We start from the raw sequence: 132,212 nt of genomic DNA, 5'->3' as shown, positions 1-132,212 counted from the left end.
AGACCTTTAATCCCTTTGGGATGATCATCAAGTCTCAATTGATTTATAAAGCAAGATGCTTCATTTGCTTTTTAGAGATATGTGAGGATCAAGGGTCTACTCTAAAAGTGGAATTACTCAAAAAGAGTCTCTTAGTAAACTTTTAGTGCAACTACCGTCAGGTTTCTTCTTGTTGGGACCAACTAAATTCATTGTTATAGTGTGTACAACAATATAAGATATGCATGGGATTAGATGGAAAGTAATAAGGATCATTTAATAAAAAAATTATTTATTGTAATTGTAGAGGAGAAGGTAATAAAAAGAAACTCAAGCGTGATTATGGAACTTGTTGTAAGAAGTATAATATTTGTGGTGCTCTAAGTAAAAGAGTAATTTTGTGGTGCTCCAAGGAAAGAAATGCTAGCATTTGATTATGTTCCTATTGGTGAATAACTCAAATTGCTAGTCAAGTGTAGAAGCTTTCATGACTTTATGAGTATGTGGCACATGAAACAAAGATGGTTAGGCAAGGACTCATGTGAACAATTAGAAAGCATTCATGATTTTTGGGATGGATCTAAATGTCGAGACATTCAAATGCTTTTAATGAGTTGCCTATTGTTTGTGCAAATCCATGCTATAAAAATAAATACACCACCTTTCCTCAAAATAATATTTCAAATATATTACTAATATCATGGATGAAGTATTGCCACAAGTATAATTTCATATGTAAGCAATGCTGTCCTATCAATTAAAACTTCAAAGAAAACATGCAAGGGAAATCCTATGAACTTTGCATTATTACTACATTAGGATGGTTTTCAAGCATCTAGGACAACTCAAAAATATTGTGGAGCTATCGAAATGAAGATTTTAAATGCTATATATGGCTAAATCTTATGATTTTAACCAATTTTATTTATACATTTTAGTTGTTAAAAATTTATTCGCAATTTAGGTGATGTTTTTTGACGCATTTTTTAAGCCATTAGTAGAAGAACATTCATTGATGGTATTGATGTGGTGTATAATTATCCCCTTGAAAGAAATTTCGAGCATCCACATGAGGAAAAAAGGTAATGTAAGATAAGACATGGTTACGATGGTTTACTGGGGCTCACCCAGCACAATGTAAAATTGGTCTTTTCAAAGATGGAGGGTAATCATTTCCTCGAAGGGATAAAGCTAAAGCTACCTTAGAGAATAGTAATCCAAGATTTATAGGTCATTATGTATATGATGAAAATAGATTTCAAGCAAGGTATCCACCTGGAAAAATAGACGTCAAAGATGGTGGAAGCTATCGTGAGGAAGTAAAGAGAGAATACGCAGCTAATGATAGAGAAACTACTTCAAGAAAAGTAGGCTTGTGTGGTGAATCTATCCTATGGAGGCTATAGGACCTCTATGGTTTTGATTTGTCACTTGATATAGTGTATGACATCATGCATATATTCTCTTTAAATATTTTTAGAAAGTATATTTCTTCTTTATTTTCAAAGAATTGTAGTAATTATATGAAGAAAGAAATTGATGATACAGTGTTCAAATTATCCAAAGTAGTGCCACCTACAATTCGGTATGGGCGATGGCCTAAGTCTCCTAGCAAGTACTTTGAGAGTTTCAAAGCCGAAGAAAATCAAAAGTTTATCCAATGGTGCTTGCCATATATCTTGCGTGTGGTGGAAGGCGTTTCACAAAACCATAAAGACTTGGGTATCTTATTGATTGATATTACACATAGCTTTTAGAACACTCGAGACAATGGATGGTGAAAAAAAAAGTATGAAAGTTATGAGGACTTTGTTAAAGCCATAAAATTTGATAGAGATCATATATTCCCTAAACAAAGATTGCTACTAGAATCGCACGAGGTTCTAGTTACCCTATTGGTTTTGTGGTGGCTAACGATGAAAAATACATGTGTTTGTCATGGTGTAAAAATGTAATTTTTAAGGTTTCATTAGCTATTAGGGCTAGGCATCTAACAATCCAGAGTTCTGGATAAATATCCCATCAAAAGATAAAACATCTACCTTGAAGAAACTGTGTAAACTCGCTCATATGATACATCCTAGCATCTCATACCACTTGAATGTACCCCATATACGTCTTGCAATCCATTACTCCTCATCTTGCAGTCTTCCAAACGATTTCGTAAGGTTGCTAGCAATCTCTTTCGGCATACCTCCAAAACATACCCCATGTAAATCTTGCAATCCATCACTCCTCAGCTTGCAGTCTTCCGAAAGATTTCCTAAGGTTGCTAGCAATCTCTTTCGGTATACAAATTGACTCTTTTTGGGAGAATAAATCTAGCTGAGAAACCTATTGATTTCAATATTAGCAAAATCTGGCTTGAATCTGGATCTCTACAAAATGTATGTGCATACACCAAGATGCATCAAAACCGTCTCTGTGAAGCTAGAAAAGCTTCACCTCACATCTGGCAAAGCATAACCACTTTACCCAAAATTGTCATGATTTGTGACTAATCTCACTAAACTACACCTTAATCATAATATTAGTGATTTGATTGAAAGGGTGTCTTGAAAGGACACAATCTTTCACAAGAGTTGCTATGAAAAGACACGTCTCATCCAAGAGACATAATTATTTGTTTCGTTTAAAAGACATAGCTATTTATCTAAGAGTTACAACCCTGCATTGGGGATGTGCCTCTTTACTTATACCTTTTCATGCCCCTATTTAAGCAAGCCTTGTGTATCAATGCAAACAACATAACTTTTCTCTCTCTGACTCCTATTTACTCAAGTATTTAAGTATTAAGATCTTTAACTTTTCTCTCTCTGACTCCTATTTACTCAAGTATTAAGATCTTTAATCATGTTTAATAATGTTTGATTAAGCTAAAAGCTTAACAGTCACATGACTGTTGACTTTTTGACAAAGTAATGTAAAAGGAAAAAAACACATTAAGGTCATTAGCCTTAGCCTTATAGCATAAGGATTTTTACGTTAAGCCTTTTCAAAAGGCCATGTAGTGGCAGTCTGGACAAAAAGATCTCTTCTGCTTGTTGTGTACTCCCTTTTCATTATGCGCATGAAATCCCTGGCCCAAATCAATTCCTCTATAAGCCGATCCCTCCTCTATGGTGAAGACTTGACTGCTTAGTTTAGAAGATGTAATGTAATCAGAGTTGTTTGTGCCATCCTTGGTGCTTGTCCATGATGATGGAATTGTTCTTGGATGCATGATTTGTAGCTCAGCACTTTGTGCTCGCAATATCAACATTCAATTGGTTCTCATCATAAGACAATTTTCAGCTAGCTCTTCTGCCCTTGGACAATTTCATCAAATTTTCACTTGTTTCAACAACTATCAACAGCAATGGATGAAGAACAAGATACACAATGAGATTCACCTCCACCTCCACCTCCACCTCCACCTCCTTTTGATTGGCATTTACGAATTGCAAAGTTACGAGATTCTGCCCTAACACTCTCTACAATAGTACTACTTATGTGAAGTGAGTAGCAGACGATACCTCGTCAATCATCAAGACACAAGAAGATGTCTTGGGATTCTATTTCTTCTTCTTCTTCATTAACAGTTGTCAACATTGTAAACTCTAATCGTAATCCTCATGGGGGTTTAGGATTTAGGGTTTGAAACCGAAGGCTTAGGGTTTACAATCAAGTATCTGGGGTCTAGGCTCTAGGCTCTAGAGTATGGGATCTATGGATTAGGGTTTAGGGTCCAAGGTTTGGGGTTTTAGGATGGATTTGGTTTAGGACATAGGGTTTAGGGTTTGGGGTCTAGGCTATAGGGTTTAAGGGTCTAGGGCCTATAGGTTTGGGGTTTAGGGTTTGGGACATAGGGTTTAGGGCTTAGGATTTAGGGTTTGAGACATAGTGTTTAGGGTTTGGAGTCTAGGCTATAGGGTTTAGGATGTAGGGCTTAGGATGTAGGACTTATAGGTATAGGGTTTAAGGTCTAGGATTTAGGGTTTAGGGTTTGGGGTTTAGGGTTTAGGGTTTAGGGTTTGGGGTCTAGGGTTTAGGGTTTGGGATTTAGGGTTTAAGATCTAGGTTTAGGATTTAGGGCTTAGAGTTTAGGGATTGGGACACATAGGGGACAATGGAATTATTTCCTGGTGTCGTATCTTAACTTCTCCACCTTGACGAGGAAAACCACATTGATCATTTTGTTCCTGATGAGCTATGTCCATACCTAGCCTCCACAGACATCATCAGTAGAGCCATCCAATGGATGCACATACATGGCTGGCATGTAGTGTGCTGAAATATGCAAGTGAATGGGGTGTGTGTGGGAACTAGCTCTAAGCTAGAGATTGTAAAAGGGAGTCCGTAGTTGAGTGGGTAGCAATAAAAAGGTGAGAAGAATCTATTGGATGAGAGAATCAAGGGTAGCATGAGTGAATATAGGGGTGTGGAAAGATTCTAGGAAAAGGTGTCCCCTAGATGTAGGGGAGGTGGCACAAATCAAGGAGAAATCAATGGGGAGTGGGTGCTTGGTACCTTGTGGATGTAAAGGCTATAAACTGAGGTATTGGCCTAATGAGAATTTGCTAGTTTTTGAGTATCCATGCCTACATTATGCTAGTAGATTAATTGTGCACTAATCTTGCTTTAATCACTTTTTAATCATATTGATTCTTGCATTTGAACCACAGCCCATCACATTGCTGCAAATTCAACTAGGTATTAGAGCCTAGCTTAGCATTCAACTGCTGTTTTAAGCCTAATCACCTTCTTAATTACTAATTAGGTGCTAATAACCTTATAAACCATTTTTCAGTTTTTGCAATACCCACACTCGGTGGAGCTTAGATCTCTCCCTCCACACAAGTCCATTGCCTACAAAATTCACACACCCTCTTGCCAACACCCTGGCACCTAGGCATGGCACCTCAAAAGCTCAAACCGTCGAACAGAAGCAGCCGGGAGACGTCGATTTGCTGGCACCATTTTTTCTAAGAAAAATCACAAAATCGCCATCACGCCTTTGAATTGGAAGCATTGGAGCTAGCCGAAGGGGTTTTTGGGTGTACTGAACATGCTGGTGACCTCCGAATTTTGAAATTTGTCAAGGAGAAGCTACATCAAGCTTTGGATCAAATTCTGCAAGTGATTTTGGTAAAACAGAGATTAAGCATTCTTTATTTAGTCAAATATTATGTTTTTGGGCTTGATCCTCTACTAGAATAACTGCTATTGATGCCCGTAAAAGGATTTGAGCTCATATAAACTCTAAGGCACCAGATCTAGCCTCCCGGTACACTCTATTTTTTGCACACAAAACATGGGATTAATTAGCACTAATCATTGAAGTTTGGTGCAATTGATGGTTCAAACTTACCATTAGGTATTTAATATAGACCTTTATCACTTCATATTACAATTTGAAGTTGGTTTGATGTCCCAACCATCCAATACAAAACCAACTATCGTTGGCATTTTGTAACTTTTGGTGTATTCATGCTTGTAAACTTGTTGTAATCATCATTAAACACCAAATTGGAGTTGTAAAAGGGTAGACACTACCCTTGAATCTTGAATTGGATCAAGAGGTAAGACCCCCTTCACATCATCATGAGCATTGCACAAGAAGTAGCTAAATTCAATGGGCAGAATTTCATACATGGCAAACAAAAACGAGATCTGGCCTCCCGGTACATTCTATTTTCTGCACACAAAACATGAGATTAATTAGCACTAATCATTGAAGTTTGGTGCAATTGATGGTTTAAACTTACCATTACGTATTTAATATAGACCTTTATCACTTCATATTACAATTTGAAGTTGGTTTGATGTCCCAACCATCCAATACAAAACCAACTATTGTTGGCATTTTGTAACTTTTGGTGTATTCATGCTTGTAAACTTGTTGTCATCATCATTAAACACCAAATTGGAGTTGTAAAAGGGTAGACACTACCCTTGAATCTTGAATTGGATCGAGGTAAGACCCCCTTCACATCATCATGAGCATTGCACAAGAAGTAGCTAAATTCAATGGGGAGCAATTTCATACATGGCAAACAAAAACCATGTATTTGCTCATGAAGAATCTATGGTTGAGGGAAGATATGAATGTCGGGAGGAGCATGGGAAGGATGAGCTATCCATAAAAGAGGGTTACTCTACCAAGAGTGGCTAGAGGTACAAACTAGTAAGACTCTTACACTATTCATATCCTTCTCTCTATCTTGCAAGGCTTGAGTTTTCTCAAATTGGTGAACATTAGCATCCTTTCTAAAAGATTGGGTTGATTCTACCGTTGGCTTATAACTACCCTAAGAAAAGGCTTTGCCTTTAAATTTTTAAACTAACAAATGCCTAATCTCCCTCATGCATACTAGCTCAATTTTGCTGAGATTTCTCTTCTTTACAAGAGATTTGCAAGCAACTCACCAAAAGTAAGGGCATTGAGGGTACCCTTCATAGGAGAGCCAAAGTGTTGATGCAAAACCTAGGTATGAATCTGGTAAAGATGTGAGAATAGTAAGGACTATTTGGATAGGCCTTACAATACATCAAAGCTACTCCATGAGATCTTTAATCCTTGTGAGGAATTCATCCAGTAAATCTCCCTTTTTCATATAGCTACTTGTATAAGAATAAGCTACTCCTACCTCATTATGCACTTGGTAAAGTGCATAATGAGGCACTTGTTGCACTTGGTAAAGTGAAACAAAACCACATCCTAAGCATGCTTCGTAGTTTTACATGAGTAAATATGGACAATAATGCTCCTTTTTATTGAAAGTGCCACTACAGCCTGCCATCCCACCTAGCTTGTTCCACTATGAGAGGTGCAAAGACAAATACTATAGTTGCATTTGAACTAGTGTCACCATCAAAAGTACCTATACTGTCCTATGCTAGTGGTGAGATAGGGTGTGCCTCAATGCCAATGATGACATTCCAAAGCTCTTTGGTAACCAATACATAACACACCATATATGACCACAAAGGCTAGTTGGTCTCTTAAACTTATCCTTAGTGGAAAGCATCCCAAATACATCATTACTTGCCATTTCAACCAACAAATGACTAATCCTTGACATAGAATGTAAATACCAAACTACTTGCAAGTATTGTCAATGCATGCAATCGATATGGTTGTGCTAGTAGAGATCATTGATGGATGAAGGAAACCTACAAATGATACTTAGCACACGAATGCAAAAATTGATAACAATGTTGATAATGTTGGTGAATATGAGGTCAAAGATGCAATGTCAAAGATGGGGATGGCCCTACTTGCATAATGATGTGGAGAAAACCCGAATTGACACTCCATTAGTTGCTTGTGGAAACCTTCTAGGATATGTGAATGAGCCCAAGATGCCTATGGAAACCTTATATAATGTGAATGAGCCTTGAAACACTTTGAAATGAGCCCAAGATGACTGTGGAAACCTTATAGAACGTGAACGAGCCTCGGCACACTCCGAAATGTGCAAAAAGTTATGTTAACATAGCCCAAAGATGATGGCCCTACTTGCACACTAAATGTTGTTAATGACGTGCAGAAAACCCGAATTGACACTCCAACAGATGCTTGTGGAAACCTTATAGAATGTGAATGAGCCCAAAATGCCTGTGGAAAACTTATAGAATGTGAACGAGCCTTGAAACACTCTGAAATGCACAAAAAGTTATGTTAGCATAGTTAACATATATCACACTATAGGATATACCTTCTCCACCTAAGAGGATAGCTCATTCTAAGATAATCAAAAGAGAAACTCAAGGAGAAGATGACAAGGGGGTGAGGGAAAAGAGATTCGGCTTCGATACCAATTGTTAGAGTGGAGATCAGTGTAGTAACACACACATAGATGCAACAAGTAAGGAGTGATTAGAGTGGAGATCAACGTTGTAACACTCTCACAGGATGCAAGTAAGGAGCGATAGAGATGGAACCACAACACTCAAAGTAGATTGATGAGAATGAGTGAAGTACAAGTGAAGTGACATGATAAGATCACTTACACACACTCATAAGAGTGCATACATACTTAGAGGGAAACAATGCCCCCGCCCATTATTAGCATTATAAAAGATGGCTACAAATTTCCTTTTGCTATCTTTTCTTTATCTTTCATGCACTGCTTTCTTTCACATCCCTATAGCTCCATTCAATTTTTATGCCTAGGCTATACCTAGGAAGCTATACATGGGGAATAATCCACTAAAGTATATGTTTTAGCCCAAAAAATGCTCACACACTCATGGGAAGTGTAGACAAGCTATACATAGGTAATAATCCACTCAAGTACGTGTTTCAGCCCAAGAGATGCTCACACACTCATGGGAAGCATACACAAGCTTCCCACCCTCATGCACTCAGCATACACAAGCTTCCCACCCTCATGCACTTAGCATACACAAGCTTTCCACCCTCAAACCTCAACTAGAAATGCTTCTTATTTGCCAAAAGACTAATACACAAGAGCCTAATGTACTCGCAAAATTACCATGTAGTAAGAGATTCATCATAAACATCACATAAAGAGCATGAAGCATTCACAAAAAGTAAAGAGGGCAAGAAGGTTTGCCAAGTAAAAAATAACATGTAAAGGTTCATTAAGTGTCACACTTGTACATGGTATACCCAAAACTCACTTGTACATGGTTACCCACTTACACATGTCACACTTGTACATGGTTACCCACTTACACATGTCACACTTGTACATGGTATACCCAAAACTCACTTGTACATGGTTACCCACTTACACATGTCACACTTGGGGGGTTGTTAATGAGGGACACACTTGGGGGGTTGTTAATGATGAGGGACACACTTGGGGGGTTGTTAATGATGAGGGATCTTGGTGAAGGGAGATTTTCTTAGCTACCTCTCTCTCTCTACTTTGAAAACTCTCTCTTTAACTCTCCCCACCACCATCTCCTTCCATCACCTCCCATCCTAACCTACCTCCTCCCTTTCTCTCTCTATGTATTACCATTTCTGTTTCTCTCTTCTCTCTCTCCTACCACCTCTTTCCCTCTCTCTTCTCTCCCTCTACTTTGAAAACTCTCCCCACCACCATCTCCTTCCATCACCTCCCATCCCAACCTACCTCCTCCCTTTCTCTCTCTATGTATTACCATTTCTGTTTCTCTCTTCTCTCTCTCCTACCACCTCTTTCCCTCTCTCTTCTCTCCCTCTCTTCTTGCACACTCTCCTTTCTCTCCCTCTTCCACCCTCTTCTTTTTCTACAACCATCTCTATATCTCTCCATCTCCCACCCTCTTCTCTCTCTACTACCATCTCTATATCTCTCCATCTCCCACCTTATTCTCTCTCTCTCTCTCTCTCTCTCTCTCTCTCTCTCTCTCTCTCTCTCTCTCTCTCTCTCTCTCTATATATATATATATATATATATATATATATATATATATATATATATATATCTTACTATAATCTCTATATCTCTCGCTCTCTTCTCTCTATCCTACCATCTCTTTCTCTCTCTTGTTTCTCTTCTCTTTTGTCTCACTCTCCCTTCTCTCTCTCTCTCTCTCTCTCTCTGTGCTCACTCTCTCTATCTACTACTATCTCTATATCTCTCCCTCTCTTCGCTCTATCCTACCGACTCTTTCTCTGTCTCTCTCTTATCTCTTCTCGCTTGTCTCACTCTCCCTTCTCTCTCTCTCTCTCTCTCTCTCTCTCTCCCCCCAGCATCTCTATCTCTCTCCCTTGTCTCTCTTCTCTATTGTCTCGCTCTCCCCTCTCTCTCTCTCTCTCTCTCTCTGTGCTCGTTCTCTCTCTCTCTCTCTCTCTCTCTCTCTCTGTGTGTGTGTGTGTGTGTGTGTGTGTGTGTGTGTGTGTGTGTGTGTGTGTGCTCGTTCTCTCTATCTACTACCATCTCTATATCTCTCCCTCTCTTCTCTCAATCCTACCATCTATTTACCTCTCCTACCATCTCTCTCTCTCTCTCTCTCTCTCTCTCTCTCTCTCTCTCTCTATATATATATATATATATATATATATATATATATATATATATATATATATATATATATATATATATATCTCGTTTCACTCTCCCTTCGCTCTTTTATCTCTCTATGTCTCTCTCGTGAACACTTTCCCTTCTCTCTCTCTCTCTCTCTCTCTCTCTCTCTCTCTCTCTCTCTCTCTCTTCTCTTTTGCTCTCTTATTATCTCTCTCCCGTTTTTATATCTCTCTTCTCTATCTCACTCTCCCTTCTATATATATGTCCTCTCTTGTTGAGAAAATGTGGTGCTCATGCTAGATCAAGTGTGTGGAGGAGAGGTACTCACAAAATACAAGAAAGATATCTTGCTTATTAAGTTGTTTATGAATACAACTAGGCCTTGCTCCATACAAAATTGCCTTCTAGCGTCACCTTTAAATAGGTGAGCTAGTGGACCTTAAGTCTCTTCACACACACACACCCTTCTCCTACCCTTTTACGTGACCTTAGTCTTTTAATACCCTCCCTCAATACTAACTATGAAAGAATTGGAATAGGTGGTATTGAAATAGGTGGTATTGGACATAGGTTGCCTTTATAACATTAGGTGTACAAGGATGTCATGGTGGTGTGGTTATCTAGGATTTACAACTATGTTCCTAGAGCCTTAGAGACTAATACAATGATGCCATCTAAGTCTTTATTTAATGTCGATGAAGATGTACACCTTAATGATGGTGCACCCCTCTTTGTGCTTGATTGACCTCTTGTAGTTGACATGCTTTAGACATACATGCCATTGCTTCCACATGCTTTCCATCTTGACCATTCTCACACAATGATCAAAACAAGGCTGCCACCCTTGCTTAAGTGGTTTGCACATAGATGTTCTTTCAACATGCTTGATGCTTCCTTGAATACCATACCTCCTCCATGGGTAATGAGGGCCTTCCTTCTTAGAGTAATGGTTATGAGGTAGATTTATATGGGAAAGGGAAAGGGAGGGTCTTACCACTTGCCTTATGGATTGGTCAAGGGCAGTGTCCACTCTACAATTACAATAAAAGCTTTTGTGCATGTTGGTTACATGATACCCCATTAGGGTTTGAAGATACAAGCTTAATGAAAGTGAGTAAGTGGTTGAGGTAAACGCTCAAACCAATAAGGTACGTCATCCTTGGCTCAAGAAGGAGAGGGCATGGCTCATAATGTTGCCTATGCCTCTTACAAAGACAATGCGAAGAGATGCTTAAAAACATGACAAACAACAAGGTAGAGCACTTAGTGATGCTATGCTCATGATACCCCATTAGGGTTTGAAGATACAAGCTTAATGAAAGTGAGTAAGTGGTTGAGGTAAACGCTCAAACCAATAAGGTACATCATCCTTGGCTCAAGAAGGAGAGGGCATGGCTCATAATGTTGCCTATGCCTCTTACAAAGACAATGCCAAGAGATGCTTAAAAACATGACAAACAACAAGGTAGAGCACTTAGTGATGCTTTGCTCAACCTTAGAGGATTAAAATGTTGAATATGCAGCGGAATAACATGCCTTGGGCTTGGGAAATGAGAGCATATGGCTTATGACATGCCTATGCCTCTTACAAACAAGAGCCTCAAGGGTGATACACAACAACATTAAAGATGTGCACTTAGTGTATATGTACCCAACTTTGAACCACTCACAAACTGAGTTTGTTGATGAAAAACCAGAAATCTTCAACCTCTTTGTCTTATGAGATGAAGACAATGGTTCATGGTTGCACCATTTCTCCTTGGAAGCTTGCCAAGGTAAGCATAGAAGCGGGTTGATGATGAAGATTTATAGTGTGACACGTATGGTGTGTGCCCGGCCTCCAATGTTGATGAAGAAGAGCCTCCTTAGTGTTAAAGACCTCCTCCTTTGATGGTTAAGACCACATTAGTGTTAAGCAACACTTTGTTTGATGATGATTAAGATCACCATTAGTGTTTAAAAAACACGATTAGTGCTTAAGAGCACATTTCTAGCATCTAATGACACTTGTAGTGGTGATTAGATTCACCATTAGTGTTTAATAATACTTTTAGTGTTTAAAAACACTTTGGAATAACTCCCTTTTGTTGGATTAGAAGCTTCATTAGTGTTAATCAATACTATTAGTGCTCATAAGCACACTTTGAAAAGCTTTGAGAACTTGAAGATGATGAGGAAGCTTGATGACGTGATGAATGAGACTTATGAATGCCTCATGTGGTTGGCCACCGCTTCAAAATCAAGAGAAGGATCAGCAACAAGCTCTCACAATATCACTTGGGTGATTAGAGCAAAGAGGAAAGGATTAGAGCAAGAAAAAAAGAGATTTTGAATGAAGCTTTAATGGAGAGCTTCAATGGAAAAACTGCAGCCGCCTGGTTTTTTGCTTCACACGGCCGATTCACGCCATCATTTGGAGTGAAAATTGAGCTGTAGAGTCCTCAAAGTGTGGGCTACAAAAACCCTAAGGCAATGTTGCCTCTAATCAGCTGTAGGCGGCGAAATCTTCTCCGACCACTGCTGCGCAACAAAAACTGCACTGGGCTGAACCAGTGAGAATGCCGCGGCGGAGAGGAAATGAATCCACTAATTGAGCGTACGACCGCATGCGCTCGGATGTCCTCCACAACTCCCTTGTTGAAAACTCCTCAAGATATTGCCTCTACAAATGGCTAGAGGTCCTCCACCAGCAGGGGGTTGAGCTCCACACAAGAGAAGATGAGGATTTTGACCTATTCTACACCACAAATATGACCTACTCAACCAAAGCTCTAGATACCATGTTGAGAAAACGTGGTGCTCACATGATAGATCAAGTGTGTGGAGGAGAGGGACTCACAAAATACAAGAAAACTATCTTGCTTATTAAGTTGTTTATGAATACAACTAGCCCTTGCTCCATACAAAATGCCTCCTAGCTTCACCTTTAAATAGGTGAGCTAGTGGACCTTAAGTCCCTTCACACACACACCCTTCTCCTACCCTTTTACATGACCTTGGTCTTTTAATACCCTCCCTTCTTGCTTATTAAGTTGTTTATGAATACAACTAGGCCTTGCTCCATACAAAATTGCCTTCTAGCTTCACCTTTAAATAGGTGAGCTAGTGGACCTTAAGTCCCTTCACACACACACCCTTCTCCTACCTTTTTACATGACCTTAGTCTTTTAATCTCTCTCTCTCTCTCTCTCTCTCTCTCTCTTCTCTCTGTCACTCTTCCTTCTCTATCTCTCTCTGTATCCCCCTCTTGTCTCAATGTCCCTTCTATCTTTTCTCTCTATTTATTTCTCTTCTCTCAGTGTCCCATTTCTCCTCTCTCTCTCCCTCTCCTACTATGTATACAAGTTATATGCGACGTTTGTTCTTGTTATGCAATTTTTGTTTTTTCGCTCTCATGTTAAGAGACCACATTATTTTGGCAAAGCACATTCGAGACGTAGCGAGCATCCAAGAGTGTCAATACCATCATTAAAAAAACCACATCTCTTGACAATAATACAAGAGAGAAAAAGGGATAATGTTTATGATACCATTGAATTTCAGAGAGATCAAGACAAAGAAAAGGATTTTCATGTACGTAAATTACAATCAAGTATATACTATGCTCAAAATCCATAATTGATGGTGGAGGATTACCCATGAATAGATTCAGAGAAAAGCGCTAATTGGTGATCATACACTAGAAAATAATTCTCGATTAAAGCTAAATCAAGATCTCTCTATAAAGAGAGAGAATTAAGGTTCAATTAATTTTCTCTCTTCATCCATGGGCGGTGGCGATTCAACGAACAAGGCGCATCGGATTTTTCTCTCTCTCTCTCAGCGAAAGCGCTTGTGGGTTTCTTTCTTCTTTTCTCTCAGTTAAACGTGGGCCGACAAGGTTCAGCCGTGAAGTTTTGTTTTATTTATATATTTTAAAAGCTTATCTCTACTTTAAGCTTTAAAAAAAAAGAGAGCTTATGTTCTACCTTTCATAAGCTAGAAAGCTTATATCTGTTAGGTTTATGGCGCTTCAAAACCAAAATTTCAGCCTTTGTCCTAGGTTTCATTTTTCCATTGGCTGCGGGATTAGCCGTGGACTAGCTTTGTTTAAAAGCTTTCGAAAGTTTTGCATTAAATTTTGGTCAAAGCCTTACTAAGCTTAAAATTTATTAAGTTATGTAAAAAAAAGAGAAAAGTAATTAAGCCTTGTCCTTTTTTAAAAAACTGGATGCCTCCTGGCTTTATCTTTTCTATATTTTTTTGTTCTCTAGGGGTGTTTTCAAGCATATTTAATTTTGACCAAATCAAGTCAAATTAGTTAAGGTTAAAGCATAGCTATTCTTAGCTATTAAACCTATCTTCTAAAGTTTTCAATTAAAAAAAGAATTATTTATTTAAACCATTTCAAAAGAGTTTATTTATTTTGGCCTAGTCCGTATTAGAGATAATAGATCATGTGTTAGAAATTCTTATCCTATCCTCTATGTGTACATGTGAGTTCGCATGGAATTCCACTAACACAAGTGTATGATCACAAGTCTTTCTTTGAAAGATTATACAAACCTTAAGTCCTATTTAGTTTAGAGACCTTCTTTATGACCTACCCCAGTAATGTCTTTTGACATTAACTCGTTTATGATTCGACCCTTTAATTTTGATTCATAATAGAGAACACCTTTTATGGCATTAATATTTTTGTAAGGCTAAGGCCTTATATCTTTATACATACATACCATATAGTATTTTAAACTTTTGGTAAGCCCAAGACTTTTTATTGTAGCTTGCTATATTTTTATAGAACTTTTATCCTCAAAAACTTAAACGCACTTATGCTTTGTTTTAGGAAGTTATCTTTTCGAAAAGCAAGCTTTTTCTAGTACATATAAATATGGGTGAGTGGTACAAGGGCCACACGCACATCGAGGGGAGATTCAACCTAATGTTATGTCTATGGTGGTGATCTCTTTCTTATTCTTTAGCTCTCTTGTTTATTTATTTTTGTTTATTAAGGCTTATGCTTTTAATTTGTGCAAGAATATGTTATGCTCTAATTTTTGTGATTAACTTTCTTCTCCAAGTGTCATAAAGGTCCTTACATAAGCTACTTCACACAAGCATATTGTATAACAAATATGATTTTAGCAAAGGAGACCGAGTGTAAGTAAAATCAAATGACCTTCTTAAGGAGCTTCTTATGGAGTATAGTTGAATTGAGACACTTGGAGCATTACTGATGTTATATAGGAAATAGGAAGAGAAGTATTAAAAAGGAGAAGCAAAGCTAATATACATTTGTCCAAGAGCACAACTTTAGTGGACAGAGAGAGAGAGAGAGAGAGAGAGAGAGAGAGAGAGAGAGAGAGAGAGAGAGAGTTTTAGTAGCGAGTGAAGCTAGAATATATCCTTGAATAAAAAGATAACACGTGACCAAAATCTTTTTGTGTATTTAATTAAATAAAAATGGAGCATTAGTCTAAGGTTTTTTTTAGTAATTTTGAAGGACTTTAATTTTAAATAAAAGTTGGCCGTTGCTGAATTCTCGCAGGATCGCGTAGGGGCCGCCTTCTATTTTTGGGAGGTTCGATAGGATAAGGATGTTGCAAGGCCTTCTAATCTTCCTTGTTGCAGAGCAGGAGAGAGAGAGAGAGAGCGCGCATAGGGAGCTGAGAGAGTGGGATAGGCACGCACACAGAGTGACGGAGAGAGTCAAAGAAGAGGAGAAGAGACAAACTGAGAAGACAAAGACGGGCAGACACGAGGGCATGAGAGAGACAGGCACGCGCTAACGTTCGTTGTGCCCATTAATTAATGGGATAACAATTTTTTTTTGATAATGCGAGATTTTTTTTTGTGCCGGGGCATTAATTAATGGGATAACACAATTTCCCTCAATAGATACATAGATACTACTGGGGTATTTTACCCCGAGCGCGGTCGGCGAGGGTAATGGGATAACACAATTTCCCTCAAAATAAATACATAGATAATGCTAGATTTTTATTTGTGCCGGGGCATTAATTAATGGGATAACACAATTTCCCTCAATAGATACATAGATACTACTGGGACATTTTACCCCGAGCGCGGTCGGTGAGGGTAATGAAGTGTAAGTCGAACTAAGAAATAAAATCAACCCAGGACCCTCCCGCAGGGGGTTCAGCAGGTCGACAACAACATCGCAGGCCCGACAACACCAACGCTTATCAGAAAAAGCAAAGAAAACAGCTTCTTTCACGTGCTTTCTATCATTTCTTAAACCACTCGAAGCGCCAAAAATATCTAGCTTTCTTCTGGCTGCACAGATCAGCCAAACCCTCTACAGCACAAACCCCAAAAATTTCATTCTGCAGAGGGGAAGACTCGGTTCTTTGCGGTTGTACAGATCTTCCAAACCATTACAGTGATCGAAGTCTAAGCTTACTGATCGTCTAAACCCTAAAAAATTTTAAAGCGCTCCAGAATTGGCACCACCGAAACCCTTATGTTTGTGTGTAGAGATCCGGCAGAAAGCATAGCTATGATCGAATTTGTGCGATGCTGGCAAATCGATTCAGGCCCCATTGGTTTTGATCCGGGGCAAAATGCATGCTGATTTGCGCATCAGAGCAAGGGCATGGCATCTGCAGAGATGCCAGGCGCATCGTCCAAAACCACGACACCTGCGTCCACTTCCAAAAAGCAGGATCATCTGGTAGCTGGGCGCCGCAAGGTACATTCTTAGAATTCCAATTTGGGGTTTTTTTTGCCACGCGAAATTGTTTATTGCTTTGATGAGACTCAGTTCATTGGATCATGGCAGCTAGTCTTAAGATAATATATTAATCCTTATGACAGGCAATGGTGGACACACATGTGCTCAGCTTTAAGATCTCCAATATAATAGGCAATGTTAGAGACACATGTTATTGGGGTATGGACCTCGCGACCTCGCTTGGGTAAGGGTGGAGAGGAGTGATCTTACCACTAGGGCAAGAGCCCGTTTGACATTCTCATTTCCCAAAGTATTAAGGAAGTTTTCAGCGTATCTCTTTGGATGATTCATCTGAATCCTCCAGATCCTCTATAACAGGCTCTGGAATGACTAAACGTCTCCCCACTTGGTCGATCAGCAACACATTAGGGTGGACAGTCTCCAGTCCCTTGCTTGCCTTCAAATCAGCTTTTAACTTTTCGTGACACTCCCAAACAAAATTTTGGGCTTCCTCTAGACGTTGCTTTTCTTGAAAAGGGTCTGGGTACCTTTGATGTGGTTATTTCTTCCTCCAAGTTTCCACTCTGGTTTCAGCTCTGAAGGTAATTGGTTTGCCTTAGGGTCTGTTGAACTCTGGATGGTAACCTTGTTCTCACCCTTTCCAATATGCTTGGATCTATGCTTCTTGCCTTTCCCAATAGATTGATATTGGTTAGGCACCTTCTTGAAAGTGCTGGCTATGTTAGCTTCCTTAGTAGCAAATCTTTGCTTGGCTTACAAGCGTGTGACAGCATTAAGAGGTATGGAAGTAGGGGTAGGACACTCAATTGATTTACACTGGTGGTCTGTGCCCCTTCTTGAGCCATGGTTTTGCTTGTCCTCATAGGACATGCTTTGTACAAATGATCAACATCCACTCCATGTCTTTACACAAAGATGCATTGGTAGGGGTTGATGTCTCAGGGCATGCTGTCACCTTGTGCAGTCCTTGGCAATGATAACATTGCAATGACCCCTCTCTTGGTCATGATGTTGCAAGGTTTGGCCATTATCTTCAAAACATAAGACAACTTGAAAACACGACGTGTATCTGACCATTGAATATTTGCTCAAGAAAAGTCATATTTGTATTTAGACATTGGGATTCCCCCATACACACACACATACTTTTTTATTTCGTGTAAAAGGCTTTGTTCTATTGCTACATTGCACAAAAAAAGAAGTCCTCAAAAAAGAGGCAAACTTCTTAAAGAGTAGCATAGAAGTTAAAAGCACTGAAAAACAAAGCCAACCGGTCATCATCAATCTGATCCAGGTGGATGGAGTCAAACAAATATTGATGCAAGGATTGACGAAAGTAGGGATAGCATGCAATCCTTACGGAATGAAAGACCAAGTGATTTCTTGCATGCCATATTGTCCACAAAGCCCAATATCTAGTCTAGATTAGAAAGGGTTGTGCATGAGCCAGTGTAGAAGGCCACCAAAAAAATCTAGAGAAGGAATATCTTGGAAATGTGAGTTGAAGAAAATGTGAGATTTGGCAAAGGAAACTTTTGGTTTGCTCTGTGTTGCGGACAAGACCAAAGAAGATGCATCACTGTTTCCTTTATGCAATGTGTCTTTTTTCAAGAAGCTTTCGTACTGGGAGGACTCCCAACAAGCATCGCCATAAAAACAATTTAGATTTGAGTGGCAATTTACTATGCCAAATTTTCTTTAGATTTTGTTTCCACCAACGGGTTGTCTTCTTGAGGAGCCAAATCTTATTAACTCGATCAACAAACCAAGGTGGAGGAATAATCAATCTTTAGATCGAAGCAACCAAAACCTGAGGGAAAGAGAATCTAGGATAAAGTCCAAGATCTGTCTTGTGGAAAATCCAATCATCCATTTTTTCACCATCCACAGAACAACTGTAAGAGGAGTAAAAGGCTGCAATTGTTTGTGTAACATGTGCCATAAAGGTCTATAGTGCATACCCAACTGCCAACGGCTTTGAGTGGAGGAAAGGACAAGACATTTCCTTTAGCATTAACAACAAATGCCTTTTGTAGAAAGAAAGTAAGCTCGAATGCACGACTCCAAAAGACATTATCTTGTTTCAAAGTATTGCCAACCTTAGGACTCAGGAGGTCTTCCCGACCCACTGAATATATTGCAGAACAAGCTTCCGATCTGCAAGGAGATGAGAGACATAAGACCATCGAGCAATCTTACCCTCCACATAGCCAAATAAAAGTTCCTAGCGAGTTAGCTTCCATTTGCCAAATGCATTTGTATTCACATTAAAGCAAAGAGCTGCAATCATAAGCGTCCAGGGTGGTTGTTGCGCAATAAAAGTCGGAAGCAAGGTGGCTTTGCATGCCAAAACATGATCATGGATATTCAAAATGTTAATTTCCTCCATGCATTTTCGGGAGCATATAAACTCATACTTAAGGAGTCGCAAAGCCTTCTTATAGAGAATTTTGCCAAAATATCTCAATTCTTTTTGTCATAAAACAAGAGATTTGGTTTTTAGACCATGCCAAAAGAGGGAGAAACACTGAATGTATGCCATCAAAATCAATTGGACTATTCTTAATCTGACATGAAGTGGCCAAGTAGAGAGTTTCCAATATTCCAATTTAATCATAAGTTTTTATGCACCCAATCTGTAGCAGCACGACGTGAAAGATTCCATCCCACAGGATATCCCAAATGTCTGACATGTTGTGTAGGCGATATGATTTGTCCAGGCCATAGAATGGTGTGCCATTGAACTTCATCAAGAGGAAACAATCATAATTTATAAAAAGGCATGTTGCCAACCCAAACATATGCAAAGCATTCATGAGACATTGCAGATCCGATTGCGTATTTTGAGGGAAAAAGAAAGAGTCATCAGTATATGCTGAGCAACCAAATGTCGACCATTAGGGAGACGAAGCCCATGTAATCTGTCAGCCTGAGTGAGCTTATCCTTATATGTCAAGAAGAGATGAGTAGCAATAGCATAGAGCGTGCGCGCGCGCACAGTGATGCAAGACAAGGAGCAGCCAAATTTGATGGCTAATGAGGAAGTCTTGATTCCATGAAAAGAGTGTTGCATAGATTTAAATACGGGTGAGGGAAGTGGGTCTCAAAGTTTATACACAAAGGATCAAATGGTGCAATTTGGCTTGAAGTGACTATTGTCTTATTATCAACATACAAAGAAGCCATGCAATTGTCTCTATAAGGTCCACGGACAATGACAGTTACTGTCTAGATCCCTTTAGACCTAGGGATTTCATCTACCTTTCAGTTATGCTTTGTTATTGTTGGCAAGGTGTTCATGAATAGGATTATAGGTGGTCCGTGAGCAAGAAGCGAAATAGATAGATATCGAGAAGTGAGGTGGCAAGAGCAACACCATATACTCTCTAAAGATGCTCTTTCTTAAAGACACCCTTCCTTTCCTATCATATGCATCAACTTTAAGTCTAATATGCATGTCATTCTAGGCTACCAGTTAGGGTTAGGCTTTAGTAGAGGAATCAGAGTGCCTCATGCGGGAATCTGCATTGGGATCACGTAGGGGGTTTGGTGCCTGGCAAAGTTGCTCTTACTTGAATCCTAATCCTGGCCAATTGGGCCTTGGTCCATATGGATGCCTTCCGGTGCTTGGCAAATCTACTCGTACTCTAAATCTATTGTTTATGTACTGCCTAATCAAGGATAAGCCTTGGAAGATCAGCCATGTCCATGTGTGCACATGACATTTCCTCGTGTGCTAAACTTAATGACGGGATTCCAACCTTTGACCTTGGATGATTGTCATCATCCCCTTGTCTCTATGTGGACTCCCAAACCGGTCATCCTTCCTTCTTGGCATACTTTTCTCACTGAAAACCTTGCCATTCATTGAATCTATTCCAAATGCGATTTGTTCCACTTTGTCCTCTTGCCTTCATGCCTTGTCTCTGAACAATTTTTTGGTTTCCTTCTTGAGGATTGATCTTGGCATCTTTGCTCCACCCCTTGGATGACCATCATGCTGTGGAACTGTTTTCCTGAAAGCCTTTCTTGGTATGGCCCAAATGGCATCCGACCCTCAGGGCTGCCATTCCCCTGGGTTTTACTAACACCGACCAGTCCCATGGGATTTCTACCCTGGTTGTGTTACTCTCGTTGGATCTGTGCACCTTCTTGGGACACTTTTAGCACTTAGCCTTGTTGAGCTTGATGTTGATACAATGTTGCATGGTCAAGACAGAGGTGATGGTTTCATCAATGTGCGATGCAATAAGGGAGGATGGGTGGGCATTCAGTAAGGGAGGATGGACGGGCGGGACATCGGTAGCAACACTACCTCAGAAGCTCTGATACCAATGTTACATGCGCGGAAGCTTTGTGTCTTCTTTCAGCCCTAAACACTGAGATAGGACATCCTGATGCAACACTATCTCAGAATCAGCTTGAAGCTTTGATATCAACGTTACATGCATGGAAGCTATGTGTCTTCTTTCAGCCCTAAATAGTGAGATAGGAACATCGTGATGCAAAATGCAAATAGAGAGAGAGATGGCTGTTTATTCCATACATTCATATGGTACAAAAAGGTGTACAGATTCTGTGGTGTTTGGCCTTCCAAAAGGAGGAAACATGAGGCCTATCTATGACCTGTGAGGGCAAAAGGATGAAAGGACTAGATGTACGAGAGATCAGAGCAAAACCACACAGCATGAAATATGTGAGTGCACTGGTCTTTCTACTCAAAGTCACCTCACACCTAAGGGCTCTTGTACATATTTGCACTCACCATTATATATATATATATAACTCAAAGTCACCTCACACCTAAGGGCTCTTGTACATATTTGCACTCACCATTATATATATATATATATATATATATATAATGGTGAGTGCAAATATGTACAAGAGCCCTTAGGTGTGAGGTGACTTTGAGTAGAAAGACCAGTATATATATATATATAATGGTGAGTGCAAATATGTACAAGAGCCCTTAGGTGTGAGGTGACTTTGAGTAGAAAGACCAGTATATATATATATATATATATATATATATATATATATATATATATATATATATATATATATATATATATATAAAATGGTGAGTGCAAATATGTACAAGAGCCCTTAGGTGTGAGGTGACTTTGAGTAGAAAGACCAGTGCAGAAGCAGAGATGAGCCTTCGTCACCCGTGCTTCGGCTCAGACATCGCGCTGATGTGAGGCAAAGCACTCCGAGTGGTGGTTGGTGTCAAAGGCTCGCGTTGGTGGAAGCAGAGGCACTTTGAGGTGGTAGTGGCAGCGGAAGATGAGGTGATGCAGGCTCTGATGACAAGGGTGCTGCTGTACCTGAGATGGTAGATGAAGAGCAGAGAGGGCCGCCGTCCCGAGTGGTGGTGGTGGTGGTGCGAGCTCTAATGACAAGGGTGGTGCAAGACTTGAATGGTGCAAGCTCTGGTGACAAGGGTGCTGCGTACTTGAAGGGTGCAGGCTCTGATGACAAGGGTGCTACGTACCTGAAGGGTGCTGAAGAGCAAAGGGGGCTGCCGTCCCGAGTGGTGCAAGCTCTGGTGACACGGGTGTTGCGTACCTGAACGGTGCAGGCTCTGATGACAAGGGTGCTGCGTACCTGAATGGTGCAGGCTCTGATGACAAGGGTGCTGTGTACCTAAAGGGTATGTGAAATGATGAAAGATAGGCAAGGCTATATATACTGAAGGGGGGGGGGGTGCTGGCCGGTCAGCCTAAAAGGTGTAGGCCAGCAGCCAAGACAAAAAACCCCAAATAAATCATAAAATACCTTTTTAGGGCTGGAAAAATACTGTTTTCTCACATGACCTGCCCCATCTGGGGGGTAGATAATCAACAAAGAACAATGCTTAGCCTTTTTATAGGTTCTTGGAAGTTTAATCACCTGGCCAACCCGCTGTCGGCCAGTTCCATGGACAACAAATAATATATATGCTGATGACCTGAGGTATTCCATCCCCTATGCCTGGCCGATTGGGTCTTGGTCCAGACTCCATATGGATTCCTTTTGGTTCTTGGCAAAGTTGCTTCTGCTCTAATCCTATTGTTTGTCCGCTGCCTAATCAAGGATCAGCATTGGAAGACCAGCCATGTCCATGTGTGCACATGACAATTTCCTCGAGCCATTCCATTTATATATATTTTTTCAATTACCTTTTGACTACGTTTTCTTGCCTTATTACCAATTAGTTCCTCGCTTGTTTTGGGAGCAAGAAAAGGAGCAGATTTCGGCTAGAGCATTAAAAATTTTCAAGAGGGAGAACTAGACCCAGACCTAGACACAAAGCTAGTACAACTTCAAAGACTGGCTGAAATACGAAATCCAGATCCTTGCTACTGCTCCAAAGATAGCAGGACATGATTTTTGATACATAAGCTTTAACACTGAAATACATTGTCATGCTAAAGCTAAAGAAAAACAGGGTGCAAGTTTAGGGTTTCATGCAAGAATATATTTTTGGATATCAATGCTCCACCCTTATATTCTATTGTCTAGGCACCAGCTAGCTCATGTTTGTATGACCCCCATTATGAGGAGTAGCCATGGTTGAGCTACTTGGGTGCCCGACATCCCCATATTCACACGGGATGGTGGCCTAGAAGGCCATATGGTTGAGAGACGGCTTAAATTAGATTTGGCACACTGCCAAATATGCTACATGCTACAACGGACCCTTATCCAATAACCATCCACACATGGAGTAGGTAGACTTTACCTTGGATATCCTACGGACATTGTTGCGTCCAAATGCGACCCAAGATGAGCCCCTCACCTTTTGACCAGTCAAAGTGTCAAATCCCCAAGGATCCCCTCGTGATCGATCTTGGTTCGAAACTCGAATCCTGCAAACAAACGAACAAACAAACAAGCAACGGGGTGCAGGCCTGACTCACCTCCCAACCATGGCAGCCGTGGGCAAGCCCACAGTCTTGGCTGTCCCCACCGAGCCATGAGCTGAGCTAACTAGGTTGACGTACCGACCAATCTCCTCCTCTCGCGACGTCCCATACCGCCACGAAGCTGCCCTCGCGGGCCTCGAGATTGTTGCCGGCCTCGGCTACGTAAAGCAAGTGCACGTCTGCACTAGATCCAGGCTCCAAGACCATAGAGCTCTCACAAACTCGCGAGACTCTCTATAATACAATCTGGATTGGAAGCATCTTCACCTTGCGATCCCAAACTTGCCTTCCCGCAGGTAGACGTACCTCATAGGTATGGTCGCTAAGTGTCGTATCAAGACTCAATTTTTGCACAAGTTTGTAGTTAACAAAGTTATGTGAACTGCCAGGGTCTAAAAGAATGTGAATTTTATGGCCATTCACTTCTCCATAAACTCGGAGAAGATCATGCATGCCAAATACCTTAGAATTGAACAGACAATCAGAACAAGTACTAGGGCGAGAAAGTACAGTAATTGACGTACATGTCAAAGACAACTGGTTAGCTGCCTTTGGCTTGGGTCCTGCGTTTGACTTGGTACCCTTTTGCTTTGGGCACTCGTTACGCATGTGTCCTTTTTCTTCGCAGATAAAACAACGTTCTTCCTTCTTGAGCTTTAAAGCCCTAAGGAGTCGTTTCTTCTTCGCTGGTGTCGAACTTGAATTCTTTGAAGGTTGGTTTGAAGACTTGCCTTCAGTCGTGTGTTAGCCATAGGTGCGGAGAACTTTCTTTTATGCTTGTTCCCCTGCTTGGTAACGGGTTTCGACTTGGAAGAGACCATCGTATCATCATAGATATGAGCTGAATGAATGGCCTCGTCCAATGTTTTACATTTGTTATTTTTAACCTATAATCGGTACGAGTCGGGTAAACCAGCTACGAAAAACCCCAAAAGAGTAGTGGGATCCATCTTTGTAGCTTTCATTTGCAAGTCACGAAACTTCTGGAGGTAGATCTCATAAGTGAGGTGCTGCGAGGTCATGGTCAAAGCTGAAAACCGAGCAACAACATCGTAATCATCCTCTTTCTTGAGGAATTCTTTCTTGAAAAGCCCAAGTCGTTGGCTTAGGGTTGAGTTCCTTCCACCAAAGCAAAGATTTGCCAGACAGGAAACCTGCTGCTAATTGGATCTTCTTTCCATCATCGTATGGATGAAACTGAAAGTAAACTTGCCACTTATGTAGCCAAGTGTCCACGATCTCCTTGGTTCGCTGCTTTTGCTCGCCCCCGAACGGTTCCAGAGTAATATTGGGGCCTAAAGCAGAAGCCAAGGTATCCATACCTGAGAAAGTAGAGAGGGTAGTGGTCAATAGAGTGATGGAGTTCTGCAAAGTTTGCATCTGGGTTGCGATTTGTGCCTGACGTTCCGTCGAAGAAGCTTCGAGAGCTACTTTGAACTCTTGGAAATCTGATTTTGACTTAAAATCGTTAAAAAGATCGGCATCGGTACCTTCCGTAGCCGGCAAGCCTGGGGCTCCAACTCTGATTCTTGGGTCGACATCGTGAAGAGGGTACGTGGAGAGAAAATTTGATCTTTGCACAATGAAAGTGTGAGCGAACTTGAGAGCTTGAGAGCTTGAAAACTTGAGAACTTGAGTGATGTGTGGCAAGAAGCCCACTTCAGGGGGTTTATAAAGGTTTCCCAAAAGCCAAAAAAAACTCCAAAAGCTAGGCTTAGCTTTTGCTTTGCTTTTGTGTTTTTTTGGTTTTTTCTTGAATAAATAAATAAATAAATATATATATATATGGATATATATATTCTCTTTTCTTAAAAAAAATAAAACACCTTGGAAACCTTAGAGGAGGGTGCTTTTAAACTTAAAAATTTTAAACTCCAAAAAAAAAAACGAAAGCTAAAAAAAAAATGTGCTTTCCTTCTTTTTTTTTTCTCTCCTCCTGGAATAACCCGCGGGTGTGCTACTGCTGACGTCTATGCTTTCTTGCGCCAACCTGCGCCTGCGCTTGTATGCACCGGGCATCGTGGCATGAGCGTCGGCCAGGCTTAGTTCCGTACGTCGTACGGACAGATTCGTACGTACGAATCGTACCGTACGGTACTGTACGGTACCGTACGATTAGGTACGAAAATCGCCTGTTTCTGCCCGTTGGAAGTGGCCGTTTCTGTCCGTTGGAAGTAGCCGTTTTCTGCCCGTTTTTCTAGCCGTTTTCTACCCGTTTTTTTTTGGTTGTTTGCCTTCATCTCTCTTGAGTCCTTCTATAAAAGCCTCAAGGCCTAAGCCTCTCCTCCATCTACTCCAAGCAAGCCTCAAGCACCAAGCCCTACTCCAAGCCTCTCCTCCACCCTCCTCCACCCTCCTCCAAGCTCCTTCCATCCCACTTGAGCCTCTACTCCAAGTTCTCTTCCTCCAAGCTCTTCCCATACTTCATCTTCTCTACGCTCTCTCCTCTACTCCACGCTTCAGCCCTTCTCTTATCCATCATGCCTCGGGAGAAGCATGAGACTTTTGATTTGCATTGCCTCAATGTGGAGAAGGACACCAAGAAGTCCAACTCTCATCATTGGACATGCCGATATTGCGGCAAGTCATACACTAGTGGAACAACAAGGCTTCTCCAACACCTTTCGAAGATTGGGGGACAAGTTGCCCCATGCAAGGAGATTCCGCAAAGCATTGCCGATGACATTTCGTGGAAGATGAGCCGCGGCTCAAATTCAAGTAGAGGAGCATCATCAACACGCGCACCGGCACCACCACCGGCACCACCATCGGCACATGATGAAGCGGCCACCGGCTCTTTCATTGGTGTATCCTCCACTGCCACTTCCACGGATGCACGGTCCGCCTCCGCACCGGGCAAAAGGCAAAGGGTGGTGGAGCGTGACGGGGTGCAACCCTCTCTCCACCAAGTCACGGGTAGTGTGAGGTTCGGTTGCATTCCTTAAGGAGCGGCAACGCCTTGCGGAGATAGAGATTGCTCGCATCATTATTGAATGCAATCTTGCCTTCAATGTACTCCAAAAGGAGCAATGGAAGAAGATGGTGACGGCGATTGCAAATGTGGGCCCATGTGAGGGGTGGACGGGGGTCTCTTACACGGCTATGCGCACAAGGAAGATTGATGAAGAGAAGGAGAGAATTGATCGAGCCCTTGACCCGATTCGAGCCGCATGGACGAAGTATGGATGTTCTATTCTCACAGATGGATGGAGTGATCAAAGGAAGCGTGGCATTATCAACATCCTTGTGTCTTGCCTGCTTGGCACATACTTCTTGCGTGCGGTTGACACCGGGAGAAGGGGGAGAAAGACAACCGGGAGTTTCATCTACCGCCATATTAGCCAAGCGATCATAGAGGTAATCATTATTTTACTTAAGTGTGGCTGATTTTGTCATTTGTGCAAAGCCCTCAACTCATATGATTTATCTACCATGTAGGTTGGGGCTCAAAACGTGGTGCAAGTCATCACCGACAATGCATCAAATTGTCGACGCATGGGCCGCTTGCTTGAGGAGGAATTCCCCACTATTGTGTGGACTCCATGTGCGAGTCATTGCATTGACTTACTCATGGAGGATGTGGCGAAGCTCGGCTGGGTGAAGAGGATTGTGCAACAAGCTACATCTATTGTCAACTTCTTCATGTTAAAGGTGAAGGTGCTTGCTATGTTTCGTGAGCATAGCAAGCTTGACTTGAAGAAGCCATCGGCCACCCGCTTTGCCTACATGTGACTGGTTTTGGAGCGTCTATACGATGTGAGGCCCGCCCTTCGCCAGACAGTTGTTTCCACCATGTGGAACGATTGGGATGAGCACGTCACTGAAGAGGCCAAAGCCATGCAACGCTTTTGCCTAGAGGAGAGATTTTGGGCTAGAGTTCAAGCAATTGTCATTGCTATGACTCCATTCTATAGGCTCTTGCGGATGACAGATTGCGAGGGGTCCACCATGGGCCTTCTTGTCCACTTCTTTAGAGCTGCCCTTGTGGAGTTGGAGGCTTGCACAGACATTACATCTGAGGAGCGAGCACAAATCATGGAGATTGCACAGAAGAGATGGAGGTGGATGCACAAACCAATCCACGGGTTTGCAGCATTGGTACATCCAGCCTACAAGTCTCCAGTAGTTTGCACCGATAGGGAGCTTCGACAAGATCGGGATGCATATATGCTTCGAGCTGTGCCAGTTGATGAGCACAATGCCTTTCTAGAGGAGTTGGGCTGCTATGTTGATCAGAGAGGTCAACCCTCCTTTTCGTCTCCCACTTGCTGGAGGAGGGAGTCACTTGTGAAGCCCCTTTTTTGGTGGGACAATTTTGGGTATGGACTAGAGCATCTCCAACCCATAGCCTTAAGGGTCCTAGCCCAGGATTGTTCTTCGGGTGCATGTGAGAGGAACTGGAGTTCCTATTCTCTCATACACACGAGGATACGCAATCGACTGAGCACACGACAGTTGGAGCGGTTGGTCTACTGCCGCACTAACTTGTGCATGATGCAGGGCATTCTTAGTATGGGTAGTCCCAAGCAAGTAAGTGACAAGTCTAGACTCTAACTTGTCATGACTCATAACTTTTAAGTTTTGTGTACACTGTACAGACTCTAACTTTTGTGCCTTAATGTGTAGGTCAATGTTGACACTTTCACCTTGACGAGTGAAAACTTTGCAAGTGTCAATCAACAACCTGATGAGGAGGAGGAGGCAATCTTCATGGAGCTCTATAGTGAGCTTGTGGCAGCAGATACTCGCAGCACCAGGAGTCAGCATGGACGGGGCCGAGCAGTTGGAGTTCATAGGCCTCCGCCTTCGACATCGGCAAAGGGTGGCCTCCTCACATATGTGAGGCGGGGATCCTCAAGCTCCAATCCCCGCCTTCATGATGATATTCCATTGCCCCCTCATGATGATACCCCACTGCCTAGAGAGCCCTTGTTTGATGATGATGGCAACCTACTTAGCGAGAATGATCCCCAGAGTGTCTCGTCCACCTTCGAAGAGTCCTCTTTAGAGAACTCTCTTGATGGACACTCTAGTAGTGATCATGTTGATGATCATGCAGATGTTGGTGATGATGTAGACTTTTGATATGTTATAGCTCTCTAGGCATTGGGCATCTATCTCCTTCTAGCCCATCGATGATGTATTGTAGTATGTAGTATCATGTATGTACGCATGTTGGCGGTCGCCCATGCCATGAGTTTTTGCCCTATCCTTTTGTAGCAATTTTGTACTCTAATGGCATGATGACATTATGTTCATGGTTCTACTATTTTGTAACTTGTTGTCTACAATTTTTAAGTTTAGGAAGTATTTTTTTTAAAAAACGTACTAATATCGTACCGTACCTCAAAAAATTTTAGGGTACCAATTAGTACCGTATTTTATCGTACCGTACCATATCGTACCTTTCGTACTAACTAACCATGGCGCCGGCCTGACCTGCCTGGGCGCTAGCCTGCTTGGCGTGGGCGCGGGCCTGCTTGGCGTGAGCGCTGGCCTGCCTGGGCTGGGCTGGGCTGGGCTAGCTTGGGCCGCCTGCGCTAGGTTGCGTAGGCCTGGCTACGGAAGCCTAGGCGCCTGGCTGCCCGACTACGCAGGCCTACACGGCCTTAGGCGCCTGCCAACAGGGCCTCTTACGGCCAATACGCACACCCGCCAGCAACTTGTCAACCAACACTTCGCTCGCTCTCTCTCTCATGCGCCAAAAAGCATCATGGTTTTTTTGTTTCTCTCCCTGCAGTTCATGCGACTGCACATCAAGACTTCTCTTCCTTGCAAAAGCAATCAACCCTACTTAACTACCATCCCCCCCATCAACATGGGTTTCTTTGATGAAGGAAAGCACATACTATTCTGAAATCTGCAGTATGCACAGAAAAACAGCAAGCTTTTTAACACATACCGTTCTTCGACCTCTTCTTCTCTACCTACCGACTTGCTCGTTCACGAGGTATGCTCTGATACCACTGTCAAATCCCCATGGATCCCCTCGTGATCGATCTTGGTTCGAAACTCGAATCCTGCAAACAAACGAACAAACAAACAAGCAAGGGGGTGCAGGCCTGACTCACCTCCCAACCATGACAGCCGTGGGCAAGCCCACAGTCCAACTAGCCCATCATGATCCTGTGCCTTTCCATTCTGTAACCTGTCTATTGCATCTAGCACCATCCGCATTGGCTGTCCCCACCGAGCCACGAGCTGAGCTAACTAGGTTGACGTACCGACCAATCTCCTCCTCGCGACGTCCCATACCGCCACGAAGCTGCCCTCGCGGGCCTCGAGATTGCTACCGGTCTCGGCTGCGTAAAGCAGGTGCACGTCTGCACTAGATCCAAGCTCCAAGACCATAGAGCTCTCACAAACTCGCGAAACTCTCTATAATACAATAACTAACCTTGGCCACCCTTAGTTCCAAGCTTCCCCAAGCCTCGAAACTAGTCTTGCATGCGTGTAGCACACGGTAGATACACACTGTGCACATGACACAAAGGGACCACTTATTTTTGACCCCAAGTAGAGACATTACTTTTTCGAGTAAACTTGGCACATTGGCAATGGCATGCTAACTGGATACATGACAAATTCATAGCGTGAGTGATTGAGAGTAACAAGGCATTATTACCAACACCTCCCATTATGTAACACTCGAACCCTCAGAGTATAAATCATGACATAACATGTCGTTATTATAAGGAGCACAAGATCTTGATAGCAATTGGTAGAAAGCCATACTAACCTCATGGTGTGAGGGTGTGAGTATGAACATGTATCACTGGTTGCACAATAAAGCCATATAACCGTTTCGATTGCAGTATAAACACATGACCTTCTCTTCTTGCTTTCGTTCTTTTTAGTTCGAGCAGCTGAGGGCTAGACTTTTAAAGGCTAGAGGAGTGTACTTTTCTCAGTGGTAAGTGTCATGGTGAACCCATCATGCTTGTGCAGCAACTTATTGAGAAGTTGCAAGGCGGAGACTGTCTTTTCTTTGTTCAGTTTGTGCAGAAAGAGTGGTCAGAGAGTTTTGCAACCCTTATAAGAAAGATGTGACCGAATCTCCTTTGCTAAACTTTTTATGATGGAGACTTTTCTGAAGGTTTAATACTCTTGTTGGGTTTGCAGTCTCATAATGATTTTTAGAAAGCCCCAAGCTTTTGCTAAGTTGGTGACATGCTGAATCTGCGGTATCAGATTGTCTGATCACAAAGGCACAAAGAGCATCTGTATCTTTCTCTCTCCATGCTTGAATACCTACTGAAAGATTTTATTGTTGGAGTGGAGACAAGGGTTGCTTCTACACTGCTGCTCGAAGGAGAGGATGCACTATATTTGCTTTGGATGGGTAGGTGGGTAGGTGGGTGGGTTGTTGGAGGGGGTTTTACAGCTCTCCTGGTGGCAAACTCTTACCCACTGGTTGCAACATGCAGTCAAATGTTGCAAATAGCTGGGTGCTAGCTGCAGCCAGATAACTAGCAGCCAGGTCAACATGTGGTGTGGTAGCCAACCTGATGCCCCCATAATTGGGATCCTTTCTAGTGGGTTTGGGTCCTGTAAAGGTGCCCATACGCTACCTACTGCAGCGTAAAAAGCTCCGCCAACTCCTCCTGATCCATGTCCTGCCTTTTTTGTGCCAGCTCCTGGTGCCTGGTCACCCATGCATCCATGCTGTTTGGTCAGATCTCTGTGTAGTTGCTGCTGCTCTGGTATGGCTTCTCCTCATAATGGGGGCCTTAATATGAGCGAGCAGATTTGTGGTCCAACCTGAGGTGTGAGCATTGATTTCCAACAAGATCCATTTTAAATATCAAGTTGGTATAGCCTAAATGCCTTTGTCAATGTTTGGAGATCCAGCTCGCTGCTTCAAATCTTGGAAGACTATTTGATGCATTAGTGGTAGTCAGTCATGTCTAGTCCAAAATGTCCCATGACAACTTTGGTCGTCTACTTGTGAAGTCCTACTATGGAAGATTCATAGCTCCCTGGCTAGTTTGTCGATCTCTGCTGCCATCTTCACCCTTCATTGCTACTAGAGCCAGGACTATGAATCCCTCCAGTTTACTCCTAGGATGGCACTACCTCCTGCTTGGTTTAAAGTGGCTCTCCATACTATAGTTACCAGGAAACAGGAATGGGGGAATGTTTTGGCCCTTGGGAACGGGAATGTTTTGAACCCCCAGAACAGGAACGGGAACGGGGGAACACCACGTCAGTAAACAAAACTAATGGACTCTGAAAAATGTCATTTTAAATGATGAATTTTAAGTAGGATAGGCTAAAACTTTGAAATTTTATGTTATGTATGCATAGTTGAGTGGAAAAAATAGAAGAAAATTGTTTTTTTAAAAAACAATTTCCCCCCTTTTTTAGGGTTTTGGGGCCTGTTACCAGGGGGAACGTTTCGGAACATGGGGGAACGTTTCCCCCTGGCCGTTCCTTGTGGTGGAACATTCCCCCATGTTTCGGAACGTCCAGGACTGGGAATGGCGTTCCCTGTTTCCTAGAGGGGGAATGGCATTCCCCCGGTAACTATGCGAGTCCATACTTCTGAGAACTCCATTCGCTGTGCAACTTTGTTTCACGTTTCTTTAATAATATAGTGCAGTGTTCTAACACTATATAATTTTTTTGTTTGTTCATTTTGCAGCTTGAAGAATACAGGAAAAGGAAGGCAGAAGAGAAGAGAAGTGGGGAAAAGAACAAGACAACTGAGAAGCCTGTAACAAACGATTTGCCCGAGGAGGGCATCTTTGCCAATGGTTCTGGACTTGTTACTATAAGTGAGGGGGATGCGAAGGAAAATCATGTTGTTTTGCATTCTTTTAATTTAGGTGTCGATGGATCGGGCGCATGGCCTGATGGGCAACTTCAAAAAGGTAAAGACAACGGTTCTGTGGATGGAATCCCACATTTTTCAGAGAGCTTACGTGCATCAGTGCCAACGGTTTCCAGTCTGCTTGAGGGTGGCTCAGTTGTCAAGCTTTCGGTGGAGAAATCTGATGACAGTTCCCAAAATGGTGGGAAATTTATCAGCAAGACTTCATCTCATAACAGCTCAGGCCTAACAGAAGATGCTCATGAACAGCTGCCATGGATGGGGGGGACTGAGCAAGCTGAAACTAGGTCCAATATACATACCTTGGAAAACGACCTTGTCTTTCGGCACAAAACTGGCAGCCCAGCTAACCTGGACTTTGCATCCTTCAAACCAGGAGATTCAACTGGAGTCGTATCTAATGGCCCTCTACTTAATGGGAATGCAGAAAACAACTGGAAGAGACCGTGGGGAGCTTTGCCTGGCTTGTCAGCAACAGTTTCTTTACATGACTCCTCCATGGCCCTCACTGTATCAAAGCAACGAACTGGTGAAATTCTGCCACTACACATTCATTTCTGCTTTTATGATGCTTCTTGCTTGTGTATGGTGCACTATGAGTTTGCTTGGGGGTGCTGACATGAAGATACTTTCCTTTGCATTCTTGTCTAGAAAGGGTGCTTATGTTTTCATGTGCATCATTGTCTTCAGATACCCCAGCTTTTAGGCCGGCACAGTCTTCGAAGGATGAAACAACTGGCAGTGGGAATATCTTGTGGGGACCAAGCGGACAAGGACACTCAGTTTCTCATTTTAGGTCTTTAGTAAATTCAAATGGCATGAAACCTGGGGCTTCTAAAGAGCCGCAGTTCTCATTTGCACCACCAAGGAACCTTTCTGCTTTTGATCTTGGAGAGAGAGAGTCAAGTTTCCCATCAAGGTCCCTTGACAAGTCATCTTTTCAGCCAGCATTAACATCGATACCTATGCAGCAGATATCTCTAGCTGCTGCACCATCCATGGCTACTTCTGAAGGAGAATTCGTGGTGTCGTCCTCTTTACATGATCTGTCCCCAACTGTTTCTTTTTCAAATCAAGAAAAAGTTAGGCATGATATGAAACCTGCGAATCAATTTGAGGAGAGTCAAAAGAGTGCAGAGAACGATGACTTTGTTGCATTGGAGCAGGTATGGCGATTTCTGTAGTTAGACCGTGCACATCTTTTATGCTCAGAAGCTGTTGAAATCAAAAGGTTGGAGCATCAAGGTGACCCTGGCTTTGTTTGTTTGTTGTGACACAGCATATTGATGATTTGACTCAGGAAAAATACTCTTTGCAGAGGGCTCTGAATGCAGCCAGGTCTCTAGCAGAGTCCTTGTCACAGCAGAACTCTGCACTTACTGAAGATTTCAATATGCAGGTGAAAACTTTTCCTATCAAACTATTTATGTACTTCAAGGTGGTTTCATCTCTTAATGCTACCTTAGGCTGTAACAGGGAGCTATCATCAACCAGCTGCAGGCAGACCTGGAGAAGAAAAAGGAGGAAGTCACAGCTCAGTCGGTAAGTCCAATCTACCCATTCCATGTGCACGTTTCTGTCTGTGCACATTTAACCTTGCTGTTGTCTGCTCAGTGCTCAGTTGTTTGGCTATTGATGGAGATGTGCTGTCTAAAAATGTAGCTGTTCTTGAGGTGCCTTACTGATTGCCAAGGAGGCTCATAATCCAGTCACCATGTTGGAACTTGGAAGGCCCATCATTGGTGCAATGTTCTGGTCTTTATTTGCAAAAATAAGAATGACTTTAGCTTCAAGAACCTATCTGACTCTAGTGTCATAGACGCAGTCTATCAAAACTTTTGACCGTTTGAAGCCTCTAACTTGAAGTCCTTGAAATAGCCTGGTCTGATTGCCAATGCTCGGTTATGCTTAGGGGCTGGTTAAGCTTCTGGTTGTTAATTTTTATGGAAGCACGGTTGTTGGATTTTAAGTGCACACGTCTTACAATATCAAATATTGATGTTAGCTGCCTGTGGTTGATGCTTTCTGAGAACAGATTTTAACCTATTTATTTTGAAGCAGTTAGTCCTGAGTAGCTTTATGATGGAGAGAGAAAGGGCTCAACAAGAGAATAACTCGGCAGTTGAGCGTTCACAGATTCTTGCTGGGGAGGTGATTGGCTTGGAGGAAAAGGTAACATCTGAATGAATGTCGAGGCTTTAGTCACTTTGTACCTTCACTTGAGTCTGGTTTCATATAAATACCGACCACCCTTTGAGTTGGCTGTCCTGGACATTGATACAACTAAATCTGCGCGATAGTGCTTGTTCTCTTGCCCTACAATACCGTTTTCCAAACTTTCTATCTATAGTAGCAGCAACACTTCATCAGTAGCAATGCAGCAACTGCTGTTCAGGTGGCATTGCTGCAGCAAGCTCTACCTCTGCCCCTCACCAGCTCCAAAGTATGTCATACCACCTCACATTTCATTTTGTTCTTGTCTACGATAACTCTAGGGCATGCTCAAGGCATCCCCCTTGCCCACCTCACATTTCATTTTGTTCTTGTCTACGATAACTCTAGGGCATGCTCAAGGCATCCCCCTTGCCCACCTCACATTTCTTTTTTTTTCATCTTTTGTCAGGATAACTCTAGGGGATCCTCAAGGCAAGATTGTACACGTTTTGTACTACTTTGCTCTTATAACCTTTTCTTCCTTTGTGCAGAGACACCAAACCACCCCCCCCCCCCCACGCCCGCCTTTTTTTTTTTTCTTCCTCCCTCCCACAACATAAAAAAGAGGGACTGATTTTCATGTTTGTTAAATCAATAGGTATTGAAGCTGCGGTCAAGTGAGTTGAAGTTGCAAAGAGAACTGGAGACCTTGAAATTGGAAAATGATTCTTACAGGTAGGCAGGAACTGGCTTCAAAATTTTGACTGAATACTTTGCCCTTTCTTATATAAGGACGAATTTATTTTAAATAAATTCTTCCTATATTTAAGGTATATACTTACGAAAATTCTTATTGGCATATGCTTTTTAATCCTTAAAATTATTAGTCGATGAAAGTTGACTCTCTTTGTGTGGTTGGGTTTGTGTGGTTTAGAGTTTGAGATGGGCTAAAACTAAGCTTGTTCTCTGATAAAACCATATCAAAAGGATGACTGTGAATAAGGTTTCACTGGTACGCTCTTATCATATACATGGGAGAGACCAGCTGCAACATCATGGCTGGTGAGAGTTTCTGCAAGTGGCCTGTCTGAGTGCTAGTGTGGAGCTAGATAGAGAGTTTTTCCAAATTCCTATGATGTTATGTGATACAATAAATCCTATGTTCCACATCCCATTATCTCAACAGAGCTTGCTGTTTAACTGCATATTATGATGTTATGGTCAATCAACTCTCTATTCCACGTCTCTTAGCCTAGTTTGCCAGTTGCTTGATGCCCAACTTTAGCTAAGTTAGCTAGCTTTGCATTAATTTGCATTAATTTGCATTAGTTGCCTGATGGGAATGATGCATACGACATCGCTAGAGTATCTGACATTCAGATGCCAGATATGCGGGGCTTGCTTATCACATATATTGAGCAAAAATTGTATAGCTCTGTACTTGCATGACAATACCCAGACAGCTGTCCTCGATTGCTGGCAGTCTTTACTAGTCCACAAGACTGCCCTTATAAAGCTTCAACCGAGGTGCACCCATAGGGACTTGTCCTCGATTGCTGGCAGTCTTTACTAGTCCACAAGACTGCCCTTATAAAGCTTCAACCGAGGTGCACCCATAGGGACTTGTCCTCGATTGCTGGCAGTCTTTACTAGTCCACAAGACTGCCCTTATAAAGCTTCAACCGAGGTGCACCCATAGGGACTTGTCACATGTCTCAAGATACCATGAAGCCTAGCAGCATCCTGCAGATGGAGGCTTGATGAAACCACATTCAATACTGAAAGAAGATCATGTAGAGCTGAAAGAAGGATCCAGCAACACATAGGAGCCTGGTCAAGTATGATCATGGATATGCTCTGCGGGTACTCGGAGGGTATGCTTGGAAGATCCTTGAAAAGTGAGGTTCTTAAATGGCTTTGTATTTCAATGGTAATAGAAAAAGAGCCTGCTGCCTTGGTGGAGAAGCACCTATATGGATTCCCAGTGATTAGCCGTGAAGCATCCATTTACTGATTTTCTTTTCATGCTCTTCTTGCAAGATCTCACAGGGGATGCTCTACTGTGTTATTTTTCCACATTGTTTACCATGTTAGTACATACTTTCACAGCACATGCTACAGCACTTTTTAATGTATTATCGTTATCTACTTTTGGTAGACATGAATCATACTCTCTCACCTTCTGCCCTAGCCGCTTGAGCTGCCCACACCTCCTGGGCCCCCTCTTCTGTGCTTAGTCTGACCTGCCCCCCCTTCTCTTCTTCCTCCCCTTCCCTGCCACCTTCACAGTATGGTATCAACAATGTGAACCACGAGGCACTATGGCCAGCTGGGGAGACTCTGGGAAAGTCTATTGCTCATGGATAATTATGTTGCCGGGAAGATAGGGACCTTGAAATGGACCTCCTTAAAGAAGAATAAGGGAAAAGGAAACAAGACAAGTCCTGGGAGATCTGGGACCTCGACCTCGCAAAGGTCAAAGAGGAGATTGCAAAGCTGAAAGCTTTCCAAAATGATCAAAGTGCCAGGCTGAATACTAAACACACCAATGCAATGGAGAGATGCGGAGTGGAGAACACAAGGCTCTGCCAAGCGATCACAGAGGACATCCAGGAAGAGAGTGCCGGATTAAGAGAGGATGTCGAGGCCACGTCCAAATGGGTGGAAGTGGCCAAAAGGACCTTGACGCCACTGCCAAGTGGATGGAAGTAATGCGGAAACAGAAACCAGCCACACAACCAACATGCCATCATGATGGCAAGGTTGGAAGAGGATAAACTTTAGGCAATCAAGGGCTTTGAAAGTGAGGGTCACCAGCCTCCCCAAAGGGGCATCACTCAAAGAAGCTGGAGAGGCACTATGTAGACAAATGGGCAAAGGGGATTTCGGTTCAACTTCCTATTTTGGGTGGCTGGCAGCTGAAGAAATGTTGATGCTGGGACAATCTGTTGACACTTGTGAATTCCCTCCCGAAGGAAATTTAGGACTGCAGAAGAAGGTTCTGGAAGGTAAACTGGCAGAAGCCTTCCCAGGCTTGAGTCATCCTAGGCTGATTAGGAGCGCCATGCCTGGCAGCCGGTAAGGGCCTGGTTTGGCAGATCCTAGCTAATTTGAGCTGAAAAAGTAGGCCTTGTGTGGCAACCAGAAGTTGCCTGGATTAACAGGATTAGGTGCATCATGTATAGCGTTTTGGAAAGTGCTAGATAACTCTCTTTTTGCCTCCATGCTTGAGTGTAGTGGTTAGCAGTGCGCTTTTGCTGATTATGGCTAGCACTTGGGTGCTACAGCAGCGTGGTATAGTAGGTGTGCTTTTTTTTTTGGGAGGCAGTCAGCCCTTGTATGCAGCAGACCAGAAATGCTTTTATGCATGGCTTGAGTGCCTCAATGTGCACATTTGTGTGTTGACGCCCCGGGATCAAAAGCATCGGCGAGTTTGTGGGTAGCATGCATTTTGTCAAAATGAGCAACAAGGAATCTATTTTTGGCGGTTTTTGCTAATTAGGAAGGGGACAATCTTTTACAGGGTGGCAGAGAGTTAGAGAATACTCAGACTAACAATGCAAGAGCTGATGGAGGATGCTATTCTTCATACGATCAAAGTAGTCATGGCCATTGGTACATATATCCTCATCCCTCAGTTGTCAGGGATAGTTCATGTATTTTTTGGCTTTATGGTGGATGCCCTCTTTAGCACCTACCCAGGGCTCGAGAAGAGTGGCGATGTATTGATGCAGTATCTCTCAATAGGACACTCTCCTTCTTTGACTACAGAGCTAGGAACACTAGATGAGCCCAGATCTGGAGCTTGCAGTGGATATCCAGTTGAAGAGCACTCTTGGAGACTTTTGGCATCACATCATTCATATGCCGGCTCTTTTTTGGAGATGATTATGGAGATCCTATTGGAAGAGATAGATTTCCACGGTCTTTTGGCTCTTCCAGAATGGTGGACTCCCAGTCAACATTTAGAGATAGACTTTTGGTGCAGATTTGAGATGTTCGCAGTGCTTCACAGCTTGCTTTCCATAATCTGGCAAGCTACACACCCTCACGGCCATGTGGGACAGGATTCAGGGCTCCTTACACGGCACTGCAGTGGAAGAGAGCTTCCTTCATGAGGGAGTGGAACCATGGTCGTTTATTCATTTTTATGGCCACAGGGCCTTCATGGCATTTCCACTCTTGGGATTGGTTATGACAGCCTCACTTCTTTTCCACATGATTTTGTATGAGGCCTTGACAAAACTTTATTTTGGATTTTTTGTAATTTGATTATTTTCTTGTCAACCTTCTTGTGAGTATTCTTCTGATCGGTTTATGGTTTCTGATGATGCTTCTTTCTTTAAGGGGTAATTTGGTTACTTTGGAGAAGGATAGACAAAATCTGCGATCCATGCTGGAGACTTTGCAAGAAGGTATGTTTTTTAGCCAAATTCTTGCATGAATTTTGATGACATTGTCAAAGCTTTTTTTTTTTTTGGAGTTTGATTGTATTGCAATATAGTGATGGTCAAAGTTTGTTTGTGGTAATTTTGGTGCCATAAAAGTGATGGTATCTCATCTGTTTAAAGGCAGTATATGGATTTCTTAATGTTTGCTTGTTTCATGCCCCTCAAAAATGTGTGGCTGCTCCATACTTAGCCTTTTGACAAGCATTTTGCTTATGGTATATGTCAATGACCATAGCCAAACATAAAGCCCACCTTTTTTCCTGGATTGAAATGTATTCGTGATGTTCAGTTTACCCAGCACTTCGTAGTTCTACATCAGACAGTCCCACACAGTTGTCTGAGAGGTTACAGTGGTGACGACCTTACACACCTACCCCACAGGTCGTTATTGTTTGACTTGGAGCTCTTGAAGCTCAAGGTACTGATCTTGTGTGGTATCTAATTTGCGTTGGGAAGAAGCTTCTCTTCACGGTCTTTTGGTTGTGTCTTTACAAGGCAAACCTGTTTCGGTTGCTTGACCCCGAACCAGCCCATATTGGATCTCTCATATGTTCAACACCCTGCTACATCATCTCTGATCTACACCAGCAAGGGACTTTAGAAAGCTTCAGTTAGAGTTTTTTTCTCATGGCCATGAGACTTTGGCACCTATCTTAGCGAAGCTCTTTAATGAGACTCTTGGGAATGGCTTTTCCAAATCATGCACCACCAACTTAATTACCCCTATCCACAAAGGCCAGAAAAAGAAGTGTTAACAGAATTACCGCACTATTATGGTTGGGCACTTGATGGTCAAGATCTATGGAGCTGGCATACTTAAATGTTTGCACTAAGAGAAAAATAGTCAGAGCAACGGGTCTTGCAGGATTTGGATGGGGTCACTCTACATTGGATTTGTATGTTTACACTTGGGACCATCATTGAGGAAGCCAAGCACAAAGGGGAGAAATCATATTTGTAGATTTCCACAAAGGTTTTGCAACACTTCCACGTGCTCGATTGATAGTATACTACAACAACTAGAGGTAAAGGAGCCACTAATCTAGGCTACTATGACCCTGTAAGAGAAGATTACTGGAAGAGTGCACACAATCAAGGTACCCTCAAAGGGGATATGTAGTGTCATTAGGATGAAACTGTTAGAATTTGTGCATCTCATGTGTTGAGGGATCTGGTCTTTTATTGGACACATTTATATTTTCTCATGTTATACCTAGTCGTGGGCCTGTCAGCCAGCTCCTTGAGGGCAGTCGGCCAGCCACAGGCCTCCCTATGTAAAGGCCTCTTCCTCTCATCACTTGCATCAATCCAACACTCATCTACAGGCACATTGTTCTACACCATCTGCTGGCTGGTATTGCCATTGTAAAGCCTCATGCTATAATAAAGATGTTGATTGTCTGATCTCTCTCTCTCTCTCTCTCTCTCTCTCTCTCTCTCTGCCTCTCTCCCTTTCTCCTATGTTTTGCTTACGCATTGTGCAACTTTAACATGGTATCAGTCGCCTAAGTTTTTGCTGCCCACATGTGCATTTTGCTCCCTCTTCTGTGTTTTTCGGTGGACGAAGACATTGCTGCATTTTCAACAGTGGCTGTGTTTTCTTCTCCTGCACTCGCTTCTTGATCAGCGTTTTTATCTCTTACTGCTCCTACCGTACATTTCCTTGTAGAGTCCAGGTGCAATCAGGGCGGCCGCGCGGGCGGGGGGGGGGGGTGCACTGCGTTCTGTTGCTGGCTGAGTTTTCTTAATCAAGAGCCTCTTCTTCATCAGCGTTTTACTTGGAGCAGCGCTCTGGCCCTTGCATTATAACCGCATGGTGTCAAGGTGCCAGCCTACTTGGCTGTGTTTTTTTTGCTTCTTCGAGCATTTTATGCACCAGCTGGTGGTGTTTGGTCTGATCTTTTGCAGCAAGACAGCAGTGGAGGGTGGTGTGTTTGCATGGTTCGGCCAGATAAGTGGCTTCGACAGATCGTCTTCTTCCTTGGCTTCTTTCACCTTCTAGAGGATGCTTTCCGGTGCGTTTTGGTGGACTGTTTGCTGCTGTCCAGCCCCTTTCTTTCTTAGTTTTGAAAGGGGGCTGATTAATCCTCGTGACTTGTTCCATTGGAGAAGTGTTGGAGATTGTTGGTGGGGTGCTGAGATCATCGGTGGCACAGAGGCTTGCTTGTGGAGGTTTGCTTTGCCGTGGATATGGGTTTCCTTTTGGAGGAGGAATTTGTCCTTGTTTCTACGGAGAAGGTAAGGTTCCCTCCTAGTGGACAGGATTAGGCACTTGCTACAGTGCAATAGAGTGGACGGTGTCGCTGCTACCCTTGTGGAAAGCAGGGTCATTTGGCCAAGGATTGCAAGAACAACGGTAAAGCCCAGGCCAGGACCAAGTTTTCAAAGAAGGGCAATGATCATATACAGGATCATGGCTTTGATACTTCTAGTGTTCCCAAGGTTGATGGCTTTGATACTTCTAGTTTTCAAAGAAGGGCAATGATCATATACAGGATGATGGCTTTGATACTTCTAGTTTTCAAAGAAGGGCAATGATCATATACAGGATGATGGCTTTGATACTTCTAGTGTCCCCAAGGTTGCAAAAGCCAGGGAGAACCTAGATGGTCAGTTTCTCTAGTTATACAGATAGTTTTCTCCCATGTGCTTCCAGCCAGAGGAGGCTTGTGGACGGGAGAGAGGGCTGTCAAAAACCTTGACTTTTGGTGCATAGGACCAGTGTGTCAGAGTTCCAAGTAGGTAAAATATTTGGCGAGACAAGTTCATTTTGGAGTTATGGACTGATTGTGTTCCAAGTCTATTGCTTGGTGTAGCAGAGATTATGGACTTGATGAGTTCGAGGTCTTTTGAGACGTGATGTGTTCACCATCTACTATTGGGGGATGATGGGAGTGGCATTTTCTGGAGACTCATAATTCTATACTAGGAGCCAAGCAGATTTCTTTGCTATTTAGGGTGGCATTATGTTTCGAGGAGTCAGGTTGGTAGGTGCTCCTTGCATGGTGTATCCGGTATCTACAGTACTGGAGTGTCCATGGTTGCATCTTCATCAGCATATCTTCTTCGGACTTTTGCACACTACGAGCTACATGTGCATCTCATGTGTTGAGGGATCTAGTCTTTTATTGGACACATTTATATTTTCTCATGTGGGCCTATTGGCTAGCTCCTTGAGGGCAGTTAGCCAGCCAGATGTCTCCCTATATAAAGGCCTCTTTCTCTCATCACTTGTATCAATCCAACACTCATCCACAGGCACATTGTTCTACACCATCTGGTGGCTGGTATTGGCATTGCAAAGCCTCATGCTATAATAAAGATGTTCATTGTCTGATATATCTCTGTCTCTGCCTCTCTCCTAGGTTTTGCTTCTGCATTGTGTAACTTTATCAGAAACAAGGGTCCCACTTTCATGAGACTCTTTTTTTTTTGTCCGGGAAAAAGATCCTTCTATTAGTTAATAAAAAACAGCCACCAAGGGCTAAATACAACCACGAAGGGCTAGATCCAAACTCGCCTCCATGTGAGGGGCAGGGATCAAATAATCAAGAGATGGGGAGAGATGCACTTCTCCTCCAGCTGGCCGCTCTATGAGGAGAAGGGTATCTCATACAAGGGGAGGGGAAGGAAATAATGATAGAGGTGGTCGGTAATGCCAAGTTGGATCACCACCTCTATCGGTGAGAAAAGGGCTAGGCCACCAGAGCCTCAAGAAAGCTTTCTGCCGCTTTCGCATGTGGTCAGAGCCACCCTCCACCCTGTAGTTTCCCCCACTGACTGCGGAGGGTATGGATGATGTCTAGCCAGATGCTCTTGATGGACTCCGCAAGTGGAGTATGAGTATCCCCGATGGCTTCGCTGCATCTAGCTCTCCATATGTGCTAGGCTGCAATGCTACTGCAAATCTCCCATCTCTGGCATGAGCCAGGTCTCCAGTAGTCAATAGATGGGGTTGGAATTGGAATTGCCAAAATGTGAAGGTGAGAGACCCGAAGGACTAGCCCCCCATCTTCCTCCTCATAAGCCTTGACAACCTCAGCCTGTGTGGCCCAAGCAATAGTGCCTCATGTAATGATACTGGTTGAGGTTCTGTCCATTGTGAAGATGAGGAGAAACCGCTGCTAAAACTGTTGAGTCTTCGGGCAATCCCAAAGACAATGTCGCTGAGACTCTCGAGGGTGGTCGGATCTTAGACAAGCAGCTAGTTGACCACCAATGGCCAACCATGCCCCAACCGCCAAGCTCTTGTGTGCTATCAGTAGCCAAAGAAAGAGGGTAATCTTTCGAGGCCGAAAATTGTCCTAGAGCCTCTTCCAAAAATCTGAGAGAAAACGCTATGAGAGGCTCTGTGACTGCCAATGTACTGTTGTTGCCGGGGGGCCATTGTAGCTATATTTGGTAGTGATGTGTGAACACACTAGGACCAGCCGGGGTAATTTTTTCCTCTTTAGGAGGTTTTTTTTCCGTGCTAGTATACACCCATCTTGGGGTGCACTTACTTTTTTGTACATAGCACATTCATTATCTATCTATCATCTCATTGTGTGCTCCCTTGAGCTTCTCCATTGTTTGTGTGCGCACATTCTTGCAACTCTATTTTCAACATTTGGTATCAAAGCATATGCTCCTTATCCGTGTGCTGCTGCCTACCCCTCACCCGAGTCGCCTATCTTCTTGAATCGGATCAAGGAGTCCTTTTGGGAGAAGAAAGAGGACTGTGAAGTGTGTCGTAATGAAGTTTTTCAGTCAGATTTTCATTCCGGATGCGTTTTGGAAGACGTTTGCGCAATTTTTGGTTTTCTGCAGATATCTTCAAGGACAGGATTTGCACTGTTCTCATTGGATTCTGGAGTAGTTTCGTCATATCTACTACAGAGGGGTGTGCAGATACACGAGAAAGCATTTACGGGCTTCACTTTAGCGACATCGATCTTTGCATCTTACGAGTAAAATTTCTACTCACTATACTCTGCATTTCTTTCATACACCTTGCAAGTCTCCATTGTCAGCGACCTTATTAGCAGCCACCTTGGTTGCATCAAAGAGCTCTCAGCGCTTTGCAGGTTGCGGGATTACTTGCTTGGGTGTTATCAGAAATGGCAGACAATGATGTATTTCGGATGTTATCCGCTAAGGATAAACTTGACAGGACCAACTACCCGTTATGGTCCTACATGATGTGGCATGTATCGGTAGCCAAAGGGCTATGGAATGCTGTGGTTGGCATTGAGAAACGTCTTGGTTCTTTTGATGAACACGATGCAGAAGACACATCTGCAGACATGGATTTAGTTTCATATGGTGCATTACCACAACATAGCATACCTCTTACGCAGGAACAAACAAAGTGGGATGGAAGAGATGCGTAGACACATGCGTTGCTTACTTTGTCAGTTAAGAGGAGTATCATTCCTCACATTTGGTCATGCAGGATTGCTAAACATGCTTGGGATGTACTTGCGTCATTGTACCAGGTACGTAATGAAGCACGCGTTGTTTATATACGCAAGCAATTAGAGTCAGAGCATATGGATGAGGGAGACTCCATGGGCAGTTTCCTTACAAAACTCAAGGATTTTAAGGAGCAGTTGGTCAGTGTTGATGAAATATATCTTGACAGTTCATTGGTGCCTACTCTCTTGAATGTGTTGCCGGACTTGTATCAAGATTTTGCTTCTACCATCAGACTTATGGTGAAAGGTAGTCCAAATGCCTTGAAGTTTGAAGAGTTGGTTTGTGTGCTCTTGCGAAAAGAGCAATCCAGGCAAAACAGACTTGTTATGCGTATAAGAGATCAAGCTTTTGCTGTCAGTCAACAAAAAGGCAAAGGTAAATCCTTTCCTCAAGGTAGTTATAAGCCAAAATCAGTGTCATCGGGCAAGCCTATAGACAAGGAAGGCGACAAGCCAAAGAAAAAGGGAAAATGCAACTATTGTAGGAAACCTGGTCACTCCATGGCCTTGAGGTCTTGCACACCCATGGCAACTCTTGTCCCCCGCGTGGATACCTCTAATAACTCTAAAAATTAGTTTTCCATGAATGTGATGAAAATCATTCTTTTAGCATAGGATGACTAATCCTAGAATATGGTAGGAAGTCCTCCAAGCTTATATAGCAATAACCCAGCTATTATTGGCCCTTGCTTTATTTATAAGCTTTTTAGCCATAATAATTAGTCCCTACCTATTATTTATAAGTCCATAGCCAATCTAGACCTCATCTTGCTAGTAGCGTCCTTAGCCTATGTTTGAACCCTCCACGTTCCCACATCTTGCTAAGTCTTAACCCTAAATTAGGTTAATCCTAATCCTAATCTAGGGGTAATCCTAATCCTAATCGTGGGTAGCACATGTCCCCAACCTTGGGTTATCCTAACCCTTCGCCGGTCAAAATGTAACACGAACCCCACGTGGGTCAGACCATAAGGTTCCATTATAGTTCCACGTGGCCATGTGACGCACGACTATGGTCTCATAGACCTCGTCCCGTCATGCAAGGCGCTTCTCCATAATGATAACTCAACCATCTCCATAAAGGGCCCAGTTGCCGGCCTCGTGTGCTTTTGTGACCTGTATCATTCCAAGCTTCCTTTGCTCCACCTGTAGAGGAGCGAGGTCATCCCTTATGTAGATCTTGGTGCCTTGTAGGACACCCCTTTTCCTCAAGGCGGCCTAGTGTGGCTGAACATGCTTGAATTTGAGGAGCAAAGACCTCTCCTTAGTTTTGTCTTTCCCAGCCCTCCATGCATCAATGAAAGATGGGTCTTCCCCCATCTGCCTGCATAATTTCACCCCATCCTCCTTGGTTAAGCCCTCTGCAGGGAGCTTGTAGCTCTCACATGAAGGTTGTGTGATTGCCTATGCTTGTCCTCCTCAAGTGTAGCTACCATGATTTAATTTCAAGTGTGTGGGTTTCTGTTTCTTCACTACCTCTACCCATTGACAAGTTGCATCGATATTCTTCTTGGTGTCCAGTTGCACAAACACATGCTTTCTTCCTTGATTTCAGCTGTAGTCTCCTTCAAATCCTTTTGAATGTGGGCATTGACCTTGAGGGTATCCAATTCAGCCCAAAGTGTCTTGTTGACTTGCTTTACCTTGGTGAGTTCTCTCTCCTCTTGGAGAGAGGCCTTAATAGCATCCCACAAAGCTTTTAGCTCTGCTATTTCTGCAGTGTATTACTCGTTTAATCCTGTGAGCTCTTTGTGATGGTGCTTCTTCATCTCTACAAGCTCCTTGTCATGGCTCTCATCAAGGAGCTTGAGGATCTCCTTGACCGTGTTGAAGCCATCACGGGTGAGCCAATCATGGGTGAATTGGGCTTCTCTGTACTGATGTAGGTATCCATGTTGTTAATGACCTCTTAGTTTCCCTTGGAGGTCATTCCACTTCCTAAGCGTGTCATTTTTAGTGAAATGTTTGCATGTTATTTTTTTCTGTGGTTGAGAGTCATCAGTGTTCCCTCCATTCGGCAAATGTGTGAGATTTGCCCCCAAACGTGTTCTGTTTTCTGTGATTTCTGTAGGAAGGGGGCGAAAAATTGATTTTTTCCTAAATTTCTGTAATTTGATGATTTCAGTGATTTCTATAGGGGGTGAAAAGAGAGAGTGAGAGAGAAAGAAAGAAAGAAAGAAAGATTTTATTAACGTCTTCCAGAAGACCGTACTCGGCCTATGAGACAAATCAGTGTACCTGTGTGGGGGGTATCCTTTGTCATCCCAACAAAATGAAAAAGTACCGAACTAAAAAGCTGAATTTGGGTGTGCAATAAGTACAATGAGTGGGGGAAGGGATGGAGTTCTACTACTAGGAGAATGCAAAGCTATATGCATGGAATATACAATCATGATATGCAACCTAGCTAGCTCCATCCTGTACCAAACTGGGGGTATAAAATGGTATACATCAATGAAGGGGGTGTCCACAGCTCCTTGAAGAACATGCCTGGGTTTGCTTTGAAGCGAGCCAGTCGCTCCGCACCCTCTCTGTGAAACTGAGCTCTGATCTCTGTCATCTCTCTCTGGTATAGGCGTGGTGTCCGAAAGCCAGGTGTCCTTTGTCTCCTGCGGGCTTGAGTGTCTCTGCTCTCTGGAGAGTAATTCCCTGCTGTGTAGGGGTTGGGAGTGGGATGGATCTCTGAAAAAATGTAGTAATCTGTGTCTGTCGTCCCCCCTCTGGAGTTGCCTGAGCCTATAATGATGTCTCTCTGTGACGCTGTATGTCTAGAATGAATCTCCCCAGTATGCACTGGTATGTTGCCTCAAAGATCTGGCGTAGGGAATGTGGCTCTTTGAATAAAATGGGATATCTCTCTGTGATGGCTGTGTATGCTCTGCATCTGCATACATAGTGCTTCTCACTCTCCACCTCCTCTCGACACAATCTGCATACCCTCTGCTCTCGGGGGATCCGTGCTACTCTGCCAGTCTCGATCTCCAATCGATGTGATGAAACTCTAAGCTGACCAATAACCACTCGGGAGCCGTGTGGTAAAAAGCCATCCATGTATCTAGGCCTCTCTATAAATCCATCATCAGTGATACTCATAAAGTGATCTCTGTAGTATAGCATCTTCGGTGGAAGAGGTTGTGTTGTCTCTCGTGTATAGAGTTGCTCCTGTCTCAATACTCTGTTCCTCTCACTATGAGAGAGACGGATATGTGGTGCATCCCTGTCATACTGGAATGGTGGTAGATGATCCATGTTTAGGCCATGCTGTGAGAACCAATGTGTGACCTGTGCATACCATGATCCTTTGTCTCCTGCCTCAGCCAGCGGTCTAGATGCCTCAAAAGCTCTGTATGACAATCTGTCCTGTGGCATCTCTCTGAATCTGTCTAGCAAGCATATAGTCTGGAATATGGCCTCTACCATCATAGGAGGCACAACAAACTCTGCTCGGATAATGTCATGAGGTACTCACGGTTTGCTGCGTATCATGCGTGCCATCATGAGGGCCTGTGGTAGAGAGGGGAGCAGTAGCAACATTCACACACACAGAGAGAAGCAAGTACACAGTCGTGTTAGCTTTTGAGAGAAAAAGGCACGTAACTCAATAATGTTAGTTGTACAAAATGAAAGTACAATGACATGATAAGATAACGCACACTAAGTGGCTTAGGGTGTGTTCCTGTGCATAGGGAAAAAAATCCCTCCTAAGGAGAGTAAAAAGTGCGCCGGCTATCCTACGGTGTTCACACACCACTTCTTGTGACATAGATGTCAACAAACCCCCCCGGAGTGATGATGTGAACATGTACATGGATAGGTTGATCAATCCCCAAAAGGCAATAAGCGCAGAGCTTTGCGAAAAACTTTGAACTTTTCACGAGAGAAAGAGCCTTCGTGAATAAATCTGCCATGTTATCATGTGTAGACGCATATACCAAGTAATCTCTCTTGTTGAGAGTCTTTCCCTGACATAGTGATAATGTACCTTAATGTGCTTAGTGCAAGAATGGAACACTGGGTTTTTCGCAATTGCCAATACGCTTTGACCGTTAGTGAAAATGGTAGTGGAGGACGATTGTCCAAATCAGCCATAAGGAATCTATGCTAGACACACTCACATGTAGGTGTAAAAGCTGCCCTGTACTCAGTTTCATAGCTAGAAGTGGCCACAGTTGGCTGCTGTAAAAGCTGCCGTGTACTCAGTTTCATAGCTAGAAGTGGCCACAGTTGGTTGCTTCTTTGCGAGCCATGATATACATGAATGAACAAGATGAAAGCAAAAGCCGCTAGTGGACTCGCGTGTCGTAACATCCAGCCCAATCTGAATTTATAAAGGCATGTAGTTGTGAATCATTCCGCCATGGGATAGAACAATTTGAGCTATTGAGTGCCTTGTAAGCCTCTTGATGGCCTGCCAATGCTTGGAGCCTGGGCTATGCATAAACCTGCTCAATTGAGAGACCCCAAACTGAATGTCTAGCCTCGTGTTGCATAATTAAATCAAGCAACCAACAGCTTGCTGATATAATGTCTGATCAAAAGGCTCTCCAGAATCTTGAATGCTAAGCCTCGCATATGTCTAATCCAAAGGCTCTCCAAAATCTTGAATGCTAAGCCTCGCATATGTCTCAATTGGTGTAGACACATGCTTACAATTCTCAAGATTAAATCTTTTAAGGAGTCTCTATATGTATTTTGACTGCATCATGACTATGCCATCTGCACGCTATAAGCCCACAACTCGCCTAGATTTGACATCTCAAATGATGAATGTAATTCAGCTTTGAAAGCTGAAATTTGTTCCTCATCAGGGTCTATGAGCAGCATGTCATCAATGTACAAGACGATGGCTAAGAAACTATCATGAGTCCTCTGGACATAGAGGGTACTCTGAGTGTTGCAGAAACCATGTGCAATGAAGTATGCATGTAACTTTTCATACCATGCCATAGGAGCTTGTGTAAGGTCATATAAGGCTTTCCTGCTTTCCTGCCCCTTTTGTACAAAACTATGGGGCTGAATACATATACCTCCTCGTGCAAGTCACCATTCAAGAAAGCAGTTTTGATGTCCAACTAATGTATATGCTATCCATGATGTGCTGCCAATGCAATGATGGACCGAATGGTGGTCATACGAGACGTGAGTGCAAAAGTCTCATCATAATCGATGCCCTTTTGCTGCGAATAACCTTATGCTACCATCTGCTTTTCTCTTCAACTTGTAAACCCACTACGTACCAATGGCCTTTTTGCCATGAGGCAAATCTGCCAAATACCAATTCTTGAGTATTGAGTCATATTCATTTTGCATAGCATGCATCCAATTATCATCTTCTTGTGCTTCCTCAAAAGGAATCCTCTTCATTGCACAAGGTGCTCATGAGAGCATGATGAACAAAGTGCCCAGATGCATGGCAAGAGCTAGCATGCATTTTCCCTTGGCAAGGGAGTTTGAACATGGCTGTCCTGTAAGGTTTGCAACAGCCAACGAGGTACGGCTTTAGCTTTGGGCATGGTTGTCCTTTCTTCTGCCATTGCATCATCAACATTTGCGTGACCAATGGGCTCACCATCAGGCATGTCTAGCTGCTGATTTTCAGTGTGTATGGGCTGATTAGGATGAGCGTCCAAATGCCCACCAGTAGGTAAGTATGTACCATACAAAGGAAGTAGAGTGTAAACCGGCCTTCAGATAAACCAAAGGGCGGTGGAACAAACACTCGCACATAAAACACTTCAACACCATTGAGGACCTAGAAAAGGAAAACAAACAGGGGGAGCTAGAGTGCTCCTGCAAATAGTACACGGACACCGATTGGCCCCAAATCGCAGTGGTGCCCCTTGCGGTATTTCTTTAATTGATTATAAGAGCTTTGATTACAATATAAAGCTGGTAATTCAGCCGTCCCAGTAGAACTCCTGAAGCCTGCAAAGAACCTGCATCTGGCTTCTTGTCCACACGGCATCCCCAAACAAGTCCAGCCATTGTTCATATCAAAAGACTCTCTCACATTGAGTCGGCATACAGAAGCTTTCTCCCATGATCAAGGCTGCCACAACCATCCATAGCCTCTCACACTATGAACAACATCACACCCTGACACATCCAGTGCTTCTGCATCACAACACAGACTCCCAAACTGTCTCTCAAGAGAGTATCATAGCAAAGCATACCATACAGTTGACACACCTGTACAAACCCTCTCTACCATCCAAGGGTACTATCCATCTCTGTCATGGATTCCTTGTCCCCTGTCCTATCAGTAGCAAGGCTGTACCACACATGTGTCCACTCCTGTACCTTCTGCCTGCATGTGACCTATCTCCTGGAGAAACCCAAAAACATGTCTCTTCGAGAAAACCTACGACCTGTTTCCACATGAAACCTTTAGGCCTGTTCCCCTTTGAAACTTCTGTCCTGTTTCCCATGCATCTAGTTACCTGTTCCCTCATGAAACATCTGGCAACATAGAGATGCTCATAACTGTAGGTCCCACTGTTCCTTTCTAGCAGGAAGAAAACAACCTGCTCCATGAGCACGCAGCCATGCGAGCTTGCATCACTCCCATGCCAAGAAACATAACCACAAGACCTTGTACTTGCAGCCAAAAACCCAAGCTGAATTTGCGACCAAACAAAAACAGCCCATAAACTGTCCCAAAACAGTCCTGAATCAAAGCATAGAAAGGCTGAAAGTTCCATCAGTTGAACGCCATCGACATGATGTCTATGTTCATGAAAAACCAACCTCTGTCCACCTTTGTACCGACTTTGAATGTACAGATCTGAAAAACAGCCCTGTACCCGTCTGTACCACCCCGGGATACGTGTGAGTTGTACTTGCACAAACAGTCCGCTGTCCACTCTTGTACCTGCCTGAATCTGAGTACACAGACCTGTCCAGCACCTGTTTACGCCGCCTACAGCAGCCTGTAGCAACTGTACTTGCTGTACCTGGCTGTCCGTACACTGTACGGCAGCCGTACAGTACTGTACTGCTGTTGTACCTGCTGGTACAGCCTGACCAGACCTGTGCGCAGAGAATCCAGCAGCAATTAACAGCCGCCTGTGTGTAGCGTGGACCAAGGAAGTGCCTGCAGTCTGTCCGTACATGCTGTACGGCTGGTTTGCACAGGGAAAACTGCAGCAAAGAGTCTTCAGCAGTCGCCCTTCTCCTTCCACTTCTCCACGCTTGAGTACATGCGCATGAAGGCTCCTCCACTTTTGCTCCACGACTCCCCAAAAAGCTAGAGAGAGAGGGAGGAGAGAGAAACCCTTACTCCAAAAGTGGCCCTCTTCCCAAATTAATCCCTAGGGCCCCAAACTTTAATAAGTTCCCTAGGGCCACTAAGGCCTAGGGGCAAACTTTAATAAACATTAAAGTTTAATGTTTCTAGTTCCCCCCTTCACACCTAGGGATGTCCACACATCTTAAACTCTGTCCGGGCACCCCCCATGTGAATCATAAAATATTCTGACTGTGCAACCACCATGCCCACACTTGTACTGTTCCATTTTACAGGGCCATGACATACCCCCCTCTTGAAAAATGGCAAGCGTCCTCGATTGCATTCTGGTGATGCATCAAAATATCCAAAGATACCCCATATGGCAAAAACAATGGCCCTCCAATGCATCTGGATGATAAAACAATCATCCTGCACAATAAGCCACACTGTCCTCTTGCTTGTTCCTTCAGAACCTACAGCAAAAGTCTAAAACCAAATGGAAACACGTTAACTGTGTTAGCCAAAAACAAAACCATGCATCATTCTACATATGGCAAACATATGCAATGACACATATATGCATTCGCAAACAATATGCTCCTCAAAATGCTCTACCTACTCCAAAGTAACAGTCTAAGGGCTGCTCGCAAGCCTTACGCCCATGGGCATCCCGCAGGACCCACGACTGATGGTAAAACATGAGCATATGAAAGCACTCAATGCATCCAAACACTACATCTACCAAGTACTTTCCCACATATGTTCTCATGGCCATCCCGCAGGAGTTACACGCAATGGTGCATCCATGAACATAATAAAGCACTTGATGTATCATACCAACATACATGCAGCACATGACACAATGTAGAGTATTTTCCCAATGTATTCTCAATGATACCAGGATCCAATGGCACCAGAATACAAAAAATACCTCTACCTCAAAAAGTGTATGCATACATGCACAAACAGAGTTCGATCCATATTTCCATGAACCAAACCAACTCTAGGACTGCTCGCAAGACTTATGTCCTCCATAGAGTTTTCCATAGTTGCAGTTAGAGTTCCAGGTGCGCGCGACTGTGAACCATACTCAACCATCATCTCATGTGTCTAGAACACAAGATCATAGAAGTCCCATAAGCAGATGTACTGTCAGCTTCAGTACCTTCGGGTGAATACAAAGATGTCACCAAGTGACTCCTAGATAGCAACTGAGCCTGTCTGTAACAAGGGAGCGGAGGTGCTACCCCCCTCTTGAGCATCAGGCAATGCTCCAGACCTATGCTCTGCTGAACCTGAATGAGCCGTAACAAGAGTCGACTCCAACTCATAGGCATCAAGATAAAGCTGCAACTCCTAAGGTGAATCTGCTAAGTCACCCTCCTCCATCCACTTCGCATCCATCAGTGAACCTCCTCCATCCACTTCGTATCCATCAGTGAACAGCTGTTGAACTTCACAGGATAGCGACGGGAAACCTTACCCTGTACCTTTCTTTCCTTATGTGCCAGTATATGCTCAGGAATAAGAACCTCGTCAAGTTCCTCCACTTCCATCTGAGCCTCATCTGATACATCCTCAGGCACCCAAAACCTGCTTGCACTCCACCCAAGTGATAAGCACAAGTTCTCGATGAAGCATAGTAGATCACCACTGATAAACATAGAAAGAAACTGTCTTCCGAACCCATGAAGCCTCTATGAAGATACCACCGGTGACAAACTGTCGAAAGCCATAGCCTTCAACGCATCTCCTGCACCATAACACTTCAACTGCTTCTTGTTCCTGGCCGACTACTTCTTGTCCTTGGTGTCTTTTCTCTTGAGCTTCATCTTCAGCTCTTGCTCTTCACCTCATATAGGCAAAGACACAAAATCCTGTACTGTGTCCTGCACTTTCTTTTCACTTTCCTCATGTTGAAGCTTTTGATGTGACTCTCATGAGACAACCACGAGCTCGCCCCCTTAGGAAAGTTGGCGATTGTCCCGACCAAAGCAACCACGGACTCGCCTCCTTGAGAAAGTCGACGATGTGTCCCGACAACGGAACCTTGTAAACCGGCCTTCAGATAAACCAAAGGGCGGTGGAACAAACACTCGCACATAAAACACTTCAACACCATTGAGGACCTAGAAAAGGAAAACAAACAGGGGGAGCTAGAGTGCTCCTGCAAATAGTACACGGACACCGATTGGCCCCAAATCGCAGTGGCGCCCCTTGCGGTATTTCTTTAATTGATTATAAGAGCTTTGATTACAATATAAAGCTGGTAATTCAGCCGTCCCAGTAGAACTCCTGAAGCCTGCAAAGAACCTGCATCTTGTTGGGGTAAAGGCGTTATGCCCACCCTTATAGTGTGTACAAGCCCATAAGTTATAGTACATAGTACACTTAGTACTTTTAATGTACTAAGTGCACTATGTGTACTAGTGCAATATACATGTGTGATAGGGGAGTCACACACTCATGCTATTGATGAGTTGACTTATCCCCACAACTCTCTCTCTCTCTCCCTTGCTTCTCTGTGTATGTCTCCCATGAATGAACTCTAAACCCTAATTCAGGTTTTCTCCCCATCAACTGGTATCAGAGCCGGTGCCCGTCGAATCTCTGTGCAAGCAGGCTTGCTCGTGTGGATGTGGTGAGGCGCCTACATCAACTAGTCGCAAGGACACGACAAGAGCACCACACAGGCTGCATCCAACAGGAGAAGAACCAGCAGGTAGTCTACGCTGCCCAACAGTCGCAGCAGCCAAAGCAGGTTGCGCTCATAAGCGAGCGAAGAAGATAGGCGGGCTGCAAAGCGCATTAGCGCTGGGCGTATAGGCGCTAGGCAAGCGAAGGCGAACGTCGAGCGTGGAGCACTGGCGGCGAAGGCTTTAGTCGACCGCTGGTCACCTAGCGAAACCACGCGAAGCGAAAGCTAGTAGGCTCCGGCGCCCGTCAACTCGCGTAGCCAACAAATAGACGCCCAGCGCTCGCAGCAGGGTGCCGACCCTTCCATCCGCCCCGACGCTGACTATCCTGCTTGGCTCTTCACCCTTCTCCACCGTCCTAAGCCGTCCACGAACAGCGGGTTCTTACCCTGCACAGGCAACGGGAACGAAACCCCCTCACTAGGGCAAGGCCGCAGAGGCACTGCAGCCCAGCCACTTCGAGGACGTCAGGCGCATGGTACGCCAGTTCTGGGAGAGCGAGAAGGTGGTACTGCGCGGCAGCAGCCTGACGGTGGGCCAGGTGACGGCGGTGACCCAGAGGGCCGTCGTGAAGGTGGAGCTGGACGAGGCGGAGGCCAAGCCGCGAGTGGACGAGAGCTCCAACTGCCCTTTTCTGCAACAGCATCAACACAAAATTCAGCCTGCAAATTGCGACAGAAAAAAAAAAAAAAAATCAGAGGTATTTTGCTTCAATTTTTTTTTGGGACTTGCAATTGAGCAGGTACAATTATCAATTGAGCAGGTACAGGTGCCCAATTGCTCAATTTTTGAGCAAAATTGGCAAAATTGGGTGACATTGGTCACAATCAGGATAAATTTGCAGGAAATTGGTCAAATCAGGATCAATTTGCAGGAAATTGGATGTCGAAATTTGGGGCTTTTGATGTAATTGTGCAATTAAGCACTCATACATGCTGTATGATGTGAAAAATCGCACATTTGGGCAAAATTGCAGCAAATTGCAGTGCAAATCAAGGGGCTTTTGTGCCGATTTGGTTGATTTGCATGCAGGCAATCGCATTTGATGCTGTGGATAATGTGCTGATGCCTTACAAGCACTCAATGTGCCTGTAAATCAAGGGGCTTTCATATATTTGATGTATATGTGGCCAGGGGGAAGCATCGTGAACACTCTGGATGCCTTCATGTGCGTCAATGTACCATGTATGATCAGAAATTGATCTTAAATCAAGGGGCTTTTCAAGTTCGTATGCTTGTTGAGCTTGGCAAAGCAGCAGGCAAGACATTTATGCCTTGAATCCTCAAAAATCAGCTTGCAGTCAAGGGGCTTTTGCCCAATTTCTGTTCGGGACTGTTGTATGCAGTGTTCGGGACTGTAAAAGTCTGATTTTCACTCATTTGGACAGCCAGGAGAGCATTTATTGCTATTGTACCTGCTGGTACAGATTTGGCACAGCTTTGTGCATGTTTTGACATGGCTGTACACTGTTTTGAGTGATCAAAAGGTTCAAATTCAGCTGCTGAAATTGCCGGTACAGGTTTGGTACATCATTGGTGAGCACTTGGTACTGCTGTACAGTACTTTGGAGAGTCAAAAGAGCACATTTAAGGTGCTGTCCAAAATCTGCAGCAACCAGATTTTGGTGTTTTCATCACATAAAGTGGGAGAAAAGTTGCATTCTTGCTTCCGCAGTGGGAGATAAAGCTTGGGAGAACATTTGTGAGCACTTTGTGTGCTTTGGGTGCAGTGTTTGCACATTTGCAGGGAGTCAGGCATTACAGGTTGCATTTTGCTATGGCAACCACAGGTGAGAGCTCTTCATTGCTTCACATCAAAAAGCTTGAAGGCTCTCATAACTATGATATTTGGCAAACCCAGTGCTACAATGTGTTGCTCCAGAAAAAGCAGCACAAGCCAATCAAAGAAAGGGGTGTGATGCCCGCTTCTCTTACTGCTGAAGAGTGGGAAGATATGGATGAGCTGGCAAGATCTACTATCATGTTGTCTGTGTCAGACTCATTACTTTTCAGCATTCGTGAAGAGAAGACAGCTTGGGGAATGTGGCAGAGATTGCAGGACTTGTATGCCCAACAAAGTGCCTCAAGCAAAGTGTATTGGTTGAAGAAACTCATAGGCCTTCCGATGAAGGAAGGGGCTTCTATGACAGCCCATCTCAATGAGTTTAATGGTATTGTCAGCCAGGTTATAAATCAAAAGTTGGCAATGGACGATGAGTTCAAAGCCACTTTTTTGTTATGCACTTTGCCAGAGAGTTGGGACACATTCAGGACAGCCACTAGCAATTCGCATGCTATGCTGTCATATGCAGATGTTGAGGGTGCTCTTCTTCAAGAAGAGATGAACAGGAAGAACAACTCTGTTGGAAAGTCCAATGCAATGAATGCACGTGGGAGATCCCAGCAAAGGGGGAAAAGCCAAGAAAGGGGAAGGAGCAAGTCTCGCTCCAAAAAGGATTTGGAATGCCATTATTGTGGCAAGAAGGGACACATCAAAAAACAATGCTACAAATGGAAAAATGATCAAAAAGAAAAGGGAAAAGGCAAAGACAAAGAGAAAGATGAAGCCAAAGATGTAAAGCCAAAGGGCAAAAGTGGAGTCAAGATCGAAGAAATCAATGTGTCACATGCAGGTGGCAGTGAGGATGAGGTCCTATTTACTTCTTCACTTGATGCCCATTCACTTCTTACAGGTGGTCATGGTATGCACTCATGGATCATTGATTCAGGTGCCTCCTTTCATGTCACAGGTTGCAGAGACTTGTTTGTCAGGTACACTGCTGGCAATGAAGGAGTGGTTTATTTGGGTGATAACCATGCATGCAAGATACTTGGCAGAGGTGATGTAAGGCTTGTATTTTCAGATGGCTCACAGCTTATGCTCCATGATGTCAGGCATGTGCCTGAGATCAAGAAGAATCTGCTTTCTACTGGACAGCTTGATGATGCTGATTATGTTACCACATTTGGTAGTGGAAAGTGGAAGATTAGTAAGGGCTCACTGGTTGTTGCCAGAGGCTCTAAGGTGGACACTCTTTATTTCATGCATGCAGGTGTTTGTCACCATGCTAATGTAAATGCAACCGAGCTGCCGGAAATTTCTATGTGGCATAGCCGGTTGGGACACATGAGTGTCAAGGGAATGGAGCAATTGTCTCGTTTGGGTTACTTGCCTTCTCTAAAGTTTTCAAGTTTTCAGTTTTGTGAGCATTGTATATATGGTAGGCAACTACAGTGCCCCCACAAGAAAGCTCTTGGACAAAAAGATGCTCAGTTAGAGCTTGTGCATACAGATGTATGTGAGATGCCTCAGCTTTCTTTGGGAGGGGCAAAATACTTTGTGTCTTTTATTGATGATGCCACACGCAAGGTGTGGGTCTATCCTCTTCGCTTGAAGAGTGATACATTCTCAGTGTTTCAGAAGTTTGTTGCTCATGTTGAGAATCAAACTGGCAAAACACTGAAGGCTTTGCGTTCCGACAATGGTGGAGAGTACATGTCCAAACAGTTTCAGGACTTTTGTGATGCTAAAGGCATCAAGAGGGAGCTCTCTACTCCTTATGATCCTCCACAAAACGGGACAGCAGAGAGGATGAACAGGACCATTCAGGAGAAGGTCCGTTCTATGTTGTCACATGCTGCATTACCTCATGGTTTTTGGGCTGAAGCTGTTATGACAGCCGTTCACCTTATAAACAGGTCACCTAACACGAGGCTTGGTGGGAAAGTGCCAGAAGAAGTATGGACAGGGAAGCCTCCGTCATACAAGCACTTGAGAGTGTTTGGTTGCGTTGCGTACGTGCACATACGCAGGGAAATGCGCACCAAACTTGATCCTAAGTCTCATAAATGCATATTCCTAGGATATGGTGACAGAGGTGAAATGGGGTATAGACTTTGGGATCCCATGAATAGAAAGATCATACGCAGCAATGATGTCATTTTTGATGAAACATGCATGTATAAGGAGCCTGCAAGGCAACAGGAGCCTGGCAGAGTCATCTTTGATGATGATGGACATCATGGACAACAACAAAGGGCTGTAAATCAGCCATTACAGCAGGAAAACCAGCCCTTAAATGGTGCTGAAAATGGTCCAAATGGACAGCCAGAGATGGCAGAAGATATCCCTATGGATATACCACAGTTGGAGGAGATACCGGGCATGATTTTTCAGCCTTATGGCATGGAACAGGAGCCACCAATGGGTGATATGCAGGCTGGACAGCAACCTGCAAATGATGGTCATTGGGTACGGAGGTCCACTAGACCCTCCAGAGCCCCTGACAGGTTTGTTCCAGGGGTTGACTACTTGATGCTTACTGACTGTGAGGAGCCCTCATGTTATAAAGAGGCTTTACAGAGGGCAGACAAGGCTCTATGGGAGCGTGCCATGAAGTCAGAGATGGATTCTCTGCATAAAAATGAAACATGGAAGTTGGTGCATTTGCCTGCAGGCAAGAAGGTTTTGCCATGCAAGTGGGTATACAGGCTCAAAGTTGCACCAGATGCAAAGCCAAGATACAAAGCCAGGTTAGTGGCTAAGGGCTTCAAGCAGGAATATGGTGTGGACTTTGATGAGATCTTCTCTCCAGTGGTCAAAATGACCACACTTAGAGCTGTGTTGGCTTTGGTTGCGCATGATGATCTGGACTTGATTCAGATGGATGTGAAGACTGCTTTTCTTCACGGTGATCTCCATGAGGAGATATATATGCAGCAGCCAGAGGGTTATGCAGTAAGTGGAAAGGAGAAGCTTGTATGCAAGCTGAAAAAGAGTCTTTATGGGCTCAAACAGGCACCAAGAGAATGGTATCATAAATTTGATACATTCATGAAATCTCAGAAATTCAGGAGAAGTGACATAGATCACTGCTTGTACACCAAAAAAGCTTTGGATGGCAGTCTCTTGATTCTCATTTTGTATGTAGATGATATGTTGATTGCCGGGAAATCTCGTAAAGAGATGGATGCCTTGAAGCAGAGGCTGCATCAAACCTTTGATATGAAGGATTTGGGTGATGCAAATCACATCTTGGGTATGCGGATACTTCGGGACAAAAATCAGCATGTGTTGTATTTGTCTCGGAAGGAATACATTGGCAAAGTCTTGCAGAGGTTCAATATGGACGGGGGGAAGAAAGCTAGTACTCCTTTGCCTCCATATGTGAAACTCAGTGCTATGGACAGCCCACAGTCGGATAGTGACAGGGCTGATATGGCCAAGATTCCGTATGCTTCAGCTTGTGGCAGTCTCATGTATGCCATGGTTGCTACTAGGCCGGACATTGCATTTGCAGTGGGAGTGGTTTCTAGATACATGGCCAACCCTGGCAAGAAGCATTGGGAAGCAGTGAAAGGTGTCATGAGATACCTGAAGGGCACACAGGATTTGTGCATTTGCTTTGGCAAACAGGATGCATTAGTGCATGGTTACACGGATTCGGATTATGCCGGTCATCCAGATAACCGGAAGTCTACTACCGGTTATGTATTTACATTCACAGGAGGTGCTGTGTCATGGATATCCAGGATGCAGAAGTGCACTGCCTTATCTACTACAGAGGCCGAGTATATTGCAGCCACAGAGGCTTGCAAGGAGGCATTATGGCTATCTCGGTTAGTGGTTGATTTGGGATATACAGGGGATATTCCATTGTTGCATTGTGACAGTCAGAGTGCCATCCAGTTGGCAAAGAACGCTGTCTTTCATGCAAAGACGAAGCATGTGGATGTGAAGTATCACTTCATCAGAGAGGTGATAGAGAACAAGCAAATTCAGCTTGTTAAGATTCACACGGATGACAACCCGGCTGATCTGTTGACAAAGAGTTTGCCTCCGGAGCGTTTTGCTCATTGCAGACACTTGATGGGCATTGGATGAGGCCATTTTCAGCCTTGATATGGCCTTGTATATTATCATGTACATGCTGATTTTTTCTTTTCCTTTACTTAAGGGCACTTTGCCTTTAAGTGGGAGGTTGTTGGGGTAAAGGCGTTATGCCCACCCTTATAGTGTGTACAAGCCCATAAGTTATAGTACATAGTACACTTAGTACTTTTAATGTACTAAGTGCACTATGTGTACTAGTGCAATATACATGTGTGATAGGGGAGTCACACACTCATGCTATTGATGAGTTGACTTATCCCCACAACTCTCTCTCTCTCTCCCTTGCTTCTCTGTGTATGTCTCCCATGAATGAACTCTAAACCCTAATTCAGGTTTTCTCCCCATCACATCTGGCTTCTTGTCCACACGGCATCCCCAAACAAGTCCAGCCATTGTTCATATCAAAAGACTCTCTCACATTGAGTCGGCATACAGAAGCTTTCTCCCATGATCAAGGCTGCCACAACCATCCATAGCCTCTCACACTATGAACAGCATCACACCCTGACACATCCAGTGCTTCTGCATCACAACACAGACTCCCAAACTGTCTCTCAAGAGAGTATCACAGCAAAGCATACCATACAGTTGACACACCTGTACAAACCCTCTCTACCATCCAAGGGTATTATCCATCTCTGTCATGGATTCCCTGTCCCCTGTCCTATCAGTAGCAAGGCTGTACCACACGTGTCCACTCCTGTACCTTCTGCCTGCATGTGACCTATCTCCTGGAGAAACCCAAAAACATGTCTGTTCGAGAAAACCTACGACCTGTTTCCACATGAAACCTTTAGGCCTGTTCCCCTTTGAAACTTCTGTCCTGTTTCCCATGCATCTAGTTACCTGTTCCCTCATGAAACATCTGGCAACATAGAGATGCTCATAACTGTAGGTCCCACTATTCCTTTCTAGCAGGAAGAAAACAATCTGCTCCTTGAGCACGCAGCCATGGAGCTTGCATCACTCCCATGCCAAGAAACATAACCACAAGACCTTGTACTTGCAGCCAAAAACCCAAGCACATGGCTGAATTTGCGACCAAACAAAAACAGCCCATAAACTGTCCCAAAACAGTCCTGAATCAAAGCATAGAAAGGCTGAAAGTTCCATCAGTTGAACGCCATCGACATGATGTCTATGTTCATGAAAAACCAACCTCTGTCCACCTTTGTACCGACTTTGAATGTACAGATCTGAAAAACAGCCCTGTACCCGTCTGTACCCCCCCGGGATACGTGTGAGTTGTACTTGCACAAACAGTCCGCTGTCCACTCTTGTACCTGCCTGAATCTGAGTACACAGACCTGTCCAGCACCTGTTTACGCCGCCTACAGCAGCCTGTAGCAACTGTACTTGCTGTACCTGGCTGTCCGTACACTGTACGGCAGCCGTACAGTACTGTACTGCTGTTGTACCTGCTGGTACAGCCTGACCAGACCTGTGCGCAGAGAATCCAGCAGCAATTAACAGCCGCCTGTGTGTAGCGTGGACCAAGGAAGTGCCTGCAGTCTGTCCGTACATGCTGTACGGCTGGTTTGCACAGGGAAAACTGCAGCAAAGAGTCTTCAGCAGTCGCCCTTCTCCTTCCACTTCTCCACGCTTGAGTACATGCGCATGAAGGCTCCTCCACTTTTGCTCCACGACTCCCCAAAAAGCTAGAGAGAGAGGGAGGAGAGAGAAACACTTACTCCAAAAGTGGCCCTCTTCCCAAATTAGTCCCTAGGGCCCCAAACTTTAATAAGTTCCCTAGGGCCACTAAGGCCTAGGGGCAAACTTTAATAAACATTAAAGTTTAATGTTTCTAGTTCCCCCCTTCCAACCTAGGGATGTCCACACATCTTAAACTCTGTCCGGGCACCCCCCATGTGAATCATAAAATATTCTGACTGTGCAACCACCATGCCCACACTTGTACTGTTCCATTTTCACAGGGCCATGACATAGAGTATCAAAGAGATCCTGTGAGCCGGCATGTGGCTGTTATTTGCACTCAAGCAAGGGCTGAGAAGAATTCTCCAAAAAAACCACGTCTCTGCTAACCATAATACGATGTGAGGCAGTAGGGTAGAGACTGTACCCTTTATCGTCTGAACTGAAGCCCACCAAAATGCATTTTACTGCCTTATCATCAAGCGTCATGCGATGCTGCTCAAGCACAAGAGCATAAGCCAAGAATCCAAATACACGCATATGAGCCATGGATGGCTTCCTATCATGCCAAGCTTTGTAAGGAGTGATGTTTTGCAAAGTCTTGGTCAGAGATTTGTTAAGAACATATGTCACAAAATTCCTTACAGCTTCTATTTTTCTATTGCTCATGTGTAGCATGTGGAGCCTGACATGACATACATGTATGGCTGGTGTAGCCTGACATGGTGTGTTTGTGTGGCATATGGAGCCTGACATGACAGTACATGTATGGCTGGTGTAGCCATACATGATAGTACATGTGTGGCTGGTGGGGCATGCATGGTGTACATGTATGGCTCATGGAGCTTGACATGATGTAATTTCCTATGGCTGGTGTAGTCTGACATGATAGTACGTGTGGCTAGTGGGGCGTGACATGGTAGACATGTATGGCTCATGGAACGTGACATGATGTAATTCCCCTGCGTGACATGGTGTACATGTATGGCTCATGGAGCCTGACATGATGTAATTCCAGGGGAATTACATCATGTCAAGCTCCATGAGCGAATTAAATCATGTCAGGCTCCATGAGCCATACATGTACACCATGTCAGGTCCCACCCGCCACACATGTACTATCCTGGGAATTACATCATGTCAAGCTCCTGAATGGGAGAAGAAGAATTAGGGTTAGGTTTTCATGTGGGAGACATACACAGAGAAACAAGGGGGAGAGAGAGAGAGAGAGAGTTGTGGGGATAAGTCAACTCAATAGCATTGAGTGTGTGACTCCCCTATCACACATGTATATTGCACTAGTACACATAGTGCACTTAGTACATTAAAAGTACTAAGTGTACTATGTACTATAACTTATGGGCTTGTACACACTATAAGGGTGGGCATTATGCCTTTACCCCAACAACCTCCCACTTAAAGGCAAAGTGCCCTTAAGTAAAGGAAAAGAAAAATCAGCATGTACATGATAATATACAAGGCCATATCAAGGCTGAAACTGGCCTCATCCAATGCCCATTAAGTGTCTGCAATGAGCAAACCGCTCCGGAGGCAAACTCTTTGTCAACAGATCAGCTGCCGTATGAATCTTAACAAGCTGAATTTGCTTGTTCTCTATCACCTCTCTGATGAAGTGATACTTCACATCCACATGCTTCGTCTTTGCATGAAAGACAGGGTTCTTTGCCAACTGGATGGCACTCTGACTGTCACAATGCAACAATGGAATATCTCCTGTATAACCCAAATCAACCACTAACCGAGATAGCCATAATGCCTCCTTGCAAGCCTCTGTGGCTGCAATATACTCGGCCTCTGTAGTAGATAAGGCAGTGCACTTCTGCATCCTGGATATCCATGACACAGCACCTCCTGTGAATGTAAACACATAACCGGTAGTAGACTTCCGGTTATCTGGATGACCGGCATAATCCGAATCCATGTAACCATGCACTAATGCATCCTGTTTGCCAAAACAAATGCACATATCCTGTGTGCCCTTCAGGTATCTCATGACACCTTTCACTGCTTCCCAATGCTTCTTGCCAGGGTTGGCCATGTATCTAGAAACCACTCTCACTGCAAATGCAATGTCCGGCCTAGTAGCAACCATGGCATACATGAGACTGCCACAAGCTGAAGCATACGGAATCTTGGCCATATCAGCCCTGCCACTATCTGACTGTGGGCTGTCCATAGCACTGAGTTTCACATATGGAGGCAAAGGAGTACTAGTCTTCTTCCCCCCGTCCATATTGAACCTTTGCAAGACTTTGCCAATGTATTCCTTCTGAGACAAATACAACACATGCTGATTTCTGTCCCGAAGTATCCGCATACCCAAGATGTGATTTGCATCACCCAAATCCTTCATATCAAAGGTTTGATGCAGCCTCTGCTTCAAGGTATCCATCTCCTTACGAGATTTCCCGGCAATCAACATATCATCAACATACAAGATGAGGATCAATAGACTGCCATCCAAAGCTTTCTTGGTGTACAAGCAGTGATCTATGTCACTTCTCCTGAAATTCTGGGATTTCATGAATGTATCAAATTTGTGATACCATTTCCTTGGTGCCTGTTTGAGCCCATAAAGACTCTTTTTCAGCTTGCATACAAGCTTCTCCTTTCCACTCACTGCATAACCCTCTGGCTGTTGCATATATATCTCCTCATGGAGATCACCGTGAAGAAAAGCAGTCTTCACATCCATCTGAATCAAGTCTAGATCATCATGTGCAACCAAAGCTAACACAGCTCTAAGTGTGGTCATTTTGACCACTGGAGAGAAGATCTCCTCAAAGTCCACACCATATTCTTGCTTGAAGCCGTTAGCCACTAACCTGGCTTTGTATCTTGGCTTTGCATCTGGTGCAACTTTGAGCCTGTAAACCCACTTGCATGGCAAAACTTTCTTGCCTGCAGGCAAATGCACCAACTTCCATGTTCCATTTTTGTGCAGAGAATCCATCTCTGACTTCACGGCACGCTCCCAAAGAGCCTTGTCTGCCCTCTGTAAAGCCTCCTTATAACATGAGGGCTCCCCACAGTCAGTGAGCATCAAGTAGTCAACCCCTGGAACAAACCTGTCAGGGGCTCTGGAGGGTCTTGTGGACCTCCGTACCCAATGACCATCATTTGTAGGTTGCTGTGTCCAGCCTGCATATCACCTATTGGTGGCTCCTGTTCCATGCCATAAGGCTGAAAAATCATGCCCGGTATCTCCTCTAACTGTGGTATATCCATAGGGATATCTTCTGCCATCTCTGGCTGTCCATTTGGACCATTTTCAGCACCATTTAAGGGTTGGTTTTGCTGCTGTAATGGTTGATTTACAAGCCTTGGTTGTTGTCCATGATGTCCATCATCATCAAAGATGACTCTGCTAGGCTCCTGTTGCCTTGCAGGCTCTTTATACATGCATGTTTCATCAAAAATGACATCATTGCTGCGTGTAATCTTTCTATTCACGGGATCCCAAAGTCTATACCCCATTTCACCTCTGTCACCATATCCTAGGAATATGCATTTGTGAGACTTAGGATCAAGTTTGGTGCGCATTTCCCTGCGTATGTGCACGTACGCAACGCAACCAAACACTCTCAAGTGCTTGTATGACGGACGCTTCCCTATCCATACTTCTTCTGGCACTTTCCCACCAAGCCTCGTGTTAGGTGACCTGTTTATAAGATGAATGGCTGTCATAACAGCTTCAGCCCAAAAACCATGAGGTAACGCAGCATGTGACAACATAGAACGGACCTTCTCCTGAATGGTCTTGTTCATCCTCTCTGTTGTCCCGTTTTGTGGAGGATCATAAGGAGTAGAGAGCTCCCTCTTGATGCCTTTAGCATCACAAAAGTCCTGAAACTGTTTGGACATATACTCTCCACCATTGTCGGAACGCAAAGTCTTCAGTGTTCTGCCAGTTTGATTCTCAACATGAGCAACAAACTTCTGAAACACTGAGAATGTATCACTCTTCAAACGAAGAGGATAAACCCACACCTTGCGTGTGGCATCATCAATAAAAGACACAAAGTATTTTGCCCCTCCCAAAGAAAGCTGAGGCATCTCACATACATCTGTATGCACAAGCTCTAACTGAGCATCTTTCTGTCCAAGAGCTTTCTTGTGGAGGCACTGTAGTTGCCTACCATATATACAATGCTCACAAAACTGAAAACTTGAAAACTTTAGAGAAGGCAAGTAACCCAAACGAGACAATTGCTCCATTCCTTTGACACTCATGTGTCCCAACCGGCTATGCCATATAGAGATTTCCGGCAGCTCGGTTGCATTTACATTAACATGGTGACAAACACCTGCATGCATGAAGTAAAGAGTGTCCACCTTAGAGCCTTTGGCAACAACCAGTGAGCCCTTACTAATCTTCCACTTTCCACGACCAAATGTGGTAACATAATCAGCATCATCAAGCTGTCCAGTAGAAAGCAGGTTCTTCTTGATCTCAGGCACATGCCTGACATCATGGAGCATAAGCTGTGAGCCATCTGAAAACACAAGCCTCACATCACCTCTGCCAAGAATCTTGCATGCATGGTTATCACCCAAATAAACTACTCCTTCATTGCCAGCAGTATACCTGACAAACAAGTCTCTGCAACCTGTGACATGAAAGGAGGCACCTGAATCAATGATCCATGAGTGCATACCATGACCACCTGTAAGAAGTGAATGGGCATCAAGTGAAGACGTAAATAGGACCTCATCCTCACTATTACCTGCATGTGACACATTGATTTCTTCAATCTTGACTCCACTTTTGCCCTTTGGCTTTACATCTTTGGCTTCATCTTTGTCCTTGTCTTTGCCTTTTCCCTTTTCCTTTTGATCATTTTTCCATTTGTAGCATTGCTGTTTGATGTGTCCCTTCTTGCCACAATAATGGCATTCCAAGTCCTTTTTGGAGCGGGACTTGTTTCTTCCCCGTTCTTGGCTTTTTCCCCTTCGCTGGGATCTCCCATGTGCATTCATTGCATTGGACTTTCCAACAGAGTTGTTTTTCCTGTTCATCTCTTCTTGAAGAAGAGCACCCTCAACATCTGCATATGACAGCATAGCATTCGAATTGCTAGTGGTTGTCCTGAATGTGTTCCAACTCTCTGGCAAAGTGCATAAGAGAAAAGTGGCTTTGAACTCATCGTCCATTGCCAACTTTTGATTAATAACTTGGCTGACAATACCATTAAACTCATTTAGATGGGCTGTCATAGACTCCCCTTCCTTCATCTGAAGACCTATGAGTTTCTTCAACCAATACACTTTGCTTGAGGCACTTTGCTGGGCATACAAGTCCTGCAATCTTTGCCACATTCCTCAAGCTGTCTTCTCTTCACGAATGCTGAAAAGTAAAGAGTTTGACACAGACAACATGATAGTAGATCTTGCCAGCTCATCCATATCTTCCCACTCTTCAGCAGTAAGAGAAGTGGGCATTACACCCCTTTCTTTAATAGGCTTGTGCTGCTTCTTTTGGAGCAACACATTATAGCACTGGGTTTGCCAAATATCATAGTTATGTGAGCCTTCAAGCTTCTTGATGTGAAGCAATGAAGAGCTCTCACCTGTGGTTGCCATAGCAATATGCAACCTGTCAATGCCTGACTCCCTGCAAAATGTGCAAACACTGCACCAAAAGCACACAAAGTGCTCACAGTTGTTCTCCCAAGCTTTATCTCCCACTGCGGAAGCACAAATGCAACTCTACTCCCACTTTATGTGATGAAATCACCAAAATCTGGTTGCTGCAGATTGTGGACAGCACCTTAAATGTGCTCTGTTGCCCTTCCAAAGTACTGTACAGCAGTACTAAGTGCTCACCAATGATGTACCAAACCTGTACCGGCAAGTACAGCAGCTGAAATTGAACCTTTTCCTCACTCAAATCAGTGTACAGCCATGCCAAAACTTGCACAAAGCTGTGCCAAATCTGTACCAGCAAGTACAGTAGCAATAAATGCTCTCCTGGCTGTCCAAATCAGTGAAAATCAGACTTTTACAGTCTCGAACACTGCATACAACAGTTCCGAACAGAAATTGGGCAAAAGCCCCTTGACTGCAAGCTGATTTCTGAGGATTCAAGGCATAAATGTCTTGCCTGCTGCTTTGCCAAGCTCAACAAGTATACGATCTTGAAAAGCCCTTTGATTTAAGATCAATTGCTGATCATACATGGTACATTGACGCACATGAAGGCATCCAGAGTCTTCGCGATGCTTCCCCTTGGCCACATATACATCCAATACATGAAAGCCCCTTGATTTACAGGCACATTCAGTGCTTGTCAGGCATCAACACATTGCCCAAAGCATCAAATGCGATTGCCTGCATGCAAATCAATCCAATCGGCACAAAAGCCCCTTGATTTGCACTGCAATTTGCTGCAATTTTGCCCAAATGTGCGATTTCTCACATCATACAGCATGTATGAGTGCTTAATTGCACAATTACATCAAAAGCCCCAAATTTCGACATCCAATTTCCAGCAAATTGATCCTGATTGTGACCAATGTCACCCAATTTTGCCAATTTTGCTCAGAAATTGAGCAATTCGGCACCTGTACCTGCTCAATTGATTGAATTGATAAGAAATTCCCAAAATTGAAGGCAAATACCTCGTAATTTTTGAATTTCTCTGATATTTGCAGGCTGAATTTTTGATGCTGGTGCTGCTTTTGCAGAAATGGGCAATTGAAGGAGCTGCTATGCAGGTTCTTGGAGGTGATCCTTGCTGCAGATTTGATGGCTGCTCCAATCAAGCTAATGCGCCTGCTGCAGTTGTACGGATGGCTGGGCAGCAGCTGCTGCTACTGTAGGCGCCTAAGATGCAGGCGCTTGGAGGTAGGCGCACGAAAAGCAACGGGCAAAGCTGCCGTCTAGCGCTCAACGATAACACGTTTTGCTACGTGCGAATAGGTACGCCGCTGCACTCCTCCAGCTTCCACGCCATCGCTCCCAGCTTCTGCAGGTTACTACAGTGCTTACGCTCGCTACGTGCAAAGTTGGATACGCCGCTGCACTCCGTGTCCGCCAGGCTGCTGGCTACCTGTGCTGCTGCCTGGGCTTCGCTACGAGCTTGCCTTCACGATCACACGCCTGCGTATGGACACCCGCCACCTGCTCTTTCCGTCAGGCCTCTATTCGGCTGTGGTCATCGCTTCTACCATGTGCACCACGCCTCTGTAGCCTTCGCTTCACACACCTTGGCCTTTCCAGAGTATACACAGACGAAAGGGAGTCTTGGGCTTTCTTTGCTCGATCAAACAGAGAGGACAGGCCTGCTCTGATACCAGTTGAATGGGAGAAGAAGAATTAGGGTTAGGTTTTCATGTGGGAGACATACACAAAGAAACAAGGGAGAGAGAGAGAGAGAGAGTTGTGGGGATAAGTCAACTCAATAGCATTGAGTGTGTGACTCCCCTATCACACATGTATGTTGCACTAGTACACATAATGCACTTAGTACATTAAAAGTACTAAGTGTACTATGTACTATAACTTATGGGCTTGTACACACTATAAGGGTGGGCATTATGCCTTTACCCCAACAGCTCCATGACCCATACATGTACACCGTGCCAGGCTCCACCAGCCACATATGTACTGTAACTTGGTTGAACACAATGCTAATCAATACACTTAAATACACTAAGATTTAATGGACACTTGCTCAAATACAAGAAGTAAATTGCTGAATTGACAAGAGACACACAATGACCTGGAACGGCCGACCCCTCCCTCAAATAAAGTATATTGATGTTAGGAGAATCAAGTACATAGTGTCATGGGCATTTCTGACCAGATTTCCATACCAATGCATATGAAAATAGTATTGCAAACAAGTGGTTGTCGTTGTAGACTTGCAATCCACACTACCCTCTCAAGTGTCCATGTTCCCTACCATCTGCTCTCTATTGTTCCACCAACACATGGTAGCAACAATTTGCAAGAGAGCACGTAGGACAAGAGAACACTACACAGGGTATGTGATCTTGTAATCCGGTTCCTCCCTCCTGCTACTTGCTTCCATATTTAAGCGTAAAAGCTTACCAATAGCAAGTAGAGTCGATGACAGCGAAAGTCTTCGTGATGGAAGTCCTTGGAGTTCCCTATGGTTTAGCTTGAGAAAGGAGGATTGAAATTAGGGTTTCCAGCAAAAAGACCAGAAATTACAGCAATAAAGAGAGCTGTTTTGCTGAATTTTCTCATTGGGAGTGTGTAGGAGAGTGATTAGCATCCGGAATCACTCTTGGAAGCTTGAAAATCACCTTAGCAAGCTTGGAAATGGAGTTGGGAAGGAGAATGCGCAGAAAATGCAGCCCAACTGTCCTCATGAAGGAATCCTCATGAAGGAGGCGCCAATCTCTAGAGAGAGGAGGAGGAGAGAGGTGGTGAGTTGTCCAGTATAGGTGGCAGGCAGGTGCTTTGTGGAGCAAGCTAGAGTGGACACATGGCTAGTTACTCCCTTTGTACAAAGGGGATAAGGTCTGGGCGGTGGACATTGGGGTATGTCCACCTTGCGACATCAGTGTGTGTGAACATCGGGTTGGTCATAATTTATAAGTGAGTTTTGGTCGCCCAAAACTTAATTAAGTGTGTACACACTCACTTATAAATTAGTGCTAACTCCTAAGGCTAGGTTTATGACCTACCACCTATCACATGCCACATAACCATGTCAGCAGATAGTTTCACACGCACGGTTCGCGGACGGGCGTCCCCTTACTCGGAACTACACATTGGTCAAGCAAACATGAAAACAACATGCAATTTCAATGGCAAGCAAGCACATAAAGATGCTATGCAATGCAGCATTGGTATGGACAATCCCCGTTCATGAGACTATACCAAAATAGACGTGCCTCAAGTAAGTACACGAGGTACGAGACCCAATGGAACACCAATCCACCAAGCATTTCCGGGTATGTACACGCAGGCACAAGTCCCAATGAAAAGCACAAGTCCACATGCTCCTCTTCATTGCACAAGGTGCTCAAGTGCATCGAGTGTCGACAATATAGAGATCATATCATGCCTTTGCAGGTGTAGCAGACTAGCAAAGTTCAGATGACCAAACCGAGCATGCCAAAGCTCTGCATCTGTCACACTGGATGTACCAGACACTGCATGTGCATCATATTCAACTCTCTCATATGCATCAAGTTTGACATAAAGTACCAGATGCAATAATAATATCCCCATCACTGCAATCATGTACAGTGTATATATCATCCATAAAATGGACCATTGGGCCAGACCCAACAATGGCCGAGACGAACAAGAGGTTCTTCTTGATACCTGGTACATACAATACATGAGAGGGAGTGATCGTCCCACCATTTGAAGCAGTGAGCACAATCTTCCCAACTCCTTTGACAGCATAACTGGAGTTTTTGGCACATGTAACTATGCCCCCCTTTGGAGCATTCTCCAAGAAAGAGAAGAGATGATGTTGTGATGTGATGTGCTTGCTAGCACCACTATCAAAGTACCATACATCGACATCTGTAGTTGCCATGCATACATCATGCAAAGAGGAATCATAGGTGCATTGTACTTGGAATGCCCATTCATCTTGAGCATAGCTAGCTGAATCCTTTTTGTCAGCACTTGGTGCTGATGCATCGGCCATAGACATGCCAGAGTCTTTCTTCTCCTCTTTTGCAAGCCTCTTCCTGCATTCATTTATGTAGTGCCCTAGCTTCCGACAGCAATTACATCTACCCTTCTTCTTAGGCTTCTCACTGTGACTCTTGTCTACATCCTTGCCAGAAGAGGGAATTGTACATGCAACGGAATTATGCTTAATGGAGGATCCTGTCACACAAAGTCTCACACTGCCTTCTTTATCTTGAGTCTCGCGAGTCTAGCAATCCACTTTATCACTTCAAACTTTAAGAGATGAGAGAGATGTGTACACTTATTGGGTCTCAAATTACCCACTAAAGGGTCCCCTCCTATTGCTAGGAGTATTTGCTTTGTTATCTTTGAAGAGAATTAATGTATGACTGACTTGGGACTATAGATAAGCCAAACACAAGACCTTTGAAAGACCAAGAGTCGGGCTGAACTGTACCCGACTGTAGAAGCACCAATGATGACTGATCTCCATGCCACTGCACTCTTCCAATGGAATGTAGGAAGGCTGCAAACTGAGGCTGAGAGAGGGGCTGCTTTGGGACTGTTCTAGGCTGAGTTTATGCACCATGAATGAATGTAGATGATGCGTTTTACCTTCACCGAAGTGGCTGTAGCAAAACGATGACGAATGCTGAATTTTGCATAAGTGTTGAAAACGCAAGGTACTGATGCGCCTCTTTCCTTGGCTGAATGCTGGCTGTGTTTTGATGATTTATGCTTATATGTGATCAAGCGATTATGCTCCAGGCTGCTGTGGACTGAATCGCTTAGGAGATGATGATCATGAGATGATATGGGTGATGCAAAGCAAGGCTATTTATATGCCCTATATGCTGGTTGGCTGGTTATGAAACTGGCTGACTGTAGCAATAAATTGCTACACGACTTACTTTAATGGAATAATGGTAATAATGCTGAAAAAATGTGGGAAAAATGCTGAAAATATGATTAAAATATTGGATAATATTCCAAGGCTTCTGCAATGGTCTATGTGCTCTATGTGCATATGGGATGAATGATATGCAATATGCAATCATGATTTGATGCAAACCCTAAGGCTTCTACTGACTCTATATGCATGAATGATTCTCTCCAAGTGGGTTAAGGGACTTTGACTGACTGACTGACTCTCTAAGGCTGAGGAACGACCTATGTAGCTCGTGCATGACATATCCTGGATTGAGGATTACAATGGGGCCACGGCGTACGACAATTTCATATCCCAAAAGGGTCCTACTCTGCTGAACAATGTTGCACTAATGATGAGCCATCTTGTCACCATACACTACAGTGCAGAGTGCATGTGACAGCAATTGTCCCACCTTTAGCTTTGTAGCCATTGGCTCTGGATGCCTTGCCTTCACCTTTGCCTTGAGCGGCAAAAGCCCGATCGCCAATCCTCATTTTCGACCTGTTCGTTCGGGATTGCTCCTTTTGCAGAAGCAAAGACACTAGCTCATCAAAAGAAAGGGCATTTGCATTGCCTTTCATTAGCAGCCAAAGTGTAGTAGCAAAGCCCTTATAGGTGTTAGGCAATGCATTAAGGATGGTAGTGACAAAAGAATTGTCCGGAATAAGCTCATCAATGTTTGCAAGGTGTTCACCAAGGTCTTTGACCTTTGTGTGATACTCATCCATAGAGTCACTCTCATTTATATGCAAAAGGTCCAACTGCTTTTTCTGGTAGGCCAAACGAGCCTAATTGTGCACCTAATATAGTGCTGTAAGGACATCCCACGCCAACTTAGTAGTGACACATGGATGGATGTGCGGTATGATACTTCTCTTCACGGAGAGAGCAACGATGGCTTCTCTTCACGGAGAGAGCAATGATGGCATGTGCCTGTATCATTGAAGCATCTGCAACTTCTCTAGTAGATTCTCCAAGAGCAGGGTGTTGTGTATTAGTACTCGATGAGCATCATCGCTTGTGACAATCCCTTTGGCTACTAGTAGATGCCTCATCATATACGCCCACAACTGGTAGTTAGTCAGGTCAAGTTTGTCCTCGGCAGAGAGCATTCCAAATACATCATTGTTAGCTATGAGTCAAAGCAAACTAACAATTTGTCCCAAGCAAATGTCATTGCACAATGCATTGTAGACACTCAATGTCCACTAAAAGGTAGCCTTTTGTGATGCCCAATGATCCACTGATGACAAGGACCTACGAGTGTATTGAAATGATAGTGTAGGGATAGAAAAGTTATTTGAATAGAGGCTTGACGACCAAAAAGGACCCTAGTGAAGGGTGTAGGGATGTCGTATGTTGATGCCGATTGCATGAAAAGAGAGCACGAGGAATGTCGGATTCAACCTAGGGCTCGATTTAGCTTTGTTTTCGGAAAAGCTGAAAATTTGCATAAGGGTTTTGATGAGCTAAATGGGCTCTGATTATGGAGTTCTTTGGCTTGGGAGACTTGGAAAATGATGAGGAATACACCCGTGTAAAATGAGCCAAAAAATTTTGACATCTGAAAATGGGTTGTGCAACGGTGGCGTCGGGTAGAACTAGTGGCTCAGTTGGCTAATGGGGGCTGCTAGGGCGGAGGAGGGGGAGTTGCCCAAATCGAAAAATTGATTTGGGGAAAGGTCCGGGCGAGTCTGCTCGTGTAGGCGTATTGTTGCGGCAGTGCTACTATTGATGGGCGGTGGCTGCCCTAAGTAGGTCAAGCTCCAAGATGGAGCTTAGGCTTCCTTAATGGGGGCCTAGCAAGGCCTTGTAGAGCCTTTTGTGGGGCTTCCCAAAGAGAAAGAGAATTTGCAAGTTAACCGAGCTCCTCGATTTTTGCCCACAAACTGTCGAAGAAAACCTTGAATCCCAAATTCCAATGGCTGTAGCCTCAGCTCTGATACCAAATGTTGGGTAGAGAGGGGAGTAGCAACAACACACACACAGACACCATAGTCACCAGAAACGAGAAACGGAACCTCCCTCGGAAACGGAAATGGCAACCACGGGAAACGGAAACGGCATGGAAACGGCACATATACTTGATAAATTAAACTATAGAACCAAAAACTAGTAATTACAAACTCAACAGCGAGACTTTCTCAGATTTGCAAAGGACACCTCAAGATGAAGTCAATTTCTTGTTGAATTAAGAATAGAAAGTACAATGCATATGGTGTGGTGTTGAGAGTTGAGACAAGTTGCAAGGAGAGCAACGGGAAGGAAGCAACAGGCAAGAGGCGACGGTGATTGTTTCCTCTCAACGGGCATCGTAGGGTGGGCCAGCCAACGCCTTTTTTTTATTATTTTATACCACGTGGGCTGCCATCATCAAAGGTGAAGCCTTACATTATTTTTTGGGCCAGCCATCGTGTCTCAACGGTATCGCACAACCAACGTTTTTTAATTATTATTTTATGCCATGTGGGCAACGCACATCACAGGCGGCTATCTACGTTTTGCCATCGTTTTTTGAATTAAAATATGCCACGTCAGGCAACGTCTACCACCCGCCCCGTTTCTTGCCGTTTCGCTGGGTTCGACATGGGGAAACGGCGTTTCCCCATTTCGGGGCGCCGTTTCTCCCGTTTCCTGTGACTATGACAGATACACACAAAGAAGCAAGTACACAATCGTGTTAGCTTGTGAGAGAAAAAGGCACGTAACTCAATAATGTTGGTTGTACAAAACGAAAGTACACACACTAAGTGGCTTAGGGTGCGTTCGTGTGCATGAGAAAAAAACCCCTCCGAAGGAGAGGAAAAAGTGTCCTAGCTACCTACGGTGTTCACACAGCACTGCCTGGGACATAGATGTCAACAAGAGAGGAAAATATTGCTAATGTAGATAGGAAGTTGCTAAGCCAGTTGCAGAAAAAGCTTATGAATGACAGCTTAGAGAGAGAGAGAGAGAGAGAGAGAGAGAGAGAGAGAGAGAGAGTGAGACAGAAAGAAAGAAAGAAAGATATATTAAGCGTCTACTAAAGACCCAATGGGCCTACGAGACCAAAGTGGTACAATAATGTCCATGGCATATCTCATCATGGAATGGAAAATAAAACCGAATGAAAACATAAATATAGCTATCTCATTGGGGTGATACAAAACTATCCATGGAAACTCGTCATGGAATACTAAAAACATAAAAACATGGGAGCAACATCAGCTCCGAGTAGATGGTATACCACTCTCCAAAATGTCAAGCATGGGGTTGACGAGTATGGCCGAGAGGTCTCCCTCAGCTATGTCACGTGGAAAGGTAGCTTGATGGCGGTGGAGCATGTCCTGGATTTGGAGCTGACGAGGTGATCGTGGCCGACAGGGGTGTCGAGGGCGTCCGGCACGTTGGAGTGCAGAGGCTCGGTCCAAGGTAACTCCTCTCGGGCAAGGTAGGTCCAGAGCAGCTCGTGGAGGGTCCACAAGATCCACTATGTGGGTGTCCTCCACCTCCTGGGTCCGGAAGAAACTAGTGATGGTTGGCTGCCGAGGGAGGGGGCGGGGTTAGCTGCTGACAGAGAGAGAGAGAGAGAGAGAGAGAGAGAGAGAGAGAGAGAGAGAGAGAGAGAGAGAGGGAGAGGGAGAGAGATTTATTAACACCTACAAAAGATCCTATGAGACCAATATGTGTTACAAAAGTTTCATGTGTAGACTGTGAATGTGGGGGAGAGATGTCGGAATGGGCAGTGGAAATGAGACAAACTCCTGTGAGAAAAGAAACGCAGAACTGTAGGAGAGAGAGAAGCTATATAAACTCTACTATATACAAGAGATCCGGTAGAAAATGATGTGGGGGACAAGGGTGGTAAATATACCACCCTGGGCTGCTGGTCGGCCAGCCTAAAACAGGCCGACAGCAGCCAGCCCCATGAGAGCCCCATGACTAGATAAAATCGAGTGGGCCAGCAAATGATGGGCCACTCCTGGTCGGCCAGCAAATCTACAGTCGACAACAGAAAAAAATACCCCCCCACGGGTCCTACAAATAGGGAAAATGGACAATGAGGAAAAATGGAGAAACTCCTAACCGGGTGGGCACACCCATAACAGAGGCCCTCACTCCCTACAGAGTATATGGTCCAGACAGGAGATGACTGCTAAAGAGAGAGAGAGAGAGAGAGAGGGAGAGAGAGAGGGAGAGACTCTAACGTCATGTTTGAAAATATTGCTTTGTAGATAGGAAGTTGTTGCAAAGCCAGCTGCAGAAAAAGCTTATGAATGAAAGCTCTAAAACATCAAACACAAAGGGAGTGATGCAAAGAGATTCAAGGGATGTCTCAACTTCCACAGATGATCTTGGTAATTAATTGTACATTGCCAGCTAGGTGTGAAATGTCCTGAGATTTGCAGCTTTGACTGCTTCTCAGAGATAAAATCTGGGTAGCAGTATTAGTGACTGCCTCACTGTAATGAGCATAGACAAAATGTTGTTCTCTTGTTTGTGCTGAATCAGTGTGTTGCTTCTGATGTCTTGGTAGTTCTGGATGCATCCACTCAGAGCATGGAAACAACGCCGTCTTTGCTTAATGAAAATCTAGCTGGTTCTCAATTACATGGGACTCTTTATAACACATATGGAGCGTCTTCTTCAACAACGATACCCTCACATCATCACTTGGGCTCCAGTATGCCATCTGCACTTGCAACAATACCTGCAGCAGATGACTTTAGAGCAATCAACAACATTGACACACTGATCACAGAGGTACAACATATTTTTTTTTGGGTATGACTAGGTTCGTGTGGCTGAGCAGGCATGCATGTGGAGGGTTATTGGATCTTAAGAAATGTTAAAACTGAAGTCTTGTTGGTGACCAATTCTATGACACTTGTGTATTGATCCAGTTGCTCTCAGAGAAGTTGTCTTTGCTGGATAAGCTCAAAAGAGAGTCTTCGAAAGCTTCTGAGTTGCAGGTGATGGCTTAATGGCATTGCATTATTCTTCTAGTTTGTGAGCTCAGCCTCCCCTTTACGATCCTCTCGTCTACCTGTCTGTTATTTAAGTTTGTTTTTTTCAGGCATTAAACACAGAACTATCAAAGAAGCTTGAAGCACAAACGCAGCGACTAGAACTTGTTGTTGCTCAAAATATGGCTCATGGAGGGAATGCAACTGTTGCGAACTCTAATGAAGAGGAGCAAGATAGTGTTTATGTAGATGAAGGAGACGAGGTATAGATTACCCTTGAACTTTTTAAAAAATTGAGTGGGTTACATTTTATGTTATAGGTCTCAGGGTTTGAAAAGCTCTCTTCTGGGCAGCGTGGTATGATAGCCACTTGGGCAAGGGCCTGGTGCCTTCAAACATATAAAGCTATCTTATTTGGAACTTATTGATGCCCTGTGATATAGCGTGTTTTTCAATATATGTTCAGGTTGTGGAGCGAGTGCTTGGATGGATCATGCGGCTTTTCCCAGGCGGTTCATCAAAACGACGGACCAGTAAACTAATATGATCAGTTGTACAAGGGTGGAAACTCAATGCCACGGAGAGTAGTATGGTATTTTTGTGAAGGCCAGCTGATGCCGATAATTTGTTGGCTTTTTTTTTTCCCTCAAAAGCCATTTGTATCACAAGAAACTTAATTTCACAGGTAGTCATTCTTTGTCTGTCTGTTGACTGCCCGTCTGCCCATCATCATGAAGGTTTTCTTCACAAGGCAAAAAGATCTAGGCGGATGGATCTGCTGTCTGCTTGTAACATGAATCATATATCTAAGTTCCTAGATAGACTGAATGCATCCTTAACCACGACCATGGAGAGTTGATAAAGCAACTTACCTCAAGTCTCCTTTGCCTGAAAGGTTAGGAAGCCCCCAGGTTTCAAGTTCATAATTGTAGAGGATTTTTCTGAAAGCTCGCCTTTTTTCATGTATAAGAAGTTATCAGTGCACCATTTGGAAATCAAAATGATGGGGGCAATCCATGTGTGCGTCAAGTTGTGTACCTATATTATAACCTTGGTTCTTGGACATCCTAATCATCGGATGAGCTTGGAGGCTACACATGCAAAAGGTTTAACTCTTGTACACTTTCTCTAGCTTGTTAGTCAATGAGAGTCTATAAAATGGAAGGAAAATGAGCTTACTTTCATGTATTTACACTTGAAGATATTTCAATATTTAGTAATGTGGTGGTCACATATTGCAATGTATATCAAGTTGACCCGTTCCAAACAAATTGACCCACATATTGCAGTGAAGAAGACTAGCATGACATTTAAATTGTTTTTTACATGCAGATAGTAATTGCAAAGATTCAATAGGATGGAGTGGTGCCAGGAATGGAAGGTGAAAGATCTTCATTATGCTATTTTTGTTCAAAATGTGCTATCGTAATCTTGTGTAGATTAAGGGGGAGCATAACTCTTGGTGTTATACTTGCACATGCGAAGGTCTTTTAACGCCTTGAATCCTAAAGTTTCTTGTTTCATTGGTGAGTAAGTAGGTAAAGGCAAAGGCCTAGGTACGTATATGATGCACATGCTTTGCTTTTGTCACATGAGATGTATCATGGAGTGCAAAGAGTGAGCTGTTAATGCTCTCTTGGAGTTCTTTAAAGGCGTACTTGAAAGTGAAATAATGCTAACAAAATTGTTCTTGATTCGAGTTTATGATTTTATTATATTCTTCCTAAAGTATTGGATATCTCGTGTAATTAATTACGAGTACAGTGGTAAAGCCACAAGAAAGAGGATAGTCAATGGTCCGGGTTCGCATTTGATTTTGGTAGAATTGGACGAGTGTACCAGTCTCATAGGAGCAAAAACTGATATAAGCTATCAAAACCGAGCCGTAGTGTTTGTTTTTGAAGTTGAATCAATTTCAAATGTAAAGCATACTCAGCCATTAAGTCTCCAAGGATGGAATCCACTGTGGGAGCCTCCCGATGGTATCCTCAAAATCATTTAGGAGTTCCCATTGCTCTCTAGTCTAAGTTGGAGATTGGCTCCACAATGCATGAACTTTGTAAGGATGCAAGCCTTAATAATTGAGCATGGGTTGAAAGAAATCCTCCTAGTGGTGGCAAGGCCATCCATGTCGAAGAGGATGTCCTTGGGAACCAAAGATCAAGAAAAGATGGGTATTGAAACATAAAAAAGGCTCAAAGACCTAAGGAAGGTACAAGCACATTCTAATGTTGGGCATCAAACGTAAAAGCCCTACTTGAGGCCTAAAGACCTAAGGAAGGTACAAGGGCATTCTAATGTTGGGTATCAAAGGAGGGTTCTATAATTGAAATCTCCACTTGAATCTTGCAATGAAGGGAATCTAAGGATTGCACTCATTAGCATGGAACACACGTCCCACTCATTATGGGGAATAGCATCTATTGCACTCGTAATGGAGTACACACAGCTTCTCAAGAGGGAGAAGTTCACCATGGAAGCTTAGAGCTCCAAAGAGTAAGAGTACTTATGAAAGCATATTGATAAAAAAGGGTCCAATGTCCATGAGTCTTATACCTAATATAGTCCAAGGTCCTTCAAAAGTACACATGTAACGAAAGTCCGAGTACCTAGGTTCCATTCCCCATGTGTATGTGCAACGAAAACTACTTCAATGATTTCGTCCTCGAAATCGAAGGGTGGTTGTGTCCAAAGAAAAGACATATACAAGTGGTTATGTACAAAAGTCAAAAATCACATCCATGACTGAATGTCGATGTAGCGAAAGACCCATACATGAATAATATGATTCCCAAGGTCAAATGAAAAGGATAAAGGGCTCCCAACAATGATGAGGATATCTATGTATCTGCCTAGATCGAAAGGAAATTTGAGGCATGTAAAATCCAAGGCAATGGTCCCACGATAATCTGGTGCAAGTGGAGAGGATAAGGAACAACTGTCGATGACGAAGCTAGTCAAGTATCTTCCAGGATCAAAAGGACATGTATCGTATACATCCCGAATCGTCGAAGCTGAGATGGTAGTGGCTCCTATAGATCAAAAGGAAAGCTTGACTCCAAAGAAATAGTAGCTTTAGAGTCGAAAGAAAAACTCATAAGCCCATCCTCACGATCGCAGTGTAAATCTAGCACGAAAGGTATCCATTGAAAAAGCTCGAAACTCTTGGCTAGAATGTCAAATGGTCCTGGCATAAAAGAGTTATCGTGTAGGCCTAGACAGATGTATGTTGTAGGTGTATCTGAATGTCGAGTCACATATCGAAAAACTATGCTCCTCAAGTGGCAAAGAATGCATCCGAAAGAAAATGTCTTGGCTCCAAAGTACATAGGCTCGTGTCGACATCCGTAGGAGCCAAAAGGATATATCTCAAGGTCGGCAAGTAGTGATGATTTCATTGATGTGAGACATCATAGTAGGATTATGCATATTGACCATTTTCATAGTAGATCATATGGCATAGATCTTGAGAGGTTTGCATTTGATCTAGACATCCCCTTAGATCCTATATTATTAGAGAGAGATTTATCACGGGATTTAGGTCACATAGGGACATCATTGATGGAGATAAACCATGTTTATGAGAGTAACCTTGGAAGCCTTAGGGATGCAATAGATGATGACTTAGGAGATATACCATTTATCTTTCATATGAGGATACCTCTTAATTTTTCAGTGATGATTATGATCATGCTGATGATTATATTGATATCTTAGATCATCATACACACATAGGGTTTTGCACATGAGAAGGTAATGTATGGTTTGGCTCATGTCCATATACCTATTGACATAGTGGATCGTGTCTTTTACATTTTGAGTGATGCTACTTGGGATGGCAGCATTGGTTCACTCTTACCCTCGCATGAAGCACTATCCCTGACTGCTCAAATAGATGAACTCTATCCACACGAATAGTGCCAGGAATGCTGTGAATACTAGGAGTAGTGGTTCTATCAACGATATCTCCACAAATAGAAATTCTAAAAGAATAGCCTAATGCATCTAACACGAGTAACTCAGGCCTATGCCGATAGGTGTCTCCATGACTCGTATGTGGAGTATCACTATTCTCAAGTGTGCTAATGGATACATCACTAATCAAATGTACACTATCCTCATGATCCATAGGAAAGATGATAGACATAGAAGTGTTGATTCTCGGTATGCTCGCTCCCATCTCTGCCCTCGAGACCATGCCCACATGATCTAACTCACACGCATTACCCTCGCTATCACTATCACATACATCATGTGTATACGTGTCAGTGGCATCATGTGCACGTGTATCACTATCATGTGTATGTGTGCGATACATCATCCTCATCATAATACAATGAATGAGTCGGTCTAAGTAGATGAGAATCAATGAGATGATGGCTAGTCGATGTCATGGGTGAGTCGTAGGAGCTCTTAAGGCCCATCTTAACATCGCTGTGTGATAGCGACGAAAGTGGCAGCATGCTCAATACCGTCCTCCAGGATCCAATCCTATAATGCTGAAACTCAAAAAATGTATCTCGTGAATGATCACTACGATCATCATCACCCATATATGTTGAAATATACAAGTGAATAGGGTGTGTGCGAGAACAAGCCCTTGGTTAGAGGCTGTAAAAGAGAATGTGTAAATGTGAGAGAACCTGTGAAAAGGTGAGAAGAATCTACTAGGAGAGAATAAAGGGTAGCATGAGAAGATTTAGGAAGTGTGGAGATATTCTGGGAGATATTTTGGGAAAAGTGAAGAGTTGCAGAGAATCAAGCAAAAGAGGTGGAGTGAATCAAGGAGAAATCAGTGGGATTAGATGCTTGGATGTAAACTCTATAAATTGAGGCATTGGCCTAATGAGAATTTGCTGGTTTTTGATTATCCATGCTTACATTAAGTTATTTGCTAATTACTCACTAATCACATCTTAATTATTTACTAATCACTTTATTAATGATGTTGATTCTAGTATTTGATCCACCATAGCTCATCACATTGCTGTAATTTTAACATGGTATCAGAGCCATGCCTAGAATCCATCAGGTTTATGAGCCTATTATCTAATTAATTAGGATTAGTAGATAATTAAAAAATAATCAAAATTTTAGTTATTTTTCAACTCACCTCTGTACTCCCAGCTGCTGGTGGAGGAGCTCTAGCTCCTTGCACACTCAAAATTAGGCCTATTGCTTCTAACCCTAGCTAGCCAACTCATTGCTACTCTAGCCAGTCGAAACAACGCAGCAAACCGGCGTCGGAATGAAGGAGAATTCGTGAATTTACCAGACGCCTGTTTCTGGGAGAAAAACTCAGATCTCTTCTTCATCAGTTCAAATGGGTCTAATTCCTCTTAGTCCCAAGTGTTTTCAAGCATGCTCTACAAGTTGGTGAAGTTAGAGTTCAATTTGATCAAGTCTACAGTGAGATCCAAGCTCTTCATCAAATCTACATGTGACTTTGGTAAAACAGAGATTAAGCATTCAATATTTGATCAAATCTTGTGTTTATTGGCTTAATCCTCTACTAGACTCATTGCTATTGATGGCCTTGAAAGCATTTGAGCTCATTTGAAGTCTAAGGCACCAGATCTGGACTCCCCGCATACTCTATTTTTTGCACACAAAACAGAGAATTAATTTGCTAATTAGTAATTAATCAATGCTAATCACTGTATTTTGGTATAATTGAGGGTTCAAATTAACCATTAGGTATCTGATACAGATCCCTATAACTTCAAATTGCAATTCGGAGTTGCTTGATACTCCAACCATTCCGTACAAATTGGTTACTCTTGATTTAATGTAATTTCTGGTAAAATTGTGCTGATAAATTTGTGATAATGATCATTTTATATTTAACCCTTGGTTAATGCCTGTAAATCTCACTCAAATTCAAGATTATTCACAGCCAGAGTTGCATTTGGGAATGTGCATAAGAATGAATGCTATACGCATTATGTATTGGGCACATTACATCAGTGTAAAAATGGGATGAGACACTGTCCTTGTTCAGAATAAGGCAAGAGGTAAGACCTCCCACATAGATTTGGGTTTGCATTGCATAATGACACAAGATAAACATCAAAAACCCAAAGGAACTGTCAGCAAAACATTTAAACATGTTGCTCACATGGAGCAAGAAGACCTGACGAACAAGCTCATGGCCCCAGCCATGAAAGAAGAAGAACATCTCCTTCCAAGAGGAAGATCCACACTAATAAGAAAAGCTGAAGGAAGACACGGACGCGTGAAGAGAAGCTGCCACGATAAGAAGACTGAAGACAAGAGAAGATGTGAGGCTCCAAAGAGTGAGGAGCCATGTGAAAGTCTCTGAGAGAGAGAGAAAGAGACCCCACAACCCAATGTAACCTGCCCCAACAAAGTAAAACCACCTCTGAGCCACCGATGATGTAGGCCACATGGTAGATGTATGTGTGAGCACTTTAGTCAAGGTCGTGGACACTTGTAGTAAGCCTTGGACACATAGAGAGAGAGAGAGTGTGTGTCAAGGACTATGAGTTTAGGAACTTGAGGCACTGGTCGCGGGCTATCAAGTAAGAGAGAAACTTGGTACAGGGTCCAGGTGTGCTAAGTTAACTTGAGGGGAGGTGTGCTAGACACTGGCCGTCGCGGACTATCAAGTTATAGGGAAACTTGGTATAGGGTCTAGGTGTTCTAGGAGTATTCACTTGAGGGGAGGTGTTGAAATATACAAGTGAATAGGGTGTGTGCGGGAACAAGCCCTTGGTTAGAGGCTGTAAAAGAGAATGTGTAAATGTGAGAGAATCTGTGAAAAGGTGAGAAGAATCTACTGGGAGAGAATAAAGGGCAGCATGAGAAGATTTAGGAAGTGTGGAGATATTCTGGGAAAAGTGAAGAGGTGGAGAGAATCAAGCAAAAGAGGTGGAGTGAATCAAGGAGAAATCAATGGGATTAGATGCTTGGATGTAAACTCTATAAATTGAGGCATTGGCCTAATGAGAATTTGCTGGTTTTTGATTATCCATGCCTACATTAAGCTATTTGCTAATTACTCACTAATCACATCTTAATTATTTACTAATCACATCTTAATTATTTACTAATCACATCTTAATTATTTATTGGTTTTTGATTATCCATGCCTACATTAAGCTATTTGCTAATTACTCACTAATCACGTCTTAATAATTTATTAATCACATTATTAATGATGTTGATTCTAGTATTTGATCCACCATAGCTCATCACATTGCTATAATTTTAACAATATAATCATCTATAATCATAGCATGAACATCATCATCACTATTCACATCATCACCCACTGAATGCATGTTATCATGATACCCATCCTCGAGTATATAGTCTACTCTCATGAGTGTAGGACACTCGATCAAGTCTCCACATATATCATCCCATGCAAGCAATGCCAAACCATCCCTGTAAAGATAACCACATATTCTCAACAAAATCACCGTGTAGAACGTCTGGACTGTCTGGCGCAGCACAGACATCCCCCTCATCAAATAAGTGTCTAAACTCGCTAGGCAATAACATCTCAAGCTTAAACATCCATATGTGACATGCTATGATGTGTTATCATAGCATGATGTCATGATGTCGAGCAAGAAGGATCTAGAGATCGAAGCTGCGATGTGCCAAATGTATGTATGAACTCAACAAATGATATGCATCTCCACACCTGAAATGGTAAATCAAGATGACGGGCATGGAGCCAGAGTGATAGGATACGAGTAGATGTCGCATGATCAGCATCTGGGATGGAGTCATAGTAATCGTCGATGATGGTGGGTAGCACGACGATCGTAGGTGAGGTAAAGGTAGTAGTGGATCCCCATTGCTTGAGAGTTAGGAAAAAAAACTCCCAAAATGTGCTAAGAATGCCACACCGCGTGTGGAAAAGGCATCAATATGCTCAAATGGCCACCCACATGTGAACAAAGGTTAAAACAATGATCAAAATGCTCAAAATGACAGCCCACGCGTGAACAAGGACCAAAACTGAATGCAAATCACCACCAAATGTCCAAAATAGTGCAAAAATCAATCCACAAGGTAGGGCTCAGGAGTGAACATCCTCAAATGCACCAAAGTGGCCAAAAACGCCTGTGTGAATGCCCAAAAAGCACCAAATGGACAAAAATACGTGGGTGTGGCCAAAATACACCAAATGGCCAAAAGTGCGCGTGAACGTCCAAAATGCACCACAAGACACGCGAACCACCCACTACATCAAGACATCACGGACCACATCACATGTGAATACACCCCAAGATATGTGTGAACACTAGCCTTCGTGAGAGAGTGTCCAAGGTAAAGGTGCTCGTAAATGAAGTGAAGATGTGGACAAAGAAAAAAAAATGAGCAAGGAACTATGGGCAAAATGGCCGGCAGTGTGAAGGAACCAAAGATGAGGGTCGGTTGGACCAAGTGGGAATGGTGTGAAAGATGGAAAGTGTGAAAAGGGTTTCAAACCTTAAGTTGGGGAACTAAAAACAAAACGTGACCCTCTTTGTAGCTAATTTTTTGAAACTCTCTTCTTCTCCTTTTGTGCTTGGATGGACTTGAGAGCTCTGCATGCTCAATGATGCTTCCCAAGCCCCCACTCACACTGTAGCATTATATGGTAGTGATGTGTGTGAACATACTTAGGACTGTCGGGGCACCTTTTCCCTCACTAGGAGGTTTTTTTCCCCATGCGTATGTGCACCCTCTTATCTACTCATTTTGGGGTGTGTACTTATCTTTTGTATACGGCACACATTTGTTCATTCTAATGTAATGAGTTTGTGTGCTCTCAAGCTTCTCTATCTTGCATGTGTGCATTGTTGCAACCCTAACCCTAATTCTAACAATTGGTATCAGAGCTAGCTTCTTTGACACTTGATCTAGTAATCTTCCTCCCTCCTCTCACGACCCTATTTTTCTGTCTCCGATTGAGATACCCTCTTAGGAGGAGGAGAAGGTGTATACTGTAGTATATTGTATACAAAGTATACAACATTTTCGGGGTCTGCGACGCGATTCGGGTGCGTTTTGGGCACGGCAAGGTTTCTACAGACATTCTGGAGAGGCATCATTTTGGATTGGTTCTGCCCGATTTTGGGTGTTTGGGTTGTGTAGCGGCAAAGATTCGGTATGCAGCATCTACAGTGTCTTTAACAACATCGACCATCATACTTTCGCCCAGTAACACTCTATTCTCTACTCTGTGTTAATTTTCATACACTGTACAGGTGATTCAGTCAGTTGGCAGCCATATCCAAGGTTGCATTCATCAGTGCTTGCAGTGTGTTGAAAGATTTTGCATTTGGTAGAAAGTCATGGATGTATTCAACATCATGTCTGCTGTGAGGACAAACTTGATATGGGACTAACTACCCATTGTGGTCCTATATGATGAGGCATGTATTGGTTGCTAAAGGCCTTTGGAATGTGGTCAGTGGTAGTGAAACTTGTCTTGTTTCACAGCTACCAGTGCAACCAGGTGCTGCAGGTACATTTGAAGTAGAATCTGATACAGATGTGGCTCCTCCACATGCACCACTGAAGGAACAATGGAACAAGCTAACTCTAGGTGTGCAGAAAGGAAAGATGACAAATATACTAAAATGGAAATGAAAGCAATGTAAAAGTACTCACGTGTAGACCAAGAGAGGTTGAGTTAATTGATATGACGCACAAGACACTCTTATAGAGTGAACACACACATTCAAGTACCATACGCTTATGGGATAACTCCCAAAGTGACACGTGGCACTCTCTCACACAAAGATGCAAAAATACACACTCTTTGACTATGATTTCCCCCTCAACATCCCCCCTCAAAGCAAAGAGTGTGAGACCCAACACGCAAGGAGTAGATCGATCCCCCCTCCATTGCAATACTGCAAAGAGCAAGTCCAACTATCCAACACCTCCCGTGTGATAGTGACTTCTGAGTTAGCTTGTGACCGGCAATGAGAACCATCACTTGTCACCCCCCCCTTTGGGTGTCAATACATCATATCAAAGTAAAACCAATACACATTTTTGGGGGATAATCTAGGGCAGAGGATCCTTATTGACCATCATAAATCACACTGTTTATTTCATTCATTTTATGCATAATGCAAGGGCAGAGCACCTATACACACATAGAAGAAATCAGAAACAATAATCTTTGTCATCCTCATCGAGGGTGACATGGACAGTAAGTGCATGAATGTCGTCGATGGTGGGAATCTCGTCTGGTGGATCAGCAGAGCAGCAGTAGCACAACGACGACAAGATTACCATGGTATTGTTCTTGTTCTCTCCTTCTTCTTGAAGCAATTGGCTTCAATATGACCTTTCCGCTTTACAGTATCTGCATATGATGTTCTTGTCCATCTGCTGGCGGAGATAAGCGCCTCTTTAGTGCTTGAGGTCAAGGATGTAGAAGTGGTTTCTTTGTTGCGGCAGTCTTTCTCAATGAGAAGGGCAACCAAGTCATCTTATGTAGTAGCGGCTAGGCGTAATACTTCAATGGTATGCTCAAAGTGAGAAATACCTTGCATGCTTTTGATTAGTAATGCTGTCTTGTCCTCATCATTTGAAGAACACTTCAAACTTGATAATTGTTGAACAAGAGAATTAAATTTGGAGAGATGATCACTTAGCTCTTCATCGTCTTGCATTTTCAGCTCATAAAACTTCAATTTTAGAAAAACTTTGGAATTAGTGACCTTGTTACCAAAGATGCTCTCCAATCGATGCCAGATCTCCATAGCCGTGGATGTAAAGTCGATGTGATGAATGAGAGAGTCAGCCAAGCAAAGACCAATGAGGGCAATGGCTTTTGCATTTGTTGCTTCCAAATTTTCTTTGTAGTTGATCAAGTGCATCAATTGTGTTGTTCTCAACAACATCCTAGACTCCTTCACGCATAAGTAGCAAGCTGCATCTTGGTTTGCCATGTGGGAAAGCCTTCCCCCTTGAACTTATCCATGAACACTGTACTAGAAGATAACGAAGTCATGACTCAAATCTGAACTGAAAACTTACTGTTTTTGCAATGGAATTCAATGGTCAGCAAAACAGTAGTCGGCTAAACAGTCCCGCCACAAAAATGGCCTTCTATCCCATGAATGGCAGCTCTAAATGACTCTAAAATGTTGCTAAAAAAAATCATGTCCCACAACAAGGATACATGATGCCCATCCTTCAGGAGGAGAATGCAGGCCCGCACAATTTATGAGCAGGTCTGCATCAGCAGAGCAGATGGCGGGCAGAACTAGGTGTGCATGCAGAAAGAGAGCGGGTAGAGAATGCTGGAGCAGAGGTGGAGCAAGCAGAGAATATCATGCGCAGAGCGGACAGCAGCAGGCAGCCTTGTTGATGAAGAGCGACTTGTGGTTAGGGGAAGGGCAGCCTTCCAAGGAGAGAGAGAGAGAGAGGCTTCTCTTTCTTGACCTCCCTCATCTCAATCCCTTGGAAGAGCAAGGAGGAAGGGAGCTGGCTTTGATACCACACGAAGGAACAATGGAGCAAGCTAAGTCTAGGTGCAGAAAGGGAAGATGGCAAACATACTGAAATTGAAATGAAAGGAAATGAAAGCAATGTAAAAGTACTCACGTGTAGACAAGAGAGCTTGATTTGATTGATATGACACACAAGAAAGTACATCACTCTTATAGAGTGAACACACACACTCAAGTACCATATGCTTATGGGATAACTCCCAAAGTGACACATGGCACTCTCACACAAAGACTCACAAATACACACTCTTTGACTATGATTTCCTCAACATCCACCAGTAGCTCTCCCACTGCTGCTGAAATAAATTGGGATGAAAGAGATGCATGGGCACATGCATTGCTTGCACTTTGTGTGAAACGAAGCATTATTCCTCATATTCGGTCATGTTAGACTTCAAAACAGGCATGGGATGCACTTTCTACATTATACCAGGTGCGCAATGAAGCATGTGTTGCATATCTGCGCAAACAGTTAGAGTCTGAGCACATAAATGAGGGAGATGCAATGGACATCTTCTTGACCAAGATCAAAGATTTTAAGGAGCAGCTTGCTAGTGTGGATGAGATATATCCTGATAGTACATTGGTGCCCACAATTCTCAATGCATTGCCAGATTCTTATCAGAGTTTTGCCTCTACCGTTAGAATTATGATGAAGGGAAATCCAAATGCCCTTACATTTGATGAGCCGATTTCAGTACTCTTGCAAGAAGAGTAGTCTAGGCAAAACAGATCTAATATGCGAGTTGGTGACCAAGCTTTTGTTGCCAATCAGAAAGGCAAAAGTAAAGCTTCTTCCCATGCTGGTTATAAGCCAAAATCAGAATCCTCAGGTAAGGATACAGAGAAAGAAAGTGATAAGCCTAAAAAGAAGGGCAGGTGTCACTATTGCAGGAAACCAAGGCACTACATACATGAGTGCAAGAAAAGGCTAGAGAAGGAGAAAAAGAAAGAATCGGGCATGGCTGTTGACTGATGCATCTGCACCAAGTGCAGAGAAGAAGGAATATGCAAGTTTTGCTCAAGATGATTAGGCATGGACTGTACATTGCAGTTATGACCCTTCTGTTCATAATGTATGCATATCAGTGGATGCTTGGTACTTTGACAGTGGTGCTAGTAAGCACATCACTTCACAAAATCTCATCTCTGGAATCTGTCCCAAGTGCAGGAACCGTCACATGTGCAAATGGTTCCTTATATCCTGTCAAAGGAGTTGGTATAGTTGTGCTCATCACTGTTGCAAATGGGGGCGCATTTACTCTTTTGAAAGTTTTATATGTGCTAGGCATTAAGAAGAACAACACAGTAAGCTTGATGATAAGGCAATTAAATGCATATTTGTGGGATACAGTTCATAAAGCAAGGGATATAGACTTTACCATCCAGCCTCAAGGCGGCTTTTGGTAAGTAGAGATGTTGCTTTTGTCGAAAACTGAGTTCAGTCCATGCTTTCATGAAAAAAACAACAGAATGTATGCTCATAGGACATGTTTGATTCGCTCCTACCTTTGTTGGCAGCCATATGTAGAGCAATTGAATGCTCAACCAAGTGCTGAAATTCAGCTTTTGTAGGTGCAAAAGCAACTTGAAAATTAGCCTTTTGATGAGGCAATTATTGAGGATGTAGTGGATGAGAAGAGATCAGCCATAGAAGAATCTAGGCGTATGCCAAAATGGCTTGTGCAGACATTGAGGGATAGCAAGTTGGCAGCTCCTTTACCTAGCATAACTCGTGCAGATTCTCATCATGCGGATTATTCTCATGTGGATCATGTTCTCATTTCTACTTTATGTAATGAGGAGAAACCTGTTTCATTTGAGGAGGCACATGATGATGATCATTGGATGCATGCTATTTAGGATGAGTATAACTCTATACTCAAGAATGGCACCTAGTATTTGATAGATCTACCTCATGGCAAGAAGGCCATTGGTACCAAGTGGGTTTACAAGTTAAAACGCAAAGCAGTTGGTAGCATTGATCGCTACAAGGCCAGACTTGTTGCAAAGGGATATGCCCAACACAAGGGCATTGATTACCTTTGCACCCACATCTTGTATGAATACCATTAGGTGTCTCAATGCTTTGGCAGCACATCATGGGTGGAATGTATATCAATTGGACATTAAGACTGCATTCTTGAATAGTGATTTACATGAGGAGGTGTATGTATCGCAACCTCTTGGTTTTGATGTGAAAGGAGAAGAATCTAAAGTATGCAGGTTGAAAAAGGCTCTTTATAGCCTTAAGCAGGATCTTAGAGCATGGTATGAGAAGATTCATGCATACTTGGTTGCAAATGATTTTTGCAACAGTCCAACAGAGAGTACCCTCTATGTGAACAGGAGTAAGGACACATTTTTGGTCATCGTTCTATACGTTGATGACATTTTTGGTCATCGTTCTATACATTGATGACATGCTGCTCATCTTCACGGGACCTGATATAAATCAGATTTCAGCCTTTAAGTTGATTTGGAGTCATCGTTTGAGATATCAGATTTGGGGCTCTTGCATTATTATTTGGGGATTCAGTTTAGCAGCGCAATGATGGCATTGTTATGCTGCAGTCTAAATATATACAGAAACTATTGAAGAGATTTAATCTTCAAGACTGTAAGCCTATGGCTACACCTATGGAGACAGGTACTCGACTTAGTCTTGAAGATGCAAGAGACTCCTTTGATGCTAGTTTGTATCAGTAGGCTATTGGATCCCTTCTTTATGTATGCAACACGAGGCCAGATATATAGTATGCGGTCTCACAGTTGAGCAGATTTATGCATAGCCTAGGTACGAAGCATTGGCAGGCTGTCAAGTGAGTTTTCCGCTATTTGTAGGGCACTCAGTATTTTGGATTATTTTATCCAAAGGGGGGTGAGTCACAGCTGTATGCTTTTAGTGATTCAGATTGGGCTGGATGTTATGACACACGAGTGTCCACTAGTGGGTTTTGCTTTCGCCTTGGTGATTCATGTATATCATGGCTCAGCAAGAAGTAACCTACCGTGGCCACTTCTAACTGTGAAGCTGAGTACAGGGCAGCTTTTAAAGCTATAGTTGAGTGTGTGTGGCTCAGACATCTTATAGCAGCTGATTTGGGTGTTGGACAGTCGTCTCTAGCACTACAATTTTCACTGACAGCCAGAGCACATTAGTAGTTGTTGCGAGAAACCCAGTGTTTCATACTCGCACTAAGCACATTGAGGTGCATTACCACTTTGTTAGGGAAAGACTCTCTGAAGCAGAGATCATCTTGGTCTATGTGTCTACACATGACAACATGGCAGATTTATTCACAAAGGCTTTTCCTCGTGAAAAGTTCGAAGCCTTTCGTAAAGCTTCGAACTTACTGTCTTTTCAGGATTGATCGGCCATACCCTGTATATATTCACATTATCACTCCAAGGGAGATTTATAGCATTATATGGTAGTTATGTGTGTGAACACACTTAGGACTACCGGGATACTTTTTCCCTCACTAGGAGGTTTTTTTCCCGTGCGTATGTAGACCTTCTTATCTACTCATTTTGGGGTGTGTACTTATCTTTTGTATTTGGCACACATAAATGTTCATTCTAATCTAGTGAGTTTGTATGCTCTCAAGCTTCTCTATCTTGTGTGTGTGCATTGTTGCAACCGTAACCCTAATTCCAACATGCACTGCCCTCTCCTCCTTTCAATTTTTTTTGTTTTGTTTTTTTCTATGACTAGTATCTTTGCGCTGAAAAGTAAAACTTAAAATGAAAGAAATGCTACATTTTAAAAAAAAATTACTTAAGTTGCTTGTCAAATGCTCTGTTGTATCTACGCTTAACTTTCCTCAAGCTGTGATTGCTATTGTTGATTGCTTTGATGCTCAACATTGCTGAATTGCAAGCCAACTGTCTGTGCAAGCTGTTTGCTTTAATCTGCATTGCTCATAAAGAAAGCGTTGTCTTCTGAGCTGGCTATGATAAGCCAATGGCAAGCCTCCAGCTGGCTGGTTAAGTCATAGTTGAGGGCCCAAGTAGCCACCACTATTGCAGCATGTGGATCTTGCACCTTTCTTTCTGTTGGAGATCAGAAACACCACCCCAGGGAGCGTGGTCTTCTTCGGTGCACAACTTTTGCTTCTTTGCTAGACTCACTTCCACGAAGCACAAGGCTTGAATGTAGTATGTCAATTGCAGAGGTCTGGATACTGCGAGGCGGACTCTCCTGCACATGCTGCACCAGCTAATTGCTTGAGTGCTTCACGCTAATTTTTGTAATGAGACCCGCTTCACCAGTTGATTGCTTAAGCTCTGCGTTTGCTAAGGTGTTGGATAGAGGTGAACTCCCTCTTGCACACGCTACACCAGATGATTTCATGAGTATTTCACGGCGGTGATCTTTACTAGTCCCAAGCTCTGCTAAGTACAGTGGCTGAGGCGAAACACAAAGTTGTTGAGACGAACAAAGAGAGATGTAGTAAGAAATGTTGTATGTGTTGGTTGCTCACTACTATGAAGGCTTAATGAGCTTTCAGAAGCGATGATGGCTAGAAGATGTTTCCATACTAGCTCTCGATGTTGCTGCACTGATAGGCTACGGGGAGAGCATATGAAGTCTGAGTCGGAGTAGCATAATGAAAACAATGATGTGTTGTTTACAATACACAAGTAGAAAAATCCCTTCAGAGTTTCCAGATCATCTAACTCTTTTTGCCACATCTCTAGCCGTGAAAGCTTCTGAACAAGACTGTAGAAGTCACTGGCTGAGATCTTCTCATGGCAAGAAGGCCATTGGTACTAAGTGGGTTTACAAGTTAAAACGCAAAGCAGATGGTAGCATTGATCGCTACAAGGCCAGACTTGTTGCAATGTAAAACAAAAGGGCATTGATTATGATGAGACCTTTGCACCCACATCTCATATGACTACCATTAGGTGTCTCATTGCTTTGGCAGCACATCATGGGTGGAATGTACAATTGGACGTTAAGACTGCATTCTTGAATAGTGATTTACAGGAGGAGGTGTATGTATCGCAACCTCTTGGTTTTGATGTGAAGGGAGAAGAATCTAAAGTATGCAGGTTGAAAAAGGCTCTTTATGGCCTTAAGCAGGATCTTAGAGCATGGTATGAGAAGATTCATGCATACTTGGTTGCAAATGATTTTTGCAACAGTCCAACAGAGAGTACCCTCTATGTGAACAGGAGTAAGGACACATTTTTGGTCATCGTTCTATACGTTGATGACATGCTGCTCACGGGATCTGATATAAATCAGATTTCAGCCTTTAAGTTGATTTGGAGTCATCGTTTGAGATGTCATATTTGGGGCTCTTGCATTATTATTTGGGGATTCTGTTTAGCAACGCAATGATGGCATTGTTATGCTGCAGTCTAAATATATACAGAAACTATTGAAGAGATTTAATCTTCAAGATTGTAAACTTGTGGCTACACCTATGGAGAAAGTACTCGACTTAGTCTTCAAGATGCAGGAGACTCTTTTGATGCTAGTTTGTATCAGCAGGCTGTTGGATCCCTTCTCTTTATGTATGCAACACGAGGCCAGATATATAGTATGCGGTCTCATAGTTGAGCAGATTTATGCATAGCCCAGGTACGACTGTATATGTTCACATTATCATTCCAAGGGATATTTGTAGCATTATATGGTAGTTATGTGTGAACACACTTAGGACTGCCAGGGTACTTTTTTCCTCACTAGGAGGTTTTTTCCCCATGCGTATGTACACCTTCTTATCTACTCATTTTGGGGGGTGTACTTATCTTTTGTATTTGGCACACATTTGTTCATTCTAATCTAGTGAGTTTGTATGCTCTCAAGCTTCTCCATCTTGTGTGTGTGCATTGTTGCAACCCTAACCCTAATTCCAACATGCACTGCCCTCTCTCCTTTCAAATTTTTTTTTGTTTTGTTTTTTTCTATGATTAGTATCGTTGCGCTGAAAAGTAAAACTTGAAATGAAAGAAATGCTACATTTTTAAAAAAAATTTGCTTGAGTTGCTTGTCAAATGCTCTGTTGCATCTACGCTTAACTTTCCTCAAGCTGTGATTGCTATTGTTGATTGCTTTGATGCTCAACATTGCTGAATTGCAAGCCAACTGTCTGTGCAAGCTGTTTGCTTTAATCTGCATTGCTCATAAAGAAAGCGTTGTCTTCTGAGCTGGCTATGATAAGCCAATGGCAAGCCTCCAGCTGGCTGGTTAAGTCATAGTTGAGGGCCCAAGTAGCCACCACTATTGCAGCATGTGGATCTTGCACCTTTCTTTCTGTTGGAGATCAGAAACACCACCCGAGGGAGCGTGGTCTTCTTCGATGCACAACTTTTGCTCCTTTGCTAGACTCACTTCCACAACGAAGCACAAGGCTTGAATGTAGTATGTCAATTGCAGAGGTCTGGATACTGCGAGGCGGACTCTCCTGCACATGCTGCACCAGCTAATTGCTTGAGTGCTTCACGCTAATTTTTGTAATGAGACCGGCTTCACCAGTTGATTGCTTAAGCTCTGCGTTTGCTAAGGTGTTGGATAGAGGTGAACTCCCTCTTGCACACGCTACACCAGATGATTTCATGAGTATTTCACGGCGGTGATCTTTACTAGTCCCAAGCTCTGCTAAGTACAGTGGCTGAGGGGAAACACAAAGTTGTTGAGACGAACAAAGAGAGATGTAGTAGGAAATGTTGTATGTGTTGGTTGCTCACTCTGAAGGCTTGAGCTTTCAGAAGCGATAATGTTTCCATACTAGCTCTGGATGTTGCTGCACTGGTAGGCTACGGAGAGCATATGAAGTCTGAGTCGGAGTAGCATAATGAAAACAATGATGTGTTGTTTACAATACACAAGTAGAAAAATCCCTTCAGAGTTTCCAGATCCCCTAACTCTTTTTGCCACATCTCTAGCCGTGAAAGCTTCTGAACAAGACTCTAGAAGTCACTGGCTGAGATCTCCCCAGTTGTGCTGAATGAATGTAATGATGTGTGATGTGTTGCTTGGCTGTGTGATGTACTGCTTGCCTAGAAAAGCTCCAGTCAAGCGTGAGAAGGAGAAACTGGAATGATCTTTTGAAATCGACCTGTTAGATGCTGAAAATGGGAAGAAATATGCTGAGCCTTTGAACCAATACCAAGGCAGTGAAGCTGTTCCAAAATTGCACTAAGAAACCATGTTTGCACTCCATTGGTGCTCTGCAACCATTGTTTGAGAGCTGCAAAAGCTTAATGAAGAGGCTATGTGTGAACTTGTTGCTATTGTCAAGAGTTGCTTAGTTTCTCACTATTTGAGGGATGTGAAGGAAACCAGAAAGTCAAGGCTTAATGATGCCAAAATCCAAACCACAAACTGTTTGCTTTCTTAATCAAACTTTGCACTATTTCTTGGAGATCTTCACACTCAAGAAACCTTGTATGCAAGTTAGGAGAACCCTGTGGTGTATGGGGCATACTAGCTCATACTAGTGGACTGGGTTCAATTCTCAGCAGGGTCATACTTGCAAACATTGTGTTAATCAACAAACTTTTTGAATTCTACATTCGAAATTGTAAAGCTTGTATACTTTTGTATCAACTAGTCATCAATATGCTCTTTGCATAATATTGATGCTCAGATCTATAATAGAACAACATGCTATACCTTTCTTGATGAAAATTTGTTAAAATGTTATAATCCAGGATATGTGCTTGCAAAAAGTGTCTTTTCTACACTTATCTTGTTGCCTTAAATTGCAATACATTAAGATTTATACTAATATGTGTAGATTTATACTACTCTAACAGATTTGTAAATCTTTATCCAACTTCTTTGCAAGAAAGTGACAAGATTAGAAAGATTTAATCAAGAATCACTTACTATTTTGTTTTTGGATCAAGATTTGATTTCAGCATAATAAACTTTGCATAATCTATAAATTGCTCTGTTCTGTACTGTAGATCTGTAATAGAATTGTACTTTGCATTGTTATCTTCAACACTGTTGTTGCAGAGTTGCAGAGTGTTGTGTTGAGTGCAGATTCATCGTAGTTTTGAATAGATTTCAAGATTTTATGTACAGTTGGTATAGATTTTCAAGAAAGTGCAGCATCTTGGTGTAGTTTCAAGAAAGTGTGCAGAATCTTGGTGCAATTTCAAGAAAGTGTGCAAAATCTGGTGTAGTTTTAAGAAGTGTGTAGAATATAGATTATTGTGTAGAATATTCAAGGTTGCTATGCAAAGTTTTCAAATTGTTGTGCACATCACCTTGATTTTCTGCACCAAGCAAAACCAAGTCACCTTCTTGAAACTCAGTATGCCTTCTGTGCTTATTCGCATACTTCTGATACTTCTGCTGAACATGAATCAGTCTGTCTCGAACTTGCACAAGAATATCTTGCATTTCTTGAATCAACTGATCTGCTAATGCCACCTTGTGTTGAAGAACAAAGTTTGTAGGCACAAGCGGAGTGTGACCTGAAACTGTAGGCTCTCTAATCAAGATAATGTAAGAAAATCATTCAAAATGGTTGCTAAAATCTTTACAAATCCTAATTTTGAAAATCAAGATCAAGAAGATCAAGAAATCAAACAGTAAAGTGGATTAGGGTTCTGAAAATAGTGATTCATATAAATTTAAAAATAATTAATACAAATTTCATTGCTAATCTTGTCAAAACAAGAAATTAGCAAATCTAAAAAACTGTGTAAAAATCAATTTAAAAATGATTGACACTAATCAAGATAAAGAAAACAGTAATCCAAAAATGTTTCACTAATCAAGATTAAGAAAATGGATTTTAAAAATTAGATTAAGTATAATTCAAAAATGATTATCACTAATCATTCCCTAAGCAATGATCTAAGCCAAGGGCTCTGATACCAATGCAATGAAGGGAACCTAAGGATTGCACTCATTAGCATGGAGTACACACATGTCTCACTCTCATCATAGTAGGGAGTAGCACCTATTTCACTCATAATGGAGTACAGACATAGCTTCTCAAGAGGGAGAAGTTCACCATAGAATCTTAGAGCTCCAAAGAGTAATACTCATGAAAGTATATTGATCAAAAAGGGTCCAATGTCCATGAGCCCTATACCTAATATAGCCTAAGGCCTCCCAAAAGTACACATGTAAATATCCCTAACCCCAAGTGCCTAGGCCCCATTCCCCATGTGCATGAGCAACGAAAACTACTTCATTACAAATCCCAATGAAGACAAAAGCCATACTAGTAGAGGCCCAAAGACCTAAGGAAGGTACAAGCACATTCTAATGTTGGGTTCTGCAATTGAAATCTCCACTTGAATCCCAATCATTTGTGGGTGAAGACAATAAGAAGGTTGTCCAAAGCGATCACAAGAAAGTCTCCTAATGAGAATTGTAAGTGATGAAAATAGATTTGGAAAACATGGGTCGTCCAGTTGAAACAAAAGAGCAAGAGAAAGAGGTGGTGATTTCTAACAAGAGTTTATAAAGCTTGAAAAGGTATTATAAGGTATAAGTCCATGGAGACCAAGTTGGCGTTGGACCTTGAGAGTCTTGAAATCTTCAAGAGATGGGTTTGAGTTTTGAAGCCCAAAGTGGGTTCGAAGCAGTTAGAACAAATGTGGGAGAATTGTCATAGTGGCCAATAAACCATGGGAACTCAGGTTGAGGAGATTGTGAGTGATTAAGAATTGAAATGGGTGTCACGTCCAACCAGAGTGGGAGAATAATGTGACATGCACTGAAGAGTCAAGTAACTCAAGCAAACTAGTCTTCCATTTCAATTAAATTGGATTTCTCTTTCAAGGCCTATATAGAAAAAACTAAATTGGACTTATCTTTTAAGACATACAAGATTCTCAACCACCTAAGCTTAAAAGGAACTTTAAGCAAGCTTGGAAGGAAATGATCACTTGTGGCATTAAGGAGATCCACATGACTAATGCGGGACTCATTAAGCAAGCTCTAATGCACGATTCATCAGGGCATCAAGAGACCATACTTTGGAATTGGAAAAGAAGTTATCGAAAGATTTTATGGGTGATTAAACCAGGTTAGGAGGTGATCCCAAGGTAAGTGGACTCCAAGGATCTTCAAGCTTTAAAGGAGAATGTTGAGGGGAGGGCTGAAATTTGAAGGCCTACCCTAATCTTCAAATTTGAAGGCAATAAAGTAAGTTGACCTTTAAAAATTTGAAGGCAATAAACCAGGTTGACCTTCAAAACCTTAAAAATATACATGTTTGTGTAAAATTTTTACGCTAGGCAATAAACTAGGTTGCCATCGTGTTCTGTTCCTCCGTCGACCTTGTTGTCGTCCGTCGAGCTCCGTCTGTCAGTACTCAGCAGAGCTCCACTACGTCGCCTTCACGATCTCATCTCCTGCCTCGGTGTCCAGCAGCCCTTTGCGATCCTTCTCGAACCAGAGATCTCCTCAGAGATGCGGCCGTACATGTGGGCTGACGTTGTCAGTTGTCACCCCTAACTTCTCTCTCCCGTTCGTACGTTTGCGCATCTCCCTCCGTCGACCTTATTGCCGTCTATCACGCTCCGTCTGTCCTCCACGTCCACATTGTCTCTCCTGTTCGCATGTCTGTTCTGCCGTCTCCCGTCTTCGTTCTCCCTCCGTCGACCTTGTTGCCGTCTGTCAGGAACCGTCCATCACGCTCCGGGACAAGCTTGCCTCAATGTAGGCGGCTACATCCATGAAGAATCAACTAGAGAGCTAAAGAGAGGAGCTAGAGATACTACTCCCTCAAAGTACAAATTGCAAAACTACAAAACAATAAAAGTCATGCCCTATCACTCAAGGCCTTAAATGCCAAGTTGGACATGATGAGACAAAGACCCTTCAACACCAAAAGAAAGACATGCTCAAAAGTCACCAAACAAAACATCGATTGCAAAACAAAGGGAGCTTAACTAATAAAAGTCATGCCCTGGCACTCAAGATCTTAAATGTCAAGATTCCAAAACACACACACACACACACAAGGAAAGGGTACAAAGACATATCGGATGAGGTGATCCCCATCCCCATAAAGACATCCAGATAGCATGATGTAAAGATTTCCTCAAAATTGAATAGCACACACGAGTACATGTCTGAGCTCAAAAAGGCTTAAGACTCGATCCATGCTACATGCCAATCCGCCAAAGGTACACACCCTTGGAGTTTGGTGGTGAGAAGAAAAGGGGCTCATAATTTTGATATAACTTTCATTTCTTCCAACTAGCAACATTTGGTAGCCAACGCCAACATATGCTCCGTTTAATATTCGATCCTTCTATTGTTGGCTACTTACTTGTGGTGTTGATAGATCAACCAAAAGAAATATTTGACCTCAACAACTTGATGTTTAACATGAACACGGGGACCCAAGTATGAACAAGGTTCAATGATGTATAAGTCATTTTCTCTTAATGGAAACAAATAATGGATAAGGCCCATTTGTGGCAATTGAATCTAGTGCTATCTACTTGCTTGTGTCTTGTGCATGGTGTGTGAGAGTTGAGAGTAGAAGCTTATTGATTCTTGGTGCATGTTCTTTTCTAGTTTAAGTGTGAGAGAAAGAGTAGAGAATGAGTGAAGTGAGTCCTTACATGTGGTGGATGTATCTTCCATTGGTGACAGTTTGGAAGAAAGACTTGGGGAGAGTGGAACTTCAACAAGTCAAGCTTGTGGACCTCAAAAAGCTCAAGCTTGGAAGCATGGTAAGTGCCCCATAACCATTGCACTCCATTCTTGCATTCCTTGAATGAGTAGAATTGACAAAAGAGATATAACAATCAGCACATATAATAATTACATTTAGTTGATTAGGTATTATAGATGGCATTTCCTTCTAAGTTAATTTCATACGTTTATTTTAACATCACAAATGCTTGTGTAGATATTAGATCGTCTTGGGTAGATATTAGATAATTTAGCACCAATGCATTGTCATGATCTTCCAAGACTTTTGCTAAGTTAAGGGACCAAAATTCCAAAATAAAGGTTGCTTATACCTTTCTTTAAGCCTTGCTTATCTTGGTGCCATTAGACCTCAAGAAACAAGGAGGAGGAAAAAAACAAAAAAAATCAAAGAAAAAGGTTGTAAAGAAAAGTGTCACTACCTTCCTCTAAAGATGCTTAATGTAACATATGATATTCCAGTGTATCCCAAGGTTAATAACAAGAAGCAACCAAAAATCCAATATTGATGAACTACACTAGAACCAATCTTTGAAGCCTTTATATAACAAAAATGAAGTATTTAGATATTCTTTTACGTAATGTATATGTTCCTTCTCAAAAATGGCAATCCTTTACTCCAATCATCACTACTCACCTGCCACCATCCAAGAGAACAAATTAGCAAGGACCTTCTTAATTCCATGAGAAGACAAGCTTCAACATGGTGATGGAAAAAGAGAAACTAACAAGGTGGAACAAACACAAGGCAAAATGCAAAGATATAATCGAACCATAACAAACACACAAGTATAATTCTATCATCGTAAAAATTATCCCAAGGCATATGGAATCTAAGTATAGTTTATGTCGTTAGCATAACTAAGATGATGAAATTACTATAAAAATGAACCAAGACACACTACCACAATTTAAATATTCAACTTAGGTGGAGTAAAATGTGTGGATCAAATCAAGCCAATAACAATGTGTCTCATTACTATTTGAACCTTAGCAAAGGCATTATAAAGGTTTGACGACCTTGCTATAGTTAAGAAGTATAACCTTAATGTGGCGAAAGAATCGTTGCAAGTAATTACCTCATAGTTTTGAGAGGCTAAAGGCTATGTACTCATTGTTAGTCCACCTTTCATTTATACCCCACCATTTTGAGTATGTCTCTTGGGACTGCATACTTCCAAGGTCCTTTGAATGGTTGGGATGATCAAACTTTACCTTGGTATGAATAAAGCAAGGTTAGTGTCCTTAATAACAAAGTAGCCCTTATTTTAAGGTCTATAATATTTACCTTAAAGGGTTTTAAGTAGAATCTAGAGTACGTTATAACGACAAAGGCATATGACAAGATTTGATAGTAGTAGAGAAAGTGGAAGACATAAATAAAATCAATGTACCTAAGGAGTCGATAAGAATGAACCTTATAGAATGAAGAATTCAATCTCGAGTATTGTAACTGATAGAGTCTAAATAGAAAAAACTCTATATAATTACATCAAGATATAAAAGTTGGCTAAGGTTTAAATCTTGCAACTTATAAGTAATACACTGTAAATTTGTTCTCTCATAGGATACTAAGGTTTAAATCTTACAACTTATAAGTAATACACTGTAAATTTGTTCTCTCATAGGATAACTTGCTAAACAAGAATAAAATGGAAGTGCAGTCATTGAGGGTGCATGAAGGAGAGAATGTCATTTGTACACATTCATGCAAGGAAAAGTGAGAGCTTACGCAGTCTAGATCATAAGCAAAACTCTCAAGGTATCATCAAGCTCTGGCATACCTTCCAGATATTTCATGCTTGAATTGCCGCCAACGAGCCACCCAAGACATCATTGTAGATGTGTGTGTGTGTGTGTGTGTGTGTGAGAGAGAGAGAGAGAGAGAGAGATGTTATTAATGTCCATCATCTAACGAAAGTCCGTAAGGGTCTATGAGACCAAAAAGATGTTACATGTGATCCATGAGTAATTTGGATGTCAAGAAAACATCAAAAAGCATAGTTTTTGGGTAAGTAAAGAAAAATTACAGTGAAAACAAAAAATAACCAAATAATCACAAGTCGCAAATTATAAGCCCAAGTTGATTCTCGACGCTGCGATATAATGAAGACCACAGAAGTTCATCATGCATGGAAGGCATTGTCAATGCCATGAGCAGAGTAGATGCTATTATGGATCTCAGTGAAGAAGCCTTACATGAACTTGGTCTCCCAAATCTCCTAGGGAACACATGGAAAACATTACATGTTGAGCATCACAAGGTATCATGGCATAGATCTGCTTACACAATTTCTCACAATTAACTTCATGCTTGACATTCTCCCCCTCAAGAAAGCACATCCATTATGAATTAACCTATTTGACTTATTAAGAGCAGCATCATTCTGTCGAACCAACTTCAGCTTTGATGCTCACAGAGAAGTTGCCATCCCCGCTCCACAGTCCTTTCAACGATAATGATTTTTTGGCCTCCCCTGCAAGAGACGGGTGGTTTAAACACAAAAATGGGTTTCATCATATTAGATCTGCTCATATATGCCTGCAAGCATACACACAATGAACTTCATAACAGGCAAGCCTCCCTCTAACATGATAAACATTTAGAAACATGCAAATAAAATGCTTGATGTGACATACAAACCAGCCTGCTTATCTTTAATCCTAACCTGCATTAAGGGTTAGTTAAACCTGGTATACTCACAGTTTACACAAAACCTGGTCTTGCATGGCTGGTCCATGAGATCCAAAGCCTCCCCTACAGCCAGACTGCAAAAAGGACTACGAAACTCTACCCTTCAGGCAGAGGAGGCAGACTGCAAAAAGGACTACAAAACTCTACCCTTCAAAATCCTAGCTGTTTTCCTTGTTCAAGATCTGTGTTGTGTCTCTGTCTGGGATAGAGAGAGAGAGAGAGAACCTTCTTTGCATGCTTCATGTATCCAGCTAAAGCCCGCTTGAGGATTATGTCCAACAGTTGCTGCATACACTGCTGACAATCTATCCCAAGCATTCAATTCATGGACTGCCTGCCCATGAATCACATGCATGTTAAGCTTCAGCATTTTAAGCCTTTCACACAAAAAAGGAAAAAACCAGTATATCTGCATACCTGCAAAATAAAACGTTCACCTGCATAATCATCCTTGCTGTAGCGAGTGAAAAAAGTCCAAGTTTTGCCCAACCTGTTTGCAGGACAAAAAGTGTGCTTCAAAATAAGGTCTGCAATCAAGAATAGGCTCGGCGGCACAATCTAGGGCATCACATCCTTCAAAGCACTCCATCTTTAGATGGGAAAACTTTGAGCCAATTAAGCTATTCAAGTACCATTCAAAATACACAGAATGCATCACTGCTGGAGGTACTGGTCAGGACACACGATTTCAATCATTACCAAAACCTCAGCCTGAGACAAAGGGCCTACTTCCCCAAATCTGCTCCGTCTATACTGAGCTGTCCTAAGAGGTCCTAGAATCCTATTCCATATGTATTATAGATGCAAGGGTATGAAGAGCCTCTGCAGACATAGTGGATACCGTCTTAGTGTAGCAGGTCTAGGTACCCTCAATAGCCTCTCTACAGCCCGACCTTCACACCTGCAGGCCGTCAAGCTCTCAAGAACCTCCTTATCCACACCCACTGCAAAATAAAGTGTGCATAACGGACTCTCCAAGACTCTTCTCCCGAGACTGATGAGCCAATTACTCTCTTCATGAGATTACAGTGTAGGACTTAGCTGTGGAAGGCTGGAAGCCGTACTCCAAGACTGACTAGCCATTGGTGGCTGTGCAAGTGAGTAGCTATAGAAACAGCATCAGTTGGGGCTGAGATAGCTTGTCGCTCTTGAATGCTATGTGCTCAGGAGCATAGTTCCAATCATACACGTATGATTGACCAGCCATATGTTTGCAAATGTTTGATTCAAACGCGTATGATATGTGGGTTTCATATGTTGCCCTTTATAGTTATTTATTTTTCTTAAAAGGGGTGACCTGCTGGTCCTCCCATGTTTTAATTGTCCAGTGTCATCATTCATGCTTCAAAGTTCAAGCTTTATAATTTCAGAACTTCAGATTTTGGACTGCCTAAACTTTGAAGGCACCTAAGGTAGGGTCCACAGTTGCTGTAGATCTTCTTAGGGCACTGATTCTTGGAGAATCCCACCGAATGGGGCAAAAGAAACATCTGTTATCTTTGCGATACTGTGCCACCTCCAGTGAAAACAACTTCCAACTGAGGACTGGTCAGGGGGGTATAAGCTACAGCCCTACCCTAGGTGCCTTTAGGCAGTCCAAAGTCAGAAATTCTGAAATTATAAAGCTTGAACTTTGAAGCATGAATGATGATAGTGAGAACATGAGGGGATAGCAGGTCACCCTCCTCCCCTCCCCCCTCCCAATTTTTTACTTTTGTTATTATAATAATTACTTTAAGGCTGAAGCAAATGTTTCCATACCTATCATTCTTCCAAAAGTTTACTGTTTTCAGGCATATGATTGGAGTTATGCCTCTCCCTCCCTTGTCCCGCCCGCACCCCCTGTTCTGCCTGCGCCCCCGCCCCCACCCCCCCCACCCCCCCCCCTTGCTGAAACCAGACGGGAACTCGGAATGATGGACAAACACTTCAGCTGCTAAACAAAGATGTCAAAAAACAGCGGAAATAACTATAAACAAGGCTAAAGGGAACACGACACTGAGCCGGAACGGCCGGGCCCCAGTAGGAAACTTCTTTATTGATAGAGAAGCTTTTACAAGATACCAAGGTGCGAGCGTGAACAACACCAGATCTTTCCACAACGCATCAACACAAATCTTGTCTAGATAATCTATCCGGTGCCAAGATGCAAACACCTCTAGAAGCTGTCCAAAACTGTCACAACACAGTCCCCAAAATCAGCTCATAAACCATCTATAAATCAGTCCGGTACGGAGCCAAGAGTTGCCCCAAACTCCGTGTCAAAAACTCTCCAAAACTGAGCCTTGAAAACTGTCCCGGAACAATGGACAAACACTTCAGATGCTAAACAAAGATGTGAAAACACAACGGAAATAACCATAAACAAGGCTAAAGGGAACATGACACTGAGCCGGAACGGCCAGCCCCCCAAGGAAACTTCTTTATTGATAGAGAAGCTTTTACAAGATACCAAGGTGTGGGTGTGAACAACACCAGATCTTTCCACAAAGCATCAACACAAATCTTGTCCAGATAATCTATCCGGTGCCAAGATGCAAACACCTCTAGAAGCTGTCCAAAACTGTCACAAAACAGTCCCCAAAATCAGCTCCTAAACCATCTATAAATCAGTCCAGTACGGAGCCAAGAGTTGCCCCGAACTCTGTGCCAAAATTAGCTCCAAAACTAAGCCTTGAAAACTGCCCCGGATTCCTCCAAAAACAGTCCCCAAAACAGTCTGAAACTGGCCTTTAGAAACTTTACGGGCGGTGAGCACACTTAATCACACTTAAAACTCTGTATGACCTGGAATAATAAACCTGGAAGAAGACGAAAAAGAATAAGTGGAGCTAGAGTGCTCCTGCACGAAAGACCAACTGGCCCCAAAGCGTGGCGCCCCCGCAGGTATTTATTTATCACTCGAAGTCGGCGTAGTCCTTGTACAATTCCCGAGAAGATGCCTCCTTGCTTCACGTGGAGGAGATCTCATTGAAACTTTCACCCAGTTTTTGTTGTGGGATACAAGAGCCTTGGCCCCCTTTTTATACAAATTTGGGGGTGAAAAGCATAGCTTAAGCTATGCTTTTCCCCCTAAGAAAAAAAAAACTACTACAAGTGCTTTTTTGAAAAAAAGGCTCTTTGAATAGCTTTTCTCTTTTTCTTTTTTTTTTAAAAAAAAAATACATGGCGAATAGCGTTTTTTTGGGATTCACGCCTTTTTTTCTCTTGCGCGATTGCTGCTGCCCGGCGTTTTCTCTTCGGCTCTTTTCCTTGCACTGAGTGCGCCAGCTCACCTTCACGTTTAGCTGCCCTTCGACTTCGCGTTCTGCTACCCGGTGGCTTCTCTTCGCCTCTCTCTCTTGCTACAGACCCCTCTGACACGTGGCAATGCTTGCAGCCAGTCATGTCAGCCCAGCCACGTCAGCGCCTACCTGCATCAGCCACGTCAGCTGCCAGTGCCCTGTCAACACCTACAGCCAGCCTGACTGTGCCACGTGTCAGCTGCCTGTGCCACGTGGTAGCGCCACGTCACCTGCTGCTGACTGGTTGTACTTGCAGGGCTGCTCCACAGGTTGCCTCAGCTGCTGCTCCTACAACAAGGAAAGAGAAAGACCCAAAAATACATGTACATGAACAAACATATGAGCATACACACACATGTACGTGTACACACACACCAAACATGTATCTGCATCCTCACACGTGTACAAACTTACACATGCACATACAGAATAAAACATGATCAGTGGATGCTAAACATGTTTAAACATAATCACAATGCTTAAGAAAAGAGGTAAAATACTCAGTCCTGTAACATACCCCCCTTTTAAAACAAAGCAATCGTCCTCGATTGTTCATTCAAAGGATTTGCCAAACTGAAACAGAACCTAAAAGACCAATGAGAAAGCTATGTCCTGCCAACTGAAACAAAACATCTAAATAACATAAATCAAGAGCATCCACCTCGTGAATAGTCATGTCCCCCTGGATGCTTTACCTGCTCCGCTCATGGCCATCCCATAGGACCCACGATCAGCAGTACATCATGAACATGAGTAAACATTGATGCATAAAGGCAAGTATCTATATACATGCATATCAAATGAAAGTCTAGAATAAGCGTCCCCATTCTCTCAAAAAGATCCGTATATCCATGAATCAAACCATGTGACTAGTACACATATATCATAGAAATCCCATAGGCAGATATACTGTCAGTTCAGTATCTCAGGTGTGCTGATAAGAACACCAAGCGACTTCTAGATCTCATCCAAGTGAACTCTGTGACAAGGAAGCGGAGTCACCCCCTTCTTGAGTAACAGGTAGTACTCTAGAATCCACAACTGAACCTGTTGAAGCACTTTCTAAGGTAGGCTCCAAACCAAAAGCCTCGAGATAAAGTTTTAGCATCCTCAGTGAATCTGCCAAGTCACCCTCCTCCATCCACTTCGAATCCATAGGTGAATAGTTCACAAACTTCACCAGATATCCACGTGAAACTTTTCCTCTGACTTTTCTTTCTTTATGTGCCAAAATCTGTTCCGGTTGAAGAATCTCATCTAGTTCTTCGACTTCTAGTTGTGGCTCATCAACCTGATCTGTAGGCACCTCACCTCTGAAAGGTTTAAGAAGACTCACATGGAATGCATTATGAATCCTCCAATGATCCGGTAACTGAAGACGATAAGAAACATCACTCATCTTCTCAATCACCTGAAAAGGTCCATAGTACCGCATACTCAGTTTAGGATATAAGTGCTGTTTACCCTTCATTTTCCTAAGTCTAGCCTTCTCAAATCTCAAAAGCACCCAATCACCCAAATCAAAAACCAATGATCGACGGTGAAGGTTTGCTGCTTTCCTCTGTTTCTCTTGAGTCCTTTGAAGAGCCAACTTGACCTTCTTGTAAGCCTCATCCATATTCTCCACAAAACGATCTACCTCGAAGGTCTTATCTTTTGTATGCAGGATCGGAGGTACTTTCTTTGCGCCTTCCACAATCTCGAAAGGTGCGTTACCTGTCGAAGTGTGAATGGTGTTGTTGTAAGCAAACTCTACCAAAGGAAGATACTTTTCCCACTGCTCCTTATGATCCGAAACATAACACTTTAAAAGATCCAATACAACGGAGTTGGTAATTTCCGATTGCCCATCTGTTTGTGGATGAAAAGATGATGAGAATTTCAAGTCTTCATGTTCTCGAACAATGCTCTCCAAAATAAACATAAACTCGTCATTCGAGGATCTCGTCACTAACAATAGATGTGGGCGGATTCCCATGGTACTTGAAGATATTTGTCAAAAATATCCACCATTTGCTCTGCATTAATCTTCTTCCTGACTGGAATGAAATGGGCCTGCTTGCTGAAACGATCCCCGATAGTCCAGATGCCATCATTCCCACTCTTTGTCCTAGGAAGATCAAAGATAAAATCCATAGCAATACTCTCCCACGATCTATCTGGAATAGGCAAAGGGAAAAGAATGCCTCCAAAGCTTTCACTGTAGCCTCGATACCACGATGGCCTGCATAAGGCGGAGCATGGTATTTTGTCATAACCTTCTATCTCAACTGAGATTTGACACGCAATTTGTCATGCTTCATCAAAAATCCTTCCTTGAGAGAATAATGATCAACTCGCTCTCCTTCAGTCAAACAATCAAAAATCCGCTCAAAATCTGTGTCATGAGCATACTGTTCTCGCATATCATCAAGTTCATGATGAAAGATAATAGAGACGGCGGCCACATGTGGTTTCCTAGACAAGGCATCCGCAACCACATTCTTTTTGCCATCCACATGAACAATCTGAAAGTGAAACATGGACAAAAAGTTTGCCTATCTCATATGCTTCTCTGAGAGCTTCGTTTGAATAAGGAAGTACCATAGAGTCTGATGATCACTCTGAACAATGAAATTAGCCCCAAGAAGGTAATGCTTCCAAGTAGAAAGAGCACGAATCACCGCAAGAAGCTCCTTCTCATATACTTGTAGATTTCTTTCTGCTAGTGACAAAGTTCTACTCTCATAAGCAATAACATGTCCATCCTGCATAAGAACAGCTCCGTTGAAGGTTGTTGGAGCATTCGTAAGACCAAAAGGCATGACCAAAAACTCATAAAGTCCAAAAGTTGTCTTGAAGGCTATCTTGTGCACATCTTTTGGTCTGATGAGAATTTGATGGTATCCACTCTTCAGATCAATGCGACAAAAGTAAGCTGCTCCTTGTAACTGATCCAAAATATCATCGATTCGTGGTATAGGGAATCTGTTCTTGATGGTAATCTTATTCAGTGCCCTGTAATCAATGCACATCCGCCAAGAATCATCTTTCTTTTGTACCAAAAGCACTGGTGAACAATCGGGCGAAGAGTTCGGTTGAATCAACCCTTTGTCCAACAGATCACGCACTTGGCTCATAATCTCTTCTTGTTGGGCTACACTCACCCTATAAGGTGGCTTATTCGGTGGTGAACTTCCAGGAATCAAATCAATCCCATGATCCTCAGGCCTAGCAGGCGGTCACTTCCCTGGCAAAGCCTCTGAAAAACAATCTTGAAAACTTGTGAGAAAATCCATTCTTTCCTTGTCCAACTCAGACAGGTTGGAATCTATGGTATCATGATTCTCTTTAACAAACACTAAGTAAACAGAAAGCTGTTTCTTTATTAAACGAGAAATGACCGAGGCCGATACAACAGGAATAGATTCTCCTTTAAGCTTTACATCAAGAGTGTGTTCCTTATTCTTGTGAGTGAGAGTGATTTTCCTATTGAAAGTATCCACCACCGCTTTAACTTTATGGCACCAAGGCATACCCAACAAAACATCACAATCCTCCAACGGCATAGTGTAGAAATCATCCTCTCTGTCCGTGTAAGTCTGCACATTGAGACGCAGTTTCCCAATGATCGGTGTAACCTCAACCGAATGTCCAGGACAAGCCAAAGTAGCCTCATACAACACACCCATCTCCTCTGGTTTGATGCTCAACTTTGCCGCAAGCTCGGGGGTGATGAAGTTTGCACGAGCCCCAGGATCGAAAAAGATCAAAACCTCCTGATCTCGAAGTCTTTCCCATGCTTTGCACAACTCTGAAGATGCAAATTTGGGTAGATGGGAGCCGAATGTTGAGGCTCAGCTTTCTTCTCAGACCCCTGTTTCCGTGGTTTAGAATCAACTTTGAAGTTTTGTGAAAAACGTGAATCCTTCGCGAGTTCCATTAATCCCTCCATCAAACTTTGCATCTTTGCTTCATAAGTGGCATCATCGTCTTCAAATTCTGGTATATCGGGAGATAATTCTTGCTCGCTTTCCTCATCTTCTTCAAAGTAGTCATCTTCTTCTGAAGATAAATCCTTCATCTCCGCACTAGTTCCAGCCATAGTATTAAATGTGTCGACCGCAGGCTCACCCTCTTGAAAAAGTTGACGATGTATCCCGGTAATGGAACCTTGAAACCGGCCTTCAAAAACTTTACAAGCAGTGAGCACACTTAATCACACTTAAAACTCTTTATGACCTGGAATAATAAACTTGGAAGAAGAAGAAAAAGAATAAGTGGAGCTAGAGTGCTCCTGCACAAAAGACCAATTGGCCGCAGGTATCTATTTATCACTCGAAGTCGGCATAGCCCTTGTACAATTCCTGAGAAGATGCCTCCTTGCTTCACGTGGAGGAGATCTCCGTGAAACTTTCACCCAGTTTGTGTTGTGGGATACAAGAGCCTTGACCCCCTTTTTATACAAGTGCTTTTCAAAAAAAAGACTCTTCGAATAGCTTTTCTCTTTCTTTCTTTATTATTATTATTATTATTTTAGCATTTTTTGGGATTCACGATTTTTTTCTCTTGCGCGATTGCTGCCCGGCGTTTTCTCTTCGGCGCTTTTCCTTACGCTGAGTGCGCCAACTCGCCTTCACGTTTAGCTGCCCGTCACCTTCGCGTTCTGTTGCCCCGCGGCTTCTCTTCGCCTCTCTCTCTTGCTATAGACCCCTCTTTGACACCTGGCAACGCTTGCAGCCAGCCATGTCAGCCCAACCACGTCATGCCTGCCTGCATCAGCCACGTCAGCTACCAGTGCCCTGTCATCACCTGCAGCCAGCCTGACTGTGCCACATGGCAGCGCCACGTCACTTGCTGCTGACTGGTTGTGCTTGCAGGGCTGCTCCACAGGTTGCCTCAGCTACTGCTCCTACAACAAGGTAAGAGAAAGACCCAAAAATACATGTACGTGAAGAGCATACACACACACACACACACACCAAACATGTATCTGCATCCTCACACGTGTACAAACTTACACATGCACATACAGAATAAAACATGATCACTGAATGCTAAACATGTTTAAACATAATCATAGTGCTTAAGAAAAGAGGTAAAATACTCAGTCCTGTAACACAATCCCAAATCTCAGCTCGATCAACCAGATATGCAAGAGATAAGGGGTCTTTTGACGCCACCCATCTGTTGTATAGCCTGCACACAGCCACCCTAACACATGTGAAGTGGTACGGTACCCGTACAGCTGTATGAGTAGGTTCAGTCGGCGTAGAAAGGAAATGAAAGATAGAGAAAGCATGCTGCTCTGCTTGCAGTTCTTTTGTACGGCCAGAGTCGGGAGAGAGAACACAAGTACCCAGACGGCTGCCCACTGTACAGTCAAGGAGAACAGTCCCTGCCTGCTGCGTACGGCCAGCAAAATAGGAGAGGGCGAAGAGCTGTAGACAGTACGGCTTCTTCCCCTAGAGGCGGCAGTTGTACAGCACTGCTGTAAAGACAAAGGTCAATCTAAACCTCCAAGCATGGAAGTTGTTCTTGTCAAGCTTCTCTGCAATAATCTGGTAAGCGCAATAGAGAGAGAGATATATATAGAGCTAGTCGCCTGCTGGGGTGTGCGAGCGCATATCAAAAAGATGACTGCCCGACCTGCTCCTCTTCGTAAACTCGATGGGCCCCCAATTTTGCCTTGCTTTTCCCCTTTTGCCATAAGTGGATTGGTCCTCCAGAAATAGCAACTTTTTAAGCTTGCTCCCCAAGCTAGGAGTTGGGCACCCTCTTTTGTCCACAAATACTTGTCCCATAATAAAATATGTCTACCCCTTCTGTTAATAAAGTGTGGAAAGACCATCTCCTCTCTTTAATGATGAAGATCCCATGGTATTTTTGCCCCGATGCCATCTTTCAAATTGAAATCTTGCTGGTTAATGTTCCCGCTTACTTCTGTGGAAAGATCTCCGCTCACACCTTGGTTCCACCTAGTGTATAAAACACTGGTCGAGACGGGTGAGGGACCAAATGGTGACACTTGATGTCCCCACCCATGCCTCTCTCCTTTCCGCCCCTTAGCACCCCCCCCCTCTCTCCTGCCTTTCCTCCTCCTCAGCCTCACCGCTTGCCCCATCTTCCTCCGACTTCTTTGCCCCTTCCGTCTTCATCTGACAGCATCTTCGGTCCTTGGGCTTTCTTCAATCGGCAAGTCTTGGCCTCTTTTGGTCTTTATCCTTATAAGGACTCCATGACAACCACTCTGTCATCCCCGACCGAGGCCACTGTAACTTGCTTAGCTTTCTTTGAAGTGGATCTTTAGCTCCTCGCTACAACTGTTGTATCCTTAGAGGCCTCCACTCTGCTATGCAAGATTGTCGGTAGCCGCCTTGCGCGCAAGATTGTCGGTAGCCGCCCTGTGCGCAAACAACTTAGAGATCTTCTTCAGGCTAGCCTCCTTGGTGGGCCTACAAAGATCACAGACATTCATCCTCTGGGGCATGGCTACTACTAGGTTGAGTTCAACTTGCCAACAGCGTCAAATCGAGTCATGCAACTGAGCCCCATTGCATTGCGTACGACCCAGGCCTTCTTCGCACAACAGTGGCAGCACCGCTTTGACCCCTAGGTGTCACCATTTGGTCCATCTCCATTTCTGGAGCCACTTCTATGGGACTGTCACTCCATAGAGCGGTTAGATTTGTGCCATGTTCACATGGGGCCAGGCCAGTGTCCCATGTGAAAGGCCCAGTCTTTTGGTGTCACATGGACAGGAGCCAGATTAGTGCCACCCATGTGTGATCAATGCTGTGTCACATGGACGGGAACCAGTTTCGTGGTGTGACGTACTTTGTGCTGTACAGACGGGAGCCTGTTGGTGCCACCCGTGTATAGCCAGGATGGTGTCTTACCTATGGGACTGTCACTCCATAGGAAGACCAGGACATATTTTTATATTTCTGTCGTGCCAGTTTTGTGCTCGACAGGAACTTCTTGTACAAGTTTCATGAAAGGGAGATTTCGTCCATTACATGTGCACATGCATTTATCTCTGCATGCATAAATTTATTTTTGCATGACACGTCCCCAGTGTACCATGGAGTGCTGTTTGTTGACTCGTTGGTGTGGCGTGTGAACAGGTGGTAAGTATTACCATTTTTCCCTTTTTAAAATGTAAAATTAATAAGTTATGGCCAACTTTAATATTATAAGCCCATGTGTTCACACACATTTAAATTAGGGGCTGGACATCAGGGTGCCCATGAGCATTTAAAATACCTTTTAATATTGTGTACCCTTTTGTAAACCTTTGGAAAAACTATTGCATGAGGTAGTGCATAGGCTTGAGATCAATTCATCCAGGTGTTTCTACAGCCGTGTACAGTTCAGCCAAGCTTCCGATCCTCCGAGATCTTGCGTTTGGCTTATCTACAGTCCACAGTCATTCTCTCAAAAGAAATAAAGCAAATACTATCTCGTTATCGGGATAGGGGGCCCTTCAGTGTGGGTAATTCGGACCCAATCTGGTGTACAGTCCTCATATCTCTCTCTCATATCTCTTTAAAGTTTGAAGTATTAAAGTGGATTGCTAAACTCACGAAACTCAGGATACAGAAGACGGTGTGAGCATTTGTGTGATAGGATCTTCCAATACAAAGACTTCCGCTGCATATCACACTTATGTGGCTGCAGTTTCAGTGGCCTCTCATGGGGACTTATCTGCCATGCGATATTTTTATCATTTGGATGCTGATTTTTGCCATATATGGACTGATTTGATGACTGGTCACTCACATGCCTCTTATGTGATCAAAGAGAATTATCTTATGAAGGATAACTGCTTATGTGTGGTGAAAGATATGCGTCCAAAGGTTATGGAGGAATGTCACGCTCCACCTTATGCTGGTCATAGAGGCATCATGCCTACTACACGCATGATTGAGAGATATTTCTTTTGGCCAAGCATGCGTAAAGACATTGAGGCATATGTACGTGCATGTATTACTTGCCAAAAGGTGAAATTTGATAGGCAAAAGCCTCCAGGTTTGCTTCAGCCATTGCCTATTCCCTCGCAGCCATGGGAAAGCATTACTATGGACTTCATTATGGATTTGCCTAGATCCCAACATGGAAATGATGCTATTTGGACCATTGTGGACAGGTTTAGCAAGCAAGCTCACTTCTTGCCTATCAAGAAAACCATTAAAGTTAATCATATGATGGTGAAGCTTTTTCTTGCTCACATATTCAAGCATCATGGTATGCCAAAGTCCATCATTGGGGATAGAGATCCCAGGACTACGTTTGTATCATCTCCGCATCATGAAACAATGGCTAAAGCAAGTGGGCAAGAATTGTCCCAAACTAGCATTCTAAAATTTCGGCCCATTTCCAATCATTCAAAAGTTAAGTCATGTCTCTTTAAAGTTAAAATTGCCGAAAAGTTTGACTATGCACAATGTCTTTCATGTTTCTTGGTTGCTCTCTAAATTGGATGCTAAAGATTCTCACCACATAAGAAGACCCTATTGTGCGTTATCAATTGTCAAGCTCAGTGCATGTAACATCTCCAGCCTGGAGGTGCTACTTTTTGTGTTCCTTCATATTTCAGTTGCAGTACCCCTCCCCCCCTCTTATAGATACCTCCATTGTGATCGATGGAGTTCAGAGTCTACCTACTCTCACACTCGGATAGAGTGGTGACACATGGAGGATAGGATCTGCGCCAACTTGGTGTGCCAATATTGATTGTGATTATTCCCCATCAAAACCCATGCCCAAGACTCTTCGAGTGGAGGGCAATTCTAATAGTTATGCCTCCCACAGAGATTAATATGTGGATAGCCTCATGGAATATTTAGGGTTTAGGGGGGCTCGGTGCTTTCAAAAGCGAGGGGTCCTAAGAGGAGAGCTTCACAGAGTTACAGTTGGGAGACCCATTGACATTCTTTTCCTCCAAGACCATCTTTCCGAGGGGCGTACCCGCCACTACGGGAAGATTTTACCAAGCAGGAGCCACACTTTTTGGTCTCCCTCTTTCGGCCCCTCAGGGACACAAGGAGGAGTTTGTATTTATGTCAACGAGTAGCTCTTGCTGGCAGGCTCAGGTGTCAGTGTCTCTGGGCGAGCGCAGTGGGTTACCAATATATTCGGAGAGGACTGCGTGGGCTTCCTCAATGTTTATGCCCCGAACGCCACAGCAGGTAGATCCATCTTCTGGAGCACAGTCCGTCAGGCCCTTCCTCAGGCTGACTTTTGGTGCATGGATGGAGACTTTAACATGATCGAGTTAGCAAAGGACAGACTCAAAGGAGGCATGGCTACAGTCTCAAGCGCAGAGTCCTCTACATGGGAGGAGTTGATCTTGGCACTCACGGGACAAGACCCTTGGCATCTACCACAGTTTGGACGCAACCCCGGGAGCCTGTGCTTCTCGCGGTCCGATAGGAGGAGCACCAGCCCCCATAATTGCAAACATTCTCGTTTGCATAGGTTAGCAAACGTTTGCTACATTCTCACATTTGCAACACCTTGCAAACTTTTTTTGCAACTTAGAAATTTGGGCGGCCGGCCATGTTTTAGGCTTTTCTTGGGTAGCGTGTAAATACTAAACATTGGGTGGCATGGCTCATCAAAGCGTACCGAATTAAAACATTGCTAATGTTGGGAATTGCACTCAAGTAAACTGCAATGTAGGGAGTACCAATCGCCATTCACCTTTCAACATTGTGAAGAAGCTTGAAGGTGTGTGATGTACCCCACAACCATAGCCCACTATAGCCTAAAGCCTACAACCTTCAGGTAGCGTGTCTACTGGTATTTTTGAAATTTGAAACTCTTCTAGAAAAGCCCCGAATTTGACATGTTAGTCTACCGAGATGGTTTTCTTTTGGAAATTGGCCATCTAGTAAATGTCATGAATGCATCTACGCCAAGGTTTGAAGCATTCTTTAGCAAACTTGGCAAACTCAAATGTGAATGCACGCATGCAACGAATGCTTGCAACTATGCCGGCCCCAACCTCTCTCGACTTGACAGGTTCTATGTGGACGAGTGGGCTTGCAGTCGCGGGGGCATGATCGGTATCTTGGCAGGCACCACTTTTTTTGATCACGCTCCAGTTATTCTATCCTTAGAGGACCCCTAGAGGCAGGACTAGCATGTGAGCCCTAGGATTCCAAACAGCCTCATACAAGACCCAAAAATCTGCAGCAAGATAGAGCAAATATGGGCGGGACTAGAATTCATCTCATGCTCTGCCGCGTGCACCTTGGATGTGGGCCTTGGTGAGATCGATAGATTTTTGCAAGAGGCAGCACAAAGCAAATTGGAGGGATTTCGTGAGAACGAGAGGAAGGAGGCATCTTGCTTCTCTCCAATGGCTTCAAGAGAGTTCCCTCCATAGCTCGTGGATTGAGAGTCAGCTTGTTGTCGCGTGTACGGAGATCAGATCCATCAAGGAGAGGAGGGTGGAGTACAGGTACCATGCCAGAGCCTCCTTTTGGGCCCAGGCTGGACATAGAGTCACGGGGGATTTCTTTGAGATTGCAGGCCCCCATATGCGGAGAGATGGTATTCGCAGGTTGCATGGCCAGGATGGAGATATTGTTTCTGACCCGATGGACACACGCGAGAGGGTCTAGCGACACACGAGAGAGGTGATTCCCCCTGCTCTATGGTCCTTCTTATTGACTCCCTTCACAGCACAAGAGCTGGCAGACGCATTGACGGCTCTCCCTAGGAGCAAATGCCGGAGGGCGGACGGGCTTCCAATTTCTTTCTTTCTTCGCTATACTGGGATCTCATGGAAGGCGTCCTTTGAGCAGCCTTCAATCACATTATGATCACAGGTGCCATGCCAAAGAGGCTTTCAAAGGGTTTGATACACTTGATTCCTAAGGAGGGTGGTGACAGATTGGAGATCCAGCAGGGGAGACCCATCACCCTTCTTGGGACAGCCTACAAGATCTTGGCCAAGGCCATCAGCCGGAGACTTCAACCTTCTCTCCCTGACTTGATCCACGACACTCAAATAGGTTTTGTTCAAGATCGGAGCATTCAGGACAGCATCTTCACCTTTTGGGAGACGACAACTTCGGCCAGGATGCGGCAACAGGACCTCATAGTGCTCCTCCTAGACTTTGAGAAAGTTTATGATAGGGTTGATTGGAGCTTTCTGGAGGGCACGATGTACTAGATGGGGTTCCCAGTGGAGTGGATCCGTGGTGTTTCAGGACTTTACTCAGCCTCTCACAATCAAGTTCTCATTCAGGGAGCCCGAGGCGACAGATTCCCCCTTTCTCGCTCGGTCCAACACGGCTGTCCACCGGCACCTTACCTTTTCTTGTTCGTCGCTAAGGCCATGAGCAGCTTCCTCTCAATATATTCAGCCTTTTGGCTTCATATCTCTCTCTCTTGCACTCTCAGTTCAGCACATTCTAATGCTCTCTTTGCTTCCGCTCTATGCACACTCTCTCACTCTGGAAGTTAAATAGGACTCCATATGAGGCAGCATTTGGTCACCGTTTCTCATCTCTTCTTGCGAGGATGGTGTCGCCATCATTGGCCAACAAGACCACAGAAACATTTTCAAAGATTATTGAGTCCGTGAAGGAGCACCTAGCCAGAGCACAAGAAGCTTACACCAAGCAAGCCAACAAGTCTAGACAAGACGTCAACTACAAAGAGGGAGTTTGGGTATTTCTCCGAATCATGGAGCAACGGTTAAAGCAAGTAGGTAAGCGTTGTCCCAAGCTCTCTTTTTGAAGCTTTGGCCCGTTTCCTATTGTAAAGAAGCTCAGTGATGTCTCCATGAAGTTGAAGTTACCAAACAGTTGGACTATGCATGATGTCTTCCACATCTCATGGTTGAAGCCTTATGTTGGACCATCCTTGCAAGAGGTTCCGGATGAGCGGCCTGAAGTGGTCGATGAAGTAGAGGTCATCGAGCCCAAACAAATTCTCCTCCACAAGTGGAAGTCGTTCCGCTCAAAGACTCAAACAATTCTACACCAAGTTAAGAAACCGAGGCACTCACGAAGCCGTTTGGCTTGATGAGGAAATCTTCCAAGAGTACCCACAAATATTAGTGGACTACTTGGAGGCCAATCAACTAAGTAGGATAGAATGTCACATGCACCCATGCACCAAGGTGCCATGTGACAGATTGGCTCATCATCAGTGCTACATTTGTACAACATTAGTAGCTTCTAGGATTATTGTCGTATGCCGTCACCCCATTGTGAGCACAAGTCCAAGGACATGTCAAGCATGAACTATGTAGGTCTTTCCAAGCCTTGGGTGTCAGAATCTGTCACTAGATCAGTCAATTCATGTAGGCCATCTTAGTATAGGTATTCCATAGCAAGCATGTAGTAGAAGCTTTTGTTAGCAAGGGGATTCAAGGCTGCTCTAGGCCAGCCAGCCTTGCATATGGGCCACCAAAAAGGTGCATACAAAGGGCCTGTACCCAATCGGCAGCTCTATTAAGGAGCATAGACACCTATGGGCCAGCAGATTGTCCTATCGGCCACAGCAGATTATCCCATCGGCTAGCAACAGGTGCAACCCAATCTCACACAAGTGGAATCAACAGCATTTAATGCTTAATTTCAGCAGTCCTGAGCATATTCAGCAGGCCGACAATAGTAACGAAAACCGACCAGCATTAAATGATCATATGTAAGAAGCCCCTCAATCCCTTACAAAAATCATCTTATTCTCTCATAGTTGCAGCAGTAAACAAGTGCAAAGGTATGTGTGCTTGAGTCCTAGGGCTTGTGCATACACAATCTCAGCCAAGCACTTCATTGGGCTTCAGTCCAACATATCCCAAAGTTCTCTTCGGCATTCAGCCTTCATTCTTGCATCTCCATCGGCACATATAGGTGTGCGTATGGCTTCCGAACTAGCTTCACAGTTGTCAACCCCTTTGATGGTTCAGCCAACATTTGGTCTACATCGTCCTTGCGTTTAGCAAGCCTTAGACAACCGTCTTCAGTAAGGTTTCTACATATTCTCCAAAGCAATAAAGCAAATACTCCTGCTTGCAGGAGGGGGACCTTAAGTGGGTAGATTGGGACCCAATCTAGTGTCGTCTCTAAATTATCTCTCTATAGCCCGATCTCCTGTGAATAAAGATTAAAGTGGAGTGCTTCATGCTCACTAACATAAAGGTATAAAGAATGATTTGTTGCGCTTTACACGAACATTCCGGTTGCATGTTACAGGTCTTCTAGTAACTTCCACATTTCTTCTTTGTGTAAAATTGTAATTAAGTGTTAATTCCATTTTAAGCATTACATAAGCACCTTCACTGTGCCATCCAATTTCATCATTGATCTTGGATAAATAGAGCTCAAACCACTCATCCCTAGGAGCGAAAAGGGGTTTAGGATTACTAAAGTAAAATAGGGGTAGAAAGAATACTCATAGAATAGTGAGGAGCCTTAGATTAATGAAGAAAATTTGGAGGGACTTGCCACTCAGGCGGAAAGTAGAGGTAAACCTTCTTCTTGCTTTTATGCTAGGGTCTGACACACAGCCATAGAATTAGGGTTTGGAAGAAAAAACAAAAAAAACTGGGTGGATCATAGCATGGCATCCCGTGTTCCCTGGTATGTTTGATATTGCGTGTGCATATACTACATCCGCCTTCATTCCCTGGTATGTTTGATATTGCATGTGCATACTACATCCGCCTTCATTCCCTTATCCTTTGCGAGAAGTAGGCACTTAGCAGATACATGGCCTTTCTGAGTGCACTTAAACAATCTTTTCTCCTGTATATTTCCAAGTGTTACTTTGACATGCTCGCTTCTTACACGTGAGCCTATGGGTATTTAATCACATGAAAAGTTTTTCTGATAAAAGCACTCGTAAACATTATATTGAAACTATTCTCATGCTGAGTGACATGCAGCAGATTATGAGAGCAACTTGTTAAGAGATCAACCATCAAGCAAGTCACACTCCCTACTGAATTCTTGCATGATTTGATAATATGTGAATCCCTGATAATCCCACCTGTGAGAAGAAGCAACTCCCAATGCCAGTTGTGACTGAAAATCAGAAGAAAGAGCACAAGAAACAGTATGCCCATCTTCCTTAGTCCTAGCCAGCACACAAAACAATAAACATGTCAAAAGTGGAAATTCTTTATCAGAAATTCAAGAGTGTAGAGTGCGTAAAGCATATAGATTGCTGACAAACAAACAAAACAAGATTTGTTTATTCACCCTATCATGCTCTCAATCGTCACCCGGCTTCTGTTCTGCAGATCACTCGCAAGGCTTAATGCAAGCTTTGCAGTTTCGCAAGGTTTTCTCTTTTCACTTGAGGATGGAGAAAGCAGAGTTTTTGACATCCTGAGGCGCAGCTCAGCCAGATGAACTTTGCTGCCTTGAAGCAAGGCCTCAAAAACTGTGCCTAATCCTATCTGCAACGCAGCGGCCAAATGCACCATTAGATTTGATTCCCATCAATATAAAGAGAGAAATGAATTAAAACGAGGATCTATGACGAGCTATTTTCCAACTTATAATTCTACAACATGAGCTCCACCCAGTCCTCGGGGATGGGGGCCATAGCAGATCACCACCTCAGCCCATTTCTTTTTCCAATCAAATCACCCTTATGGATTCTCCAATAAACATCTTCCACTTGATGGGGGAGACTCCCCAGAGCCCCACTTTTTTCCACCTTTGGATCCCCTCCCAGCCTCTTAGCCGGTGGCCTCCGATTGCTATTGGAGCCAGAATCTGTCAGAGATTGACTCCTCTACAAGATCTATCTAAAAATGAGGGCCATCCCTTACTCCCTACTTTGTTTTCGCCTTCCATCGGATTTCTACCAATACAGGTTGAAAAACTTGCATCAGGTTTACAGGACCTCTCTAAATCGTCATGGCTGTTGGTCATGGGAGGGCTACCCATAATGCTGATGCGGCAAAGATATGCAATTCATCGGGTTGCTATTGTTGCCAGCTTCTCCACGGCTTCTGTCCCTGTCGCACCCCTCTCAGAGACCATGACGATCGGGAAAGGCTGTCGGGAGGCCTTTCTCTAGTCCATCAAGGATGTTGGTCTGATATTTTTCTACCCTAGAGTACTACTGTCGGTAGCATGTTGTTTCCATGAATACGCATTCTGCAGAATGCAGAGGTGTAGCTCCACGGCCTCCTGGAATCCTTGACAAAATGGAATGGGTAGCTCCATGGCTGTCTGGAATCTGATTTTCAAGTGCTAACTTACTACTGTCAGTAGCATGCCTCATGAAGGAGGACCTTCATGGCTTCCCGAAATCGAGGGAGTGGCCTGAGGGAGCGATTTAAGGAATGCTCCTGGAATACCGCAACCTGCCAAAGCATTTCAATCAGGAAATGCAACTTCATACCATTCCCGTGTGTCAAGGTCTGGGAGCAGCTCAGATTCTGCATCCGGCAGCGACCAGTGGACTAATCAGATCAATTGTGATGATAGGACAGGTAAATATGGCCTAGCACCTCATACTCCAAGGAGACGGGGGCTGGTTGATGCTGATGGGAGAAGTGATTATGACCGACAATTCAGTTTCCCAGCAAAATATGGTGCATCCTTACACGGGTAAGGCTCTTCTTAATCAGAAGATTTGTTCTCTAAGTTGATGCATGCTAGGGTATGGAGAAACACAGACACTTACAGAGTGTGTGCCGGAGAGCTGGACACCTGAGTCGAGGTGGGAAACCTCCGAGAAAAGGCTAAGGGAGCGGCGCCACTTGCTGCCGTCCTGCTGTTGTTGTTGTGGTGGTATGCCAAAAGAAGGCAGGCGAAGGGGTGCAAGGGAGGCATGGTGGGCAGAGAAGAGTTTATGTCGAGGTCTAGTAGGGTGCAGTAGGCCTGCACGCACGGCAAGGCCTCGCCATCCCCTGTCGTCCTCGTGCATCTCCCTTTCAATGTGTGTTCGAGAGAGCATCCGCATACCACAGCTAATTATTTTCTTAAGCACCCTTTCACAAACATTGCCGATGGGTCCACACGCTCCCGAGACTGAGTCAGTCGAGTATAAACTCGCCGCAAGAAGAAAGCTACCCACAGAGTGGCTGCATCAACCGGGTGGGATGGCAGAATCGATGGTGAAACTCACGTACAAGCGATCTTGCTGGGGGAGGGGGAGAATCTCTCTTACACGGAGCCCATCACCCTTGCCACTATAGATCACTTGGTCTTAAAGACTCTTGTCAGGTAAGATTCATGGCCACCGTAAACTTGGCCCAATAAACTCGGATAAGTAAACTACGTCGGGGTATCGCGAAGTAATATAATGGCTTGAAATCATATGACTCCATTGCTCGAAGGTATTGTGTAGTGGTAAGATGTTCCCATTGGAGATCCAAGATCTTGAGTTCAAATGTTCTTTCACACATAATATATTGTTCCAAATTTTTCCAAGTCCCAAACCCAAATTCACCTTCACCCCATGATGTAAACCACGAAATAAATTATGATTTACTGAGTAAACTAGAAAGTTTGCTTAGTAAACTACAAAGTAAACTTTCTCAGTTTACTTTGTAGTTTACTCGATGAGTTTACTGCATCCGACGACCCAAAAAAGACGTCGCGATTTAGATCAATGCCATCCACTGATGTCACTTGACAAAGGTCTTAAAAACCCCGTGGTAAATAGTGCTAAGGCGCCATCACTCAAGAGGCCTAATATGCTTACCCAGTGCGTGAGTGCGTTACTAAGTGGGCCTAGTTATGAGTTCATGCTATGTCTCTCACTCGCCCTTTATCCCCATGCAGATGCAACACGTTCCGCATAGAATAATCTATCGCCCAAGCCCCATGGGTCCTGGATAGAAATCCTAAATTTCCCAAGCCTTACAAGGAGGAGGCATCTCCACTCCCTTTCACAACACTGACAAAGAGGTTTCATTATATAACACCATAAGTTGTTGGGTGCCAAGTGGTTATAAAACATTTGTCCTATATTGCTAGTTGATCATGTGTTCAATTCTTATTGGGGTCTACTTGGGGAGCTGTTTGCTTTCTGACCACCTATCCATATCCATATCAGATGTATTTTAGAATGTTTGTTATATATTGCCAGTTGATCATGTGTTTAATTCTTATTAAGGTCTACTTGGGGAGTCGTTTGCTTTCTAACCGCCTATCCATATCCATATCACTCGTATTTTTGCTCAAAGATGGGTGTGACTAGACAAGATGGGTAGGGCACCCTCATCATCGCAAAGCTTGTGAAACAACAAAGTCTCCACCAACAACATTTTGCCACGCAAAAAGGATAAAGTGTCTACAAACATTGGTGGTCACCCTTATCGTCTTTCGTGAACCTTGTGAAACAACAAAGTCTCCACCAATAATATTTTGCCATGCAAAAAAGCATAAAGCGTGCACGAACATTTGTGAATCGTGCCTAAGTTTAAAATAAGTTGCCAAATTCTTTACCCCTCATCATCATCCACAGTCTCTCCACTAATAATATTTTGCCATACAAAAAAGGATAAAGCGGACGCTAACATTTGTAAGTTTCAAATAAGTTTCCAACTTCTTTTGCACTTGATATTGATGTTCTACCAACAATTCAAGCCCAAACAGCCAACTTCTCCTAGCAATAAAGTGTGTCATTAAGTTGCTCCTAGTGCTCACACCTCAGCAAAACAACCTACTACCCCACGTGACTGCATGATCACCTCCTCAACGCACTAATTTGTTGCTCATATTAGACTTTATTAGTATGTTGAGGTTGACCATTGCAAAGTACTTTTATTTTTTTGTTGTACTAGGGATCTTGATGTTGAAGCCACATTTTTGTTTGCCAAAGTGTGGAAATGATTCCCCGCCATGGCCATGCTTGTTAGAATGAAGTGTGGAAACAAAGTATTTTTAATTTTTTGTTGTGCTAGGGATCTTGATGTTGACGCCACATTTTTGTTTGCCAAAGTGTGGAAATGATTCCCCACCATGGCATGGCCATGCTTGTTGGATTGAAATGTGGAAACAAAACCATCATTCCCCATGGATTGCTCTTACCCTTATTTCATCAAGTTTATCTAAGTCTATTAACTTGCTTATGCATTCTCTATCATCCTTTCCTTACAACTACATGAAGACTTGACACTAAGTATTACTCGCTTCAAGACCAAAGACCAATTGAAATGGTGTGTGTGATATATAGGAATCAAGATGTACAACGATAATTGAAATGGTGTGTGATATGTAGCAATCAAGATGTACGATAAGCCTATAGAGTAGCTGTGAGCTTATACTCCTAGTTTGGTTCACTTGCTTCCACTTCTAATAAAGCTTAAAAGAGCTCAAGTCAAGTTAGGCACAAGGACAAGACTAGAAGGAACTCATGGGTAAATTGGGCCCAAGGCCGAAGGTTTAAGTGTATGTGAATGGGGCAAGAGCTAGGAAGAAGGTTGGGGCATGCCCATGGACACTTTTAAGTGTAGTGTAAAAAGGACATCCATGTATATAAGTGAAAATAAGGCTAATTGGTCACTAATCAATATACGAATCACGATTACAATTTTCTCTCTAATCTTGTGGCTTCTCCCACTGTGTATCCTCCTCTATTGAGTGCAACCGTGAAAACTTCGGTTCATGAGTGTTCTACTTTCTTTCAGTGGTATCAGAACTTTACTTTGATCCATTTCTTGTGAGTTTTGGTATAGGAAGACCCTATTTTCTTGCACTAAAACCTACAAACCTTAATTTCTCATACACATCTCTCATGTTTCTTCATGCTTCTCTCATGCTTCTTCATGCTACATGCTTTAGCTTGGTGTATGAGCACTTTCTCGTCGTCAAAAGCCCTCAACTTACTTGCAAACCCTAATTTCTCATACACATCTCTCGTGCTTCTTCATGCTACATGCTTTAGCTTTGTGTATGAGCATTTTCTTGTCAAAAGCCCTCAACTTTTGAGCTTGAAAATAACCATTTCCTTTTGTTTTCTTGAATTCTAGAATTTTCACAGTATTGTCCCCCCTACAAACCCAAAAAAAACAAAGGCAGTGAAAATTATAGCAGGCGGCAATTTTCTTGAGCTTCCATGCTCATGGAGTCTCCTACATCATGGATAGCCACATTGAAGCTCATTTTGGCTTGCTTGGCCTATGGAATGGTGAAAACAAGTTACATTGAGCATCTAAAGCACCTTCTACTCTAACAAGCAAGAGGGAAGAAAACCCGACTGCCCACATTTTTCATCAAGTAAATGGAGCTTCTCATAGATTATTACAAGCATCAAGGCTTTCTTCTTGCCATTAGTGAGTGTCTATATTAATTTTCATGCAAAACTTGGTTGATTCCTCATGCCTATGACATGGTTTGGGGCTTTCTTGGCATTAAGTAGACCCTAACTATAAAAATTGGGGCTTTGGCAGCATTAAGTAGACCCTAACTACAAAATTTGGGGATTTTAATCTTTTCATGCCATTTAATAGCATTAGATGTCTTACATAACCTCTCATATGAAATTTTATGTCATTCATGAGATGACCACTCACATGCTATTTGAGTGATATTGAGACGATTGGATGCCACTTGATTGCTATTTAGAGCATTTATCATCATTTCAGTGCAAACACGAGCCATTACATGGATAATTTGGCCATCCACATGCATGGTGGTGGAGATTAATGTTGTGTGGCTATGTTAGGATGCCTATGACCTACTCTTGGAGCCATTTATTCATGCTTGATGCTTATTTGATGGATTATGATGCTCAAATGCCATGGTAAGGGGCGTGTTACATGTTATTGATGGTTGTATGATACTTTTGGACCTACAATGGTGATGAAGTGAACAAGTACATGCTATGAGCCATACTATTCGTTGATGGATATAATAGCATGAGTATATGAAATCATGTTGTAAGTGGACTTACTTAGTCTTTCAAGCATTTTACACATACCCCACACATAGTTGTATTCATCCTTAGAATCTACTGTGTGTGAGGGTACCCTTGGCATTGGAGGAGAGGCCAAGGGGGACTGTATCATGAACTTTTTGTGCTATGTATGCCATGGTAAAGTGGTACAAAAATGGATTAGGTACCTCAGACATGAAGAAATGTCCCCAACTCTCGCCTTGGAGTGAAACTCGATAAAAGAATGGGAAGGCTTAGTCGAGAGATCGACAAGCATGAAGCACATCATCGACAACATTCTACATTGACATGCACTTGTGGCATTACAATTTGCAAAAGGGATCACACATATTAATGTAATGACATGTGGTAGTATGACATGGGAATAGGTGCTTATATATCCCAAGAGTACTCTCGTTGAGCCATTGAACTCCCCGATCCATTACCATTTGGCTAGTTAAAGAGCATAGTTGACTTTTTGAAGAAGTCAAAATAGAATATACCTACCCTTTGACTTTGACCAAACCCTCTTGAGAGTAGGTAGTACTCATCAATACCTCTCCATCAAGCCAAAAAACAAAGGATTCTGACAAGATTTGAGCATTTCAGAGCCAAATTTCTATTTTCAGTTGTAATAATACAAAACGCTACTAAACAGAGACTGTTTGCAATTTGATCAAGTCAAAGGTGATTGCATGTAAGCATAGTATACTATTTACCTCTTCAAAATGCTAAATATCACTTAATTTGTAGTTCGATACATTCTTCAAGTGCAAATTGGAGTTGTCATGATGGTAAGAGGTCAAGTGGCAAATGCAAATGGTAATATGGAAAGTGATGGTACAAATGCAAATGCCAATGCTAATGATATGGATTATTGGAATGAGAGTTGGGCAAAGACAAGGAGGAATATCTAATTGGAAAATGCATGCTGATGTGTCAAATAAGCCTCAAGCGAGCAGATCACAAGTTTGTATGCCTTCTATGGGTGCAAGGCATGTAATGGTGTCATATTCCTCTCGAGCTAGTCTTCCTTGTGTTGATCATGGCCATGATTTTGTGCATGGAAAGGAGAACTTGCCTTCACAATCGTCGCGTCATGGTGGGACACATATGTCAGGATTGCCTATGCAAGGAGTCTCTTCAATGTGAGGGAAAAGCTTTGATAAAGGCAAGGGCTTGCCTTGGATGAGCCTCTTGTCTCACAAGAATGCCTATGCAAGGATTCTCTTCAATGCGAGGAAAAAGCTTTGCTAAAGGCAAGGGCTTGCCTTGGATGAGCCTCTTGTGAGTGGACCAAAGGATGCAAGTGCAAGAACATTGTCTTTAGGAGCCTCTATTTTAAAGGGAATGGGCACTAATTATGTAATACCATGTGGTTCTCAAGGGATTGGTGATGAAAGAGCCAAAGGATTGAAGTGGCACAGTTGCTTATCTTAAAGCAAAATGGATTTTCATTTAGTAATGATCGCGCTTGTGATGGACAAAGCGGATCAATTGAGATCATCCACTCTCGCAAGTTCTTAAAGAAATGCAAGGAATGTGGAGTGCAAAGTGACACAGTTTATGTGTTTAAGCAAACCAGCATCCTTGTGTAAGAAGATGGAGATAATTCTATGCCGGTTCTTTCTTGAAAAGCCAAGAGGGGGAATAATGCCAAACAAGGGTTGCGTTTAACCAATGTGCAAGTGTAGTATGTCTACTTGTAATGAGGAAAGGACCAATGTGGAAGCAAAGATTATGTCTATTTGCAATGTTTCTATGGTTGAAAATGGTAAGAAGCCTCTACTTTGGTACCATTGAGGTCAAGCTTAAGCACATCACACGTAACCTATGCATCCCTGGTCAAAGGAGAAATGGAAGTTGAAGATGGGAATGCTTAGACAGCTGTCGTAAGTTCTTCTATTGATGCATTCTCAGCTCATGATATAATGCCACAAAGGAAGCTTGATCTTGAGGACAAGATCATCACTGATTGATATTGCATTGGATGGCAATTGGAAAGTTTGTAAGAATGCATTGTATGATCCATTCTTGATGCCGGATTGGAAAACATATGATTTTCCATTATTTGATTTTGGGGATGTCGACCATGTTATACATGATGATGATACTTCACACAAATCTATTAAAGATGTATGCTATGTTTGGCAAATTTTTGAGTAAGCGAGAGAGTCGAATTGATGACCAAATGAAAGCCTCATCAACAAATGAATGTGCCACTAGGAGTTCACTTCATTCCATAGCTTCCGTAAGAAGCGACTATTCTTATGAGGAGAGAGTTCAAGCGATAAAAGTGTTGATGTGGATTGCAAAGAGAGGTCTCTTTATACACAATGGGCATTGTAAATGCGTTTGAGGATAGATTTGGACATGTGTGTGATGATGAGATGCAAGAGGAGAAAATGCATACTTCTCTGGTTGAGAAGGATTTTTGATAGTAGTGATGCATATGAAGAGTAGTATCTCAATGAGGAGGACAGCCATGAAGATCTTGGTAGTGATGAACATCAAGAGATAGTTGAGGATAGTGAACATGAAGATACAAGTCTTGAAGACTATCAAGATAAAGATGTGGATGATATTGAGGATGTAGACTCTTATGATTCATTTGTATGACCTATATGTTGGTACCTATAGCCATGATGCATATGCTTGTGAGGATGACACATTGGATGACCAAAATGGTCCTTTATCGGATGGTTGTGATAGATATACTTTCAATGATGATGCTTTTCCTTTTGATCCTGGTGGTACATGTGAGAAGATTCAGGCCTATATGTGTGGGAGGAGGCATTATTTGTGGAGTTTCATGGTTTCATTGGGGTTATCTTTTTCTTATGGCATGGGGAGGATACCTTGATGAATGGCGGGTTCCAAATGGTTAAGCAGATGCCAGAAATGGTCTTGGGTATGAGCTTGACATGAGTCCTTGATGATATTATCCATTCATATGAGATTGCATGTGTACATCTATAGCTTCGAGGATAAACCCCCTTGGGCGGGGATGGTTTTTAACAAAGCTTAAAAGAGCTCAAGTCAAGTTGGGCACAAGGCCAAGACTAGAAGGAACTCATGGTTAAATTGGACCCAAGGACAAAGGTTTAAGTGTATGCGAATGGGGCAAGGGCTAGGAAGAAGGCTAGGTATGCCCATGGAAACTTTCACGTATATAAGTGAAAATAAGGCTAATTATATCACTAATCAATATACTAAAATCACAATTATAGTTTTCTCTCTAATCTTGGCTATGGTGGCTTCTTCCACTTGAGAAGAAGAGTGTGCCCTCCTCTCTAATCTTGGCTATGGTGGCTTCTTCCTCTTGAGACGAAGAGTGTGCCCTCCTCTATTAAGTGCAAATGTGTAAACACCAGTTCATGAGTGTTCTACTTTCTTTCACCACTATTTTTCTCAAAATGGCATATAATGTGACCATTTTATTATAGGTATAAGCACCTCCAAGAACTCTGATAGTAGTAAGTGACTCACTATGTCGATGTGTTCCTCTATCATCATGAAAACTAATTCGAATGGAAAACCAAACCTTGAAATGATATTCTCATACAAGAACTTGGCAGCTATTCTAATGTTAACCTTTCTTGTTGCTTTGGCTTATGCTCACTTGGGTGAAATAGTCAATCATTTATGATAATATAACAAGCTTGTGAGTTTTTTGCACACTATGACTACAAATTATTCCCCATTTCTCAAATGCTTATTAAAAAACTATAATAGGTTTTATAGTTTTTATATCCTTTTTATTAAGGTCAAATCGTTAAAACTCATCATATCCCTTGATAGATTCAATTCCATCATTAAACAAAGTTGGCCACTATACTTCTACTTACAATACTTTTTGTAATGTGGTGTTTATGGCATAGTAGCAGCTAACCACACCCGGGTGTTCTTCTTCTAAAAAGTCAATAAATTCATCTTCATGCACGCATCGATGCAACACATCACCTTTTCTCAACTTGTACAATTAATAAAGAGCCACTTAGTTATTCTCAATAACCTTAACTTATATCTATTTGAAGGTAATGTGATACTTCTTTACAATATAAACCATATCTATCCCTTCCCTTTTTGTAGTAATCATGTAAGAATATTCAATTGCATGCTTTCTAGATAGCCCAATTGTATTCTCCAAGTTGTGCCAAAACACATGCAATGGTAATATTTAATGCATTAATATATACATGGAAAATGAGAGATCCAAATTACGTGCTCTTGGGATACATGCAATGGCTAATGTTCTTTTTTATTCATCATATGCTTTTTGGCATCCTTAGTCCACTAAAAAACTATAAGTAGTTTACACAATGGTCTCGCTATATTTGCATAGAAATATAATGAATCCTTTATAGTATCCAGCATGTGGAGACTCCAAAATCAACTCGACCTTGCTCTCATTAATGGAGATGCCATTCTTGGACACAATGTGGCCAAGAATTACCTCATGCTTAACCTTGAATTGCACCTTTGTAAGGCAAGCTAAATCATACTTGATATAATCAACATCTTAATAGCACCTTTGTTAGGTAAGCTAAATGCTCTTTCCAAAATGAATGGGCATAAAGATCATCAATGAAAATTTCAAGCCATTTACAAAGATAGTCCTTTAATGTTGTAGATATTAATCTTTGAAAGTACCTAGGGTGTTGGTCATGCAAAAAAAACATAATTTAGTAAGCATAAGTATCCCATTCTATGGTAAAAGCCATTTTGAGTTGGTCTTCTAGGGTTATTGATATCCTAAGAAGCCATCTAAGAAGCTTTAACCTTCCTTTCTCACGTCTCTTTCAGAAACATACTTGGTGTATAAGAGTGGATTATTGTCTCTTCATGTAACGGGATTGACATTCATTAAATCCACACACACATTGAGCTTCTTATTCTTCTTGGGTATAACAATAATGGGTGACACCCAATTAGTATGGTCAATTCCATGACCATCAATTCCATAAATAAATCTAGCATCTACAAGTTTTTCAATTGCCAACTACGTTGGATTCATCGAGTAAGAATGTTGTTTCACTAGGCATGATCCTTCAATGATAAGTATGTGTGTACCACTTTAATGATGACTCTTTCCAAACATGCTTAGCATAAGGGGGTGGGCAATTGTCTGTCTCTACAGCGGCATTAACTTTCTTCAAATACACACACACACACACACACACACACTGAGCTTCTCCTTCTTTCTATCCACAACAACAATGGGTGATACCTAATTAGTATACTCATTTTCATATATAAATCTAGTATCTATAAGTTTGTTGATCTCCTCTTTAAGTACGTTTTGGATTCACCGCGAGTAAGAACATTTTTTTGCTCAGCATAATAGATTTATTATGTTGTGCCACCTCATGTGGCACTCCTTTCATATCCATATACTTCCCGATGGTGACACTCATGGTGGAGGCAACACCCCTCTCCCTTTCCCAAGGCAAGGAGAGATCCTCTTCAAGATCCTGAGCACCATATTCCTTTCCCCTCTCTCTTTTCCAAGGCAGGGAGAGATCCTCTTGGGCACCACCCGAGGAGGAGGACACCCCCAAGGAGGAGATAAAGCGAACACACGGCAGGAGAGGGGGTGAGCTCTAGTAGGACACACTCTCTTGGGGACACAGACATTCTCTTATAGGACATACATTGTAGCACATTCTCTGTTGGAGTAGAGTCTCCCTTGATTCATTCTTTTCTACATGGCCGTGTGTGTTGACCTCTAAGACATAGCTTCTACCCCTTTGTCGAAAGGATGTAAGAACGCGCATGATAATTTAGGAGGATCCTACTATGTAT

At 43.0% G+C, this 132,212-nt stretch overlaps 2 protein-coding genes across 7 annotated transcripts; one reads left to right on the top strand and one right to left on the bottom strand.

Moving 5' to 3' along the window:
• The first annotated feature begins 15,972 nt into the window (after positions 1 to 15,972).
• Positions 15,973 to 78,729, top strand: BLI (protein BLISTER). Its single transcript, XM_086820310.1, has 13 exons — positions 15,973 to 16,638; positions 32,197 to 32,914; positions 33,076 to 33,551; positions 33,665 to 33,784; positions 33,862 to 33,927; positions 34,447 to 34,557; positions 35,198 to 35,274; positions 38,887 to 38,954; positions 76,707 to 76,829; positions 77,009 to 77,235; positions 77,376 to 77,444; positions 77,549 to 77,701; positions 77,905 to 78,729. The coding sequence occupies exons 1-13, from the start codon at positions 16,543 to 16,545 to the stop codon at positions 77,983 to 77,985; spliced, it is 2,385 nt and encodes a 794-aa protein (XP_086676436.1). The 5' UTR covers positions 15,973 to 16,542; the 3' UTR covers positions 77,986 to 78,729.
• Positions 78,730 to 102,493: 23,764 nt separating this feature from the next.
• LOC147623706 (uncharacterized) lies at positions 102,494 to 122,739 on the bottom strand. 6 transcript variants are annotated; one of them, XR_015269201.1, is made up of 7 exons: positions 122,208 to 122,737; positions 120,767 to 120,966; positions 120,555 to 120,641; positions 103,696 to 103,768; positions 103,504 to 103,612; positions 103,288 to 103,352; positions 102,494 to 103,060 (listed from the first exon to the last, which is right to left on the bottom strand). XR_015269201.1 is itself a non-coding variant. In XM_086820309.1 (6 exons), exons 1-6 carry the CDS (start codon positions 122,484 to 122,486, stop codon positions 103,342 to 103,344), a joined length of 735 nt encoding a protein of 244 aa, XP_086676435.1. In that variant the 5' UTR covers positions 122,487 to 122,739; the 3' UTR covers positions 102,494 to 103,341. The 6 variants fall into 6 exon arrangements, 4 of the variants coding, with proteins under 4 accessions (XP_086676435.1, XP_086676434.1, XP_086676433.1 ...); XR_015269199.1 differs by having other exon boundaries at positions 103,288 to 103,612; XM_086820309.1 differs by having other exon boundaries at positions 102,494 to 103,352; positions 103,504 to 103,608; positions 103,716 to 103,768; positions 122,208 to 122,739.
• Positions 122,740 to 132,212: the final 9,473 nt, after the last annotated feature.

The sequence above is a fragment of the Cibotium barometz genome, chromosome 26, assembly GCF_041138505.1.
Source record: "Cibotium barometz isolate CiBa-2024 chromosome 26, ASM4113850v1, whole genome shotgun sequence".
Classification (NCBI taxonomy): Eukaryota; Viridiplantae; Streptophyta; class Polypodiopsida; order Cyatheales; family Cibotiaceae; genus Cibotium; species Cibotium barometz.
This window is presented reverse-complemented; position numbering and strand designations above follow the sequence as displayed.

What these genes read in the sequence shown, in the direction of transcription:
- BLI (XM_086820310.1), top strand. Translation starts at nt 16,543, where the DNA reads ATGGCATCTGCAGAGATGCCAGGCGCATCGTCCAAAACCACGACACCT. An exon ending in TGTATCAAAGCAACGAACTG is followed by an intron (nt 32,915 to 33,075) that starts GTGAAATTCTGC and finishes CATTGTCTTCAG; the next exon opens with ATACCCCAGCTTTTAGGCCG. An exon ending in CGAAAGCTTCTGAGTTGCAG is followed by an intron (nt 77,445 to 77,548) that starts GTGATGGCTTAA and finishes TGTTTTTTTCAG; the next exon opens with GCATTAAACACAGAACTATC.
- LOC147623706 (XM_086820306.1), bottom strand. Translation starts at nt 122,486, where the DNA reads ATGCGGATGCTCTCTCGAACACACATTGAAAGGGAGATGCACGAGGAC. An exon ending in GTGAACGTTTTATTTTGCAG is followed by an intron (nt 103,613 to 103,695) that starts GTATGCAGATAT and finishes ATTCATGGGCAG; the next exon opens with GCAGTCCATGAATTGAATGC. An exon ending in ACATGAAGCATGCAAAGAAG is followed by an intron (nt 103,061 to 103,503) that starts GTTCTCTCTCTC and finishes CGTCTCTTGCAG; the next exon opens with GGGAGGCCAAAAAATCATTA.